The sequence below is a fragment of the Suillus fuscotomentosus genome (genome assembly GCF_016647785.1).
Source record: "Suillus fuscotomentosus strain FC203 chromosome Unknown F5891scaffold_109, whole genome shotgun sequence".
Classification (NCBI taxonomy): domain Eukaryota; kingdom Fungi; phylum Basidiomycota; class Agaricomycetes; order Boletales; family Suillaceae; genus Suillus; species Suillus fuscotomentosus.
The window spans coordinates 1-138,876 of record NW_024539621.1 but is presented as its reverse complement, the minus strand read 5'-3'; the positions used below and the strand labels follow the sequence as shown (position 1 = coordinate 138,876).

General features: G+C 45.3%; 27 protein-coding genes across 27 annotated transcripts in view; 13 read left to right on the top strand and 14 right to left on the bottom strand.

Moving 5' to 3' along the window:
- F5891DRAFT_1067834 (guanine nucleotide exchange factor) overlaps window positions 1-1,980 on the top strand; it is a 2,564-nt gene extending 584 nt beyond the window's left edge. The window contains exons 3-7 of the mRNA XM_041363163.1: window positions 1-55; window positions 105-368; window positions 420-511; window positions 562-1,247; window positions 1,296-1,980. The exon at window positions 1-55 is cut by the window's left edge and continues 190 nt beyond it. Of these exons, the coding sequence (XP_041218654.1) occupies window positions 1-55; window positions 105-368; window positions 420-511; window positions 562-1,247; window positions 1,296-1,603 (1,405 nt within the window). The 3' untranslated portion in view covers window positions 1,604-1,980. The remainder of the gene's footprint in view (window positions 56-104; window positions 369-419; window positions 512-561; window positions 1,248-1,295) is intronic.
- Window positions 1,865-3,767, bottom strand: F5891DRAFT_1153533 (uncharacterized protein; the record flags this gene model as incomplete). The annotated part of the gene is made up of 5 exons (XM_041365189.1): window positions 3,619-3,767; window positions 3,269-3,560; window positions 3,114-3,211; window positions 2,797-3,064; window positions 1,865-2,748 (listed from the first exon to the last, which is right to left on the bottom strand). Exons 1-5 carry the CDS (start codon window positions 3,742-3,744, stop codon window positions 1,865-1,867), a joined length of 1,668 nt encoding a protein of 555 aa, XP_041218653.1. The 5' UTR covers window positions 3,745-3,767.
- A 3-nt stretch (window positions 3,768-3,770) lies between these two features.
- Window positions 3,771-5,694, top strand: F5891DRAFT_1117160 (FAD/NAD-P-binding domain-containing protein). Its single transcript, XM_041363813.1, has 4 exons — window positions 3,771-3,799; window positions 3,851-3,964; window positions 4,022-5,136; window positions 5,187-5,694. The coding sequence occupies exons 2-4, from the start codon at window positions 3,903-3,905 to the stop codon at window positions 5,579-5,581; spliced, it is 1,572 nt and encodes a 523-aa protein (XP_041218652.1). The 5' UTR covers window positions 3,771-3,799; window positions 3,851-3,902; the 3' UTR covers window positions 5,582-5,694.
- A 2,541-nt stretch (window positions 5,695-8,235) lies between these two features.
- Window positions 8,236-9,394, top strand: F5891DRAFT_1067828 (uncharacterized protein; the record flags this gene model as incomplete). The annotated part of the gene is made up of 4 exons (XM_041363162.1): window positions 8,236-8,415; window positions 8,546-8,643; window positions 8,706-8,709; window positions 8,755-9,394. Coding segments are annotated over 3 exons (273 nt in total), but the record flags the coding sequence as incomplete, so codon positions are not given.
- A 5,015-nt stretch (window positions 9,395-14,409) lies between these two features.
- Window positions 14,410-18,180, top strand: F5891DRAFT_986214 (uncharacterized protein; the record flags this gene model as incomplete). The annotated part of the gene is made up of 16 exons (XM_041377725.1): window positions 14,410-14,610; window positions 14,785-14,854; window positions 14,923-15,153; window positions 15,204-15,613; window positions 15,679-15,897; window positions 15,947-16,126; window positions 16,188-16,237; window positions 16,381-16,384; window positions 16,450-16,650; window positions 16,749-16,849; window positions 16,905-17,001; window positions 17,055-17,122; window positions 17,183-17,234; window positions 17,294-17,491; window positions 17,546-17,872; window positions 17,926-18,180. The coding sequence occupies 16 exons, from the start codon at window positions 14,410-14,412 to the stop codon at window positions 18,178-18,180; spliced, it is 2,664 nt and encodes an 887-aa protein (XP_041218650.1).
- Window positions 18,181-18,425: 245 nt separating this feature from the next.
- Window positions 18,426-19,775, bottom strand: F5891DRAFT_986213 (uncharacterized protein; the record flags this gene model as incomplete). Its single annotated transcript, XM_041377724.1, has 4 exons — window positions 18,426-18,641; window positions 18,698-18,821; window positions 19,022-19,488; window positions 19,665-19,775. 4 exons carry the CDS (start codon window positions 19,773-19,775, stop codon window positions 18,426-18,428), a joined length of 918 nt encoding a protein of 305 aa, XP_041218649.1.
- A 282-nt stretch (window positions 19,776-20,057) lies between these two features.
- F5891DRAFT_986212 (uncharacterized protein) lies at window positions 20,058-20,865 on the top strand (the record flags this gene model as incomplete). Its single annotated transcript, XM_041377723.1, has 4 exons — window positions 20,058-20,213; window positions 20,279-20,375; window positions 20,421-20,647; window positions 20,704-20,865. The coding sequence occupies 4 exons, from the start codon at window positions 20,058-20,060 to the stop codon at window positions 20,863-20,865; spliced, it is 642 nt and encodes a 213-aa protein (XP_041218648.1).
- An 876-nt stretch (window positions 20,866-21,741) lies between these two features.
- F5891DRAFT_986211 (uncharacterized protein) lies at window positions 21,742-22,714 on the top strand (the record flags this gene model as incomplete). Its single annotated transcript, XM_041377722.1, has 3 exons — window positions 21,742-21,768; window positions 21,823-21,951; window positions 22,007-22,714. The coding sequence occupies 3 exons, from the start codon at window positions 21,742-21,744 to the stop codon at window positions 22,712-22,714; spliced, it is 864 nt and encodes a 287-aa protein (XP_041218647.1).
- A 611-nt stretch (window positions 22,715-23,325) lies between these two features.
- F5891DRAFT_986210 (uncharacterized protein) lies at window positions 23,326-24,152 on the bottom strand (the record flags this gene model as incomplete). Its single annotated transcript, XM_041377721.1, has 3 exons — window positions 23,326-23,396; window positions 23,422-23,683; window positions 24,060-24,152. 3 exons carry the CDS (start codon window positions 24,150-24,152, stop codon window positions 23,326-23,328), a joined length of 426 nt encoding a protein of 141 aa, XP_041218646.1.
- Window positions 24,153-54,789: 30,637 nt separating this feature from the next.
- On the top strand, window positions 54,790-55,156 carry F5891DRAFT_900556 (uncharacterized protein; the record flags this gene model as incomplete). The annotated part of the gene is made up of 2 exons (XM_041373455.1): window positions 54,790-55,031; window positions 55,093-55,156. Coding segments are annotated over 2 exons (306 nt in total), but the record flags the coding sequence as incomplete, so codon positions are not given.
- A 3,949-nt stretch (window positions 55,157-59,105) lies between these two features.
- F5891DRAFT_986208 (uncharacterized protein) lies at window positions 59,106-63,280 on the bottom strand (the record flags this gene model as incomplete). Its single annotated transcript, XM_041377720.1, has 19 exons — window positions 59,106-59,297; window positions 59,361-59,362; window positions 59,562-59,570; window positions 59,711-59,863; window positions 60,042-60,062; window positions 60,108-60,217; window positions 60,343-60,490; window positions 60,655-60,771; window positions 60,849-60,975; window positions 61,196-61,230; window positions 61,681-61,784; window positions 61,855-62,010; window positions 62,239-62,259; window positions 62,319-62,391; window positions 62,440-62,458; window positions 62,498-62,639; window positions 62,663-62,776; window positions 62,830-62,867; window positions 63,077-63,280. 19 exons carry the CDS (start codon window positions 63,278-63,280, stop codon window positions 59,106-59,108), a joined length of 1,785 nt encoding a protein of 594 aa, XP_041218644.1.
- Window positions 63,281-64,915: 1,635 nt separating this feature from the next.
- F5891DRAFT_1196881 (uncharacterized protein) lies at window positions 64,916-65,430 on the top strand (the record flags this gene model as incomplete). Its single annotated transcript, XM_041368391.1, has 3 exons — window positions 64,916-64,954; window positions 65,011-65,124; window positions 65,350-65,430. The coding sequence occupies 3 exons, from the start codon at window positions 64,916-64,918 to the stop codon at window positions 65,428-65,430; spliced, it is 234 nt and encodes a 77-aa protein (XP_041218643.1).
- Window positions 65,431-71,848: 6,418 nt separating this feature from the next.
- F5891DRAFT_1196880 (uncharacterized protein) lies at window positions 71,849-72,159 on the bottom strand (the record flags this gene model as incomplete). The annotated part of the gene is made up of 2 exons (XM_041368390.1): window positions 71,849-72,010; window positions 72,061-72,159. The coding sequence occupies 2 exons, from the start codon at window positions 72,157-72,159 to the stop codon at window positions 71,849-71,851; spliced, it is 261 nt and encodes an 86-aa protein (XP_041218642.1).
- Window positions 72,160-72,450: 291 nt separating this feature from the next.
- On the bottom strand, window positions 72,451-74,202 carry F5891DRAFT_986206 (uncharacterized protein; the record flags this gene model as incomplete). The annotated part of the gene is given in 8 exon segments (XM_041377719.1): window positions 72,451-72,903; window positions 72,952-72,975; window positions 73,089-73,127; window positions 73,147-73,178; window positions 73,253-73,449; window positions 73,745-73,824; window positions 73,845-73,866; window positions 74,123-74,202. The coding sequence occupies 8 exon segments, from the start codon at window positions 74,200-74,202 to the stop codon at window positions 72,451-72,453; spliced, it is 927 nt and encodes a 308-aa protein (XP_041218641.1).
- A 3,465-nt stretch (window positions 74,203-77,667) lies between these two features.
- On the top strand, window positions 77,668-78,020 carry F5891DRAFT_963511 (uncharacterized protein; the record flags this gene model as incomplete). Its single annotated transcript, XM_041376015.1, has 2 exons — window positions 77,668-77,874; window positions 77,922-78,020. Coding segments are annotated over 2 exons (306 nt in total), but the record flags the coding sequence as incomplete, so codon positions are not given.
- A 4,308-nt stretch (window positions 78,021-82,328) lies between these two features.
- F5891DRAFT_1196876 (uncharacterized protein) lies at window positions 82,329-84,112 on the bottom strand (the record flags this gene model as incomplete). Its single annotated transcript, XM_041368389.1, has 5 exons — window positions 82,329-82,907; window positions 82,963-83,091; window positions 83,154-83,414; window positions 83,471-83,833; window positions 83,891-84,112. The coding sequence occupies 5 exons, from the start codon at window positions 84,110-84,112 to the stop codon at window positions 82,329-82,331; spliced, it is 1,554 nt and encodes a 517-aa protein (XP_041218639.1).
- A 3,214-nt stretch (window positions 84,113-87,326) lies between these two features.
- On the top strand, window positions 87,327-90,678 carry F5891DRAFT_1131386 (uncharacterized protein; the record flags this gene model as incomplete). Its single annotated transcript, XM_041364662.1, has 13 exons — window positions 87,327-87,356; window positions 87,760-88,074; window positions 88,129-88,347; window positions 88,406-88,585; window positions 88,643-88,839; window positions 88,891-89,037; window positions 89,074-89,098; window positions 89,152-89,316; window positions 89,352-89,460; window positions 89,527-89,690; window positions 89,756-89,953; window positions 90,056-90,331; window positions 90,373-90,678. 13 exons carry the CDS (start codon window positions 87,327-87,329, stop codon window positions 90,676-90,678), a joined length of 2,331 nt encoding a protein of 776 aa, XP_041218638.1.
- Window positions 90,679-93,018: 2,340 nt separating this feature from the next.
- F5891DRAFT_963520 (uncharacterized protein) lies at window positions 93,019-93,462 on the top strand (the record flags this gene model as incomplete). The annotated part of the gene is made up of 1 exon (XM_041376016.1): window positions 93,019-93,462. The coding sequence occupies one exon, from the start codon at window positions 93,019-93,021 to the stop codon at window positions 93,460-93,462; it is 444 nt and encodes a 147-aa protein (XP_041218637.1).
- Window positions 93,463-94,947: 1,485 nt separating this feature from the next.
- Window positions 94,948-95,253, top strand: F5891DRAFT_963509 (uncharacterized protein; the record flags this gene model as incomplete). The annotated part of the gene is made up of 1 exon (XM_041376014.1): window positions 94,948-95,253. The coding sequence occupies one exon, from the start codon at window positions 94,948-94,950 to the stop codon at window positions 95,251-95,253; it is 306 nt and encodes a 101-aa protein (XP_041218636.1).
- An 11,081-nt stretch (window positions 95,254-106,334) lies between these two features.
- F5891DRAFT_1196870 (uncharacterized protein) lies at window positions 106,335-107,399 on the bottom strand (the record flags this gene model as incomplete). The annotated part of the gene is made up of 1 exon (XM_041368388.1): window positions 106,335-107,399. The coding sequence occupies one exon, from the start codon at window positions 107,397-107,399 to the stop codon at window positions 106,335-106,337; it is 1,065 nt and encodes a 354-aa protein (XP_041218635.1).
- Window positions 107,400-117,701: 10,302 nt separating this feature from the next.
- F5891DRAFT_986199 (uncharacterized protein) lies at window positions 117,702-118,422 on the bottom strand (the record flags this gene model as incomplete). Its single annotated transcript, XM_041377718.1, has 3 exons — window positions 117,702-117,747; window positions 117,854-118,257; window positions 118,411-118,422. 3 exons carry the CDS (start codon window positions 118,420-118,422, stop codon window positions 117,702-117,704), a joined length of 462 nt encoding a protein of 153 aa, XP_041218634.1.
- On the bottom strand, window positions 118,420-119,759 carry F5891DRAFT_1067821 (uncharacterized protein). Its single transcript, XM_041363161.1, has 6 exons — window positions 119,361-119,759; window positions 119,092-119,325; window positions 119,035-119,039; window positions 118,877-118,977; window positions 118,591-118,824; window positions 118,420-118,542 (listed from the first exon to the last, which is right to left on the bottom strand). The coding sequence occupies exons 1-4, from the start codon at window positions 119,680-119,682 to the stop codon at window positions 118,891-118,893; spliced, it is 648 nt and encodes a 215-aa protein (XP_041218633.1). The 5' UTR covers window positions 119,683-119,759; the 3' UTR covers window positions 118,420-118,542; window positions 118,591-118,824; window positions 118,877-118,890.
- A 2,512-nt stretch (window positions 119,760-122,271) lies between these two features.
- On the bottom strand, window positions 122,272-123,886 carry F5891DRAFT_1208149 (uncharacterized protein; the record flags this gene model as incomplete). Its single annotated transcript, XM_041369106.1, has 9 exons — window positions 122,272-122,392; window positions 122,438-122,592; window positions 122,647-122,838; window positions 122,889-123,027; window positions 123,076-123,266; window positions 123,315-123,362; window positions 123,403-123,418; window positions 123,477-123,605; window positions 123,657-123,886. 9 exons carry the CDS (start codon window positions 123,884-123,886, stop codon window positions 122,272-122,274), a joined length of 1,221 nt encoding a protein of 406 aa, XP_041218632.1.
- A 906-nt stretch (window positions 123,887-124,792) lies between these two features.
- Window positions 124,793-127,464, bottom strand: F5891DRAFT_1208148 (uncharacterized protein; the record flags this gene model as incomplete). Its single annotated transcript, XM_041369105.1, has 5 exons — window positions 124,793-125,582; window positions 125,633-125,858; window positions 125,916-126,950; window positions 126,998-127,303; window positions 127,359-127,464. 5 exons carry the CDS (start codon window positions 127,462-127,464, stop codon window positions 124,793-124,795), a joined length of 2,463 nt encoding a protein of 820 aa, XP_041218631.1.
- Window positions 127,465-128,028: 564 nt separating this feature from the next.
- On the bottom strand, window positions 128,029-129,680 carry F5891DRAFT_1196864 (uncharacterized protein; the record flags this gene model as incomplete). Its single annotated transcript, XM_041368387.1, has 3 exons — window positions 128,029-128,591; window positions 128,648-128,924; window positions 128,976-129,680. The coding sequence occupies 3 exons, from the start codon at window positions 129,678-129,680 to the stop codon at window positions 128,029-128,031; spliced, it is 1,545 nt and encodes a 514-aa protein (XP_041218630.1).
- A 606-nt stretch (window positions 129,681-130,286) lies between these two features.
- F5891DRAFT_1208147 (uncharacterized protein) lies at window positions 130,287-131,347 on the bottom strand (the record flags this gene model as incomplete). The annotated part of the gene is made up of 4 exons (XM_041369104.1): window positions 130,287-130,306; window positions 130,356-130,797; window positions 130,858-131,135; window positions 131,188-131,347. The coding sequence occupies 4 exons, from the start codon at window positions 131,345-131,347 to the stop codon at window positions 130,287-130,289; spliced, it is 900 nt and encodes a 299-aa protein (XP_041218629.1).
- Window positions 131,348-132,563: 1,216 nt separating this feature from the next.
- F5891DRAFT_1196862 (uncharacterized protein) lies at window positions 132,564-133,584 on the top strand (the record flags this gene model as incomplete). Its single annotated transcript, XM_041368386.1, has 4 exons — window positions 132,564-133,008; window positions 133,033-133,142; window positions 133,192-133,421; window positions 133,467-133,584. 4 exons carry the CDS (start codon window positions 132,564-132,566, stop codon window positions 133,582-133,584), a joined length of 903 nt encoding a protein of 300 aa, XP_041218628.1.
- Window positions 133,585-138,876: the final 5,292 nt, after the last annotated feature.

Genomic DNA, 138,876 nt, shown 5'->3' with positions numbered 1-138,876 from the left:
CACGTTGCTGAGTCAAGATATCGATGGAGGAAATATCTGTATCGAGCTACTCCAGGTCAGAGTCCATCGCCCTGTGTGTTTTGCATTCAACCCATTTTTTCTAGAAATCTGCAACACCCGAAAACACATTTCTCTCATCCAGAATCCTCTTCCTCTGTACTGCATCCCCTCATCAATCCGCTTCCTTCATTCAATCTATCGTTGAGACAAAACGCACCCACTTTCCGGGAAATGGAACAATAATCGATGTTATTGCACTTAAGTTGGATGATTTAATCGCGTCCATGCAAGCTGGAATAAAGATGTCCCGCGATGCCATGACAGATCTCCTGAAGCTCACCTTTAATCTCCTCATACACTATCCCAAGGTCAGTCACTTCGCCTTTAACCATAATTACGAACTCTCAGTCGCATTGCAGCTGGTTCCCTCTGAGTTACAATATCCCGCGCTAGCTGGCAGTCCTGATGACCAAAAGGTGATGGGTGATTTCTGGAATTCGCGGCTTGATGGGTGAGTGCCTTATGACGATCTTTATTATAGTATCTCACATGGTACTGCAGCATCCTACCTTCACTTGTTCATGCCTTTCAGACTATCCCCCTTTCCTCCCCAAATCCCCTTACGTCGCCGCTGACTCACATCATTCACTCGCTAATCACTATTCCTGTTGACTCGTCATCCCGAGCGATATGGTTCGGTACTCTCCCACATTCACGTCCGACTACCCCACAGCTTAATTCGGCCGAGCCCACAACCTCTTCTTTGACTGGTTCAAGTCATGATGACCAATCAACGCCTAAGGAGCATATTGAACGTGCCATATCTTCTGTCATTCCAGCCGGTCGCCGTTCGTTTCACCATTCACCACTTCCGGACTCGTCTTCCACTGCTGACTGCGCTTCACGCGCTTATGAACTCCTGGACATGACCCTTGCTCATTTCCTTCCAGGTGATATCGATTCAGATGATCCTGCAGTGCGAGATCTGTGCAAAATTGATGGGGACACATCCCTGGATGAAATTGTGTGCCCACTTGTTCTACTTATCACACGACTCTGTCTTGGTGATGACGATGCCAAGACAAGAATAAGACAGTGGTTGGTGCCTGAAGATCTGGACAGGACCCATCCTTTGGAGAAGAGAGCAGATCTTTTAGGTCGATGCTTGAGACTCCTTGCATCCGTGTACCACAGCAGATTGAAGGACTCCATGGGAGAAATGTTGTATGCAATGTGTGATTCAAACGGTACGTCATATGCACCTCCCGTCGGTCATATTTACGAATGAAATTTAGCTACAACCCTTGCTGGTTATTTCGGATACGGCAATGTTGCTGGTTTCCTATTTCACAAAGGCGTTGTCAGTGCACCGCCTGTCAGCGCGACCTCGGGCGCACCACCGATTACTGCGTCAGGTTTACCCATCAACCCCATCACTGGCACCGTTGAGCATCCCTCGGAAAACATCGACATGACTGATGAAGAGAAGGAACACGAGGCGGAGAAGTTGTTTGTGTTATTTGATCGTTTAGAGAAGACTGGTGCGCTACCTCCGAGTCAGAATCCCTATCGCAAGGCGTTTCAAGAGGGTAAAATGGGCTAACCTCACTCAGCAATGGTGGATACACATGGACTTGCGATTAGCTTACTTACCGATATCATCCCCTTTCCCCCTTTACCTTGAATTCACAGTTAATGAAGTATGATAGATCAAGTTGTCAACCGCAGCGATAGAACATTGTGCATATGTATGTATATACGAAAGATATGCAACGACTTGAGCCACGTTGAAAGTGGGAAGTCATCATTTTGGGGTAGCGCCGCGTAGCAGTCCATACGAACTCGGAATGACATCGCAAAATGTCTAATCGAAAGTGATCTTGGACCCCTCAAACTGAGTGACGGCGCCAGTGCGTGCACCCCCTCGGCCTCTGCCGCCACCCCTCCCACCACGGTCACCACCTCGACCGCGTCCTCTCCCACCACGATCACCACCGAACCCACCACGTCCACGTCCGCGGTCACCGCCACCGAACCCACCACGTCCACGACCTTTGTCGCCGAATCCTCCACGACCCCCACCCCGTCCACCCCCAGCGTTGTCTCTTGGTTGGGAATAGTCCAAGCGAAGGCTGCGGCCGTCAAGCTCATAACCCTGCAGCTGCCCGTGGGCTGTCTGTGCGGCCTCCACAGCACTAAACTCGACATAGGCAAAACCTTTCGGCCTTCCCGAGTCACGATCCGTTGGAACACGAACGCTTTTAACGTCGCCGTGCTCGCCAAAGACTTCCCAAAGTTGGTCCTCGTTGACACCAAAGCTAAGATTCCCAACAAAGAGAACACTTGATACTGGGCTCTGCGTGTCGCCAAAAGATTTTGCCCGGTTTTCACGGACAGCGCTTTTATCCGGCGGAGTGCTTTTGTCAATATTGACAGGTCGTCCATCAATTTCCTTGCCATTCATTTGGAGAGCCTTTTCAACCGCATCTACGGATGCGAAGTGCACATAGCCAAAACCGCGCGACTTGCCGGTTGCGCGATCTGTTTGTACTTGAGCAGAGACAACTTCGCCGCAGGAGGCAAATTCCTGTGCAAGCCAGTCGTTGTCGATATTCCATGATAGCCGACCAACGAAGATACTTTTCGTTTCCTCGATCGATACGCTAGGAGCGGCATCGCCATCGCCATCAACCAATTTTACCTTTTTTGGGGGAACGGACGGCTCTGCTTCTGCTTTGCGCTTGGTGCCTGTAGACCATTCAGATTGATAGATGACCACTGCGATCAATAGCTTACCCTTGGCGGGCTGAGCATTTTGTACCTCAGTACCCTTGGCCCCATCCTGATCTGACGAGCTCTCGTCGCTCGAAGAATCGGAAGAATCACCACTTTCTTTACCCTTCCCCTTTTTGGCACCCGGGACACTGGCTGGCTTTTCATCGTCCGATGAGTCATCGGAGTCTGAAGCAGGGGCAGCCTTTTTGGGTGGTTCACCCTCCGAAGAGGAGTCCGAGGACTCGTCGCTTGATTGGGAAGCTTTTGCAATCGATGCTTTGAGTGCTCCCTGTAGATGTTGAGTAAAAATCGAAAAGACTGAAAAAGCGAATACATACAGCCTTAGCTAAAATGTCCTTGGATGATGTCGGCAATTTGACTTTCTTTCCGGGCGAGACGGTTGGTTTGGCCGCCTTGGTTTTATCTGTCTTTTTGCCTGAAGAACACGATAGAAAATCAAGTTGAGCGCAGACTAGTATCATCAATCACTCACCATTGGCAGGCTGAGCATCTTGCATCACTACATCCTTGTCACGGACCTCATCTGATGAGCTCTCGTCGCTTGAAGACGAATCAGAGGAATCATCGATCTCCATTTTACTCTTTCCTTTTTTGCTGGCCGGGGTACTAGCAGGCTTTTTTTCTTCCGATGAATCATCAGAGTCCGACGTTAACACAGTTTTTTTAGGCTGTTCGTCTTCCGAAGAGGAGTCTGAGGAATCGTCAGATGATTCGTCGTTGGCACGTTTAACGGAAGCCTTTCCGTTCGATGCTTTGAGTACTTTCTATGGAGGTTGTGTAAAAAGGTCAGAAGGGGACGGTTGAACGACAGGAAATACATACAGCCTTGGCCAAAATCTCTTTGGATGACGCTAGCGACTTTGCTTTTGCGGGTGAGGCAGCAGCTGTTTTGGCAGCCTTGGCCTTATCTGCCGTCTTTTTGTCTGCCTTCTTGTCTGATTTTGCCATGGTGTGCAAGTGAAGGATACAGATTTGCGAAGTAGGAAGTCCAAAATTTTGGCTCGATAAGCACGTGAGCCATTCTGATTAAGGGCAGGTTGGTTCAGGACTTGCCAGAATGCTGAGAGTGCTCTGTATCTGAATCAGTTTCTTCTATCACTGCAGCAATGGATAATCACTTTGACGTTATCGTGCTTGGCACCGGTCTGATCGAGTCCATAACTGCTGCGTGAGCAAAATTTGACACTCGCACACAATGTTCTTGTACTTAGTAGGAATCTATCAGTGCTCTCTCCAAAGCTGGCTTCAAAGTCGCACATATTGACCCCAATCCATATTACGGTGCAGCCGAAGCATCTCTCTCACTAGATGAACTCGTGCAGTGGGTTAATCGCCGTAAAGAGCACGATCGTTCCGTCACCCATTATGGTGAACTCCCGTCTTATGCGAGACAGTACTCAGTCTCATTGGGTCCTTCGGTCATTCCATCTATCGGCCCTTTCATTTCGTCCCTCATTGCATCTGGCGTCTCTCGCTATGGATCTTTCAAGCTCCTTGGTCGCGTTGTTATTTATGATGGTGGGATGTTGAAAGATGTGCCTCAGAGCAAGGATGACATCTTTCAGAGCAAGGCGATGAGTCTCTTAGAGAAGAGGAGGGTCACACGTTTCCTTATGTTTGCTGCTGGAGATTTCGAGAATAACAAGGAGCTGCATGGCCGAGAAAATTCGCCCTTGCTCGATTTCTTGCATAGGATTTTTTTGCTCAGCGAGGCAACCGCTCGGGCCATCACCTATGCCCTGGGATACTGTTATTTTATTGCAGAAAAGACTCTTCCCGCTCTGCATCGTATCCGCGCTTACCTGAAGGCATCTGGTCGCTATGGGCCATCCTCATTTCTTGTTGGCTACTACGGTGGCTCGGGCGAAATTGCACAAGGCTTTTGTCGGGCAGCTGCTGTGAGGGGAGGTGTTTATATTCTAGGACGATCCGTTACAAGTATCTCGTCTGTCGATTCCGCTGAGCCAGAAAACCCTGTTTTGACATCAGATCTACCCCGGTTCGCTATTGAAGTCGACGACTTTCCAGACCGTCTTCACTGTCGATGCCTGATATCGTCGACTTCTCTTCTACCAGGACACCTTAGCACCCTAGCAGATGTCATCCGTCCGAGTATATCATCCTACAGCTCCCCGCGGCCATTTGCAGTGGCGCGATGTATTGCCGTCGTTGATGGGCCAATTACTTTGCCGTGGGATATCGAGGATTCGGGAACGTCAGAAGTGTCGGATTCTTTACTTCTTGTCTTTCCGCCGGGGTCGTTACACGGGGGATCGGCTATTTCTGCTGTGCATGTTATGACAGCAGGTCCAGGTACAATGTCGGCCCCTTCTGGGAAAGGTACGGTGACTTTTTCAATTCATGGTTGGCAGTACCTCAATTCATTTTAGGTATCCTGTATATCTCAATGCCTCTTCTTACCAATTCTGTCCATTCGGCTGAGATCCTTTTGCGCCCCTACCTAACAGCTGTTCTCTCATTGTTTCCAGCTGAGCAACAGCAGCAGAAAACATTGATTTGTTCTACCTTCTATATGCAGGAACTTAATTCGTGTACAGCCAGTACCTCTGATCCATTGGTAGGGCTCCTGGCTGTGCCTTCATCAAGCCCACATATAACACAGGGGGTAGATGAAGCTGCAATAGTTGCTGAGGCTACCTTTAGAAAGGCAGCATATTCTCTTAATAGAGAGATAAAAGAGATGAATCAAGGATGTGAGCAAACTGTGTTTTGGCCTGTGTTAGCTGAGATGGAGGAGGGAGAAGGTAATGACATGCATTGGTAGAACACAGCTATCTATATATCATACAAGATATCTACTTGCTGGAGGAGGGAGATGGAGAACTGTTTATCTATGTATAAGACCTAGTGTTTCAAATATGAGTCTGTTAACCAGCACTTCCAAGTGTCATTAATGTTTGAGAGCCCTCTCTTATCATATGATTATCAGGTAATAGTATGGGTTTGTGCATCTGCAAAATGACTGAAATGTTATGTGTGTTACAGACACTTATGAACACTTACAACTTCAGTAGTGAAGTCACACAATTGGTGGAGATACCTGAATACCAATATTGCTCACCAATCTGGCTGATAAAACATAAACCAAGTTATTGTAAGCTGGATGCTTACTACGCACTTGCTTGCGAATGTTTGGCTTGGCTGATTGGTTCATAATCATGTGGCGCTGCTGCCTTGTATCTTATCTACTTCTGACCGCACCGTCAATCCATGACCTGTCCACACTTTGTCTGTTCCGTTCTGAGTGTTTCCCTACACACGGGGTTTCCACTTTTTTTTAAGCGTTCGACACAGTCATCACCGAACGAACCGTCACTGTCACAGATCAACACCACCGCCATATCATAACACTGTCTTGACAGAATTGTGCCCGCTGCAACACAGCCTTGCTAAAATTGTGCCCGCCGCCTTCCTACAGCTCATTAGTGCAGTCCTTAACTGCCGCGGTGACGTACAACGTGCCTTATAAACGAGCACCACCAGCAGGGAATGTTGTTCCCCTCCTAACTCGCTCCAGAGCGAAAGCTGGGGAGAACACTACCTTAGCCAACAGAACACCACCCCGAACACAGCGTGAATCGGACGTCGAATCCTCGTCGTCATCGTCATCATCCAACGAGTCCAACGTCAGAGTGACCTTCGAATACCGCGCATATAACCATGGATATAACAACATGAAGATTGCACGCGTTGAACAATCGGCTTGTACAAAGCCACCTACTCTCACCGCGGGTGAACTCACACCAGAAGTCGTCCGCGCATGGGACATGGCCTGTCAAAATTACTTCACCCACAAAGAAGTGACTGAAAATGTCCAGGTGAAGAAAGTAGCATGGGGCATGTTAGACCCGCATCTTCAAGACTGGTATATTACAAATCGCGTCGCGCTGGATGCCATGACTTTCGACGAATATATGAAAGACTTTCGTGCGAATTGGCTCGACTCCGATTGGGCTGCTCAAGTTCGTAAGAAGCTGCTTAGTTCGACCCAAGGCACCAGACCATTCCCAGAATGGGCTGCCGAGCTACAGAGCACTAACACGCTCCTTACCGGCGAATCATCTTATTTCTCGAAAACCCTCATGCGCAACCAGCTCGAAGCTAATATGAACGACGATCTATCGGCAGACTGTAGGCACGAGGGAGTGCACGAAGAGGTGGACTTGAAGAAATGGATGGAAAAGGTCAAACACTTGGACGAAAAACGCCTGCGTACAGTCGCTAGACAGAAAGAAGCGATCGACGCAGCTCTTTCCTCCAGAAATAGACAACCTTTTGCCCCTCGCACTAATCTTCCCAAACCGAACCAATCCTCAGAGCACTCCGCCAAGATGTCTACTCGTGTTCCCCCCCTATCCGATACAGAACGACAACTTCTTAACAAACATGAAGGGTGTTTCAAGTGCAGACGCTTCTACGTCTCCTGTCGCTCGAAAGACTGCAAGAACGGGTTTCCTGATGGTGCTACCTACAAACCGCTGACAGAAAACATGGCGCTCAACAGCAAGAACAAGTCTACAAAGACCGCAAAAGTTGCGTCCATGGAAGCCGTCGCTGCAGTCATGATGCCCTCCGCAGTTCTTGGAAACGGGACAGATTCTGGAGAAGAGTATGTCAGGATACCGTCTTCAAGTCACGTCCATTCCAGTTCAACCTCTTCTCCTCCTTTGACCATCACCCCTTCACTGCCTCCAATTAATGACCCACCTGTTGCTCCGTTAACCACCCCACAACTTAAGTGGCAATGTTTACTTGACGGCCCTCTTTCTCCTTCTTCCGTTTCTGTTTCAGCGCTGATTGATGATGGCTCCTCCCTAGTTCTGATTGATGAGGCCCTCGTCACCAAACTCAGATTACACCGTCGGAAATTACACAAACCGATTTCAACAACCGTCGCCATGAACACCGATTCAAATGCACCCCCCTTTTTTCTTCATCATTATGTTAAAATCAAGCCGTCCTCCTTAAACTGTGACTGGACTTCTCGGACCGTAAAGGCCGTTATCGCACCTCAATTGTGCGCTTCTCTTCTTCTTGGTGGACCCTTTCTTGCACATAATCGTGTCGTGATTGATCACGAACTTCGTACCTGTATAGCTAAAGAATCCTTGTATGATTTATTGAATCCCCCTGTTCCTTCCATTCCCATTTCTTTACCTACTGTTACTCCTTCCGTTTCACAAGTCAACATGTACCGGAGGTCTCTCGCCCTCGAATTAAAGGACATTCTTCACCAACAACGGTCAAAAATCGACAACAAGTTGGAACCGATCGAACCGGTCAACATCAGTGCCGTATTGCAGAAAAGGATCGAGGCCTTGACGTTTGCGGAGAAGCTTGCAAAGCTCAATGACGATGCTATGACTCGCTTCGCTGACCGTTTTCCTTCAGATATTCCTCACATTACAGCAGTTTGCATAATGGTAGAGGCCGGCGGTATTTCCAAAAAAAATGTGCATTTATTTACAAAAAAGTAGCGCTACAAAGATCGATTTTTATCTCAACAACAAAGCAAGCTATTGACATGGTCCAAGCGACAAAACTGATCAGAAAAATCGCACGCAGACGGCCAGCGAAAAAATCAAGCGATTTGGTGAAGTTCATAGTCACCTGCTCTCAGAGCCAACAGTCTACAACAATACTTTTTTCTCCAGTCAAATGTCTCCCTTACCCCACTATGAAAGGTCACAAATCGTCGCAAGAACTATGCGAAATTATCATCTGAGTGCTACCGCTCCTTGACACATCCGAAATCATGGCATACACTGGTGCAAGAAAATCGACGATTGAAAGGGTTGCGCGATGCCATAAGTTCACTGGGAAGCCGTAAAGAAAGCCAGAGTGGTAATAGTGGCAGAACTTGAATGATGGACTTGGAAGATATTGAGGTGCGTCCATATTTAATCTCTTTCTGCACAAATTCTGACATAACAAAAGTACATGCATGGCCATTTGTCCCGCAGCTGTGATATGTATCTAGATGAACTCCATGATGAGATTAGCCAGGCTCGCGGGAAACACCTGTCATTGTCCACAATCTGGCGAACACTTCATCGCACGGGCTATTCAAGGAAGAAAGTTAGTGTCTTGACGCTACAGCTGCTCTGACGTCTGGGACAGACCTGGATCCACCTGGCACTGTGGCCGCTGACAAAGTGCTGGACTTTTTTGGTGGAATGGGCTGTGGCCGTGGTTTAGTCTTTGAGACGACTTCCTGGCTTGGAGGATGTTCTGCCTGTGTACCACTGGGGGGCTGTAATTGCTTTTTCAGAGGACAACTGCATTTCCGAGGCTCCTTGACCTTGCGCACTCGGGTAGAAGCCTTTGCCATCCTGCGAGACAATGTAGCAGACCGGGAAAAGTGAGATGTGTGTGAATTTAGTTTTGATGCTAGCGGACATGAGGCAAGTGTCCATTTCACCAAATCATTCCATCCTTTCTACAGTCTTCTGCGCCTCATTTTTCTGATCAAGTTTGTATCTTACCACTTGTCATTATCTTGCTTCGTTACTGAAATAAAAATCAATCTTTGTAGTTCTACTGGCTCTGAGAGCAGGTGACTACGAGCTTCACCGAATCACTTAGTTTTTTCGCTGGCCGTCTGCGTTCGATTTTTCTGATCAGTTTTGTCGCTTGGACCATGTCAATAGCTTGCTTCGTTGTTGAGATAAAAATCGATCTTTGTAGCGCTACTTTGTTGTAAATAAATGCACATTTTTTTTGGAAATACCGCCGGCCTCTACCATTATGCAAACTGCTGTAACGACTTACCAGATGATGTTTACTACCGCATAAAACTACGCGACGCCAACCAAGTGATCCAACTTCGAGGGTACAACTGCCCGAGGAAGTATAGGGACACTTGGCACACACTACTACAACAACACTTAGACGCTGGAAGGATACAGCCTTCATCATCACAACACTCCGCACCGTCCTTCATCATACCCAAAGCAGATCCTGCGGTGTTGCCCAGATGGGTAAACGATTTTCGTACACTTAATGCTAACACAGTACCCGACAACTTTCCCCTACCACGAATAGACGAAATATTGAGAGACTGCGCCAAAGGCAAGATCTTTGGCAAGATGGATATGACTAACTCCTTTTTTCAGACTAAAGTTCACCCAGATGATAGACACCTGCTAGCCGTGCACACCCCCTTTGGTCTACACGAATGGTGTGTCATGCCGATGGGTGTACGCAACGCCCCGGCAACACACCAATGACGCATGGTAGCCGCCCTCCGTCCCTTGATTGGAAAGATCTGTCACGTATACCTCGACGACATAATCATATGGTCACAAACGGTCGAGGAACACATTGAAAACGTCAACACAGTGCTCGAAGCACTGCGCGCAGCATCGCTCTTTTGCTCATCGAAAAAGACATGTCTTTTTGCAACTGAAGTCAACTTCCTTGGCCACGTCATATCAGACAGAGGTATTGAAGCGGACCCAACAAAGATCTCCCGCATTCTGGACTGGCCAGCCCCAAAAAGTGCCAATGACGTTCGTTCGTTTCTTGGGCTCGTCCGTTATGTCGCCGACTTCCTACCGGATCTCGCTGAGTACATGTGCATCTTAAACGGTCTCACCACTAAATCTGTTGATTTAGAGTGGCCTGGATGGTCCAAAGATCATCAGGAGGCCTTCATGGCTATCAAGGATCTCGTTGTCTTACGATGCGTGTTGACCACTATCGACCATGATAACCCGGGAGATAATAAAATATTCATGACTACTGATGCAAGTGATTATAGAACAGGAGCCGTTCTTTCATGGGGTCCAACTTGGGAAACAGCACGTCCCGTCGCTTTCGAGTCCTCACTCCTCAAAGATGCAGAGCTTCGGTACCCCGTCCACGAAAAAGAGCTCCTCGCTGTCATTCACACCTTGAAGAAGTGGCGAGTCGAGCTTCTCAGAACAGCATTCGAAGTTCGGACTGATCACCGCACTCTCGAAAACTTCATGACTCAACGCGACCTCTCACGACGACAAGGCCGTTGGCAAGAGTTCCTCGCTGCATATGATTTTAAGATTGTGTATTTAAAAGGTACTGATAACGCAGCGGCTGATGCGCTTTCACACACCGAATTTCCAGATGCAGATTCCAACAACAAACACGGCGACGACGAACAAATAGAAAGACATACCGTGGCCTCCATACTCGCAATTCAGTCAGACGAGGCTTTACTAACAACAATCAGGAAAGAATACCCCAACGACCCATTCACCGCGAAACTTGACAGTGTTCTTGTTTCACTTCCTAACCTAGTTAAACGTGATGGTTTATTTTTCCTTAAGGATCGGCTTGTAGTACCTCGAACTGCTGACCTTCGAGAACAATTGTTCCGACTAGCGCACGATAATTTAGGCCATTTTGGGGGCGATAAATCATACGAAATGCTACGCACATCCTTCTACTGGCCGCAAATGCGTAAAGATCTAATTGAGGCGTACATTCCGTCATGCGACTCATGCCAACGCAACAAATCACGCACGACACGTCCGCCTGGGCCACTACACCCTTTACCTATTCCTGACAAACGTGGGGACTGCGTTGCTATTGACTTTGTGGGCCCCTTGCCTGAAGACGAAGGTTTTAACATGGTAGCTACGATTACCGACCATCTCAACGCTGATGTTCATTTAGTACTGTGTTGAGAAAACGTGACAGCACAGGAGTTCGCGAAACTGTTCTTCAATGAATGGTATTGTGAAAACGGTCTGCCACTGGAGATAGTTTCAGACCGTGACAAGCTCTTTGTTTCATCATTCTGGAAGTCCTTAACGCAACTGACGGGTATTAAATTAAAAATGTCAACAGCCTTTCACCCTCAGTCCGACAGCGCTAGTGAGCGCACTAACAAAACGCTCAACCAATGCATTCGCTTCCACGTCGAACGGAACCAGAAAGGCTGGGTACGGGCACTACCGCAGGTTCGATTCAGTATCATGAACACATGTAACGCCAGTACCGGTATAGAGACTCGTGCATCTCATAGTGTGATATGGCGCTTTACACTAGGGAGTATACAGCACCAACTCGCAGCATCACTCTGTGTACCATCCACAGTGATTCCTATATGACGCGCAGCTTTCCCGCGCAACGCGCGCCATGCGCGCACCATTCCCGCGCTTCACAATGTATACGCGCGCGCGCGTTCCCGCGCTTGCGCGCCCTATAGCGCCAGCCATCCAGATGCATCCATCCATTGTCCACCAAGCTCCCTAGTGCGTATATTTCCATTTCCTTTATTAGCATAGTTCCACCTTTATTTTTATCATAGTTTCTCACTCATATATATTTTTACATACCTACTCGGTAGCGCTTCGGCTCCGCATGAGCGCGCTTAGGCGCGCTATATAAGCGCCAGCAGTACATACTATTATTTACCTTACTTTTCACCCAACTTTACCTAGTACTTACTACTTAGAAAGTCGCAGTAGAAATCTATTCATTAGCACAACACATCTCACATCCTTTATCTTACTTATATCTTCACATAAGTTTAGTCTCTCTTATTTCCGCTTACACGCGCGCGGTTTCCCGCGCTTCGCGCTAATACGCGCGCGCGTTCCCGCGCCTTCGTACCTTGCGCGCACCTGCGCTTTCTCGCGCTTCACTGAAGCGCGTACCTCTAGATCTCCGCTGCACCTGCTTCCCCTTTAGGGTCAAATGCACTTGCCATCTCAAGTATCGCAGACTAGGCAACGCACGACCTACAACTTTTTAGATACAGTCAGGAGCATTTCTTTGTTCCTCTCAGTATTGTTGTTTCTACACCGGTTTCTCTCCATTTCAACCACATCTTGGTCGTTCACCCAGACTCATTCCCCCACTCGTCCACAATGACAACTTGTCAGAAACCGAGTTCGATGCTCACACTCTCATCAAGCAACTAGAAACAGACGTGTTAGAGGCGCAAGACTCCTTGTTTGCTGCAAAAGCAAGCCAAGCATCAGCAGCGAACCAGCACCGCGCAGACGAGCCTAACTTCCAAGTAGGAGACCGTGTCCTTCTCGCCACAAAGAACAGGAGACAGGAATACCTACAGAAGGGCAAACATCGCGTAGCTAAGTTCATGCCCAGATTTGATGGACCATACACCATCACTGATTGTCATTCGGAGTCTTCCACGTATACACTGGATCTACCCAAAACGATGAACGTCTACCCCACCTTCCACGTTTCACAACTGCGCAAATACCATCAGAACAACGCTTTGCTATTCCCCAATTGTGAACAACAACGTCCAGGTGCCGTCGTCATGGCAGAAGGCAACGTCGAGTGTTTCATCGAAAAGATCGTTGATGAAAGACGGAGAGGGAGGGGTACCCAGTACCTGGTTAGATGGCAGGGAGAGGGACCAGAGGCAGACGAGTGGCTTCTGAGAAGAGAGCTTGAAGAAACGGAGGCCCTGGACATCTGGTTAGGAGAACAAGAAGCTGCAACATCATAGGGTGGAGGAGTGTAAGCTGGATGCTTACTACGCGCTTGCTTGCGAATGTTTGGCTTGGCTGATTGGTTCATAATCATGTGGCGCTGCTGCCTTGTATCTTATCTACTTCTGACTGCACCATCAATCCACGACCTGTCCACGCTTTGTCTGTTCCGTTCTGAGTGTTTCCCTACACACGGGGTTTCCAGTTATCTTTTGTTGATAGGATGTGATAGGCTCACAGATACAATACAATATATGTGATACCAATAGTTGATCATGCTAATTGAGCCACTGTCTATGCAAATTCAGTACTCAATGCATGGTAGCTTTCTTTGTCCACAAAGTTGTTCAAAAAGAAATACTTGTAGCATTCCAAACAAGTGACTGATGAAATATCACTGGCCACTTTCTCACCGAAACATGGTATGAGTTCAATGATGTTACAATAACATTTAGACCCCTATTCATTTTTCCTATCTCCCATCAAGTGGGCTGTCTACACTATGTTTGCTATCACTTATCTCTCATCAAGCAGGCTGTCCGCACTATGTTTGCTATCACATATCTCTTATCAAGTGGGCTGTCCGCCTTTTATCTCCTTATCTTGATAGGTCATTTACAAGCTCTGCTTAAACATTCACTATATATAGACATGTAGTTCATTGGTTGTATTCCTTACTTTAATCTACTGGGTTTTACCTGGAACTTGTCCTTCAGCAAGGTCTTCAACCTTGCTGTCTAAGAACCACTATTCTAAGGGAGTCGCCTACACTTGCCTTAGCCTGAATCTTTGACCTCTCATTCGAGAGAAGAACCACATCTGTCTTGCTGTTAGCAGAACATCCATTTGGTGTTATGCTCAGTGTTGTTTAGACATCTTAATGTTCAAGGATTCAAGTGAAGCCAATGTTCTGATGAAGATGAAAGCTAGATTGCAGGCCCTGGTCTGCATAAGTCAAGTTAAAGATACAAAGCATAATGAGATGTATATATAGGAATATTAAAGAGGAGTTTGAATGTAAATAGTGAATAGTAGTGCTGCCGAAGTCCAGTTCAGTCAGGTTCATTGACCTATGTCAGAAAATTCCATAGGTACCTTGCAATGTTTCCAAATTGAGACATCATTTAGCTGTATTGCATCCGCAATGCAAGATTCTTCCAAGCAACTGTGGTATATTCTTAGAGCATTCCAAGGAAGCGACATTATTTTTGGTAACTTGCAAGATGTATTTGCGCCTTCCAAGGATTCAGTTATGTCAGCAACTGATTACAATCTCATTCCGATTCTGATCATACGTCAAACGATTTTCGATGTCCTGTATTTGAATTCAAAGCAACTCTTCATTGTGTGTATACTACAGTGACATATGCCTGCACTCAGAAACAACACTGGAGCCTCTGGAGGGTGCAAATACATGCAAACTGCTGCATCTACCATCAAGGTCCAATGTCAATATTGTAATGAATCCCACACATCCAGAGGCATCAAGTTACACAAGCAGAGCTGCCTTTGATGGAAGGAAAAGAAGAAAGAGGACAGAGAATTTGCGCGGGCTGCAGTACACTCAATTTTGAATGAAGGAGAACACAGTTCGTCAACATTTTATATCTTGATCTCCTCTGAATCAATCACTGATTATTGAATTTTTTTGTGTCAGAACATCATCGCAGCAAGAAACACAAGCAAACACATGAGCATGACCCCACCAGCACATCTGCTCAAGTCTCTGTGCTTGTGGACTCCGAATCAGGTCCAGGAGGCACAGCTGCAACATCTGTTGCTACTGTAAATGACGTGTACGATTATGACGGTGACCACGATTATCTTGCTGCAGGACTGGAAGGGGGTCTTGATGACACACAGAGCGTCGAGGGTGAGGCACGACAATGTACGTGTTCTTATCTTGACCCAAGTCACATAACTAACATCATTTATTAGGTTCCAACTCTGATATAAGCATGGCTAGTGCCTCTGCAGGAGCAGCACCTCCTCCTCGTCTCATTCCAGTTTCCGCAGCCACAGCCACAACCTCAGCCTGTTCCAACATGTTCAAGACAGAGTTCCACCCCCACAGCAGTCGCCCAACAGCTGTTGAAACATTTTCTGCTTACGGGAGTGGTTTGGGACCATGTTCACCCATTGTTGATGATATGCCTTGGCACCCTTTTACCTCTCATGCAGACTTTGAGTTTGCTGAGTTCACACACAAAGCTGCGCTGAACAAGGACCAAACCAATGAGCTGTTGAAGTTCATCTGGCAAGTCGCAGATGGTCACACAAAGTTTTCGTTCCATATGCACACAGATGTTGCGACTGCATGGACTAGGGCATCTAGCCAGATGACACCAGTAAGAGCCATGTAACTTTATTTTGCCTTTGTATCAAGTGTACATGACCATGTTCAATTAAACAGTTCGAAAAACATATTATACCCATTGATTACAAAAAGGAAATGATTGAGTATGAAGTTTATTCGCGGCCTCTGTGGGACTGGGCAATGGACCTATTAGTCAATCCCTTGTTGGCTCTGCACTTTGTCTGGGACGCTCAGCAGCTTTATAAGCACAATGGGACTCGCTTTGAGTGCTTCTTCCACCAGCCATGGATAGGAGACCGCTGGTGGGATCTTCAAGTGTGATCAATCCCTCTTTGTATACTATGTGACTGACTGATTCATTTAGTCATTGTTGCCTGAGAATGGAGTGCCGTTCACATTCATATTATATGCTGACAAAACTCATCTTTCATCGGCTGGTACTGTCAAAGCAGAACCAGTAATTGCCTGCTGTGGGAATCTACCAGTTAACATCAGGAATGTCGATGGTCCCAGAGGAGGGTGCCTGGTAGGTTGGTTACCGATTGTAAGTTCTTGCAATGTTATGTCAATGGGACTCAATTAATGGTCTTTGCCCCTCGTTACAGGTTCCTGAGGATTCAGATGAGGACAGTAAACTTTCCTACATGAATTTGAAGTGTGTCGTATGGCACGAATCATTTTCAATCCTGCTCGTAACTATCATGCTCTTATCTGCAACCGGCTTTGCACACGAGTGCTATGATGGAATTCAACGCTGGCTATTCCCGTTAATTCTGATCCTATTGGCTGATTATGAAGAGCAGTGAGTGATCCACATTTATATTTCATTAACACATCGTTTCTAACACAAATGATCTATATTATTAGGTGTGTGATGGCGCTAATACAGGCCTCAATTCGGCCTGTCCTTGTCCCATTTGCCTGGTCCCAAGAGAAGAGCTCACCGACCACTCAACGACCTACCCTAAGCGCACCATTAAAGACACACAAGATTGTGTCGAGTTATGGTCCAGAGACTGTATTGCAGGCGAGGTGGAACTGAAGAAACGGAGCTTGAGGCCTATCAAGGTGCATGATTGATGTCTTTCTCACTTACATGATCTCACAACCATCATAATGCATTTTGGAAAGTCAAGCTGTCCAACCTGCATGATGCGCTCTTGCAGGATCCACTACATAAGGGGAAATTCAGCGATCACTTGTTTGACGAGTTCAAGAAACACCTCAAGGTGCTGGGATGTGCCGCTGAGAAGAAGGTTGATGAAAAGTAAGTCCCTTCCCAGTCGTTATTCTATCAGTCTGTCATGTCATTAATTTTAAAGGTTTGATGCGTTTCTGCGATGGCGAAACTTGAACCATTTTGATTGTGTTACTAACATCTATTTTACCGATGGCAACAAGTTCCAGGATATATCTAGGGTATGTTCTAGGGTGCTAGATTTAAAACTGTACATTTCTCATTGTTTTGATAGCAAATTGTGCATGTGGCACAGAACGTACTCACACATGTGGAAGATGAAGCTGGCTATGCACTCTTAAAGTGCATAGTGAGCTATCTTCACATTGATATGTACATATCGCTTGATGTTCATACTGAAAGTACTCTTGCAGCTGTGGAGGCGGAGATACTTGTGTTTCAGAAACTGTTAGATGTAAGTCCTGTCTGAATCGCTTGCACCCATCATTGTGACTCAATGCTACTATCACACAGGAATATATCGAGGTCCTTGGTGATGACACAATCAAGAATTGGAATTTCCCAAAGGCTCACGCCTTGAAGCATGTATTTACTGACATCAGGGAGAAAGGCGCAGCTCGAAACTTCAGCACCAGACCAAACGAGAAGCAACATGGACTGATCAAATGCGCGTACAAATTGCAAACAAACGGGAAGGATGTCACTAACCAGGTATTACTTTATTCTTTCTGTAAATCAACTCATCGTTCATCCTTTGCATACCAGATACTTAGATTAGATCATATGACCCTCGTCTCCAGGCTCCTCCACAGCTGCATTGAATACCTTGATGAAGAACAATGTAAAGTCATGCTGTCAGAGAGAGAGCTCGAGGAGGAAGACCTAGATGACCAACCTTTTGGCGGGCACATTCATCTTGGTGCCCCACAACACTCAGTCACCCTTTTGCAGCTCGAAGAAGAAGATGCATCCAAGCCTGCCTTTGCACAGTTCCGCAAGAAACTTTCATTATTCCTCAATGACTTTCTACCTGCTTACAACATACTGCTACCTGATGGAAAAAAATGGCTGACACTTTCAGCACGAGATACAGTCAGTAATAGTCGTTTCGCTGATGTTCCTCTTCTTAAATGTCTTTATCGCAGGTCCAGGAGCATTGGTTCCTCAAGGTCAACTACGAGTCTGTTGTGGATTGGAAGCTTGCTACAGATTATTTGTGGTGTAACCTGAGCTTCCATGGCCATGAGCGACATGACTGTGCCCTGATTCACACCAATGACAAGGACAGCAATGACAAGAACATTTTTGTTCGCATCTTGTTTATGTTCAAGCACATGGTTGGCAGCAAGGTTTTAGATCTCGCCTTAGTTATACCTATGGATGTGCGAATGGGTCCATGACGTGCTATTGACCAAGATTTGCGACTGACTCATCTTCGTGTGTGACCCCTGGCTTCATCAGAATTCATCATGCTTCACTCTATCATTCATGGCGTATTAATTGTTCCGGACTTTGCTATTCCTGGAGACTATTTCCTTGTTAATTATGTAGACACTGACATATTTCTTCATTCTCAGAGACAACTCTTTTAACTCATCCCTCACTGGACTGTACTTTACCATAGATATTACCATACCTTTCCATATCACAGATCTACAATCCTGGCAGGCTCCTTAGATCCCCATTGTACAATACTTCTCTCTTGGACCTCCTGCCCTGTCGTGTGCAAGTCCGGCAGGTGAAGAATTTCTTCAGGTGCGCTCTTATTTGCCTCCCCACAATTCTGGCAGTTGAGGAGTTTTTCAGGCGCACCCCTTGTCTGCCTCCACCATGCACCCTCATCTGCTTCCAGCATGCGTGTCTACCTCCCTGCAATTCAGGCAGTTGAAGAACTTCTTCAGGTGCACCTGCATCTACCTCCCCACAATCCAGGCAGTTGAAGAACTTCCTCAATTCTTCAGGTGCACCCTCATCTGCCTCTCCACAATTCCGCCAGTTGAAGAACTTCTTCAGGTGCGCCCTCATCTGCCTCCCCACAATTCTGCCAGTTGAAGAACTTCTTCAGGTGCGCCCTCATCTGCCTCCCCACAATTCCGCCAGTTGAAGAACTTCTTCAGGTGTGCTCTTATTTGCCTCCCTGCAATTCTGCCAGTTGAAGAACTTCTTTAGGTGCGCTCTCATCTGCCCACAATTCAGACAGTTGAAGAACTTCTTCAGGTGCGCCCTCATCTGCCTCCCCACAATTCAGACAGTTGAAGAACTTCTTCAGGTGTGCTCTCATTTGCCTCCCCGCTCTCATCTGCCCACAATTCAGGCAGTTGAAGAACTTCTTCAGGTGCACCCTCATCTGCCTCCCAGAATGCACCATCATTTATGTCTACCTCCCTGCAATTCAGGCAGCTGAAGGACTTCTTCAGGTGCGCCCTTATCTGCCTCCCCACAATTCTGGCAGTTGAAGAGTTTTTCAGGCGCACCCTTGTCTGCTTCCGGCATGCACCATCGTTTACATCTGCCTCCCTGCAATTCAGACTGTTGAGGAGCTTCTTCAAGTGCGCCCTTGTCTGCCTCCCCACAATTCCCTTCATCTGCTTCTGTGCAGTTCCAGGTTCATTGACAGAGAGGACATGGATTTGTGTGGTTTGTGCTCTGTGATGCACATTTTCAAATGGTGCGGCCTCTAATCTACGCTTTCCATTCACATCTGACTTCTATTATCTAAAGCACAATCCTCAACTGTGTAATCAAGCCTGACAACTTCCTTGTGGGCATCGGCAATCAGGTCAACGTCATCAACTTCCAAATTTATTGTCTTCTGAAGACTCATTGACATGATACATATCAAATAACAGTAAGCTTTATGAAATTGAAGGGTCTTACTGCTCACTAACAAGGTCACCGGTGTAACAGTAGGACTGACATGTGTACTCATTATGCGTTTCTTATGACGTGGCCCTATCTTGGCAGGGGTTTGATGATGATACCACATGTGGATCATTATGCGTTACAAGTTGTACTTAGACATTTTGGGGCATAACGGGTGTGTATTTTACCTTTGAGTGACTTATTTGTGTGTAATCGCTACTTGTTCTACAGGTTTAGTATGTATTTGTACATGGTGCTGCCCTCAAGTCCCCAAAATGTTCTGAATTACAATGCTCGCCTATCAGCGCATGTTCCAGACTGTGAGTTTTGCATATAAACTCACAGTGACACTAATCCAGATTCCTCCAGCTCCACCCAATTTTGAGTCGCGCCAGTCCTCTCGCCTTTGCCCATCATGCTGCCGTGCCAAGATCTACTGCAGGCCAACACTGAATTTGACTCTGAGTCCTTGTCAGAGTCTGATTCGGATGACTCAGACAAAGAGCTTGTATGCATCTGTGCCACAATTGCACCTGCTCCTGTAGATGCAACATCTCAGGAGCTCCGTCAGGTAAGCTATTACATTGTTATCGAGTTTGATATTACATTTTAAATTCCTCAATTCGCAACCACTAGGCTCTCGAGGTCACTCAGAAGTTGTTACTCAACTTGTGTAGTACATACTGGGAGACTATGAAAAGGAACGCACTCCTTGAGGTGGCAACATCCAAAGGTCGCAAATGACGTAATATCACCCTGAATGATCTTGCAATGGCAGCCAAGGAAGACACCATCCGAACTCTTGGGAGGAAGTACTCCATCACTCATTGCCTTTGGGTTAACGTTGAGATCTTCCCGTTGTGTACTTGTCCAGACATCAATCTTAACAGCAAGGAATTCTGGATAAGTGGGGTGTCGATGGAGGATGGTGTAAAGGCTGAACTATTCCAGTTCATTCCCACAGAAGAGCACAAATTGATGAATTATCAGAGTTTTGGCTCTCAGGTATGTCGCACCTGTCCTGTCAATGTATTCTCATGTTCTGATCTGAATCTCCTTAGTTCGGGAGGGGTGTCAGTAATGCTCATTCCGAAATGGCTTCAGATGTCAAGGCATGTGCTGGTGCCATCTTCAGTCTGAGTGTGAACATCTTCATACGGGGCTACAAACGACATGAAGACGCCGGATGTCATGCACTTTTACTGAGTCCCCATGGTGACTAAGATAGGCGTCACTCTTTTCCAACATGTCTTACATAATCATAACTCTAACCCTAAATGCGGCCAAACCTTTGACTTGAAAATTTTCAAAAGTTGAGACTGCCGCAAGAAGGATTAGTGACGAGTGACGAGTGATTAGTACATGCTACATGCAGTAACACTATATTCTAGTGCATTAAGCCTTTCTAAGTGTCTCCTTAACCTCGAGAATCATGGAGGGAGGTAGAGTGCGATGTCCATGGTACTGACAGTTAGCCCAAGCTGCCTTGCCACCAGTAAGACCTTGCGCATACGCGGAAATGAAGCGTGTGGAACCCTATATCATCCTCAGAATCACTGCAGCTCGAGTCAGAGACATCTTTAATTGTGGTTTTGTGGGACCTGGAAAGTGCAGACTGAATATTCCTGAGACGAGCCTTATTAGCTTTAGATGTTGCACCCATTGTGAGATGCTTTTTGTGGGTAATATCACTGATTTTTGCTGCCTTCTCCTCCTCGTCCTGCCCAGGCACACATCACGTGATGTATTATATAAGCGGCCAAATGTTGGTGATTCGAGAACTTCAAAATTATTCCCTGGCATCTCATGGCCTTGTAAACCACTTTCTGACTTAATAGAACAAAAAAAATTGGACAATGAAAATCTCATTCAGTTTTGAATATTTTTTATTTCTGCTTCCTGGCAGTTCAAACTATACTGCTGTTAAATATTTCCTAGGATCCAATAACATCAGAAATAAATATATGTGCCCATAATTTGAGCAACGGCGAGGCTCTCAATTTGCTGATGTAAGCGGTGCTGGATAAGAGTGACGCCTATCTTATACAAAATTTGCGCCGGTGTTGTTTCCTACACCCAAAAAGCCGGTACCAAGTGAGATGCTCCAATCAGCAAAGCTGGTGCAAGTACATTGTTCCTCCTTTTCCTGTTGTACAGGCTAATAAACCCTCAAATGGCAGGTGTTGAAAGTATTGCTCTTTGGCAAATCATCGTTGGCTGCCACAGGTGCTGCATCTTTGAGGACAAAGGCCAAGATCTGGAAACTATGGGCTATGACACCAGGTATGATTGCTGCTGCTGCTGTTGTCGTAAGTTATTTTTGAGTTATCGTTACAACTACAACTCATTATTCTCAAATATCAGGCAATATTCCTACTTTCCGGTGACACAGAACTGACTGAGATTGGGGAGACTACTAAGATATCATATCGTGAATACCACAACTTCTTCCATCAACGCCTACTAACTGGAGGCTCCTGGGCACATCAGGTTCTCTTATTCTTCAACAATGCTCTCTTCTCAACTTCATCCTCTGTCCCTCCTCCTGCCAATGACAATGGACCAGGCCACACATATGAAGAAGAGTTCAAGCGTGCCATGGAACAGGAGCTCGAAGGCCCGGTCTTCAATGCAGATGTCGTTGGTCCGCTATTACCAAACCTGCGGACCATTCATATCCCACACGATTCACTACTCTCAGACTCTGAAGATGAGGCTCATCCTCTTGCAGCTCCAAATCATCCTCCTGCAGCTCCAAATCATCCTCTCATGACAGCTCCCACTATTGTAGCCCCACCTGTTCCAGCTCCTTCAGAGTCTATATCTACCATGATGGGGGGCCTTAATCTGGGGCCTCAAGATGCCCATGTTGGAGTTGAACATTTAGGTCCCGCAGAAATTAATGATGCATGCCCCAAACCAAAACCAAAACCAAAACCAAAGCCCCGACGCAAAGCCCAGACAGCTGATAATCTTGTCATTGGCGAAGGTTTCACTGTGGATTCTACTCGTTCGGTTGTTGGGAGCATCAACACTCAGACTACATGGAGGTCTGGCCAAAAGGCCAAATAGTATGCTCATCTGACGTCACGGTCATTCCACCTACATTGTTTTCAATACATTGATTTGCCTCATCATTACCTTTTTTTCAAGGGCGTTTCTGTCACGCTCGTCCATCAGCAGCCAGGCTTTAAAAGATTTGAGACTTGGTTGCAAATGCTGGCAACTTTCAGTTCTTTTGCTTGTCGCTCTTAGACTCTACTTAGTTAATAGTTCTTGTAGAATTTGCTGTTATGCGTTAGACTTTGATTCAAATCACAAGTTGTTTCCTATTATGGAAAGACAATGCAAGGCCAAACAAAGGTTGAACTTTGTCTTCCCTTCAACTTTTCTTCTTTCAACAGACCTTATCATCCTTGACCACATTGACAGCAGATTCCATCTTAGTGACAGTCTGAATCTGCCTTGGACTTCCCTTAGATTCTCTCCTCAATGCCAACATCATATGGTTGGCTCTCATTTATAGACTCATTGACAGACTCTGGACCAGATGTGGGTAAGTCTTATTAATAACAGTCTGATACTGTCACTGATAACTTCATTTCTTTTTTTCAATTAACAGTCACTGATGTTAACGGCCATCGCTGCCAGCCAGAACTCACCACACCAATGTGCCAATGACATTAGGCAACAAACATTTGACCATCACTCCCATCAGCAATCCTCAGCCCGTCAAGACCATCATCATTGTTGACTCGTCGAGGCAGGCAGTTGCTTACCATCAAATGATTCTTTTCTGCACTTCCACCACTCTTCGCCCTCTTTCTCAATGATCCAGAGCCGCTCACCCTCCTGCATGCTCAATTCATCTGAGCCCATGCCCTCAAAGTCATATAATGCGACAGCAGGCTCGCCATCATCAATACCTTGCCCATCTTCCTCTGCCTCTTCCTCTTCCTCCTCAGAGGATTTGTGTGGCGGTATAATTGCAGGAGATTCCTCCACAAAGCACACAGAAGCACTGTTCTTCTTTCGCTGTAGCTGCTTGTGGATGCTGGACTCTCATTCCTGGACCATTGTATTAGTGCCGCCATTCCACCATCATAATGTGCGTATCTGCACGTATTAGTCGAACCCCATTGACATTATCTGGCTGCAGGGGGTATTACTTTTTGCTTTGACTCAGGGTGCCCTCTGAGTGTTTGTCTGTCCCATCAACTCATTCTGCATGAAAGCACCTCATCAAAGGCATATTTGTAGTAGTATTAGTGATACATATCTAGAAAATCAACTTTTGTAACCGCTGTATTTTGATAAATTTTAATTTGATGCATTTAAATTGCCTTACAATGGACCCAATGAACTTTGTATCCTTGAAATGGAATTATGTGACTTCCAATTGTCTTGCAATCGAGACCGTCTTTGGCTGTCTCAAAATTTGACCCTTGCATTGGAATGGTCTTGGGACAGTCTTGGAAGACCACCCCTGAGGCTTCCAAGCAACTTCCATGATTTTTGGGTTGTCTTGCAACCGGACTGCAATGCTGCCGGTAAATTGAGGCCTTCCACGCCCTTTTAATGTATTTCAACCAAAATTAGAATTTTCTGACATATATCTGCAAACCCTGAACTTGACCGCTGGTCAGGTTCAGACAGTTAGGATGAACCTTGGACCGAACTCCTATGAATGTGTTTGCAAAGGTTCGGTTTGAGTTCAGAATGGGTTCGGACCATCAAACACTAAATTTTCATTTGCAAAAAATATACAAGGTCACATTAATACACTATCAATGGGCCAATGGCTACTCTTCATGCACAACATGGTTGTCATATGGAGCAGAGAACTCAGCTTGGGCTGTTGCGGAGATGTGGCCGTGCTGATAACCACTCTTCAGCAGTTGAAGAGCCTCAAAGGTCGTCAGCAGTAAGCAATTATAACGTGCCATTCCAGTGATGCCCCCACTCGAGAATGCTCGTTCCGATGCTACAATGGATCCCTGTATAGCGAGGTAGTCTTTGGCGATGTGGGAGAGAGTAGGGTATTGAATAGAATGGTGCTGTAAAGTGTTTTGAATTTGAGCAATGTAAATAAATGATGTGATGTACCCCCCACCACGCCACCACATTGTCAACATCCTCCAGTGGTGAGGCCAAATAATCCTCCAGTTCTTGATGAGGTCATCCAAGTCGTGTTGCTGCATCATCCGTGATACACAATTTGATGGAGTCACGCATCCAATTTTGGCCATATGAGCCTTGGCGACCAAGCGATGGAGGCACAGCAACACCTGGCTTTGTAACAGGCAAGGAGGCACTAGTAATAGTATGAAGGTAGTCATCAAACTATGTAAGATTAGTATGTGTACAATTAATGAAGAGACAGCGAATGACATACAACTTTATTGAAACATATCATGCCCTCATCAAAGTGATCAGAGTCCCATTTAGCTTTCGCATACGTGACTTTATAGTTTGGGTCCAATGCTACAGACTCAACACGTTAGCGTTCAAGGTTCAGAGGCATTAGCATAAATTACATACCGAGGCAGATGAAGTATACATCGGTGTCGTCAGTCTTGTGATACCATTTCTGAAGGTTATTGACCCCAGCCTCAATGGCTGTTGAGACATTGCTGAATTTTGAAGAGCCGGTCATGGTTTTCCACGTCTCTTGAAGAAATTCAAGCACTGGAATAGTGCACCAAATGGTAGGTTCACGAGTTGCTGAGAATGTTTGCTGAGCATCTGCGGGTTCCTTGTTGCGTAGAATGTAAGCATATGGGACATAGTCAAAGGAAATAAATAATGAACTTGGAGAACATCATATATCAACTTCAAGTCCTTCCACTCTTGTGGTGAAAGCCTGAATCACATGTATGACTTGCCGCCCTGCAGGTTGGGAACCTTGTCACTATCATCAGAAAGTTGGGTAAACCTATTGACTCCCTAACAAATAAAATTAGCGATGCTATTTGTGGTAGCTATGAGTAGTAGATGACTTACTTTTCGTAATTGTAGAACATGCTGCATCATATAGACAAGCGTGGCCCAGCGTGTTCAGATCCATTTCAAGAGCTCCAGGGGAGGCTCATTCACCTCATTGCAGCACTTTTGAAAGAAGATGTGAGCCTGGGGAGACTTCCATATCTGAGGAAGGTGTCAGTATTATGCAATGGCAGAAAGGACTACTTACCTGCGTGACAAGAGCAAGTGCTTTTCCAATGGTGTCAGCGACATTGAACTTGACATTTTCATCTTCATCATCTGAATCTACAGCTGCCTTCTTGTGTAGAGCACTTGCTGGTGTAGGAGCAACCTCTTCCACGAAATGTTTTGCTGCTAAGTGGAGTGTGTGCTCCATACAACTAAACAAACTCATCAGCAATCTAGATCTCAATTCAAACATCAAATATTATGCACCATACTCAATGTTCAACCGCATCCCACTTCTCACCAGAAGGGTCGATATCACCAGCAACAGTCTCGATAGCGGTGTCGTTGTTGGTGGTGTTGTCGGCTGTGAACCAACCAACCTTCATATGGATACCCAATCAACATTCGGCCGATATTGGTGCCACTGTGATTGCCGTCAATTGGTGTGAATGCAAGTTGCTCCATCTTGAGCTCCCACTCTTGAGGAGTTTCAATTGGGGAGTCTATATAGTGAGCAGTAACAGAAAGGAAAGGATCACCAGGGTCGGATGTCCATGAGTCGAATGTCATCGATATTTTGCTGTTGACATGCTTAAGTTTCTCTTTCACACGCTCAATGGCCAGCTGGGTGCATTGAAGAATCTTGTCTCGTGTTTTGGTTCGATGGGGAATATCTTGAGCTGAGAGGGAGGGTCGGAGATATTGAAGCAGATGACGGAAGGGTCCTTTATCTACGAGTTGGAAGGCCTGTTTGGTGTAAGGATCTTAACAGTAGATTAGAAAGTGAAATCACATACCTCGTCTTCACAGACAATGAGTTCAACAATATAGTCCCTAAGCCCAGCCTTGGTGAATGCAGGAATCTTGGGAGTGAGCGAGTTGTCTAAGGTTTTCTGACTACAGTTGCGAAATGTCATAAAATGGTAGTGAAAAGAAGGGGAAAAACTACACACAGCTGGGGCATTGTTTTGCACATGCGAGGTATAGCATGATCATGCATTGTGATACCACGTTCAGTACACTGGTCCTTGTAGATGGGGAAATGGCACTTAGGGCGGTGGGTGATGTGAGTGCAGCGAGTTGAGATGCTGCCCTTCAAAAAGCACTGGTGTAAGGGTACTCCATTGGCCTTGCATACTTCACACCACCACCCATCTTCATGCTCCTGTGTGTGTGGGTTGATGCAACCTTTCTCGAGGGTGAATACAGTAGTCAGATCTGCACTTTGCTCATCTTTCTTTAGGGATTTGCGGTCATCTCGGTCCTGGTCCTTGTGCCTCTTCATCCTCTGGTAGGCTTCCTCAGCAGCCTCCTCTTTCTCATTATCAGTAACATCTTCAAGTTCGGGTGTGTCGTCATCATCATCATCTTGGCAACTGGCATTGACAAGTGCTTGCTTGGGTGCAGGGCGTGCTTGCTTGGGCACAGGGACATCTTGAGGAGGCACTGGAGCCCACTGTTTCTCTGGGACACTGTCAACAGCCTCGCAAATCTTCTCCGTAGGTTTGATGGCACAGCCCGAATGACGGATAAAAGAATTAAGAGTGCCATTGGAGTTGGATGCAGGAGGGGGAGGAAGAACAGCAATGTCATTGTTGGGGTCATTGATCCACTCCATCTCTTCAGCATTTTTCAATGAACCATCAGGACGATGGGCTGGTGCAGACAACTCAGACATAGGTGAGGTGAGAAGTGCAAATGTCGAACCTATACCACAATTGAATGTATGTTAAACTAAATACAAAAATGTTGCGCACCTTGACACATCATAATGACAATCCATGGCACAAACTCGGTGTTGAACCTGAGAATCACCACAGTAGTAGGTATATTCTGAAATAAAAAACATGAGAAGTCAGTGATTCATCAAACATGACAGAAAATGAACATAGTACTGGCACTTCAAGTTGGATTTGGATGAATTGCATAGCTCAAAACACCGACAAGCACTGTGATGAGGGTAATCTAGTTACTTTTAGCAGAAGATGGTGAGTGTACTACTTGAACTGTCAAGAAGCCTCATGAGAACCAAATGGCCGGACTCGTGTTTGCACATGCACAGGTTCGAACCAGTCTGGACTTGTCCAGAACCAGTTCACATGCATCAGGAAATTACCGAACCTTGGACCTACCAGGGGGTTCGGTCCAAGAGAAATGCTGGACCTGTGACTGAACCATGAGTCCAGTTTGGAAAGGTCCGAGTTTGAACTGAGGTTCGGAACTGGACTGTGGCAGCACTAGTGAATAGGAAAAAGAGAATGAGAATCGTACAATCAAATGTAATAGAATACTATGGAGTGATGAGTAAGCATATGTGACAGTGTGAAGAGGTGAAAAGAATAGAACTGTAACATTACCCCTATTTTAAGGGTAGTAAGCCCAGATTACTATGAAAGTTAAAGATGATGTGATCATTTATAGGAAGAAAGAATGTCTGAAGTGTTACCCAAATGTCTTTTCATTAACCACTCATTCTCAGAACTCAGGAATCCCTTCCATTTAATATGATAAGACCATCTAGATGATGAGCCACAATGACCAATAATGGCTTCAACCTCGTATTCTTCTTCTCCATCAATGATATCTGGGGGTGCATTAAGGAAGTTTGGACCATGTACATCATTTTCTTTATAGGGAGAAAGTAATGTGGCATGGAAAACGGGATGAATATGCCATTGAGATTGGAGTTTTAATTTATACGTGATGGGTGAGAGGACTTGGAGGATGGTAAATGGTCCTTCACGTTTCGGGGCAAGTTTCTGATTAGGATATCCAAGATGAAGGTTTTTGGCTTTGAGCCAGACCTTATCGCCTACAGAGAATGGTACGAATTTAGACGTGATTCGTTGATGCATAGTGTTACAAGCAAGTTCATGAGCGGCTAGTGCTTCATCACATGCTTTATTCAGCATAAGTAGTTGTGGTTCAATATTAGGGATGTCAGATTTAGGATGTGAATCGGGAAGATGTTTTGGGTGATAGCCCATCATGAGGTAAAATGGGGACATGCCATGCACAGAATGATGCTGTGAATTATGGATGAATTCAGCAAGGGGAAGCATGGTGGCCCAACTGGTCTGGTTGTTGGTGCAGAAGATTCGAAGATAGACCTTGAGTTCTTGATTAACTTGTTCAGTCTCTCCATCATTCTGAGGATGGAATGCGGTGGAAAGGGAGTTTTGTATCCAAGGAGTTTTCTGAGTTTGAGTTGGAATCTGGAAGCAAATTGGGGTCCATGGTCTGATATAAGTTTATTGTAAAGTCTGTATCTAGAGAAAACTTTGGAAAAGAAAATGTTCGCAACTGCTTCAGAGTCGATTGTCTTGAGACAAGGGGTGAAAACTACCCCCTTTGAAAGTCCATGATAGAGTTGAAGCCGTCCAAAAGTGGTAAGTCGGTGATAAGATTGACTGAGCAATGAGTGAAGGGTCAATTAGATATGGGAGGTGGGATAGGTGCTAGAGGTGGATGTGAAGGATGTGTGTTGACTTTATTCTGTTGGCAAATGCTACATCCTTCTACATAGTTCTTGACAAAGGTCGCAAGACCTAGCCACCAGTAATCACGGGCTGTGGTAGGGGAGTCGTGATGGAGGGAAGTGAGTTTGTGGCGAATTTTGCCAGGGGGTATGTAGGTAAGTCCTTTATATAAGAGAATTCTGTTGCTCAATTTGCAGTCAGAAAGAGCTGAGCTGAGGGGAGGTGGAGTTTCTGGGTCCATAAGCGCTTCAAGTGTTGTATGTACTACTGGGTCAATAGAAGAGGAAATTTGTAGTCTGTCTGTGAGAGAAGTGTCAATGGTGTTAATAAACAGCAAATTGGGGAGGAGTTGAATCAAAATATTGTCCTTTTCATTGGTATCGACCAGAAGGTGATCCGTTCTACAAGATAATAAATCGGGAATGATTAAGTCTTTACCCAGTACATATTGAATGTGAAGGTCAAACTGTGAAAGGAAGGTTTGCCAACATGCTTGGCATCGGTTGAGGTCTTGAATGTCTCTGAAATATTGAAGATTCTTATGATCAGTGTGTACGGTTACAGGAAAGGGGGAACCAAGTAGATAATGTCGCCACACTTTTAGGGCACAGACAATAGCCAAAAGTTCTCTGTCATAGATTTGGTAATTTCATTCAGTGGGATTAAAAGACTGCAAAAGGAAAGAGCATGGTAACTAATCTCCATTATCATTTTTCTGTAGGAGCACAGCTTCTGTAGCATAAAGAGAGGTGTTAGTTGCAATTGCAAAGGCTGCGACTTTATCTGGGGTCTGTAAAATAGGTGCCATAGTGAAGGTTTGTTTTAGGTTTTGAAAAGCATCTTCTTGTTCTTTGGTCAAAATAAAGGGTTCATCTTTCTTTGTGAGATCAATTAAGGGTCGTGCCACTGTAGAATAGTCAGCAATAAATTGTCTGTAGAAATCAGTGAATCCGAGGAATGATCAGACTTCCTTCACTTTCACGGGAGTCTTCCATTTGGATATACCTTCTAGTTTGGTGGGATCCATAGTTATTGAGCTGTGGATAATCAATCTCCATGACATTGAACATGCACTTTTCTGGTTTCAGATAAAGGCAATGTTCATGGAGTCATTCTAGTACTCTGTGTGTTCTTTTCTGGGGAGTTTCGTAATCGTTCAAGAATATGAGAATATCATCCATGTAAATAATTACCCATCCTTCCTGTAGCATATCTCCAAAGATGTCATTCATCATAGATTGAAAGGTAGCTGGAGAGTTACACATGCCAAAAAACATAACTGTTGATTCGAATAAGCCACAAGCTGTAGCAAAAGTGGCTTTCCACTCGTCAGATTTCTTCAGATGTACATTATTATATCGCCATCTAATGTCAAATTTGGTGAATATTTTCGCATCCTTGAGCTTATCTATAAGATCTGATGTCAGCAGTAAGGGGAAGTGTTACAATCACTATCTGTTTCCCTTGTAGTCATATGATATGCCTTCCACTTTTGGAACTGTACTGTATTTCTCACAAGCTGTCTTGGTCTGTGCGCACATATTGGCCTATTTAAGCACATGTATTACGATTGTATTCTTCACTTGAATCTTACTAGGTTTTCCCTGAAACATCTCTCACTTAAGACCCCCAATCTTAAGTCGTCTGATACTTGATTCTTAGTCAAAGCACTCCTTTGACTAAGCATAGAAACTCTCTCTTGTCTGAGAGAGTTAGAATCTCAATGATCTTAACTCTGTTGAGTTATCGTTGTTAAGAACTATCCTAGTTCATAATACATCCAAACAACTAACTCCTCAGGTCAAACATACTTGTCTCACAAGTATAGCAGACTAGGCTATTGTCATATCCCGCATTGCAGACATGGATCTATCACACAAATCATTTCCAGACTTCCAGATCTGGCCGACTTCTATCTTCTGTATCTCTTCCCTTCTCAGTTAGCCCCTGTCTCCAAACATCCGGTTATACCTATAACCAGCTGTACTTGATTTCCGTCCCCTATTAATTTCCGTCTTCATTTAATTGAGTTCCGTTAAACTAGTTGATTTTCCACATGCTCTGTCCATAGCCTCACATAGCCTCACACTGCACAGACTGATTCTCTGTTATGTCCTCAGTAGTATATAAACCCTGTAGAATCTCTGTACTTCCTCAGTTCGAATATTATCTTAGACTCTGCTCATTCCCTCCTCCATCCGACTTGAGTTTCTCCTCTTGTCATCCTCCGATAAGTCTTAGGATTGACTTCTAGACTTCCCACCTCTACCTTTGGTAGTCCTCTGCTGTTTCCTTTCTAGTTTGGACATCATCTGGATTAGTCTTATCACTCATTCCCGAATGTCCACTGGAATTCCCACACATTGGACATTAGACTCCAGACATTGTCTGTTTGCCTTCAGAAGTTAGGGGCACGTACTCGGATAAGGGGTGCAGCACATGAGCTGAAGCTAAGCCCTTCATATTTGATCCTTGAGCATGTTCTTAACAGCTATGCAAGACCACAACACTTATATTTTGCTGGGTACTTACTTTGTGTAGTGTCCAGCAATTGTTGTATTGTTACACTGGCCAGTCCAAGCACAATGAGAGAAAGCATGTGCATTAACAGTGAAACACAGAGGTTGAGAGGATGCAGGATTTAATATGTTGGCAGAAGCCAATTTGATGACATTAGAATCAGTAGCCTCAGCCTCTCATTCCTGGTCATATCCTATAACTCTCTTTGTGCCAATTATCATTTCTGTGAAGCACTGTAAGAAAGACATGTCACACTTTTTGATATTAAAATCCTTAGAACAAACCAAACTCCCATAATTAATTAATTATTATTGGAATGAACACTGAACCACACAAGGAACCACTGATGGTATACACTCATCGATTGCAGTCATCTAATATGAACTAAGATCTATTGGTGAAGGCTTGAAGAACATTCTTATGGTGAAGAGTGCTTTGAGTATACTTGACTTTAATCACTGCTTGAAATTGACTAAAGTTATCATCCTTCTTAATTTTGCTAGTAAGTAAAATATATGACTTTTGAGAACTGGTTCCAATGGAATTATTAGTAGAGATATAAATTCATTTGCATCATATCCTGTATTCTGGACCTATGTCCGACAATATTCCCATGCCTCATCCAGACCTTTGGATGCCTTATTCATGTCTCCAGTCCTCTACCCATCCAGATCCCTGCACCTCTGCACATCCACATCCGCACATCCACATCCAGATCCCTTTACCTCCATACATCAGACCTCCATACCTCCACAGCTAGCCTGCTTCATTCATCCTTTGTCCTATCACCCTAATGTCATATCCCATACATCCATGTATCTTGTCCGGACCATATCTGATCTGATCTGATATATGATAAGCTACTTCATTCATTTCCTGTGCATATAACGTTAACACAGCCTATCTGGTATTCCTTGTTCCTAGTACCTCAGTTATACTTACTACCGGTATGCTTACTGATCTGTCAACCTATGCTTCATTTCTGACTCACGTTTGATAACTTTGCTTATGCTTCATACATAGCCTCAGACCTTTGCTTATTGATCTTTCCGATAGTCACTTAGTATATAAACTCTTGTATATTTCCTGTAGTTCCTCAGCCTGAATATCATATTAGTCCTCGCACTAGATCTCACTCTAAGTCCTCATATCAGTTCTAGTCTTCTGACTTGTTACAAGTAACATCGGCTACATGGCCCCCCTATCATTTTTCCCCTTCGTCCTCGCCCTCGTATGCCTCCGGCTCATACTTCTCTACCGACTATCCGTTGACCGGATCCTCGGGACTGTTCCCGTCCCTCATCCCCCTCCTATTGCACCAACGTGCGCACGTGCCTTTGGGCTATGACTCGTTCTGACTCGTGCCACCAATGTGGCTTTCCTTATCTTGTCTTATCTTTCCTCTGACTCATGCGTGCTGCGCATTGTATCATTTACCGTTGGCTCGTTCCAACGTTTCTCGGTCTCATTCCGCATTCGACCTCACATCACTAATCAGGCTCTGCTACCAGCGTACCTATACCCTTTCCGTTTCCCCTTTGCCCTTACCTACAGTACGGTAGCCTTGCCCTTAACCCTTTCCACTTAGTATAAGTAGTCGGTCATTCTGTACTAGATTCCCTAACTTGAATCTACTCAATCTTCCCTCGAACATACTTCCCTCTGAAGCCCCCTCAGCTTCAGTCTCTAGTATCTTTTCTTAGGTGCTCATCGCGCCTAAGTCTACCTCGATCGACTACTCATCATTCGGACAAGACTGTCCTTACTTCGAGGACGTCAGTGACTTTGAAGACATCCATCTTAGAAGTCACGTGACACGCACGTCTCTGATATCTGCTGACTCGTCGTCGCCAGTCTCAGTCGCTACACCGGACCCTTCCGGTTACGTCACGAACATTAGCGGACGACGCCCCTCTTAGGGCTCCGCATAACAGATCTATTTGAGTGCGTAACAAAAGATTCAAGTTTCCTTTTTGCGCCCTGCCATCCGCACGGCCCATTAACCAACAGACACCACGACTACCTGGATCCCGAAGTATCCTTGGGAACGTGATCCCAACACTCCGGACTCTGAAGAAGAAGAATCGGAAGAAGACCACACGTCCTCCGACGAGTTTCCCGATGAACAACCGTATGGCAACCTCAACTCGAACCCTGGAATAAGAATGTCCGGAGGCCCCACCCAACAACTGACAGTGGTCGTATCCAGGCCTGAACTAAAGGCTGGAGTACCACAGAACTATGATGGAAGCATCAATGATTCCGAGCGCTGGATGTACTCGGTGGAGACATACTTCCTCATCAACCCGACGATCTATAACTCCGACCAAACCAAGGTCGCTGTTGCACTCCAGTATATGAACAACGGAGATGCCCGCGTCTGGGCCGACACCTTCTACCGAACAGCCTTCGACAAACCTACCATCGACTTCGGTACCTGGAAGGACTTCAAGAAGGCTTTCATCGAATCCTTCCACCCGATCGACCGGATGACTGAGGCTCTAACCAAGCTTCACGGTTTGAGTCAAACCGGCGACGTGATGCCCTACATCGCGACGTTCAAGACCCTGTCGTCCACTGCTAGTCTCAAGCAGGACGTCGCCCTCATCCACTTCTTTGAACGAGGGTTGAAACCAGGACTTCGAACTGCCATCTACGGGAAGGAGGTCGTCCCCACCACCATCGACAAATGGTACACTGCCGCGACACAGTTGGAAGCCAACTACAAGCAATCAAGAGCAGTTGTGTCCAACAACAGATCGGTACGCCCTTCTGGCCACCGGCACGTCCCCAAGCCTCAGGTCCGCCAACGCGATCCTGATGCTATGGACGTCGATCGTTCCCTCACGCCTGAGGAACGACAGAAGTGCTTCGATAAAGGCCTTTGCTTCAAATGCAAGGAGAAGGGCCATCGAGCAAATGACTCCCGGTTCCACCCGAAGGTGCGCCAAGGAGACAAGAACGACGAAGAAGACAAAGGCAAGAAGCCAAGCAAGTCTGGTGTCCGCCAGCTTGACGAGTCTTCTGACGAGGAAGACATGGAAGTCAACCTTGTCAAAAGAAAGGATTTTTAAAGAGAGGGCTTGTCGAACGGTCAATTCCCTCTATCTGCGCATTGTATACTAAAGCTGTTGGTAAATCCAACGAGTTTCGTGTCCCGGTGACACTTTTCTCTTCTTGCAGTGCCAAAACCGTTCAGTCGACCGCCATCATCGACTCAGGGACAGGTGGGACCTTCATTAGCTATGACTTTGTCAAGCGAAATGGGATCCGGACCCACCTACTCAAGAAACCCTTCCGGATCACCACAGTAGACGGGAGCCCGTCCTCGGCAGGACAGGTAACCCAATACTGCATGCTATTCATTCGTCTCGATCGGAGACTTATGTATGGAAAGTTCAACGTAACGAAACTTTCCAAGCATGATGATCTACTTTTTGGAAAACCTTGGCTTAGTGCCATGATGCCCAATATCGACTGGAAGGCCAACACGATCTCCCTGCCTGCGACCAATAGGTCAAAGGAGGTGGAGAGGGAACTCAATGCTTCTCGACGAGAAAGCAAGGCCAAGCCATATCTCTTTTGTGGAGAAAAGGCTGTCCTAGAAGAACTCGACGACAAGGATTTTTCACCCCTCAAACGACTCCCCGAAGGCACCCAACATTGCCTCAAAGAAATCAAGAAACGCAAGAAGCGTAACAAGAAGAAGACAGTGCCAATCATCGTGCCCTTCGAAGACACTGACTTCAACACCATGGACGATGTCTGGGTCGGACAGACCCATCTCGCGGATAAAGTTGAGGAGATCTCCACTTATCCCCTCACTGACGATGAAGTTCTAGTGGAATATGCTTCGGACGGAACATACGTCCAGATCATCGAGAACATCTCTTTCGACACCCCGCTCACCAAGGACGGGACCTCGAAGAAAGAAATCCGGAAGGCTCTCCACAGACGAGCAAAACCTCTCCGGAACCTCTGGATCCTCGCTTCTCAGCAGGACTACACGAAGACCTCCAACAAAGCTCAAGAATTTGCTATGGAGGACGTGCAGGAGAAGAAGAAGAAATCATTTGAAGAACTGGTACCTTCCTATCTTCATGATTTTGCTGACATCTTCGCAAAGGATGGTCTGAACAAACTCCCTCCCTCACAACCGGGAGTAGACCACAAGATCGAAACGAAGGAAGGCTTCATTCCAAAGTCTTCTCGAGCCTACCCGCTCTCGCCAAAAGAAACCGACACTGTCAAAGCATTTTTGGATGAACACCTCACCAAAGACTTCATCCAACCTTCGAAGTCTCCTCAAGCCGCTGGATTCTTCTTTGTCGGCAAGAAGGACGGATCTCTCCGCCCCTGCCAGGACTATCGATACATCAACGAATGGACGATCAAGAACGCGTACCCACTCCCTTTGATACCACCCTTGCTTGCGAAACTCAACAAAGCGCAATGGTTCACAAAGGTCGATGTACGCTCAGGATACAACAATATCCTCATTCATCCCAACAACAGGTGGAAAGCCGCGTTCTCCACCTCATATGGGCTCTTTGAGCCCAAGGTAATGTTCTTTGGATTGTGCAATTCGCCCGCTACCTTCCAAGCTTACATGAACCAGATGTTTTCAGAAGAACTGAACGAAGGATGGTTAATCGTCTATATGGACGACATCCTAATCTTTTCAGATAACCTGGACGAACACCGGCAGAGGACCCGCCGAGTGTTGGAGAAACTCTGCAAAGAGTCTCTCTTCCTCAAACCCGAGAAATGTACCTTCGACACTCAAGAAATCGAGTACCTCGGTATGATCATTCGACCCGGACAGGTCGCTATGGACACTGCCAAGCTGAAAGGCATCAGCGAATGGCAACAACCCTCTTCGGTCAAGGACGTGCGGTCTTTCCTGGGATTCTGCAACTTCTACCGTCATTTCATTCCCCACTATTCCAACATCGCACGCCCTCTCCTAGACCTAACCAAGAACTTCCTTCCAGCATCTGAAGAAGCTATTTACCACCGAACCGGTTCTGCGGAACCCTGATTCCTCACGACAGTTTGCACTTGCAACTGACGCCTCGCTCTTCGCGACCGGAGCAGTCCTGCTCCAGACAGATAGCAATGGGGATTACCACCCCTGCGGCTATCTCTCCCAGTCCCTCAACGCGGCCGAACGGAACTATGAGATCTATGACCGGGAACTCCTCGCCATCATCCGCGCCCTTCAGGCTTGGAGGCATTTCCTGGAAGGAAACCCCCATCCGGTCGTCGTTTTTACCGATCACAAGAACCTGATCTATTTCTGATCGGCGCAACGACTCACCCGACGACAGGCCCGGTGGCACCTCACGCTCACCAACTTTGATCTGGAACTTCACCATGTTCCTGGAACAAAGCTCGCTGCACCGGATGCCTTGTCCCGCCGTCCGGACCACGCTATAGTTGGTCAGGATAACGAAGATCGTATCCTCCTCCCCGATGCCCTGTTCACCCGTCTTATTGACGCCGAACTCGCAGATGAGTTCCAACGACTCTCTGACGATCCCTCCGACCAGACTGTGAAAACAGCCTTGGACGCTCTCTCCAGGGTGTGCGCACCCCCCATGAAGTCTGCACTTTCCGATTGGAGGTTCACCGATGGTGTTCTCTTCTATAAAGATCGTGCCTACGTTCCCCCCGACCTCCAGCATCGCGTGTTGTCTCTACATCACGATCACCCTACCGGGCACCCCGGGTGTTCGGGTACCGAATGGAACGTCAAGAAATCCTACTGGTGGCCCGGAATGGGCTCCTTCATTAGGAAATATGTCGATGGCTGCGCCATGTGCCAGCAGATGAAGGTTAACACCCACCCCACGACACCTCCCCTCACCCCGATACCCTCCTCGGCCCTTCGCTCAGGTTTCGGTTGATTTAATCACTGATCTCCCCGAGAGCGCCGGCTACGACTCTGTCATGGTCGTGGTAGACCATGGGCTTACGAAGGGGGTAATTCTCTGCCCTTGCAGAAAAACCATCACAGCGGAAGGAGTAGCCGAACTTTTCTTCAAGAAAGTGTTCATGCGCTTCGGACTCTATGACAAAATCATCTCGGACCGAGGCCCCCAATTCGCCTCGAAGCTAGCAAAAGAGCTAGGACGACTCCTCGACTACCAAGTCGCACTTTCCACTGCCTACCACCCTCAGACAGATGGCCAGACCGAACGGCTCAACCAAGAGCTCGAAACCTACCTCCGGATCTACTGCCGGACGACTCCCTCCGAATGGGCAAAGCACTTGCCTATGGCCGAATTCGTTCATAACTCCCGACGACACTCCGCCAGAAATGCCTCTCCCTTCTACCTCATGATGGGCTATGAACCACGAGGCATCCCCCATCTCTTCCCCGACTCTACCCTACCAACCGCCGAAGACCGAGTCAAGTCACTCGCCAAGATCCGTGAAGAAGCCCTTGCATGCCACAGCCTTGCACAGCAACGCATGGCTGATCGTTCCTATGGCCAGCGTTACAAGCCATGGAACGTTGGTGATAAGGTATGGCTATCCGCCACGAACCTAATCACCGGATTCCCTTCTAGGAAACTCGCCCCGAAATGATATGGACCCTTCCCAATCCAGAAGGTCCTCTCCCCCATCACGTTCCAGCTAAAGCTGCCTGCCAGCTGGCGTATCCACCCCACGTTCCATGCCTCGGAACTTTCCTCCTATCAGGAGACAGACGTGCATGGACCGAATTTCACCGAACCTCCTCCTGATCTTATCGATGGAGAGGAACACTACGAAGTGGAAACTATCCTCCAACACAAGGGTACCGGATCGCGTCGCCGGTACCTCGTGTCTTGGGTTGGCTATCCTGCCTCCGAACGAACGTGGCTCCCCGAAACAGAATTGAAGTCCACAGCGGAGCTCCTGAAGGCGTATAAGAAGCGACTCAAGATCGCTTCAATCGCTATCTCATGTTGATCAACAAACACCACTGCAACTTCTCCTACCGCCCTCACTACACGAGGGCTGACCCCACCAATGAACCCATCCACACCGACACCAAAACCTTCCATCGCCAACGAATCCGCAATTGCCACCGCCCCACGAAACCCAAACCCATCGACAAACAGAGACCCATTACCCAATACCCCACCTATGCCACTACCCAAGGAAAGACGCTTCACTATGTCGGTCTCAGCATCGTCTGTTTCCTCGCACCGATCCGCTACCTCTCATGCGTCTGCCTCCGACCACGACCTGACGAACCAGCCAACGCTTGGCCATGATAGGCCCTCCCCCCCGGGATACACCGTCTTCCGACGACCATCCCTTCGCTCAGTTGTCCAAGATAGGCAACGGGCCTACTGAGAAGCAATCATCTGCGACCCCCAGTATGCACTTCGACTCGACAACTATCTCAACCGCACCAACGACGACATAACCATGAACCTCGTCCAGGCCTTCAGGGCCACCGATGCCCTCACCGGCGATATCGCCAGGATCGACTTGGCTAGGGAGACTTCCCTATCCACTGTCTCGACCAGATATAACCAAGGCAAGATCAAGCGAGCCTTGCTAAATCTGTTTGAGCTCAGGAACTTCCATGCCGCTGTCATGGCCGTCGAGGAGGAGCGGGCATTTAATCCCCCTCCCGACCCGCTTGCAGTCGTCGAGCGTGCTGTCTATGACAGAGCTCCGACCCCCTTCCTCCCCCAACTACCCCGCTCTGAATCACCAGAGCATATCCCCAATGTCACCCAGTTGACCAACCCCGAGATCGACCGTCTCTACAACGAATATGAACGCGAGCTCTACGCTCCACGTAACCCCTCCCCCATCCTTGATGTCGACACCATCTCTATCACCATCCCGGAGTTGGATGAGTGCCCCCCCGAACCACCTGTTCTCAACCCCGACGATTGGGTACCTACTGAAGTGGTCCCACACCTCTCCATTGGTTCTCCAGAACCTCTTCCCACTCCACAGCGCCGAAATCACTGTGCTCGTGCACGATCCATCCTGTCCCTAGGACTACCCCTCTCCCATGCGCATCGCCCGCGCACCCAGAACTTCACTAGGCACTATCCTCGCGAGGAAGCCCAGGAAGAAGCCATCAACGACGCGCATCGTAATGCCACCGAGACCACCCAGGTCTACCGCAGCAACGTTGTCTGCCGCCAGTGTCGTGTCTTTGGACACAAACAGAAACACTGCGCGCAATACTTCTGCCGCATTTGTGGGCAATTTGCCCCAAAACATCTCACTCCCTTCTGCCCGCGACTCGATGGCAGAAGGATCCTTCGCCATGGAACCTCTTCTGACCGGTTCTACAGGGACATGCGCCAGCTTGAAGCCGCATATGACCAGGACGCTGCTCACCTCGAGCAAGAACGCGAAGAGAATGCAATCAAAGCCGCCTCCTGGCTCGAAGACCTCGACTTCGACCCCGAGTGGTATAACAACCAGGACGACTACGTTCCCTTGGATGACGATTAAAGAGTTCGTGGAACTCTACCTTGAAACGGGGGTAATGTTACAAGTAACATCGGCTACATGGCCCCCCTATCATTTTTCCCCTTCGTCCTCGCCCTCGTATGCCTCCGGCTCATACTTCTCTACCGACTATCCGTTGACCGGATCCTCGGGACTGTTCCCGTCCCTCATCCCCCTCCTATTGCACCAACGTGCGCACGTGCCTTTGGGCTATGACTCGTTCTGACTCGTGCCACCAATGTGGCTTTCCTTATCTTGTCTTATCTTTCCTCTGACTCATGCGTGCTGCGCATTGTATCATTTACCGTTGGCTCGTTCCAACGTTTCTCGGTCTCATTCCGCATTCGACCTCACATCACTAATCAGGCTCTGCTACCAGCGTACCTATACCCTTTCCGTTTCCCCTTTGCCCTTACCTACAGTACGGTAGCCTTGCCCTTAACCCTTTCCACTTAGTATAAGTAGTCGGTCATTCTGTACTAGATTCCCTAACTTGAATCTACTCAATCTTCCCTCGAACATACTTCCCTCTGAAGCCCCCTCAGCTTCAGTCTCTAGTATCTTTTCTTAGGTGCTCATCGCGCCTAAGTCTACCTCGATCGACTACTCATCATTCGGACAAGACTGTCCTTACTTCGAGGACGTCAGTGACTTTGAAGACATCCATCTTAGAAGTCACGTGACACGCACGTCTCTGATATCTGCTGACTCGTCGTCGCCAGTCTCAGTCGCTACACCGGACCCTTCCGGTTACGTCACGAACATTAGCGGACGACGCCCCTCTTAGGGCTCCGCATAACAGATCTATTTGAGTGCGTAACATGACTTAGTCAATTTCCATCTCGGGCCTAGGGAGTTTCTCCCTAGGCCAGAGCTCTGCTCCCCCGATCCTCCACTCATCCAAAGTTTCCAGAAGTTCATCCAGAACTTTCCCATGGTCCTCCAGACCTATTCTGCTTTGGACTTTGTCCTTGCAGCCTTTCCTCTGTTTGCTTCTACTCAGGACATGTCCTGAGTAGCCATTATACATATCTGTATCAGGACGAAATCTCATTGTAATTTCTGGAAGTTCCTCCAGAACTTTCCTGCGCTCATCTGGAAGTTACTTGCACTTGTCTGGAATGTCTGTCAGAATTTTCCCACACTCCTTCAGAAATCCTTCGGACTTCTTTGGACTTCCTCCAGACATCATTCTGAAATTAAGGGCACATACTTGGGTAAGGGGTGCAGCGCATGAGCTGAAGCCAAGTCCCTCAGAATCAGTCCTACCCTTTGTGCATGGTTTTAACAATTTCCTTCACTAGGTCTTTCAGATTTCCTTCATATGCTACTGCCTGACTATTAGAAGGCATTTTCTGGAGCATATCTGGTGCATATACCCACTGCATCAGGAAACCTATAATCCTTTTCAGAAAATATGTTAAGACTTGGTCAAGTCTAATAAGATTAGCAAATGACCTGGACATCTCACTAAATTATACTAAATTATGCTAAATTATAATGTCTTGATTATCTTGGCTAAGAGCGTGGTTTCTTATTTACCTTCTACATGTTACAACTGGGGTCATTCTTTTTTACACTAACTGAATGGTCAACACAAGTGCAAAGCAGGATCTTCCCATGAATGTAGGCTCAAGGTTCAAGGCTAAGGACAGCAATGATGACTGCCTTGAATCATGATCAGAGACTGCTTAAGGTAGATCCTTTACGTCATATCCCATATTCCAGACCTACATCCAATAATGTTCCCACACCTCATCCAGACCTTCAGACGCCCTATCCATATCTCCAGTCCTCTATTTGTCTGGATCCCTGCACCTCTGCACATCCACGTCCACACATCCACACACTGCATGCATTTACCTATTTTCCTTGGACAAACATCAAGAAAAAAATGAATTAAAAGATAGAAAATTCTATTTATTTTACCTATGGGAACATTGAGAATAAATATATAATTTATTACAGATGTTCCGTGGGAGCAACATGAGAGAAAAAGTTAGCATTTTTCTGCACAGAAAATACAATATTTTCTATGAATGGCCTTTGGAAGAGCAGCTTGTAACCACACCATTTTTCTCATCTATGCTTCTCAAATGTTCTGTGGATCAAAATGCACCATAATTTCAGCCAGTTCATCCTGTGTTTCATCCAAAAACATGAACAGATAATTGAACAAATGATTTCCTTTTTTTGAATGATGTTTCTCAGTAGAAAATTTGACAAATTCATAAAATTTTCTTTGTATATTCATTCAAAAGGCATTTGTGAAACCTTTTCTATTTTTCATGAAACAAAATGAACAATGATTGCAGCATACTCCATCTACAAAATAGGCATGAAACATTTTCTATGTTCCATTACGCAAAAGAAAAAATGATTGTAGACTGTACACATGTCAAATCCCATATATTCATGCTTCTCTTCCAGACTTTGGACCCTGAGATCCGGTCCAGTCCGATGCATAGATCCGCTTCTGATCCGATATCCGATAAGCTTCCTATTTCATTTCCTGTTCATTTAATATTAAACACAGCCTATTCGGTATTTCCTCTTCCCGTTGTTTCAGCTATACTTATTACCAGTATGATTACTGATCCGTTAACCTATGCTTCATTTCCGACTCGCGTTTGATAACCTTTGCACATGCTTCATACATAGCCTTCAGACCTTTGCTTACTTATCATTGCATTATCCTCTTAGTATATAAACTCAGGTATATGTCCTGTAGTACCTCAGTTCGAATATCATCTTAGTTTGTCCTCTTTCCGTCCTCCGGACTTGAGTCCTTCTTACTCTTGTCACTCTCCGAGACTTTGGATAGATTCCGATAGTCTATATCCTCAGCTCTACCTTCGGGTAGTCTTTACTCTGTTAGTTTCTAGTTCGGATATGTCCGGATTAGCCTTATACGCATTTCCAATATACTACAAGACCCGTCTGGACCTTTGGACGTGTTACTGTTAGTACTTTGAAATAAGGGACAGTACTTGGGAAAGGGGCACAGCGTACGAGCTGAGGCCGAAGTCCTTCGGATCCAACCCTACGAGAGTACGACCTTAACAACACATGTCTACCATACATTGATCACACTGCTCTCGTACTTCAAGACGGTAGCTTTCAAGTCATTGTATACCTCGAGATAGTTGGGAGTGGAAAATTTGTCATTGTTAAGACCATGCACAAAGGGTAGGACTGATTCTGAGGGGCTTGGCTTCAGCTCGTGCGCTGCACCCCTTACCCGAGTATGTGCCCTTAATTTCAGATTGGTGTCCGAGGAAAGTCCGAAGATGTCCGAAGATGTCCGAAGGACATCCAAAGGCACGGGAAACTTCGGAAGGACTTTCTGGACGGGTGCAAGTAACTTCTGGATGAGTGCGGGAAAGTTCCGGAGGAACTTCCGGAAATTATGATGAGGTTTCGTCCTGATACGGATATGTATAATGGCTACTCGGGACTTGTCCTGAGTAGAAGTAAACAGAGGAAAGGCTGCAAGGACAAAGTCCGAAGCAGAATAGGTCCGGAGGACTGCGGGAAAGATCCGGATGAACTTCCGGAAACTACGGAGGATTGGATGAGCAGATGAGCGGAGTATCGGATAAGCAGAGCTCCGGCCTAGGGAGAAACTCCCTAGGCCTGAGATGGATAACAACTAAGTTGGAAGACTAGAACTGATATGAGGACTTAGAGTGAAGACTAGTGCGAGGACTAATATGATATTCAGACTGAGGTACTACAAGACATATACACGAGTTTATATACTAAGAGAAATAACAGAAGGATCAATAAGCAGAGTCCGAGGCTATGTACGAAGCATATGCAAAGGTTGACAAATGCAAGTCAGAAATGAACATAGGTTAACGGATCAGTAAGCATACTGGTAATAGATATAACCGAGGTACCGGTAACAAGGAATACCAGATAGGCTGTGTGAACATCATATGCACAGGAAATGAATTACGAAGCTTATCGTATATCGGATAGGAAACGGATCTATACATCGGATCAGACCGGATCGGATATGGTCCGGATGAGATGTGTGGATATATAGGATGTGGCATTAGGGCAACGGGACAAGGATGAATGATGCAGGCTAGCTGCGAAGGATAAGGGATCTGGATGTGGACATGCGGATGTGGATGTGCGGAGGTGGATGTGCAGAGGTGCAGGGATCCGGATGGGTACTGGAGACATGGATAGGACATCCGAAGGTCCGGATGAGGCGTGGGAATATTATCGGATGTAGGTCCGGAATACGGGATATGACAGTCATGACATAAGGAAAGGCCTGTGCTTTGTCTTCTGGTACAAGAGATATCTTTGGACAAATACATAAGTAACATGGATTCCTCATCATTGGTCTCCTGGTGTGATTCTTCTGTCTTGATAATCAATGCTCACTGTTGTTGACGTCGCTTAGAGGCTTCGATGTCAAGCACCTGGAAACAAGCTAAAATGAAACACCAAACGACCATCTTTATGTGAGAGAGTCTGAAATCTGATATAATTAAGAAATGACTGCTTTCCCTTGCCACATGCAACGGCGTCTAAAGTTGCCCATAGATAGATGGGGCACGAGTCAGCTGATAAAAGGTTTCTGTTCTCGTAACGCAAGGAGATCCAGGTAAAAACCCATACAAACGACACCAAATCATGGAGATATAAGTGTTTGACTTCGCCTCGTTGAGCCTTCACGATGAGAATATTACTGTGCTAGGGTGGCACATGTACCGGGAATGCCCCCCATACACAGAGGAGCCAGCGCTATAGAGAGAATAAACACCTAAGGTCGCGACATTCTTCTATGACCCCCACGATTTCCTTCTTGGGAAGGGACCGGCGCAGCATTCCGACATATGCAAGAAAAAGTAGGAATATCGTCTTGTCGTCGAATCTAAAGCGAAAGGCGTGATCTTCTTGTCGAAACTTCCAGTAGAAAATGCGCTGTTCCTGTCAGAATATTTGAGGATAAGCAACTAGAAGCGGAATGCAATGAAGCGTACCATATTAACGCTGACATCCCATGCGGTAGTAACCATGGCCACGAATGCAATTCTCTCATCACCAAGTTTGCCACTGGCAAGGAGCCAAGCTATACGCATACGCTGGTCAACGCGCTGAACTCGAACAGATCATACCACTTATGGCGGATGTTTGGATATTTGTAGTGCTGAATGGGACAAAGGCTGTAATGGGATCAGGCCAACTGACAGACGGCGATGAATGGAAGGCGAATGTGACATTTGCGGCAGTGAAATGAGTCCTGGAGATTAAGCCCAATGTGAAGCAAAACAGAAGCCTGGAGTAAGCCAGTCAGATGCACTCATCGAGCGAAAGCATCGTGCAAAAGAACTGACAAGAGGTACGACGAGGGTAAGGTGGCAGATAGCAGACATTGATCATCCTACATATTCAAAAAATGCGAAACAAAGGACCGACGCAATCATGCTTCCCTCGTGATCTAAGTGCAAGCGTGAAGACCCAGCATTCCTTTGTGATGAGCGTAAGCGTGAAGACCTTCTTGTGACTTTGATCATAAAGATCTCACCTATATTGAGCGCGAACAGCATCTGCCCGGCCTTCATTTTGGCCTTGGGACTAATTAGTAATGAGGAAGAAGGGTGTCCGAAGGATGCTGGTATATGCAACTTGAATACGATGATAGCAGGGACAATGTCAGAATCATTCTAGTAGTGCATTGACTTGAGCGCGATCCCCGACTTCCCACGAAGTGGGAGGAGATCCAAATCCCCAGGCACCTATACCTCAATGCGTGGGAACGCTTTCGAACAGAAACTATACAATTGATGTTCATTGACGCAGGTACATACAACAATAGATGATAGTTGTCGTCGTTATAGTTAATATACTCGTCAAGGAACTCGAATTACTCGTGTCTACAGCTCTCTGTCTGCTTGTTTTATTGACAATATTCAGAATGACTGTGTTGCTCTCGAAACACCCCAGTACAGCACCTCAAGTACTCGATGCTAAAGATTGCCCACCTCACAGCATCCTTCATGACACACAATCCTGACGATCAAAACATACCCAGAATCTTGCGCTTCGTGTACGCAGATGATCAAAAGAAGATTATTTCGCTCCAAGAACAAGTAGGCAGCTTGGTGACTTCAAGTCGACAATCAATCAGGGAGGGCACCTGAAACGACATAACGTGAAGTAGGAATGTGATGGTGGAAGAAGCTTTCATTCATCTTCAGCCCATGTATTGGAAGCTCACAGAAATGGTCAATCTTGTTCGGTTACCAGGGAAGCAGAGGTCAAACATAGCCAGCTGATGTCAGATTCAGCAAATTTATTACAGGTCCTATGTTTCGTGAACTCACGATTCTGTCTATGTTACTTGTGAGAAGTTGCCAGTCGTAAAAAATATTGAGGTTGGTCACTGAATTATGCTGGGTCATACGTGGGTCACTTAAAATGCGATCACCCTTGGTGAAGAAAATTTTATGAATTTGTCAAATTTTCTACTGAGAAACATCATTCAAAAAAGGAAATCATTTGTTCAATTATCTGTTCATGTTTTTGGATGAAACACAGGATGAACTGGCTGAAATTATGGTGCATTTTGATCCACAGAATATTTTAGACACATAGATGAGAAAAATGGTGTGGTTACAAGCTGCTCTTCCAAAGGCCATTCATAGAAAATATTGTATTTTCTGTGCAGAAAAATGATCACTTTTTCTCTCATGTTGCTCCCACGGAACATCTGTAATAAATTATATATTTATTCTCAATGTTCCCATAGGTAAAATAAATAGAATTTTCTATCTTTTAATTCATTTTTTTTTGATGTTTGTCCAAGGAAAATAGGTAAATGCATGCAGTGACATCCAGATCCCTTTACCTCCGTACATCAGACCTCCACAGCTAGCCTGCATCATTCATCCTTTGTCCCATTGCCCTAATGTCATATCCCATATATCCATGCATCTCATCTGAACCATATCCAACCCAATCCAATCCAATCCAATGTATAGATCCATTTCCTATCTGATATACGATAAGCTCCTTAATTCATTTCCTGTGCATATAACGTTAACACAGCCTATCTGGTATTCCTTGTTCCTGGTATTTCGGTTATGCTTACTACCGGTATGCTTACTGATCCATTAACCTATGTCTCATTTCTGACTCGTGTTTGATAACTTTGCTTATGCTTTGTACATAGCCTCAGACCTTTGCTTATTGATCTTTCCGATAGTCACTTAGTATATAAACTCTTGTATATTTCCTGTAGTTCCTCAGTCTGAATATCATATTAGTCCTCGCATTAGTCTTCACTCCAAGTCCTCATATCAGTTCTAGTCCTTCAACTTAGTCAATATCCATCTCAGGCCTAGGGAGGAATTCCCTAGGCTGGAGTTCCAATCCTCCAATCCTCTGATCCTCCACTCATCCACTCATCCACTCATCTGATCCTCCGAAGTTTCCGGAAGTCTATCCGGATCTTTCCCGCGGTCCTCCGGACCTATTCTGCTTCAAACTTTGTCCTTGCAGCCTTTCCTCTGTTTGCTTCTACTCAGGACAAGTCCCAAGTAGCCATTATATATATCCGTATCAGGATGAAACCTCATTGTAATTTCTGGAAGTTCCTCCGGAACTTTCCCACACTCATCTGGAAGTTACTTGCACCCGTCCGGAAAGCCCTTCCGAAGTTTCCTGCACCTTCGGACATCTTCGGACTTTCTTCGGACACCAATCTAAAATTAAGGGCACATGCTCGGGTAAGGGGTGCAGCGTACGAGCTGAAGCCAAGCCCCTCAGAATCAGTCCTACCCTTTGTGCATGGTCTTAATACTTTAGCAGAGAATGTTCCAGATGAAACCCAGTAGATTAATGTGAGGAATACAACCGATAACTACTGTGCTTGAATAGTCCATATGGTGTGCACAGACCAGGCTAGAAAAAGTAGGCATGAAGTACATATTGAGAAAGAACTAAGAATGTTCATAGCTGGACATGTTGATGGTTACTAGCACAATAAGAGAAATGAGGTACTGAAAGGTAATCCACCTTTATATCATAGTGATAGACATGGACCATTGTCCAGTAGAGGGAGAATAAATGGGAGTGTACTTCTTTTGTAATACTACAAGTTCTGAATATCAAACAAGAGTGCTGAAGTATAATCAGGAAAAATATAGGTTTCCTGATGTGTTCAGTATGAGTTTCAGGTTTCTTCGTGTCAAATTCTAATAGTAGAGAAGACCAGACCTTGAACACCAAGCAAGCTGAGAGACAGCCAAAACCAACCAAACAGACTGCTATGATGGTGAGATACTAAGACCTAATCCTATGAAACATGCTCTAATTATGGCTACAAAGAATCTTAAATACCTCTGATGACCTCTGAGACTAAACCCTCCTGCTACAATATCCTCCCCTCCCTAAAAATATGACACTCTCAGGTTATAGGAGAAGAGGCTAGTGGGATGAGAACTGGGTGTGAAGTAGTAATGAGAATGGTAACTGAAAAGGCAAAAAATAAAACATATAGGCAGTGGAATGTTTGGGTAAATGGAAATGAGAATTGAAAAAAACTTGTATCAAAATATGATAGGTATCTTAAGCAACATAAGTGTGAATTGTGCCAATGAGAATGAGAACAAATCTAAGATATGTTAGAAAATTTTAAGTTAGAATATGTAGCATGAGTATGTGGTGGTGGTTGAGTCATTGAATGGTGTTAATGCTTATGGAGGCTCACTAAGAGATTAGTGTGTTTGATAAATAAAGACCTGAAAAAGTATATCTTGGATGTGTGTGCTATGGTGAAAAGATGGTGTTATTGACCTAACTCACTATTTGTATAGGTTGTTGATGTAGGATGTTCTCATTGATGATAGGCTCTATTTGGACACTTTGTTTTATGAATCTGTATAGAAGACGCAGGAATAAGTGCATTTGTGCACATCATATCATAGCAGCATGCTCAATAACCTGTTCTTCACTAATGTTGTCCCTATCATCTTGTTCTATCCTTCCAAACTCTTCTCCTTCTCCTCTACTCCATCTACCAACTAGTACCCTGCCACTGTTGTATATTTATACATCTGTTTCATTAATATTTGTTGGTGTGTTTTGATCATAAATGCTTGCTACTAATGGTGCTAGTGTTGGCAGCTGAGTAGTTGTACAAGGTGATAAGGTATCTATAAGCAGTGATAGCACATTGGGGCATTCTATAGTAAGTACAGGCATAATACTACTTGCCTTGTTCCAGAGTCCTCTAACTTCTTCAAACTCCTCTTCTCCTTTTCTTTCTCCATCCTCCTCATCTATTCTCTTATTTCTCTCTTCTTTTCTCTCCTGCTAGTGGTAGTGGTTGCTATTTGCATTTGTTCAAGTCATGCTAGCATTTGCTGGCATAGGCATAGTATCTGCATATGGTGCTGACAAGTAGTGGTATGAGGTAGAGACTTATTGATTAGATGTGATAGGAGCTGAGAATAGTGGTGGCATGAGTGATAACAATGATATCATGAATGATTATGTCACATTTGGTATTGCTAGTAGAAGTGCGCTGATATATATCTGCAAGCTCACCATATTCTGTAGATTCTCTCTTTCTTTCAATTTCTCTATCTCTTTCTCCTTTCCATCTAATTGTCCTTCTTTTCTTTTTATCTTTTTATTTCTTTTTCATTCTCTCTCCTCTCATTCCTGCTTATCATTTGTGTGTCTGAGTCATGTTAGCACTTGTTGGCATGTGCTAGACATGTATACTCAACACCAGGGATTGCTGGAATCAGATAGGTGTGGTAGGAGAAGGCATTGATGACAGTTGCAGGTAAGGTATGCATGCAGAAGGTATAACATCCACTGTGGCTGATGTGGGAGGTGTGGCAATTACTGTCAAATGTGAAAGTATTGGTGATAGTGTGATGTAAGTGGAAATACATGATTTTGAGTAAATAATAGAAGTAGGTGAGTTTAATATGGTATGCAGGGGCCAATAAACATTGAATGCTGCCTCAAAGGCATGCCAAGTAGCTTTCTGCAATAGAGAAAAAATTTTGAACTACCAATCTGCTAGACTTCTAGCTTTTCACTACAGCGGGAACTATTTAATTTCCCACTCATTAATCTAGTCATTTAGTAAAATTGTCTTGCATTGCTGAAACCACTTGGAGGCCCTTCTCCATTCTTATGGTCTTATTAAAAAGGTAATAGAAGAAGAATATTAGCTATTTTTGTAGAATAAATACTTGCTAAGACTAAAAATTTCAAAAACCAAAATGCAAGTGTAGCAAAAGGTAATTGAACCAAACAAGTTACTTCCTTAGTAGAATAAGTACACAAATAAGCTAAATTGGATTAGAGTCAAAAGGCAAAATAATCAACAGCTGATACTATAGATACAAGGGATAAGAGAGTGAGTCAAAATCCAAGAGAACATGGGAATATAAGAATAAACTAAGCAAACAAGCAGAGTAGGTGAATCATGAGCTCTCACTCTAGTCACCAGGTGAAGAGAGTCATGCATCAGAAAAAAGAGTCTATGCCATAATAGCTTATTATAGCCATTATGAGAATTGTGAAATACTTCATGCAAATATCTAAGAACAGATACTGATAAAGGGTATATGTGATTCTTACCATTGCAATCCTAAGCAAAATAAGCAAAAATATGAAAATCTCATGATGTAAGCCTTATGGTGACTTGTTAATATGATCTATTATTACTCTTAGCTGCATTTGTAATAGAGTTCAGGCTGAATTAGACACTAAAGAAGAGAGTGGCCTATACACACATGCTAGGTTAGAGGGTGCAACCTTAGAATACAGGAGATGTAAATGTAATGAGACCACTTTATGCTCAATGAACTAGTTCCTCCACTAGAACTTCTAATATTACTGTAGACTCCTTCATCTTAACTCTTGCTACCATTCATGTGGAATTAAATATGTCCATTGAAGCTTGGATTGACAGTATCCATTGGTCTCTTCCTGGTGGTTTCAATACCTTAAATTCACTCAATTCTCTCACCTCTGCTGCAAAAAGTGATTTCTGGTTGTGCACTTCAAGAATGATTATCCAAAAACTCTGGGGTGCAAGTATGATATGTCCTAAGAGACTACCTATAGAACCACCTCTAAAAATACCAGTGCAAGGAAGACCTAATACAATAAAGAAATGAGTATTAGAAGTTCTGAAGATGTGTCTAAAGTTCTAATAGTATATCCAAAGTACCAATATATTTGTTTAATGTGAGCAAAAGTGGTCTGAAGCTGAGAAGTGAAGTGTGGAGAGGTTTTAAACACTGCAGGCATTTTCCCATTTTCCTTCACCAAACATCCAAAAAAAACATTGATTAAGAAGATAGAATTTTTCTCTCATTTTGTCTGTCAAAACATTGGAAAAAGTAATTCATGTTTCAATGATTTTCTATGGGTAGGACATGATGCAAAAACTGATAATGTTCCTTCAAGGATAATGTTATTAAAATAATGTCAAATTTCTTCTCCATGTTTGTCAAATATTCTGTGTATATTTGAAAAATACAGGGAAGAAAATTAACATTATTTTAAGCTGTTATTTAAAAGACAATAGATGGAAAATACAGCATTATTCTTAAAGGAACATTATCAATTTTTGCATATGCCCCACACACAAAAAATTATTAAAATATAAATTACTTTTTTTCAATGTTTTGACAGACAAAATGAGGGGAAAATTTTATCATCTCAATTAATGTTTTTTTGATGTATGATGCAGGAACATAGGGAAATGCCTGCAGTGAAAGACTTGTGAAAGAATAGTAAGAGTTTCAAGACTAAGTATAGCAGGGTTGTTGATGTATTGAATAACTATAAGACTAGCATGAGTACCAAAGTACAGGCTATACAAAGTCTGAATAAACAAAAGATTGATTGTATAAAGTATAGCTGCCCAAGAATGACTCTACTAACTATGACTCACAATAAGAGATGTGAAGTGCCATATGAATTAGCTAGTGAGCGAGATTATATCCTACAATGTGAAAGTCCAGAATGCATAAATAAGAATAGTAGTGAGATAAATAAGCCCACATATATGTAATAAGACAGAAGCAAACCACTAAGTAGATAAGCATGTAATAAGACATGAGGTGAGCTGCTATATATATTATTCAAATAATCAAGGCTTCTGATAGGTCACTGATGAGAATATTCATATTTATTCCTATGATATATTTAATACCAGATAGATAAGATGGAAGACACACCAGAAAAGTCAAATAAATAAGGACAAAATATGGTATATTGAATTGTAAGTAGAAACAGACCTCAGAAGTAGATGGACTGCCTTTGGACAACTCAGATGCATATATGAAGCTTTCAGAAGGTTAAGGGAGGAATACTATATAAGGTATCTATGAATTTGACAGGATATGAGCCCAATGTTAAACTCATCATTACACCACTCTCTAATAATGCGACACCCACATTGGAAATAGTACTGCTATAGAGTTTTAATCTATGATTGTCTATATAAAAGTTGCAATCCAGAGTCAGAAGTAAGCTTCATGCCCAATCAAGTATTTTATGCCTAATGTTGACTTACATTTTAAATTCTTAGCATTGTTGCCATATCTCTATATTTGAAGAACTTAACAAAGTGACTATTACTTACATTAACAATTGTCCTGCAGCATGCACTTTTGACTATTAGAATACTATCAGCCATAAGTTTGCAGCAATTGCTGGAGAGGGGTTAATATATGTGCTTGTAATTATTGCTGGTTTGGATTTGCAGTAGGTTGTCTCCAAATTAATAAGAAAAATGTCTTAGGAGATTGGAAAGATGCTAAAACAACCAGAGAGTTTAATTGTGTTCTCCTCCTCTTCTATCTGTTAGATTGTTCTTATTGATTTTTGCTAGAGACCCCAAATCTTATCAAAAATCGAATTATACCTATGATCACCCTTTTAAGTAAAATGCTATCTGTGTAGCTTGATACTCTGTTTGATCCACAATTCAGAGGAACATGTGGTCTTTCTAGCTTTATGGATGTCTCAGATCTTGTAGTCTCTGAAATGTGCTTTGATGCTTTCAAGAGCAAGTAAGTCTTTCATCATATTTCCTGGGTCCAATATTTGAAGGATTTAAACTTATTCCAGCAATTTGAGGCTACTCAGCTAGGACCAAACTGTATGGCAAGTTGGTATGTAATTACAAATACCTCCATCCCTGCCACAATATGAAGAAGCTATCAAAGATATATAATTTTTTGGTATAAAAACTTGTTTTGAGTGTGTGTCGCCTCAGAACGCTATCTTTCTAGGTAGTTGTAATTGCACTGCTAATATTGAGTAGACAGATTTGAAACATGGCAAAGCAGAGAAATATATTGTAAATGGTGGTAGGCAATACCACTAAAGACCTGTCCCATTCCCACAGCACCACCACAGCCAAATAGACATTTAGAACGACTCCAGCGTCTGCATACTGCAAACACAACAAAAATGAGGTGGTCTTGCAGAGAAAGGTGTTAGAACTGGTATCTTGAATGTTGCTACAAGAACAGAATTTTATTTGGATCATTATTGGGCAACATACAGGGTATGTAGGGAGTAGTTTGGTAGGAAAATGACCAGTAATAGAAATTCTGTTCTTGTACGGTCGTGCGCAGAGGTGATATAGTTAAAAGTCATGCATGAAGCAAAGTGGTAGGACAAAGAGGTCGGTACACAAGTCTATCAGAGTGCAATAGCCCCTTAAACACATGAAACCTCAGCCACAAGCACATTTTTCCATAAATGCAATGTACCATAAGTGCTAACATTGACCCATTTGACGTGCTTGACGTGTCGCAACTTGTTGCTAGAGCCCATGATAATCATTCTAATGGCTTGTTCATGATATATTCACTTTCTTAATAATTTTGAATGAATAATGGGGTGCCCTTCCCGGTACGGACCTTCAAAAAAACATTGTTCAAAGCCCTCAAGGATCAGCTCAAGCATGCTCGCAAGTGTCATCATAACAAGGAAAACATACCACACCCGTGAGGCACGACTCTCCTTCACAAGCTCCCACAGCAGGTCAAGGTTCTCAAGAAGCAATTGGCTGCTTCAAATGAGAAGCTTGTATGCACTCAGGACCAGTTGCATCAAGTACGCGAAGCTCATGCAACCGCCTATACAAAGGCCAAACATTACCAGAAGGTCCTCAGTTACGAGCAAAAGAAGGTCAAGCGCACCAAAGTTGCACTTGTCAAAGCATTGCAGGATGCTGTGAGGTGGAAGGGAGCTGTGAAGGATAGATCTGATGAGCTCACTCATGCACATGGAGACCTCAAGGAAAAGACAACTCAATTCCTTAAACTACAGTGTAAGCTGCAAGAGGAGGCTGGCAAGATGGAGGAAATAGCAGAAAAATGGAAAGCCGAGTGCTCTCGACTTGCGGAAGAGCTATCTGGGTGTCAACAAAATGTCCTTGCCCTGTGCAAGTGTTGTCAGCATAATGCAATGCATACCATCAAAGCTGCGCTATCCATAAATAAACCACATACCTTCAAACTTATGCATAGAAGGGCCTACACAGTTGAGGCCAGGAGCCTCGCAAGATATCTTATACACACCGGATGCTCACAGGAGTTAATTGGGAGAGTAATTCAGAAAATCGGGATACTTGCAGGAGTTTCTGCAAGCTACATCATGATCCGCCGCACAGTTTCACAAGCCCTAATTGAAGGAGGGGTTGCAACAAGCATTCAGCTTGGCTACAAAATCTCTCAAGCTTATGGTAAGTTTATCGTCAAATGATACAAAAATGACATATGAACACTTTTCAACAGGCTTAACAATAAGTGGTGATGGGACAACTCACAAGAATGTTAATTATGAGTCATGCATTATCGAGCTCAAGACCCCTCTTATACTGCTACATCCCAACAGAAGCACCATGCCCACATCATTTCCGTATCTTCATCTATTAATCACACTAGTGAAACTCAAATCAGCGGATGGAAGGAAGGGATTTCTCACCTGTCATTGACATTCTCACAAAGTCCATTTGCAAAGCACTCAGGTCTGTCACTGGACCTTGACAGCTTCTTAAAAAAACTCAAAGGGATGCACACCAATCATGCAAGCGATCAAAAGAAGATGTGCTGCCTGTGGAAAGAATGGAAACATCGTTTTGTATGCGCTTCCTATGGCTTTGATAATCCCGAAAAAAAACTCACTTTAGCAGTAAGCATGCTCGCTTGCAGGTGCTGCTATTGGTTGTCGAGCACTACAAAGCATGACGGCATGGTGAATCACTTGACGACGAAGTTAATTTTCTCAATTTAATCAATTCTTAAGTCAAATATTAACATAGTAATTCAACAACAACCTTTAATTATACTTTTACTCATACATTGGTACATACTGCCACACCTACTACAGTCACTATACAAGTAGAGTATTTATAAGTAACATAAATACTAACATTTCATAGTAATAGTAGCTGTAATTACTATTGTACACCCTGACGCCATGTTTTCTGCAGACATAGGGTTTTTTTGCTTATATAAGCTGGACAGTTTGTTTGCTGGCATTGCCCACCACCATTGTAAAGGATATTGAAGACTTGGTTAACAAGGTGAGTGATAGGGTATTCTGTCAGTCTTAGCTGATACCTCTTTAGCTTGCAGATTTCTATCAAGATGGCTGTAAGCTTTCAGACTTTTATATTAAGATTCCTAGCACTATTATTTCAAAGTGAGTTTTCCTACTATACTACCTACTTTTATTTCTTACTTAATATTACTGCAAGAGGCACTTTGGATATCCAAAACTCTAACAAATCTCTCATGACATTTATATGTAGAGCATCGCTCACTCATATCTGGGACTATCTTATAAATAATTTAATATCTTGTTTTCATAGTAAAAATATCTTTCAGCCTCAATCTTTTGTCATTACAAGAATAGCTGTAGGTGTATCCGGTGTATCAGCTAATAGCCAGATTAATATAGACCCAGATATTTGAATGTATACATTTCTTATGGTGGAACAGATATACTACAAAGGTCCTTTTAAACTATTGTTATGGCAATTATTAATACTGAAGGCCAACTAGGGTTAAGATGCTCTTAAGGATGTCCCCTTCCACTAGCTTATAAGTATAAATGAGGGGAGCGTTAGCTACAATCAGATATGACCTTATCCTCCAGTTGAAGTAGATCTACTTTCAGGATAAGAATTCTTTCCTATTTAATTTTTCTTCTTATTAGTCTTGAATACTAACATTTGTACTATGGTTCACTATAATGCTGAGGATGAGGAGTTTTGTTTTGTTCTGCCTATAGGAAATTTTTGTGGAGGAACATTAGTAATATACAAACAGGGCTTAGCAGTTGAATTGAGGGAAAAAAATGATGATCTTTAGATCATGCAGTAGCACACAAATGCTGGTAATGAAAGAGCAGCAGAGCAACTTAAAAAGGTTGATGATGTCATCACTCACTCCCCTACTAAGAAGAAGCTTTGTAAGTCTAGAGCTGTACAGAAGCAATCTCTTAACTCTCTAGCACCTATACCAAAGGCCTCTTAAAAGGCCAAGGAAAAAAAAACAGAATAGGTAAGATTTTATAATCAGGCTACCCTTTACTTTCCTTAACTCATTTTTCATTCATAAACTCTAAGACTTCTCAGACAATAAGGCCATCATAGTCAAATGCAGATATAGGACTTAGTAAGCCTATCTTTACTTGTGTAAGACCTTGTTTAGGTGTAGTGTAGTGTAGTGTAGTAATGTAGACAATGTATCATGAAACAAATTTAATTTGACTTATCAGGATCATGAATGTGTGATAATTGCATTTTTTGAGTTATTTGGATAAGGAAAGTGTTGAGTTGAATTGGTGGATACTTGTTTGTATCATAAAAGTGTAGTTTTTTGTTTGGTGAACACAATTTTTGCTTATTCATATAAGGAAAGTGTTGTGTTAAATTAGTGGACACTTATTTGTATTGAAAAAGTGTAGTCTTTTGTTTGTTAGGTACAGTTTTGGCTTATTTGTATAGGAAAAGTGTAGTATTGAAAAAGTATTGTCTTTTGTTTGTTGGACACAATTTTGGCTTATTTGCATAGGAAATGTGTAGTGGCTGATATAGTGGACAGTTTTGACATATTTGAATTGCAAAGTGTAGTCATTTCATATAGTGGACACCTGTTTATGTATACAATTTTGACATATTTGGTGATTTTAGATAGACTTTCATTAGGAAAGTGGTGAAGAAAATAAGAAGTGCACAAATTTGGTCATTTTGGGTAGACTTTCATTAGGAAAGTAGTGAAGAAAATAAGAAGTGTGCAAATTTGTTGATTTTACATAGACTTTCATTAGGAAAGTTGTCAAAAGAATAAGAAGTGTGCAAATTTGTCAATTTTAGATACTTTCATTAAGAAAGTTGTCAAGAGAATAAGAAATGCACAAATTTGTTGATTTTAGATAGACTCTCATTAGGAAAGTGAAGAAATGAATTTTGTATAGCAAAAGTGTAGTGCTTTAATATAGTGGACATTTGTATATGAACACAATTTTGGCAATTTTGTGTAGCAAAAGTGTAGTGATTGATATGGTAGACAGTTGTGACATGTTTGTGCAGAAAGTGTCATCTGTATGACACTGCTTATGTTACTACTTAGTAATGTTAGTACATATGTTATGGTGTTACTAATTAGAGGGGAAAGGCTTGTACACACAACTTCAGTACTACCACCAGCACCTAGGACTCACTCCATAGGTATGTTTTATATATTATATCAGCTTATCAATCATCTTTGCCGGCAATAGTCATAGCCTTTGTTTTAACTGCTGATGATGTCGGCAACTGTCATTGTCTCCCATGGCCATCACACACCTTTGCTCATCGTCTCGAACGATGAGCACATATATACCCCCTCACTGGCTCAAATTTGGAGCCATTTTTTCATTTTTGCTTTTTATCTGTCGTACTATCTTTTCTAATATGTTTTGAAGGTATTTATTTGCAGGAATGGCTACATAGGAGCACACCATGACCAGGTAAGTTCTAAGCTTACTAATCTTGTGTATTGTTGTTACCTACCCTTTTATAGCACCATGAAGCAGTGGCCGCCACTACACTCTACCTCATGATGTGTCACCATGACAGTCCTTCGGAGCAGTGGCCTCCAAAGAACATCTGCTGGGATCCTGCATATTCAAACAAGCAAGATCACCTCAATGCTGAGTGCCAACTTGCTGAGAAAATCAACAGTGAGTGATCAGTCCTTTCCCATCCCTAATTCTCAACGGCAGAACAGGTCAACATGCACAGCAGGCAGCCCTATCTACTGACACCATGAAGCAGCAGCTGCTACACTCTACTGCACAGCATGTGACTACAACGGACAGTCCTTTGCATCAGTGGTCTATGAACTCTATCTCCTGCCATGTTACCATGGTACTTTACTCTACCTCCCAACATCTTCCATTGATGGTCCTTTGCAGCAGTTGCTATACTCTACCTCCTGACATGTTACCATGATGGTCCTTTGGTGTTTTGTTGCTATCATACTTGTCTTTGTGTATTCAACCACTATGAATCTACTTGTTATTGTATGTTCTGTCACTATTTTAATTGCCTTTTTCATGAAATACATATGAGCATTGAAAAAGTCACCCAGTCTTTGAGAAAAATAAGTCTCTAAAAAAACTTTGAAGCAAACGAGTCTCTGAAAAAAGACACCAAGTCTTCAAAACAAATGAGCTTATGACAAAAGTGACTGAGTCTTCAAAACAAATGAGTCTATGACAAAAGTGACTGGGTCTTCAAAACAAATGAGTCTCTGAAAAGAAAAACTGGGCTAGTCTTCATCACTGCTCTCAATCAACTCTGCGCTCTTCTCAACAATCTTGTCACCACTGCTTTCGACATATTCTGTACTCTTCTCAACTCTCTTTGCAGCACATTTCTTCCTTAGCTTGTAGACATGCTCTCCCTTAGCTTGATGAGCTTGGTTACTAGCAATTCTTGCCACTAACACCTCTTCTGAGAGCTGCACACAATGACATTTGTGAGCTTCAAGGGCATCAAGGAGACATTTAACTTGCTCACTCACATCTACCAATAGTGGAGGGATTACAAATAGGCAAAAGATCCAAGAACCATCCTACTAGCGCAACACCATAACACTCGATGATGGAACCTTTCTAATTGCTGTAATTCATTTTGATGTGATTTGTGAGCTTCTTGTTGTGCAAAGTGTCATTATTATGTGAGTCAGTAATGTGAGATACTCATAGCAATATTCACAACACACCAAGCTCATCTTGTATGATCATTCAGCAATCACTGATCAATTTGTTGAGTGTGTGCGGCTGGCACTGCATAGATGGAATATTGGTATCTGCAAGCCAATGACCCAAATTAGTGTGGCTGTTGAGTCAATGAATCCCTTGGATGACATACCGAGACCTGGTATCGCAAAAGCCTTAAGTTTCAATGCCAAGTGTCGAGGCTCCAACTCCAGAACTGCACAGACAAATTTCTCAGCCTTCCCTGAAAAGAAAAACCTTGGTTCACTAAGGTCTTTGATGCCTCCTCTGACAGCAATATAAAAGCCTTTAATATCAAGATGAATCACAATGGACTACCTTAGGATTATCATGGACAACATGTTGCTTTTCAGCACGTATCTTGATAAGCTTTGCTGTGTATCTGTTCTTTTGAGCAGTTGTGAGCTTTGAATAATCACATTGAAGTGTTTCTTTGTGAGCAGAAACAAACTCAGTGAGTTTACAGTGGTCCTCTTTTGGAAGACCTAGAGATAGTTAGAAAAATATGAGCTGTGCAATAATGTACATACCTTCATTGATACCATTCAGTTGTTGGTGAATGAATCCATTCCATGTGTTGGGGCTACACCAGAGAGACTTTCCATCAAGATATAATTGATGTTGTGTCCAGCGCTCAGGCCTGAAAGTGAGTGAGCTTGAATATAGGCCATTGATAGTATCAACTTACTGCCTGTGTTTTTTGACAGGCTTCCAACCTCTCAGAGATATGTGTTTCTTGCACCATTAACATCTGCTGTGAGTGACCTGAACTTCTCTTGATGGGCCACTTTTTGAGATGTTGTGACACTCTCCCAATTTTCCCTCTCAAACCCAGTGTCTTTGTTAATGCAGGCACAGATCTCATGTATCATATCATGTGGAAGGCAATATGCTCCAAAGAGAATCTTCGCATCTGCAAAGGTTATAACAGTGTGTTCAGTACTGTTTACATTTATGATAGAAGGATTATTTTTGGTCCTAATAGCAGCATGTTTGGTAGTTTTGTGTTTGGTAGTGTCTTCATCGGTGTTGTAAGGGTGATATTAGTTAAGATCCAGTAGATAAGACAAGACTTACAATCCTTGGAAGTAGATGGCATGGGCATCAAGCCTGTCACATTGGTACTTGGTTGGGAGGATGGTGGTATACATGAGGTGGAGGTCATCATGGGCCCAATAGTTTTGACACTTGAGACTGAGGGTAAGATGTAATCATCTTTAGATGGCAGATTCAAAGAGTTAGTGATTAAAATCGAAATATGAAAAACTTACTATTATGCAGCACTAGATGAGATGGTAGTTCAACTCTTTTCCAACACTGCTTAAACCACTCTTTGCAGACTTGAGGAAGGACATTGTTCAGAAGAGTTGTTGTGATGTCACTAACGGCATTGGCAAGCTTCAGTGATGGTTAGTGAGATGTTGTAGATTTTAGTGTGATGTCTGGTGACATGATGGCAGTGAATTTATGACTGTACTTCGCAGTTTTTCCTTAGTGTGAGTAGATAGTATGTGAACCACCTGAATGAAAATTGAATGTGGCATGAAATTTAATGGTAAGATAGTTGTGCTGTAATGATTATCAGTATACAGAATTGCATAATAAAGAAAAGACTGACCACTAGGTTTGTATCATCATCTGCAAATGCAAGATCTAAGTATGCCAAGCAGTGAAGGGGCTGAAACAGATGGCCATCTGGTGTATCAGATTCAAGGACAAATGTGCTGGCCTTTCTAGACATGTGAAAACAGAAAGAAAGAAGTGAAAAACACGTTACAGACATGTGCTATATGACGAGATAACCAAATGCATCATGATTGTGTAAGAGTATTGGTAAGCCTACTACTGCACCTCTGAATGACATGTGCTCATCAATGACAAAGCACAGCACAATGTTATGGAGACAGTTAACTCTGATATTAGCCACTTCCTCCTCTCATTGTAAAAAGAAGAGATGGGGAGGATGAGTGCTCTGCAGATTAATTTACTATAATCAGGCACATCAAAGTATATACACTAGTAGATACATATAGATAAGCCACTGCACCTAATGACATGTGCCTCATCAATGGCAAAGCACAGCGGCACAATGTCATATCTCACTGTCAAGAACTTTCTCAAGACAGTTAACCCTGACCTTTAGCCACTTCCTCCCCTCATTTGAAAGAGAAGAGATGGGAAGGATGAGTGCTCTCCAAATCCAGGCCCTGAATATTCTTTCATTCAGGTCAGGTTATATTTGCTTTTGGTGGGTAACCGTCAGTAAACTACAGTGACCATAACATTTGTTCCATGTAAGCTTCAAAACGTGCAGCCTCCTCACCATCTCCACTATCTAACCCTCCAATATCTGCCTCCTCGCCATCTTCAACATCTAACCCCCCAATGTCTGCATCCTCACCACTCTGGTAATGAGGCGGTGACCAGTGTATCCTTCCAGGCAATAGATGCGCATGAGGCAATCACAGTGTACAGTGTTGATTCTGCACTGACAACAAGCTACCATGTGCAATTAAAATCCAAATTTCAGCATCGAGTTTGATAATCTCCTCCCAAGCACAGAGAACCTTGAAATGTTTTACTGCCATTCACGGTGAGTGGAGTTTGTCCATGGTTTGGTGAGTATCTCGTGTCGTGAGTATTTGAGAAGGTTGAACTCACCAAGTACTGCATATGATATGACTTCACAATATTGCAGTGTGGGTCATCAGGGATTTTGCGAGACAGCGAGTGTGTTATACTTGTCAAGTGCAGAGTGGATTGCACCAGAATGCTTCACAATGGCTTTAGAAATTTGTTTCCAAAGTTTATACCCTAAATCGGTGAAATTAGCAGTATAAATGAACAAAATATTGAATGTACCTGTTGATGCTAGATTAGCCTTTGATAGTTCAAACAAGCACTATATAATCAGACTTACGAGTTCCTCAATAGCGCAAATGAAGTGCTGGCAATGGCTATACTCTAGAGCCTTGACATATTCCACATAATCAGGTGTCCAACAGTCAGATACCCCAAGGCAAATTTTGAGATCTGCAACAACATTGATCTGGACTTGCAGCCTATGCTCAGCAGCATGATGAACTGCATTCCCCATTTAGTAGCCTGTGCCTCAGAAATGCTAAGACCAGAATTTGGCATAAATGATAACTGGTTGTATGAGATGAATTGATCTTGGTGGGAGGCATTAAAAGCATTCCTGAAATATTAAATTAAATTGTGTATCTAATTAACAGACAAAAATAAACTCACTTGTACTTGGCCAGCTTCTCAAGTGCATCATGTTGAGGCTCTGACCCCACAACGAGCAGATATCAACATTCTTCATCAATCCAAGAGTCAAAGTCCAGTATCTTGTCAGGGTACATTGGACGATATGCTTCAATCTCCTTCATATAGTTGGCAATTATCATAAGCACTTGTCGGTGGTTGTTGAAAAGGAAGCAACCTAGTTTGTATTCAAATTATGGAACAGCATGCACATGAGCAAAGCACTTACTGAGTTCAAGATATTTGTCCATGTCCCATTGATTGAAATGAAGGTCAAGATATTTGACATAATGGAATTGTGAGGCATGCCATATAAGCAATGCTGCAGTATTAGAGCCTGCAAAGATGTGTTCACAGGTCTCCAAGTCTTCAAGTCCCAGTCCACAACAATAAAGTGGATGGTGTTGGAGTTGACATTTGCAGTCATGTGCATGTCAATGGAAAGCATTGACAGCAAGAAGTAGGTGGTGGTCTGCAGCCTTGTCACAGATTGAGCTTGTAGTGACTGTCTTTGCTAAACTGCAGCTGATGTCACTGCTGATGGCCTGATTGTGTCCGAAAACATCGAGTAATTTGTTGATAATAGCAAGGGGATACTTTGCACTGTTTATATACATCAGTATGTGATTGTATATTAATAGTTTGCATAACAACATACAGCTCACTACTATGTCACATCTCTGCAATTGTTTGGACCATCCCGTGTTGACACGCTGATAGGAAGATTGCTGTCTGCTCGAAGATATTGATAATGTTCTCATCAGTCGAATTAGCTACTTTCTAGTTGTCAGTACATGCAAGATGGTGATTTGTGTCACTGTTAGTGACCTATTCACCTGGATGTAAGTGAACATCATCCTTGAATGCATCAACATCTTATGATGTGATCATGTACCAACTTGTAAACTTGCGATAGTCTGCATGGCCTGTGGTTGCTATTCGCTTGGCCGAGTTGTTGCCATCCATGGCCCTCAAAGATTCTGGATACAATGTCAGTTCATCAGGTTGCTAGTAAGACAACATTAAATATATTGAAATCATAATAGAAAATTCTTACCTTAAATGTGCATGCTGGACAGCAAACAAGTTGTTAACACCTGCTGCCCAGAACTGTTTTCTCTGGGGCCTAGGAGTCTTCTGCAGGCAAACAAGGTCAGCCTCATAAGTAGCAAAGTATGTGACCACTATGTTTCTGCAGCATTACAAAATATTCAGTGTCATAGACAACACAAGATAACACTTACCTCAAAATGCTCATGGCTCGCTCATGAAAGAGCAAACTGACCATTGCCCAGGCCCCTGCATTTGGATATGTATCTCAAAGATCTATCATAGTGTCATGAATACTTTCGATGGTATTGTTATGTGCACAGAAGGCCCATTCCAATTTGTATCTTCACCAATTTCATGAGTCTAGATTTTGAAGTTTTGAGTAAGTAAGCGCCACAGCACATTATAGTTGAAAGACTTACCCAAGACCATAGCATGAGGTATCATAATGATTTTGTAGGCTCTGAACAATCTGCTTGTCAGTTTGTCATGTCTTCCACAATTGAACAATGTGCGGAGAAATAGCATCAAGAGGTGCTAGAACTTAACATCAAGCCAGTAGTAGTGTTAGAGAACAACAAGTACATATAAGATGGCTTAGTTCTGATTCAGCATTAGGTGCTACAGCTGCTAGTGGATACAATGAGAGAGGATTGAAGCAAGTACAATCAAAATTAGTGACAAACAAGAAATAGTATATAAGTGGATTGACTTTGCCTGGTTTGACAGTGGTTTGATAGTGAATCTCATTAGTGGGGACACCATGAGCTTCAAAAAGTTGACCTTTCAAGGAGCTGCTCATGATATTTGTCAGGCATTTTCTAATCAGTGCGGAGGGGAAAAGACTGCAAATCTCTGCAAGACAAAGTGGACTAATATCAGCACAATCACCATCATCCATTACCAGCTGCAGCTTACTGTAACTATGTCTTGATAGCTAAAGGCTTCTTACAACACTGTTATTAACATCAAGAAAACTTCGGGCTTTTCATAGAGTAATAACCTTGGAGCAGGAATTATGGACACACATGGGGACATTTGGGAGAAATATGTCAAGGTAAGTCAGTGCACCCATTTTTAACTAAACTGTCATTAAACTACCTGCAATACTAGAACAGTCCTGCTGTGAAACCATTCAAGACCAAGGGGTTCTCGCACTTCAACACAATTAACCAGATCATGCCCCATGGGCCAAGTGCTGCAAAAGGAAAGTTCGTCAAGTACCTTGTAAGTAGTAAATAGTACTAGTCTTTTCCATGGTACCGGTCATACTACAATTTTTGTCCCCATCTACAGTCTGTAATTCAATAAGTATGATACTGCCTAGTCTTACATTGGTGCTGGTACTGCAAGTCCATGCTAAGCTTGTTCTTCTAAGTAATCTGCCCACATGGCAGCCACTATTTCATCACAATGCTGATCAGCTCTTCTCCTCTCCCTACCATCTGCCAGCCCATCTGCCAGATTCCCCTGCAATCCCTCATGCAACCAGTGCGCACTATCATCAATGTCATCATCACCAGTGATATCTAATATCTCACCTTTTAAGTTAAAATCTTGACCAAAGTTAGGGTCACAACAACAGATCAAATTGTGCAAAGCACACAGGGCCAATGGTAAGCGGACCTGGATATCCATGCGGTACTCTGGAGGGAGTTGTAAGATGCGCTATTGGTGTTTGACCACCCCAAATATGTGTTTGATTATGTTGCACAGTGAAGCATGGCAAAGGTTGAAAAATTCTTTAGTGTTCTGTGGGCTTGAATACATGTCAAATACAAGATAACAAATGAAAGAAAAAGCTGATGTGAGAGATGCCTTACACCATTCTTTGAGGTGATAGTGCACACCCCCAATATGGAACCAATAGTAAGTCACAGGTGCCAAACCCTGCATCTGCAAGCAGGTATCTTTTTCCTGGTATCCGCAGGTCATGTTGGCATGTATCATTCCAAAGCACTGCATCAGCAGACAAGCCATTACAGCCACAAAGTGAATAAATGAACAAAGAATCAAAATTACATATAAAAGGCAATTCTGAGAAACATAACCCTTCTGGTTATGCATAAAGGCCTGATTAGCGAGTGTTGTAAATGCACGAATGTGTGTACCATTGACTGTGCCAATACCTTTGTCAAAAAACAAAAGCGAGGGTTGTTTTGTGTCGACAAAAGGGATGGGGGAATTAATTGTCAGAAATATATATAAAAATGGCCAGTTGTTCCTCGACTGTGACACCATTGTGAGATTGAACATATCCATTAGTCTGTAGAACTTAGAGTAGTTCTTCATATACTTCCAGGTTGACCTCTAGATTGTGTCTGATTCTGTCTGGGTGGCCTGTGAGGAGCTTGAGAACCCATGCATGACCTGTCAAGGCAGACATATGGGTATGGGACACTGGTGCGTAGAGTTAGGAAGAGTTCATTATTTATATGATTATTCACCTCTACAGTATGCATTTCTATGTCTTCTATGTGTATGTGTCTTATTGTGCCTTCATACTCATGGTATTATTGTTAAGATGAGATTGAAGTGGGCCACTTCTAGAGGCTACTGAGAGACCAGAAGAGATCAGACTAGAGTCCAAAGTAAGTTGCCAATCTATTGAATGGTGTAGTGAAGTGGTACAGTACCTAGAGTCCAGAGTAAGTTGCCAAAGAGGCAGGGAGCACTGGACTCTGGGATATGGGCGATGTATGGTAACCCATGGGTCACCACATACTGACCCATACTTTTACCCACAAAATACCTATAAACAAATATAAACAGACAAGCCACAATCAAAAGATAAGTAATAACTCGTCCTAGGGAGATCAGGAAGTCATGTAAATAGTAAGTCAAGTGCTAGCAATAATACCATGAGTATGAAGGCACAATAAGACACATAGAAGACATAGAAATGCATACTGTAGAGGTGAATCATCATATAACCAACATAAACCTTCAATTATAGCAACCAGTGCATTATATAATAACCGGGCAGAATTTGACTGTATGTGCACAAGTTTATGAGTGGATTGTATCACTAAAATATGATCAGGGATTACTAATCTCATTGTGAATGATCCTGAAACATGGGTAGTGTATGCAGAGACACTTACATTGGCAAAAGATTTGGTAGAGTTTGCATTTACTGGTGAAATGAAGAACTAGTAGTTCTAATAAGTAAATTTTGAGCCTGTAGTACTTCTGAGATATAATGATTAACGTGTCACCAGTCACTAGTCACTCTCTAACAGTTTTTGGGCAGGCAGGCAGGTGTTGCATATGTGGTTGACAAGGCAAGTTGAAATTGGCTCAAAGATCATGTGAGAAAATGACATAATCACAGAAGTTTCGCCATTTGAACATGACCTTACAGAGCAAGATTATACAAAATTACTGGTCCTCATATAGACTTATATCTATTCTGTGCTGTGCTTACAAATATTGTCTGCTCCAGCTGTCCTTCACCTCATCCCTTGGGTCTCAACCCATTCTAAAAAGGATCCTGAGAGTCAACAGTGTACCAGGAGAGAGTTTCTCTGTTTGTGGTAGTGACACATGGGAACAAATGGAAGGCTAAAAGATAAATGAGTGTATCTTAGTCACATACTCATAGTTAGGCATTGACACAGGTATAGGTAACCTGTGCGGGTCAGTGGTATGGGTATGGGTCTAACTTTCAAGACCTGTGACATCAACTCATACTTGTCCATATTACACAGTTTGTTTTTTCAATATTGTATCTCTATGCAAACTAGTATAAATCTTCGAGTAGATTCATCTAGGCATCTTAGTTCTTATTAGAAATTAAGATGTGAGCCATTTATGTTTTCATGCATGCTATATAGTACTGACGAGACTTAGTTACATTGTTCTCCTAAGTACTTAAGCTTGTACAAAGAGCTCTTACCAGAACTGAGATTTACATTGTTCTCCTAGCATTTGTCTCCTCCTGCTTGATTATATTCACATCAAGTACCGGTAAGAGAATTTATTCTAATAACATTGTCAGCTCATATATAAGGGAATGAAAAGGTATAGCTCACATATCAGTCTCAGTAAAAGGATCAAGATGTTTGTATGGCAAGATACATTGTTTTTAATATATAGGTAGAGTAGGAGAGAACAAAATGAGAGTGAGACATATGTATATGAGGATGCCTGTTTGGCCAAGGATGGCTTGATGGTGCTCATTAACCACTGTCACTTATCTTTAGATATGTCTGTGCTCTTGGACTCCAACATCTAGCTGGCAGATCTGTACTATTGCTTTGAATATTTAAGGAAAATCAAAGACTTCATTCAGAGGATATGTGCTGTAAACTGGGACTAGTGAGTTGCCTTTGAACTTTTGCTGAGATATTCTCCTACTCGATCTGAGTATACTTTGCATGGCTGTGTTCTGTGTTGCTGGCTTACATAAGCCACATATTCCTTTTTGTAAGTATCACTCTGAACCTGCACCTACATCACATCAACCAAAACACTACCCCAAATTGTCCCATATGTCTACACACAGAAGAGTCAATACACCATTTCCTCTTCAAGTGTCCTCAATATGACTGAGAATACTTTATCCTCCACCAGAAACTATCCCACAAATCCACCCTTTTCCCCTTCTTGCTCACAGACTTAACAATAATGGATCATGTTCTCAGATATGTAAACAGTATAGGCCAACTGAAGTCTACATTTGGTGATGTGACTCTCCCCCCTCCACCTGACAGATAATGATGTGCTTCAGTTCACAAATACCATGCACCAGATACACACACTTACGATAGGAAGAGAGTAGTCAAACTCATTTTCAAATGGACCGCACATCTAAAATGGCCAGCAGGAACAGTGGACTGACAGGGGACATCTTACATCAGGACATTCACAAGTCCAGAGATGTAGATAGGGCAGAGGCCCTGTAGAATAAATAGGACTGTCTGGAATAGGGTACACTACCTCAATGGACAGAAATTAGAAATAAAAAGAAAAAAAGTAAGTCAGATGTTATTTTGTGTCAGGTGGAGCCTTACATTATGATTGTAGCTACTTAGCGCATGTCATCAATCTCAGCAAGCAACTCCTCATAAGCACATACAGCAAGGCTACCCACTATGACTTGCATGACCTTCATACTTTGGAGCTCCACATGTCAACTTGAGGAGACCATGACAAAATTGGACTTATGTACTCAATATGTGTGAAGAAACACTTAGCAGCAAAATGGAAGGAACTTTACAAGAGTGTTCAGGTCAAGGCTGGCATCTCAAACCCCACACAGCTTCTTCTTGATATGAAGGTCTGTTGGTCCTCAATCTATATAATGATCAATTGTGCAGAAAGCAGTAAGGAGGCAAGTCTAGTCTACTATTCACAAAGTATTACCCAATTTAATCCTAGGCCCCAGCATGTTGATGTTCTTGTTTACGAGATGGATGTACAAGATGCAGTTTGACAAAACATGCCAAAATTGATTACCTCTGTTTGATCTCAACCAAATGAATGCTTGTTAGTAAATTTGCTGATCTACTATGAGTATATTTTATTTTGTATTCACAAAGTTCCCTCTAATTTATTTCTTCAGTATGCAGATGTAGCTCAACAGGCCTTCTCATCAGACAAGAGGACTACACATCATTTGGCCATTCCTGTCCTTAAGACTCTTCATCAAGTTTGGTCAAATTGTGCAGGCCAACCTAAATATTCCTGTTTTTCTCCCACACTCCATGCTGCTGCACAAAAGATCAACCAGTACTATGAAAAGACAACTGACTTGCCAACATACATTATGGCTATGTGCATATCCTGTTTTATTCATGGAGCACCACATGTTAGTGATATTTGTATACATTACTCAATCTAATAAGTAAGATGGAGTACTTCAAGAGGCATTAGTCAGAGGACCTGCAAGACGAGGTCCTTGCTTATGCAGAACTAGAGGTACATTCAATTATGTGGTTGCTCATTTTGTATTACTGATCTGGGACTTAGTTTGAGACTCACTATCTTGTGATGGAAAAGTTAGCAATGGCTGTGCAACTACCTGTGAAGATAGGCAAAGCCCACAGCCTCAAGAAACTCATTCACAAGGCTTAGTATTGATTATATACTAGCAGATGATAACAGACAGTCAAAATATGGACAATGACAAGAGAAATAAGTCGGAGAAGTTATTGGAAGAGGTGAGGGAGTGTAACTGGTGGATATTTGGGGTGGACTTGCTGCTCATAGTATGTTTACCGATTTATATGTGTTGATGTAGGTTCTGATGATAATATAAAGGTAGTTAGACACCTCACCCCCTCTGCATGATGTGCTGCTTGAGAAACACCTTGTAAGTTGATTCTATATTTGTCATCTCACTCCAGTTACAACTTCGTGCAGAACATTTTCACTAATCATGCCAATCAGCTCAATATCGCAGTCAGTGTCTCCTTTAGTAGTACCACCATGATATCAGTTTTACAGGATGCTTTGCAGCCATAGCTGTTATCTGCTGATAGATGGCAGTAGACCTTCACTTTACCATGGAGTGGAACACTGTTATAAAGATTGCTCATAGTGCAACATATTTGTATTATCTCAACAATTAAGAGCAGGTATTGTACTTACTTTTACAGATAGCAAAATGAACCTAGTGAAGTTGGCTGGGTATTTCAGGTGTGTTCTACCAATTTACTCATTTTTGGAATGTCGAACAATCATATCTTAGCAGGCTTTGTGTGTTGCTCCAACCATAGATTGCTCTTCTTAGCTCTGGCATATCCAAATGTGTCCATTTGCACCCTCTGTCACCCTTTCTTGCACTAACAATACACTCATGCCTTCCAGATTGGAACTCAATATTTTTACTGGCTACAATTTCAGTGTGTGCCGATAGTAATGCTGAGATCTTTTTCAACTTGTTCTCATTGAACATATTTACATGTTTGGACCATTTAGACATGTGATCTGATTTGGTGATAGTAGATGAAGGCTCTGCTCTGAAACCTTTGTCTGTTGTATCTAATGTCACAATCCTACCCCGCTGCTGACAAGTATGTAATCTTTGTGCGTTGCTCTGTAACTTCTGATGACAGACTACAACAAACCATATGCCAGCCTCATTGCTGCTGGGGCAGACACTCTCCACATTGGTATGAGTAGTGGCTCTCTAATTGGTGTGCAACAGGTCTGCTGACCAGAATGGTACGGAGTTTGTCCAGATTCTCATCATCTCAGTCATGTTGGTTGTTGTCACTATTTTAGAAGGTAAGGGCTCTGCTTTTTTACATCAAGTGCACTACACCTTAATGAGTGTGTTTATAATTAGGACTCCCATTGGCTGTGACTCACTTTAGCATTTGCTACTAAGAGGATGACAAAAGAAAATCTCCTGGTATGTGTCTTGGTCTCTTGTGAGATGATGAGCAACTCCTCTATCATCTATACTGACAAGACTGGTATGCTCACTTGCAATGTGTAGATAGGAATCAAATATATATTTCCTCAGGTATGGACAGAATATAGATTGAAATATAGATTGAGTCTAGATTGCATACAGATAGCAATGACAGAATACATCGCAGATCCTCCTACGCAGCAGCACCTCAAGCAGAAAGCCAGCAAAAAGGATGTGGTACCAGTGAATGGATGAGCAGAAGGTCCATGTGGTCGAGAAGCAAGAAGTTGCAAGAGCAGGTTGTAAAAGTGCTTCTGGACGATCCTCACATCATCTCTAGGCCTGTCGTCTCTGTTTCCCCATTGTCCCCGTCCTCCTGCCAGTACTAGCGCTATGTTCCAGCACCCATTAGGCATGCAGTGCCATCCAGAAGAAGCTGCCACGACACCTGCAGAAAAATCTGTTAGCATGGCTCAAGGGGTTCAGAATATGAATCCACACCCAGTTCCATCATCCCCAGTTATTCCCAACAATCCTTTCATGAACACAGCACCCGATAATCACCACGGTGGTTTCAACCCGTCAGGTCTAGGTTTGTATGGCGAAGGACTCGCTGGAGGGCATGGTGGAGGGCATGTTGGGAGAGTCATCTATTGCTGGGCAAATAAAAGTTCGCGAGTTTGGATGTTTGTCCTTGGGCATCTCAGGAGATTTCGTGGTTGTGCAAGTGGACGGTACGATTTTGATCGTCTAGCAACATGAGACGCTGATTTTTCGACAATAAGTAAAAAAAAACTTACAAGAGGCCCAGGTAAGTCTGGAATGAACGTGACCTGTATCATTTCTGGGTACTTGAGAGGTAGTTCAAGACATATGGTGTTGTCTTCAAACACGAGCATGATGTGAAGTACTAAGTAGAAGAAAAGACTTAGCAATTTTTTTGACTCTTGGGCCATCGCAACGTACAGATATACCCTTCGAGCATGCCTGTACACTGGTTAGCATTGAGTTTGGAATGCTGCTTGGACGTGTGCAGTTAGCTGGTCGGTACATATGTCTAAAGTATAGTTTGGGTCTGTTTACCACGCATGTCTTCTATCCGTCGGTCCAGTTTTTTCCGAAGTCAAACAGCTGTACCACCATATTCCCCAAGTCTAGTTTGTGTACAGATATACTACAAGTTATGGTGTCTAGGCAGACAATTCATCCACGTCCAGATAGGGTCTGGACAATTTCTCATTTCCACAGTGAATGTGTTTGTCCAAGATCTTAAGCAGCGCATCAAATTCAATGGGTCGGTGGAGAGCCTGGCCATCAACACTGCCAACCTGAACTGGGAAATTGAGCCTTAGGAGGTCCATCCACTCCAATCCAAGCAGAATAAAATCCTTGAAGTAGTTGTCAAACTGCATTGTGATTGCAGCTTTGCTGTTATCAAAGCATCCAGCAATACTCTGGTTGCTCCATGCATGTGGAAGCCATGCTTTCAAAGTGTTCAAATGGTGTTCCATGCCAAGTGTGACACTGCATCCAATGCAGACCAAAGAAAAGATGTAAAACAGTGATTCAAGATCATCTGAATAGTCTTGCTTGACGGATTCAATTGCCAAAAGGAGCTGCTGTGACATGAATGGAACTGTGCCCTGCAAGTTAGGTTAGCATATTTCCTCCTGAATCAATCATACACTCACTATCTCACTGATGGCATAGTTGTTCTGTAGGGTGATAAGTACAGTGAATTCCCAGTTGATTAATATTATTCCAAGGCTATCATCATTGGCATCCTTGATTATCACATTGTTGAGGCTGCAATCATGATGCAAAATACCTCATGCATGTGCTTCCTGTTGAACTGGGAGATCACTTTCTGGTTAGTATCAACATACTATATGTATATTTGGAAGGAGAGATATGCTTACTGGTCATGATGTCACATATAGCTCAAATAAATTCCAACTTCATTTGAAATTGAGTTCAGGACACCACAGACACCCTGCATCTTCTTCAATATAATGACCTCATTTAAGATATTTTCATCATCTGCATTTCCAAGGACCCAGTGGACCTTGATGATGTACTCTTGGTCATCCTTCCTGACCAAGTAGCAAACAGTGTCATGACCAACCAGGCTATGACTCGAAAATATGACCTCCAGGATATTGTACCAATTGTTGTTGACTTGAATTTTACTGATTGGTGACAAATTTAGAGGAACAGAAGTTTGGGCAATGAAAGGAACTAGCAGGGTAGAAACAGCTGAGGGAGGCAGCTCAGAGGAGAGTGCAGGAGGACCAGTCCTGATATCAGGCTACTCATCTATGTAGCTCAAAGGAGGAGAAGATGCTTGATAGGCAATCATCACTAGAAGTCTGTGAGGGTGAAGGTTTGTATGATGAAGCTGACTCACATCTTGACTCCTGGCTGGAAGCTTCATCTGACTCGCCTGACTTGTTGAGTCCTCATCTGACTCACCTAACTCCTCACCTGAGGCCGTATCTTCTGACTTGGCCTATGTACTGGATGTACCCTGAGTAATGACCCTCTTCGTCAGAGCATGCAATCTCCTGAAAAGGACCAGAATAACATGATAGTATAGGGAGTTCAAGCTGTCAAATGTTCATTGTCATATCAAAACCGATGCACTTATTATTGCTAAAGACAATAGATGAGAGGATTTGCAGAAATTGGTCCTTCTGTCAGTCAATATGGAATGAAGGTGATACAGCAGAACAAAAGTGGTCGTATATGTGGACATGAAGTTCATGATAGTGATTACATAGAGATAGCATGAGAGTGAAGTGCCTCTAGGGCTGGTGCTTCAAGATAATATGTGCCTTGGTGTTAAAGGATTTTGCAGCACACTTCCCTGGCCAGTACTTGCTCTTCATCACCTCAGCTACGACCTTGATGCCTGCCCACCCAGAATTAGATTCATCTGACATAACAATGCCAGGTTTGTGGGAGATGTTTTCTCCCTTTATTGCAGTGATTGAGTCCACCCCACTCCATACACAATTTTCTCGATTAGCTTTGAGTCTGTGTTGAGAAAGTGCCACTGTGAGGCTATTCTGAAGCCCCACAACTATGTGTTCAATAGTCGAGTTTGAATTGAAAGTACTGCCTCTGCCAGGTGCCTCACTCCCCCCTGGCGTCTCCCCTCATGTCTTTCACCCTTTTTACTCTTTTTGTGCTCTTGTTTGGGTGGATCCGGTGTAGAAACAACAATTCAGATGGTGTTATACTGAACTATATGTTGGGTCTTGCTTGCCTAAGCTGCTATGCTTGTAGTGACAAGAGCATTTGACCCTAAAGGGGAAGCAAGTGCAGCAGAAATCTAGGGATTGGTGTGGAGGGTGCCGCTCGTCGGCTGATGTGAAGTGTGGGAAAGTGTGTGAGGTGCGAGCACGGATATGGAGTGCTTAAGCGGCGCAGAGCACATTATGGAGCGGTTAAGTGGTGCGAAGCGTGGGAGAAGCGCAAGGTGGGAGGGGTTATAAGAAGAGGCTCATAATAGACATTAAAGATATTCTTATTGCCAATAGCTACTGACTATGGCATGTAACAGATGAGCTGTACACTGATAGTGAGGTGCAGGGAGCTTCTATATGATTCGATGATGTAAAATATGAATTACAGGCACTTATATATGTCTAAAAATGCACCCCTGAAGCAGAGCCGAAGTGAGTAGGTAAAGTATGTAATAAGGGTTCATGACATGAGAATTGAGCAATCATTAAAATATAATATGGTCTGATATGAAGAAAATGATATGAACATGTACCAGTGAGGTTAGTTTGGACAATGGATGGATATGTGACATAGGGCACTCCAAGCATGGGAAAGTGTGCCTAGTGCATGCAAGAATGCAGCACTTGGGGCGGCCGATGCGCAGGAAGGTAGTGTGTGCTTGGCGCGGGAGAGTTTTGCTTTGCATAGGGAATGATTGGAGAGGTATTGGCACAAGTTGTGCATCAAACTGTACTTTGAGATGGTCGCATATATAGTCTCTGCAAGGCCACAGAGATATCAGTCTCTACACCGGTAGCCCCCAGTTCCAACTCTTCACCTTACTATCTCACAGTTCTACAAAGTCTGTTGGTTCATGCTGATGGAATTGATGGTTAATCCGCTCATTAGAATATTGAATTTGAGAGAGAGGGATCCAAAGGTCCTCTGCACAAGGCGCTTGAACTTTGAAGGATTTAAATATTACAGATAGAAGATGTCCGAGGGGGGTGCTTTGTTTGATGCAACTCACAGGCTCCTCAAGAACCAGCTGATTCAGTTCTTGGATGGTTAGCTTATCTATCATCGGCACATCATGAATGAGAGGAATTTTGACAAAAGATGATAGTTAAATTCTGAGTGCTAATGTTGAGAAGTACTATTTTGACCCCAATTTTGATTTTGAGTTGGCATTGGAGGGCATTGCACACACTGATGAATGAGTATGATGACTGAGACATCAAAGGTTGGCATGGAATATGCCATGCAGATCTCTTATTGATTGAATGTGATGCACAAAGATTACCAATAACATATATTTAATTTCATAGAACATTGATGATACAGAGGATCTTGAAGCAAACCTAGTTATGGAACTCACCAGGGCTAGATGAGAGAAACTCCATGCCGAAAAGTCACTTGCCGATTGTGTGGTCCATGAACTCAAACTCATGTCGAGTTTATCAAAGTTCAAGTTGAGTCTTTCTGGGCAGAAACTTGACCAAGTGGATGTAGGATTGGGATACATGCAGATCATGTTCAAAACACATGGCCCACCTCACCATGCACACCATCTCCATGGTAAGTCTATGAACACGTTGAGTTTCATGGTGCAATACTAGTAACAATTTACAGGCTCTGTTGTTGAGGTATGGGATCATGATGGTCATAAAATCACTATTCAGTGAGATGATCTAATGGTCACAGAATTTCTGTAGTGTCTTTCAAAATTCAACAACACTAGTATTTTGTAAAATTGTACTGCATATTAAATTCAAGTTTGTTTGTTTTGCTACTTGCTAAATTGTGAAGCAGTTCTTAGTACAACTCAGTCTCATACTAGTAGTGTTTGGCTTATTGGCAATTAGTGATGTGTAGGGCTGGGCCTGAGGCCCTCAAGCCCTGAGGCCAGGCCCTCACCAGGCCAGGCCCATGGGCAGGCTTTCCAGGGTCTAGGGCCTGGCCTGATATTTGACAAGGCCCAAGCCTCAGGCCTGGGCCCTGGCTTGTCCTCGGTGGAAGGTCCAGCGGCAAATCTAAAATGGTAAAACTATACAGTTCTAAAGTTTCTCGATAAGGCAAGTACGTACCGTAACTTGATTAGCTCCACACCCACTTTGTAATGATGCCTGTCGTGGTGTCTGATGATGAGTCCGCATCAGTGCACATCGTGTCTCAACCACGCCGAACTGTCACACTGTCCTCACAGCTCACAGATGCCAACAATGATGCAACTCCGGAGCTTTCCATTCACAGGAACAAACCTCCTCCACCTGCCATCACTCAAAAGTCTGCACAATTGAGTAGCAAATGAGCAGCCAATTTTATAGGCAGTCTTTTGGCAGACAAATGTGTGCCTGATGAGGGTGTTATGAAGGACAGGCCCCATGAAAGTAAGCATCTTTTTCATCGTTCATCTCATGCTGATTACAGTCTTTGAATTTTGAAGGCAAACACTTGCAACATGCTGTCGCAAACACTCGTGCTGACACGTCTTTCGATGTGCTCACAGGTATGTGATATTTTTAAACTCAGTGTACAGGTATTTTATTTAACGCTACTACTTGCACTCTAATGTGCTTGACAGATGCTGAATCCACAGCACCTGTGGAAATGCATTTAGGTAAGTTTGAACCTTTGATGTTTCATCTGTTAATGCTCACACACTTTTGAAGGAACGCTCGATAGCGAAGGCTTCGAGTGTATCAATGACACCTGCACCACAGTCTCAGACACGAGCAACACAATGAGAGGTACGTCTAGTATTCACAACAAGTAATATAAATATACACTAATCTTGATTGTAAACTAGGACACGCTCAATCAGATGCCGTGGATGGCAATGGATTATTAGAAGATACTGATGTCCAAGACATCAGCCTGATCATGAAGGCATGCCGGGAGGATAAGACTATGGACATAAGTGCCTTCTTTGGAGCACCTTATGCTGCAAAGTTGAAGGACAGCAAGACTTGTAATGTCAGAGACTGTAAATCATGCCAGTAAGTGAACAATTGTATTCAATTCCCAACGACACTCATGGGATCACAGCAAGAAAGGCTTCCCACATCAAATTGTGAGCGACACATCGACGTGTCAATGCCATGTTGCATACAGACACTTGGTAAGTTATCTCTCATCCCTCGGCCCTTGACTTATGTGCTGTGGCACTGTAGGATGCATATTGTAAATGGCGCAAGGCTAACAAATTCAAATCTATGCTGACTCTAGATGTGAAGGAACAAAAAAATGCAGCCATGGTCACGAGTGCACAGCAGGGCAGTCTTGATCCTCATCTTCATGAGGTTCAACTAGGCAAACATGTTCTCCCATATTCTGACAAGCTTTTTCGTGAAGCCACAATCAAGTGGTTGACATCTACTAACCAGGTATGTATATTTAGTGTGATGTAACAAGACTCTGATATCCTTCTCAGCCAATTCAAGCAGTTGATCATCTGAGCTTTAAGAAAATGATTGACACTGCTTCGTGGGCCACAATGGGTGTCCTCATACCAAATCGAAAGGCAACATGATGAAGGTACAACAATTCAGATGGTGAGTCTGAACAATGTTGGGTCTTGCAGAACCTAGCTGCTATTCGACCCTAAAGGGTTTCTGGACCAGGCTCAAGGCTCAGAGGAGAGGAAATATCATGAAAACTTGCTGAGTACTCTGACTCATACTGGTAACTGGTGAAAAGATAACTTTCTTATGTAAGCTACAAAAGTGCCAACATAAGGTAAGGTAAAAACAGTCTCTATAAGCCCAGCCAGAAATGAATCCCTACAATGATCTGAAATTATTTTGATCTTCAAGCAGCAGATGACGAGATTAAAGGAACGATGTAGGAATACAACACAGAGTGGGGCTATACAAAGATTGCTCCAAACTGATATCTTTATGTTGTGGTATTGCACTGCCTAGTCTGCTATACTTGGTGAGACAAGTGCATTCGACCCAGGGGTCTGCGGTCTGAGAATTGTTTTGGGGGTCAGTGAGTGATGTGGGGTCAATAGTCTGAGCGCAGGAAACAATGTCTTGAAGTCCGATGCAAAAGCATTGGGTCCAATGTTTTCAGGTTTCAGGTTCGTCAGGTTTGGGTTTGGGTTATTGGAAACTAATAGTGACGCTGTAGAAACAACAATACTGCAAGGCATGAATAAGGCTCCTGACTGTATCTGTAAATGTTGTAAGGTCGCATGTTGCCTAGTCTGCTATACTTGAGACAACAAGTGTGTTTGACCCTAAAGGGGAAGCAAGTGCAGCAAGGATCTAGTGATATGCACTGAAGGCGCTACTGTTCAGCCAATGCAAAGCGTGAGAAAGTGCAGGTGTGCGCAAGGCACGAAGGCGCTGGAATGCGCACGCGTGCTGCACAAAGCGGGGAAAAGTGCGCGTGTGTATGCGGAGATGAGTAAGAGTAAGAGTGAGTTTGCTCAAGTGATGATATGATGTAAGACAAGAGAAGAGAGATGCGAAGTGTAGACGAATAGATTTCTACTATGTTCTGCTAAGTAGTAAGTGGGTAGTAACTAGTAAGTAAAAAGTGGGTTCCAGTAAGGTAAGGTGCCATGAAAAGTCAGTAGTAGTCTGTACTGCTGGCGCTTAAGTATGGCGCCTAAGTGCTGTCATGCGGAGCCGAAGCGCTTCCAAGTAAGGTATGTAAAGATATCTATAAGTAAGGGTCCATGATAAAAATAAAGGTGGAATGATATGCAAATGAGAGAGATGGAAATATACTCACTAGAGAACTTGGTGGACAGTGGATGGATGTGTTTGGATGGCTGGCGCTATAGGGTGCTCAAGCGCAGGAAAGCACGCGCGCGCATATACATTGTGAAGCATGGGAAGTGTGCGCACATGGCGCACATTGTGTGGGAAAGCTGCGCCTCATATAGAGATAGCTGTGGACAGCACACAGAGTGGTGCTGCAAGTGTGTGCAATGAACTCCCTAGTGAAAAGTGCCATATCACACTGTCATATCCCATATATTCACGCTTCTCTTCCGGACTTCGGACCCTGAGATCCGATTCGGTCCGATGTATAGATCTGCTTCTGATCCAATTTACGATAAGCTTTCTAATTCATTTCCTGTTCATATAACGTTAAACACAGCCTATTCGGTATTTCCTCTTCCCGGTGTTTCGGTTATACTTATTACCGGTATGCTTACTGATCCGTTAACCTATGTCTCATTTCCGACTTGCGTTTGATAACCTTTGCACATGCTTCGTACATAGCCTCAGACCTTTGCTTACTGATACTTCCGTTATCCTCATAGTATATAAACTCGTGTATATGTCCTGTAGTACCTCAGTTCGAATATCATCTTAGTTTGTCCTCTTTCTGTCCTCCGGACTTGAGTCCTTCTTACTCTTGTCACCCTCCGAGACTTCGGATAGATTCCGATAGTCTATATACTCGGCTCTACCTTCAGGTAGTCTTTACTCTGTTAGTTTCTAGTTCGGATATGTCCGGATTAGCCTTATACGCATTTCCGATATCCGGAAGACATCCGGATATACTACAAGACCCGTCCGGACCTTCGGACGCGTTATCGTTAGTACTTTGAAATAAGGGACAGTACTTGGGAAAGGGGCACAGTGTACAAGCTGAGGCCGAAGTCCTTCGGATCTGACCCTACGAGAGTACGACCTTAACAATTACTTAGTATATATATGCGCGTCTAAACTGTATAATGATTATCTTTCTGCCCACACATCGTTGGACTTGAAGTCTAAAGTTTCCTCTCATAAATCTAAAGTATCTAAGTACAATACGAGCACTGCCGCCGTACATTACTAGAAACTCTGCCAAATTAGTTTTCTGACTCATTAAGAGTCGCTGCGCTCCACCACCCGCACGTGTGCACCGCTCCCGCTCAGCATGTGCTTCTGTTATAAGTCGCACATTGTCGCTTGTTGTCAGCCATCGTCGCTCATCAGCACTTCACGTCGCTTTCACTCATCAGCGCTTCACATCACTTTCACTCGCTAGTGCTTCGCTCATCATCACGCACCTTACCAGGCTTGACCAAACACCCAGTCCAGTGTTTCCCTCCATTTATACACTTAGAGGAACCTTCTCAGTAGCAATCCCCTTGGGCCGACATATATCTCGCTCATCGAGGACTACTTGAGTATATCTCACACCACTCATATTACCCCACCTCCCATTCCTCTTCTACAGCACAATATCTGATAGTCCAATGCGAAACCCAATGCGATGTCCGATAATCTGATGTTTGATGTCCAATGATTTTCGGGTTTGGTACATATTGAGTCGGATAGGATAGGAATGATTTGGGTAATGATTAGCATGTCAACATGCATCAGAAAATAGACCTCTACAAGGCCACAGAGATGTCAGTCTCTACAATGACTTAATGTAAGTTTGAAATGGCTTTACTCTCACTTGTTTCTGATGCCTTCGAGCAGAGTAAGGCCACAGCAGGTGCTGTTAATCTAACATGCGATGCTTGGCAGGCAGCAAATGTCGAGGCATACTTTGCCATCACTGGCCACTGGATCAAAGAACTGTCTGTTGGGGTTTTGGAAATTCAGAGCGCTGTGATCAGGTTCATGCTCCTCAATAATGCACACAATGGGACACGACTTGGCCAGGCACTGTTCAAAATTGTTGATTGAGTGGGAATTTCCCACAAGGTTTGTCATCTCGTATCGTACATAGTATGACTGCCAGTTGTTTACATGATAATAGATCGGTTATATCACATGCAACAATGCTTCAAACAACAATACCATGCTTGATGAGTTTGCACTTCGAATTGAGGCTCATAGCGGCAAGATTTTTGCATTGAAGAAACATTGTATCAGGTACGCTGTTCTTTGTACATCTTAGGCAGTAATTTAGCTCTTCACAGGTGTCTTGCACATGCGATACATCTTGCCACTTGTGCTCTAATCTTGACATCTAGCAAAGCTGCCTATTATGATCCTGCGCACACTGAACTTGCCATTCATACAGAAAATGGCTGTTGGGATGAGGTAGGCCTTGTTTGTGCAATTACTGTCAAGGTAATATACTATCTGTTATCTATGTGAGGATGGCCACTGACAGCTTCCTAGGAGCGCTCATCTGCTTCTCGAAAGCAACTTTTCAAAGATATTCAGACTCGTAACAAGGGTGTCACCCCAGTCCAGCTTCTTCTCGATATGCCTATTCATTGGTCATCTACCTATGTGATGCTTGATCAAGCTGAGAAGAAAAAGCAGATAAGTACTTATTTCCACTGTGTGTTTTGAGTTAGTACTGAAGGATTAAAGTTTGTTGACACCTTTGTTTATGAACTCGGCAAGAAGGAGACCAACCTTACAAAGCAGGCGAAGATTGATGCACTCAAGCTTGAGTCTGATGAATGGGATCGTGTTAAATTATTCGTAAACTTACTTGCAGTTTATCTTTTCATTATGATTGATGTTCATCACTGATTGTCCTGACCAGCATGCTGATAATCCCAACAAGCTGTCGGAAATTTCCTATTCGGGATGCATGACCTTGCAATGGGTTGCAAGGATCCAATGACGAGCCTAGGTTCCAACATGTTACAATAAAAGAGCATTATGTTACAATCATGTCACAAGCTGGTTGCAAGCGTGCCTTTCAACGAAAGTTTCAACCCAATTAGTAATATTAACCGTCGGCTGCAAGTCGGTTTCATTGTAGGTTGCTATTGAGATCCCAAGGCTTCCTAACTTTGTCTCAATAAATATTGTTCAGTTTGAAGTCAATTCGAACATCATTGAAACCAACAAATTGAGATTACAATGAGCACTAATCTGACTGCATAATACTACTGTAATACACTGCAACAGTAGTTCTAGTTCCTTCTCTGAGTTCGTGTTTCTCGCTGCTCTGCTGACAATGATATAGCCGCTAGCCCACCCCTCTTTCCCCTTCCACGGCCCCATCGACCGGAGGATGAAGCTGCTGGTGGCAGCATTTCCACACTGTCAGGTACATCAGGAACTGGAGGGGTTACAGTGGCAGTAGTCTTGACAGCAGGGGTGATGGCTGGTGCTAGTGCAGTGAGGGGAAAGGCAGGTGGTGCAGCCAGAGCAAGTGTCGGTGAACTGGGGGGAACCGGAGAGACACGGTGACCATCAGTAGTCGGAGAGTCTGATTCTCGATCTTCGCGCCCTGCATTGGTGAGGGCCAAGTGCATTAGATCGGATGTCAAATCCTCGCCTTCAGCATCTGAAGTCGCGATATTGGAAGATGATGTTGACTGCCAGACATGGTGATCGATTTGTCGGCGGATCGACAGAATGTGTGGCTCTTCCCAAAGCGTCACCCACAATTGTTTGTAGGCTGCGAACATTGCCGCATACGGTAGACAAGACTTCGTGCCAACTCCGTCTTTGGTGAACGAAGTGTCGGGGGACAGAATGAAGATTAACTAAAGAAATGTTAGATACTGTGAATTGATTGTAGCGAAGGCTTAAAGAACTCACTGTGACCCAACCCCAGGCAAGAAGACCAGGGGTGCATGAGGTGATGCCCCATTTTCGAGTGTTGCACTTGGCACGAGGCCATCCAGCAATATCTAGCAAATTTTTCCCAAACATTACGATCCTGATTGCCTAGGTGAATTGGACCAGACAGCATAAGAATAGATTCAGACAGTGATAAATAAAACAAGTACCTTTGAGAGTGGCTCCCAATTTCCAAAAACCGTGGACATTGTAGGGTCCCTTTCCTGCCTCGTAAAAAGGATGGGTGGGAACTTCAACAATGTTGAACGATTACCTGGACCAGTACCAAGCATCTTCTGGATTTCAGGGATTGTGTCCCGGTTTGTAAAACCAATGTCGAAGTACGACGGATCGAGACTGAATATTCGACCTGCCATCACCCTTAACTTGCCGATTTCGCTCGAGCGACCGCCTTGAAGTTGTTGTTCTAGCTGCAGTACATAATAATAATCATTGTTAGGTCACACAATATAATAGACTGACGTACCAACAATTGAAAATGCGAAGTCGGTACAAACCGATGGAGATGGTCTGGAAGAAGTGAGTATAGCTCAGTCACAAGACCAAGCTCTTCAGCACTTTTGCTGGCATAGCGACTCCTGGATATGATTGCAGGTGGAGGGTTCGGCACAGGGAGTTTGAGGATACGATGCTCAGGTGGGAACATCTCCGCAACAATTCCGTACTTGCAGGAAAAGGTCGAGAGCTTGACATTGAAAACTTTCAGCTCATCTGGGACTTGAGCACTTGAACGCCGGCATTGATTAGACGACAAAGTCTTGTTCTTCTCACCCAGAGTATGGTTATTGTTCTTGAGTGCCTGGTTTTCCAACTGCAAGTGCTGAACGATCTTAAGACATGAGAATCAGTATATTGAATAGTTGCAAGCATTACATGACTACAATACCTCAACGTCCCCATGCGACTGTTGCCTGCGGCTGTTGGAGACTGTTTCAGATGACTGACGACTAGCAGTTGATGAGATCCCCGCTGTAAGAGATGGAGACTCCAAATCATCGAAGTCCGATTCAGACGCATCAGATTGAATGACGTGACGGGGAGCCTGCTGGGGCATAATGTCAATGAGAGAGATACCTGCAGTGGGTTGAATTTCAGACTCAGTGGTCATAAAAAATATGATGGGGCAGACAACTTATAGGTGTGGCAGTCGATGGGCAATGTTGGAACAAAAGGAACACATGGTCGTACATGAGGTAGCTTGGTGTTACAGTATAGCACCGATAATCAAACAAATTAGCCTCGTGGCTTGATGGGAGGCAGAGAAAACGATGCAACTTACCTGTAGACACGGCGACATGAGTCATAATCATCTGATGTCATTGACAATGCAGCACTCAGCATGTGGTATAGTGCATGTGGAGAGCTGTAATTAAGTGCAATGACACATCTAGAAGTCCTTTTCCAATGAGTTAGGTTCGATCACGTGACTGACATTCACCTTTGAGTAGTCCGACACATGCTTTTCGAAGAGGGTTCTGCAGCACCCAGATCCCATACATCAAATTGCCGATGCACGACTCACAACCCTCCTCATGCCTATCCTCATTGTCTAGTTGCTCTGTCATGACCACCTACCCCACTTACATTGGTAGCTACTATGCTTTGTAATTTGTTATGTCAATACTAGTATAGCAGTTTCATAGCCTGCTTGTCTCATCCAGGACATCTCAGAACACTAATGTCTTCGCGCATCGGAAAACCTGTGGAGATCTCACCAAACATAAGTAACTGATTGAATAAAATAACATAACCAGTAACGGAAACGGTTGGAGGCTATGAGAGGGTCACTATACTAACAATATTAATGATGGGAGAAGCTTGGTATAATGTGCTAGGGCTCTCCGGGCTCTCAATGAGGCCACTAAGGCTGGCAGGGCTACCCTCTTAAGTGATGATAACAGATGAGTCCGTGAGGTGGTTCGTGAGGGTACCGTTGTGCCTCTTGAGGCTAGGGGAGGGATACTGACGAGGTGCGCAAACAGATGCAGGGTGAGTGGGTTGCCCCTCATGGAGGTGTGCGAGAGGGTTGCATAAACATGTTAGGGAATTTTGTGAGAACCTCCCTGGGGAGGGTGGTCTCAGAGACCAGTTGCACTCTACAAGGAAACCAGGTCTAACAGACCGTGAGAAGCTCTAAAAAGTGCTGCCAAGGGTGGGTTTTAAGAGAGAGAGATCCATGAGCTAGTCTTCGAGGCCAACATTAGATGAACAGATTCAAGGTTGTTCCGTCTTCATATGTACATCAGTGAACCGGTGAACAAATTAAAATGTAATAATTAGCTATACATATTTAACAATCACAGAAATCTCCGTAAATCTGGTGGGGGGTCACCTTGTAATGTATGGCTTTATGAGGGCAGGAAGAACTTAAGTCAACTGGCCAAGGTGTCCTACCCTCGATGCACCATTTTATGTATAAATTAGTCTGCACATCAGCAAACTACAAATTCTTCCCATAGACAATGTTATTTTACACAGTTTCACACAGAGCTCACAGCGCGGCCAGACACCACAATGAACATACATGCACAGACACATACTTTGTACAGTAGCTCACAGTGCAGACAGATGCCATAATGGACATGCATGCATAGACACATACTTCACACAATAGCTCACAGCAGATAAGACACTACAATAGATATACATGTAGTACATACACATAATTATACCACATGCAATTGCCAATAGTGATGTGCCGGGCCTGGCTTGGCCTGAAAGCCTGGGCTTGGGCCTGGCTTTAGAGGGCTTGGGCTTCGTCAAAACCCAGGCCAGGGCCTTTGAGATCAAAATGTGCACAATGATATATTTTACTATTAAAGTCAATTGTACATTTAAATATCAATATCAGAGTCCTCTGACTGCAAGGTACTACTGCCCTTGTCACCACCCTCACAAAACTCAGCCTCCAACTCAACTTCTAGGACAGAGGTGAGAGCAGGCTCATGAAAAACCAAATCCTGCTGATACATGAAGCGAATGACTTGAAGTGCCTCCACCACATCAGCCTTCAAGTGATTACAACATTTCATAATGGTCATCCCAGCAGCTGAAGAAGCACGTTCACTAGACACTGAAGAAGCCATGATACAGAGATAGTCATGAGCTAATGAGGCCCAGACAGGATAGCATTGAGCATTAATCTACAAATCCAGGTCAATAAGTTATCATATCTAATGGTTTGGTACATACCCCCTGCCACTGGATGATGGACATCTCTTTAGGCACAGTTTCGATCATGTTCACATAGAGGTTAAATTCCCTCATCCATGCCTCCTTTGGATCAATAGGTACATCAGCCTCGATCTCACTGCCACTGTCCTCATCACTCGATAACTCGTGAAGGACACTGGCCCATTTCGCTGACCCCCTCCTCTGGGTGATGAAGGAGCATTATTCTCACCATATATCTGGATATACCTTTCCTTAAACTCCGAGTAACATGTCAGAGTAGAAAAAAATAAGATGAAATGAACTTACAATTTTGTTTGTCACTTCGAGAACCTCCTTGTGCAAATTCTTGCCCCAGAATCACTTGAAATGGCTATCTTTGTGATTGGGATCAAGTACTTCACACGGGTGAGCAGAAAAGCAAAGACAATGACATAAGAAATTAACGTACACATGCTAATAATATAGGCATCACATTCTGCAGACTTCTCATAGTACTCTTGGATCTTGTCAGTAGCAGCTGTTAATGCAGCATGAAAGGGAGCATATTTTGGGCTATTCGAGCGAGAGGTCCAGGCCTTATGAAGACCCTTGAGAGCAGGAAGGGCAAAATGAAGGGCAGGTCCAGTATCAGACGAGAAGGCTGTCAGAAATTTCCTAAGTCGGTTGCAATAGGGTACCTTTGAGTCTCGGTACCAACTGTATTGATACCGATTGAGATTTTGTACTGATGTTCCATTATTGATACTCAATAGGAATATTTCTACTGAAGTTGCGATATGATAGCGAAAGTTGGATTATTCAAGGTGAGTCACATTATTGATATCAGGTCACAACCTCGTTGACACTGAATACATCTTCTGCAGCGTGCACTGCCAGTCTGCGGCACTGTCCGATCCAGTCAACACTTCCTCCCTCTATCAACTGCGCCCCCCAATTGTTTTTCTACATCTTACTGGTATGTCAGTATCATCTTGAAGTCTGAATCTAACACTGATGCATCAGTATTATGACAGAACACCACAACTTTCATCATCATATGCCTCCAGATCAGTATCACCTGTGTTCAATTTGTGGTGCATCCTACCATCGACAAGGTCTCCGGATGCACGAAAACGCATGCTGAAAGCGATCTGAACAGAGGAGAGAGGATGTTGAACTTGCTAGAGAGATTCACCAAGGTACGACATAATATCAATCTGTCAATTGATGTTGCGTCTGAATCAATTCAAATCAATTCATAGAGAGAGAACATAATGCGCAAATAGGGGCGGACCCGTGTTTGTTGGCGACCAACCATCCGGCTCAGCTCTTCGTACGTTTTCACTAATATCTAGCTCACAGCCTTGAATTGATTGCCATTCGTGACTTGTTTTGGGCTTCTCATTCAAGCCGCTGCCTATCATCATTCACAGGACAATGATGCCTTCGATATCGATGGTCAAATAGACTATCCTAATGATCCTGACATCGGACAGATGAATAGTACATTTATTCTCTCCACCTTCCCCATCCATTCAGCTCACAATGTTCCTTTCAGGTTCTCCACCACCTGAATCTAGAACGGCATCACCTTGACCCCAGTTTGAGGAGGATGACATCCAAGTGCAGTATCATCCCAGTAGTCAGTGCCCAACGCAGGTTTTTCAGTTTGAGGATTATGGACGTGGTCTTGGCGCCCCCACAGTAGTTCCACCGGTTGAACCTGAGCCATGGTACCCATTCCAAACTCGGATCAACTTCGAAGTTGTGGAGCTTGTTCTCGAAGCAGCACTCACTCACCAGCAGACGGACTGGCTTTTTGACCTCATTCGTCGCACCAAGTCTGAACAGTTCACGCTTCGGAATCGCAAAGATGTACGAGATACATGGGACGCAGCTTCGTTTAAATTGACACCTGTCTGTATTCAATTTCTCTAAGTGTAAACTAATCTAAGGCTTTTGCGATAACAGTTTGTAAAGGAAGAGGTAGTTGTGCCATTTCAAGGTGATGATAAGACATTTCAACTATTCCATCGCTCGATATGGGACTGGGCTGTGGATCTCCTTCAGGATCCCCAAGTTGGTCCACATTTTGTCTTTGATGCTGAACGGCTTTCAAAGTTTAACAGTGACAAGTTCGTTTGGTTCATTCACGAGCCTTGGACAGCCAATGCATTCTGGGAGTATCAAGTACGCGACACTATTGTTTTATGGGTCTGCGCCATGTATTAATGTAGCATTGTTATAGTCACAAATACCATCAGATGCCAAGCCTCTCGCCTTCATTCTTTACACAGATAAAGCCAAATTGTTGTCGTTTGGTCGGGTGAAAGGTTATCCTGTCGTTGCTCGGTGTGCTAACCTTCCTGTTGCCATTCGTAATGGAGAAGGCTTGGGTGGTGGATGTGTAGTGGGATGGCTACCAATTGTTAATTCTGTCCTTCACTCAATGACTGAATATTATCAACTAACAGTACTTTGACAGGTGAAGGAGGACAAGAAGCACTCCGGAAAGCCGGTATATGTCAACTTCAAAAATGCAGTATGGCATCAATCATTTCTGAAGATCCTTGCCTGCCTCGCACTGCTGTCGAAGTTTGGATCTGCCATTAAATGCTGGGATGACATCATTCGTATCTTCTATCTGATCATACTCATACTCTCTGCAGACTATGAAGAACAGTTTGTGTCAATATTAATGCTCCCTCGGTAACGTCTTTGACACTCCTACAGGTCTGTGATGGCATTGATTCATGGTCTGATGGGAAAATTCCCTTGCCCTATATGTTTTGTGCCTCGTGACGAGCTTTCTAAGACATCTAATATTTATCCTCTTCGCACATCTGCAGGTGCAAAGGCATTACGTGTTCAGGCCCGAGAGTCTGCAACCTTGGAAGCATGAGAACAAATACTGAGCTCCGAGAGCCTTCATGATGTTGATGTAAGTTTTTTTTTTGTTTCTGACTCTATTAATGTGTAAATTGTCGTACTTAGAATTCATTTGATACCATGGAGAATACTGATGTTCATCGGGCTCTCTCACATGACAAACTCCACTTTAACGATGGCGGCCTTTTCAGTGATCACCTGTGGGCTGAACTGCAAAAGTGGATCGAAAGTTCAGGTCGACAAGCTGCTGTGCAGATTGATAGTTCATGCGTAGGTTTGTCTATATTTTACAGATGCTAATTTAGATTTCCAGCTTTCACTCATTTCCACACTGGCGAAATCTCAATCATTTCGACCAGGTGACATCAATATCTTTTTCTGATGGAATGAAGTATGAAGATATATCAAAAGAAAGTTACTCTAGTAGTAGACTATTCACCATTAACTTAATTAAACAAATGTAGCTTATTGTCTTTGCAGCTCATAATGTATTTCATCAAGATCAGGATTCAGAGGCTTATCTTCTGCTCCGTTGTATTCGTAGCTATGTGGAATTCAACACATATGCTTCATTAGACATCCATACTGAAGACACTATCAAAGATGGCCGAAAAGCTCTTGAAAATTTGACTCAATTGATGGATGTATGTTCTTCGTATATTATATTCTCAACCAGCAACGCATTGATTCAACTAATATTGCGAGTCAGAAATACATCGAAGACACGTTAGACTTAATTGACAAGTTGTGGAATTTCCCGAAGAAACATCTTTCTGCGCATCTCTTTGACGATATTGAGGCAAAAGGTGTCACCCAAAACTATAACACGAAACTGAATAAAAAAATGCATGGCCCACTGAAGGATGCTTATCAGGATCATACAAACTTCAAGAACTTCGCTGAGCAGGTAAGCATTACTATTACAACAGTGTATATTAAGTGCTGATGGAATTTGAAGATTCTCCGATATAGCCATGACAGCCTTATCGCAGAATACATTCACAGCAAGTTGAGCTGTCTCAATGCGCAAAAACTCAGCCTACTCGACGCGTCAGATCTGCCCGAGATTGATTCAGAGACTGAACTGATGACAGATGGGCTACATTTCAGTCTTGGCTCACCACAGGCAATGCAGTCATTTGCAGATGTCGAAGCCAGTAAGACAGGCAATCCGGCCTTCATTCAATTTCGGATCAAGCTGAACGAATTTTTGAACCATGCATTCAATGCCAACAATATACCATTTCCCAATGGGAGACGAATCCAACTCGCTGCTGATGACACGGTGTGTCAACATTGCAAAGCACATTATTAGTAACTTATCAGAATCATTCACAAATCACTGAGTACCAATTTCTTAAAGTCAACTATGAATCACTCGTTGACTGGCGTGTATCTGCTGACTATCTACGATGCAGTCCAATGTTTCACGGATTGCCTCGATATGATTTCGTCATCCTGCAGACAGAAGTTAGCGTCATCTTCGCACAATTATTGATGGTCTTCACCTGCATGGTCGGAGATGTCCAATACCCTATCATGCTCACTCTCCCATATGATCAACCTGTTGGTGCTCATCCACGGAAGGACAAAGATCTTGACTTCTGGCGAGTTAAGGCAAAGCCTCAATGAGGGATGACAAGTGAGAATGAGCAAGGACAAGGCATATCAAAGACAAGATCACGCACTAGCTGAGAGCAGGACACAGCCACAGCACCATTGGCATAAGGTGAGCAGTTCAAAGAGAGACTCGAGAGCGATGGTTATGGGCTCACATCACAATACACTTTGACCTTGGGACTTGAAAACAGGTGTTGTGTTGAAGAAGATGGTTGGGCATCACAATAAGGTGGAGAGACTGGTGGTATCATGAGATGGTCAAATAATAGCAAGTGGTGTAAATAAAATTTTAAAAACGCACCAGATTAAGTCCATTGCAGGGAGGCATGAAAGTTTGACAATACTGTCTGTTAGAAGATGGAGGAGTAAGCAATGACAGGAAGACAGGATTCATATGCACTGACTGCTACGATGGCTCACACAAAGACTCAGAAGGAGAATGCAGTTCTGCTGCCAGCGCCGCCCGCTTGTACACAAAGTCATGTGATGTGACATAGGTCGACCGGTTCAAACGTTCACTGGCAGTAGTAGCCAATCAAATGATGAATAAAACTTGTACTGAAACATAAAACATTGATTGTGGACTGAATATTGATGATAGCAGCACTTTGAGTGGTCAAAAATAGCAGTACAGTCAGCCTTGCATATTGCAAGACACCATAAAGTACTCTTGTGAGGGAAATGACTCGGAATATGACACTATTTGTGCAAACTGTGAGTTATTGCAACAGCCGCCACAGCCCACCAATAGTACTAGTAACTACATAAGCTATAGCACCAGCTAAAGTGGCAACACCCGCTACCTGTTTCGGCTTTTTTTTTCCCTACTATTATTGCTACATTGCATGAAGAGACATTTTGTTTCAATCCTGTCCGACTCCGCCTTACTAATCACATCACGTGCTAATCTATGCTGTTGATTATGAGACTTAGCAAAATATCACTGTCTATCACTACTGCACGAACGGGCCGCAAGGAATATGAACCTAAACTGTGCAGAGCACAAGCCTGCTCAAGCAATGCAACTTCTGATGACAAGGGACCCAAACGGACCCCCGAACGACACAATGCAAAAAATATATCATGCACGATAGACTTTGAACGTCTGCAAGACGATAAAACTGCCCCTGCGAGGAACAAAGACTGAGATAATTCCGTGGAGTCACTGACAGCAGATTCTGGCAAATGGCTTGCATCACCACCAAATATACATGAAGTTGCTAGAAACACAAAACAACATCAGACAGATAGCAAGGATTCAACCCCAGTAGAATCTACCTATGGCCAAAACGGTCAGGATAGCGTAATATATGTTGTGACCATGTAACATTATGTTACAATCACGTAGAATCTGGAAGGACCACATGTCGGCGCATTACATTAGATCACATTGACAAAACATCGTTAATGCTATTGTTTTACCATCGTCTCATGTGCATTTCACAAGGATCGCATCGGTTACATCTCATTGTCATAAATATTTTCATTCGCAGCACACACACAGTCTCGCAGTGCACACACAGCCTTGCGACGTACTACTCATCCCAAATACGAGCTAGTTCTGCCCTCCTTGTGCAGTGACTCCTTTTGTTGTAGCTGGGGGTACACTCTAGCGTGTTTCTGGCTGATCCTAACATTGTAAGTACTTTCTGTCTCGTATCTACTAACTTGTATAATTTATGATGTGCATTAAGATACACACTTATGCTGGGCTACACTTGTGTCTGCAGGAGACATAATGGCAGTCGTCCTCACGCTGCTTCCCGTGCGGAATGGTATAAACACCTATGAGCGGCTGAAACTGAAGAGGAAAGGGTGACTATCTGTGCTGGAAATGTCTCCATTGACTTGCAGGCACAAATACAAGCCCACGTTGATGCACAGACTGCGTCAACTTCAAGTTCTGTACTTCCAGGCAACTCCCCCAGTGTGGATGTCTCTTCGACTCGGACAAAATGACCTGGTGATTTTGAGGGGCATAGAGCGCAGTTGAAACGTCCATGTGCAGATTCCTTGAACATGCTGTCATTATCGGATATGGACTGGCAGAGCCCACTGGCAGATGAAGCAGACACCTCTGGAGCTGCGCATGACATGGATTTTGATCCACGCAACCTAGTTGAAGAAAATGCTGATGGAGCTGTGAGTGATCATCCGCACAACCTAGATGAAGAATGCACTAATGGAGCTATGGATTTTGAGCAGCGCAACCTAGATGAAGAAGACACCGAGGGAGCTATGGGTGATATGGATTTCGCAGGGGAGGGTAACAAACAGCATGGGGTGCAGAATGATGGGCCGCATCAGGAACATGATGAACCGCAGGGTCATGGTGTTGCACTGGGTACTCAGATGGAACGTACACCTGTTGATCTCGACCAACTCGCATACTTAGCGGTTCTACCTGACATGCAAACATCTATGGACTTCATCTTAGCCCTCCGATCAGCCTCATTGGATGACCCCATAGCAAAACTTGACGAGGACGCAAAAAAAAACCTGCGGGAGCCTCTTCGCGAACTTCCAAATGTCGTAGATCCCATTGTCCGTCATGGAATCACAATGTATTATGCTCTCGAACACTCTTCCCGAAATGCTTATGAACGTATCTGTGCTTCCATGCAACGCACTTACCCTGATGCAGAGGCTATGCCAAGCTTCCGTCGTACTGAACGCATCATTGCTGAGTACACTGGCATTAAGTCTATTACTCATGACATGTGTCCTGATACATGTATTGCATTCACCGGCCCTTTCACAGACCTCGATCAGTGTCCTATATGCCATAAGACGTGATACGACCAGATCAAACTCCAAGCCAGTGGCGGTCGCAACAAGGTTGCCCGTAAATTTCACACAATTCCCATCGGACCACAGATTCAGGCTTTGTGGCGTGATCTGGAGAGCGCAAAGCAAATGCGCTACCGACACAAACGCACAGAAAGGCTTATCAAGGAAATTCGTGAGGCAGGGGGGGCTATCAACTCGTATGATGACTTCATTATGGGCAGCGACTATCTTCATGCTATTGTTAATGGCGATATCTCCGAAAATGATGTGGTCTTGATGATCTCAATGGATGGGGTGCAGCTCTATGAGAGCAAGGTCTCAGATTGTTGGATCGAACGAGTATGCTGCAAACCTGCATCGCCTTGTGTCCTCACCCAACCAGCGGCAATATGGGATCCGAAAGACAGAGACTGGTATCACAAAACCTAGTCTTCTTCTTGGACTCCACCCTTCTCATATACTCACGGTGCCCGTCTGCTTCTCAACCGACATTATGCATCTTGCAGGTCTCTTAAGTGACTTGCTGCTTGCACTCTGGCGAGGAATGATGGACTGCGCAGGTACGGACAATGTTGCATCATGGGACTGGGCAGTCCTCAGTGACGAAAATGTCTGGGAGGCACATGGCACAGCTGTTGCAGCTGCAGGTCAGCATCTTCCAGCATCTTTCGACCGAAAGCCACGCAATATTGCCGAAAAGATGAACACAGGCTACAAGACCTGGGAATTCCAGCTGTATCTTTTTGCTCTTGGTCCTGCGTTACTGTATGACATTCTCCCTGAGCCATATTGGCGCAACTACTGCAAGTTAGTGCGGGGATTCTGCATCATATGCCAGCATAGCATCAGTTTCACAGAAATGTGAGTCGCTCATGACGCTCTGGTGGAGTGGGAGTTTGAGTTTGAGACTTTGTATTATCAGCGTCGTGAAGATCGCATTCATTTTATCCGACCATGCGCTCATCAAGTCAACCACCTCATAGCTGAAGCTGTACAGAAGGGGCCACCAGTGGGCTATGCCCAGTGGACAATGGAGCGGGCCATCGGAAATTTGGGTCAGGAGATCCGGAAGCCATCTGACCCTTATGAGAACCTGTCTAGAGAAGGTATTCATCGCTCACAAGTTAAAGCATTCAAGGCAATGCTTCCTGAACTCGATGAACCACCCAAAAGGCTCCCTGCTGGTGCAGTTAACCTTGGAGATGGTTATGCACTTCTTCGTAAATGAGACCCATACCCTCCCCCACAGCTATACAGATGGGCTCGTCTCCAGCTTCCTAATGGTCAGATTGCTCGTTCACATTGGCAAGAGTCTCTGAAACCTCCACATCAGCTACAAGTCTCTCGGAATGTTAAGGTGATTTTTTATCTATTTTATTTTATTTAACTCTGACACTACAGTTTTAGTTTACTCTCGATGATGTAACACAATTTGGCGAAGTTCGCTACTTTACACAACTCGCAGTCGAAGCCCATGGAGAAGTTGAATGAATGTTTATTAATGTCGCAGTCATTGCACTTTATTCCCTCTCCGACAAGGACCTTCTGGAGCTGTCATCTCATACTGTTGCCTCGTGCACTTATGAACAAGATGACATTCGTGTCATTAACATGAAGACCATTACCGAAGTCATCGTGATGGTACCACATTGTCCTCGTTTACCATCTGGAGTCCAGGAGAACCGATACTTCATGGCTGAGAAACCTGGGCTTGATATTGCAACATTTGGCATTCCAGGTGATCCAAGGGACGTAGAGGATGAAGAAGACGATAATCACAATGATAATACCGTGTAAGCAGCTTGACCAACAGGCTTTGTCTCTTATTCATGCACCAAACCAGACCAATAGTATGATCCTCAGTTTAATTTTGTTGTTCGCACCTCCATTCTCTCCACTGCTTCTTTGGTGCAGCTGTTCACTCGGAATGCAGTAACAATTTTTGGGTACCATTCAACAGGCGTGACAATGATACAGGTGATACTAGTAGCAGCTATTGTACAATATTTCGTTTGGAATGGAACAGAATGTGAACAAGCTGCAAAGAGGACTTGGAAAAGACTTGAAGAAAATTCATGACTAAGCTTAAGACGTCAAAATACCCAAACCCCTACTAAGTGACTGCCCCTCTAGTCCTTCTCTATATTCATCATGTCATTTTATACCCCACAAATTCCCCAATACCGTTCTGCCGATAATTCCAGTCCTTCATTAAACATGCCTTCACCACTTCCTTCAGGTTCTTACCAATTTCTATCCTCAGCTGGTCTGGATTTTTCTCCAGGACAATCAGAGTCGAACAATACTAGTAGCTCTGCTCTTTTTCAGGTGAGTCATGATTAGCACATGAAAATATGATTTGACAACACTGATTTGAACTTTAGAATGGATATATGCATGGCCTGGGCCACTGGCAGTAACTCTCGCATTGTTGCCTTGCAAAATCAGGTGAACCAGTTGCAAATCGAGCTTGTTCAAGCAAAAACTGCATTTTCGACGTTGGAGTAAGTTACATTTCCTATTTCATTGAATTACATTGGTACTACAGGTATTTAACTTGCAGGTCTGCATTCAATGAGCTTGCACGCAATGTGCAGCTCATCAATGCAAATCCTGCTATCACTGGCACTACTGTTTGTATATCCGAGTCCCCAGCATCATCGACCATCCAGATACTGCCTCTCGTCAGCAAGGACAATTATCCGGATATTAGGTTCTGGACTCGTGCAGAATGGGAAGAATGGCATACAACACCAGAAGAACTCAGACAGAAGGTAAAACGTGGACCTGCACCTTACCTGGAACACGAGGATGGTCAGGCAGTCACCGAGGAGTTACTTGATTCCATTCACAAAACTATCTGTGGTGTCTGGTTTGAGTTTGGGACTAAAGGACTCCTCCCGATGACCTGGAGCAAGTTAATACACTTGAGCAAGTTACTTTTTCACAATCTCATAGAGAAAAGCACCCTTTGTTTGGATTCGCAGCAGACGGATGGAAACTGGACCTATTATGCAGTACCTCTTACCCATCATGGCGGAAGAACCATCTTGACGCTAATGGAGACTATGTCAAGCAATCTAAGAAAGTCAAACAAGAGGATAACACTGACAGTGAACTGGACTCCCGGGGCAAGAAACGATCACGGAGCCCTAAGTCTGAGTTGGACGGCACTAAGAAGTGTCTCAAAAGTATTGTATTTTTTTTATTTGTGACACATAGTATACTCACACATCTGATTAGTCGAGTCTGAAAACCCTCCTGCTGCCACAGCTACAGGCTCTCCAGCTATCATCGGTATGTTATTTTGTCTTTGTTATGCATATACTCATGCCACAGTGTATCAGTAGTTCTGGATGAGTCTGTGAACCTTCCTGTTGTCACATCAACTCAGAGCTCTCCTCCTGCTGCTGACATGGACTCAGACACCAAGCACCATTCCATTGTGTCTCCACCTGACATGCATAAAGACCAGCCACTCTCCCCACTCGTCGTTCCAATAATAGATACAGCGCTTCTAGATGATAAAGAAAATGCATCCACTATTGGTGCATCCGAGTCTGTTTCTACTCCCTCTGTTCCAAGTCGGCTACCGGTTCTTCTTATCAATCCACTGTAAGTGTTTTACACATCTGCAATACAAATTTAATTGTATCATTCGTAGTGCTGGTTCAACCCGCTGTCCGTTGATTAACTCAGCGACAGTAGTAAATGCTACTACAATACCCACCACAGCTCCCTCCCTAACTTCTATCACCAATATGACTGGCCCACCTGAGTCAATCGCATCTGCATCAACTGCACTCCCATCTTCTGATGACAATCCCGACACTTCTGTATCATCGAAGAAAGTGGTCAAAATGCGACCAGGCCCTAAGAAAAATGGACGGTAAGTACTGCAGTCTCGTTCAGTGGATCGGCACTTATTTGTTTACACAGCAATCTGTGCACATTCCGATGGCTCAAACAAGTTAAAGTTGGCAGCGGTTCCACCAAGGAGTTCAATACATACTATTCTCAGTTGGGTGCGGAGCAGATCAAGGTATGTTTTCACGGCTCTTTATGAACAACTCTAAACTTATTATTTCTTCAGTTGTATGATACAGAAGCTGCACGCCTGGTAAGTGGAACCGTCTGTTTTGTTTTCCAGTCTAACAAATGGTATCTAGGAACAAGAAGGGCTGTGGACGAAAAACAGTGATATTGTCGACGGCACTATGTACTAGCCTGGCCCAACTCGCCTCATGATCCTTTCCCGTCTTGTCAATGTTGCTCGGACTCGAACTCTCCTGCACTCTCCTCACCGTCTTCGTTACTGCCTTTTTTGCCACTGGATCCTCGTCTGGCCTACTCTCTGCTTGCCTTCCTTAGTATTGCTGCTTTGCATCTACTGTCGTGTGGCTTCCCTGCTATTGTGTTTCGCACTGCTATCGCTATCCTGCCGTGTTGCTGTCGCACCGCTTGCCTGTTATCCGAGTCGTGTTTCACATTACTGTCAATATTGTCCCATATTGTGTTTTGTGGTCGCGGTAGTGCTGCCGCAGTCCGGTCCAGAACCATGGTTCGAACCGGACTTTTGGTCCGGTTCTCCATGGTCCAGTCCATGGTTCTTACAGAAGCCTGAACCGGACCGGAAAATGGTTCTGGGTTCTAGGTCTTCCCGGACCATCCCAATTTGGTTTGGTCTTCCCGAACCATTCCGAACCCATATCGACTTCGACTTTGACAACGTCGGTCTCAACGTCAAATTATTGTCTTTGGGATTTGTGCTTTTAGTTAATCAGGCTACCTTCAGCCCTGTTGAAGGTAAGTACCCACTCTCAGACTCTCACCATGACTGACATATACTTGACCATGTCATCCATATTCCTAGATAGCTATGATCTTCCAGCGGCTTTTCACTTTTGGATATGTTTGTTCTGGGATTCGCACATGTTGTCTCCTTGCTCCGTGCACAGATTTAAAACGAGGTCCTGACAACGAAATTGTGAGTCGTCTCCTTGAAATGTCTGAGGATTCGTGTGCTCTCAATACTGATGGCTCCCTCAAGGATGCCTCCGATATTATATTCTACAACGATCCGGACGATAGTGTACCACTGCCACAGGTTCCATCCTCAACTCAACCTACTGCAAAAGACGCCTTCTCTGTGTTGCTCCAGGCTGGACACACACCAGCGCTAGTAACGGCTGGTTCACGGCGTTCCACCTGCACCTCAAAGCCCTCTGCTCGCGTTCGGGATGCTGACAATGCATGTGCCCAGCCTTCATCTTCAAGCACTGCGTCAAGAAAGCGTGCATTATCCAGTGCAACCAATCCTCCGGCGCCCAAAAAAGCTGTCATGCGGTTTCTGTCTCCTCTGGACTCTGATGAAGATGTACCTTCTTCTCCCCCTAATGCAGCCCCAGAAGAATCATCCTGTGACGAGCTCATCCCTCAACTGGACGACGAGGATCACGACGATGAAATAAAATCTGGGAATGAAGATGCCACTCAGACGGTATGTACTTCTCACATTATGTATATTGTTCTCAGCTGACAATCATGTTTAGCTTTCCAAACATGAACGTACAGCGGATGTTCGTACCATATTTACTCGCACTTCTGATGGGTAGGTTTGCAACTTATGCAAGTAAGTCATTCATCCTTCGATTGTTTCTCTAAGTTCTAACTTTGTATAAGGGCTACTGGTGAACCGATCTCAAAGCATACCTTTCGTGGTGGAACTTCGACATTGCGGACTCACATTGTCCGCAATAAATGGACGCATTTTCAGGTGTACCATCAGCGCTGTGAGGCTCCAGGCATTACGATGCACCCTCGTGCGATTCCACCTGGAGAAGACCTTGCCATGACCCAAACGACTCTTGATGCCAGTCTTATTTCGAAACCACCGGTGTTCACCAAGGAAGGGCTACTTGAATATGTCATGGAGCTTATCATGACAGAAGACGAGGTACGTTTCTTATATATATTCATCTAAAGTTTATTCACATATTCACATCATGCCAGGCAATACAATTAATTGATAAGCCAGTGTTTCGACATTTATTACAGTACGCACGTCTGTCCCTGATGGACAAAGATATTCCGCATCGCACCAAGTTAATGGATACGATCAGGTCTCGAGCAATGAGTGTGGTTGAAACTATCAAGGAACGCCTGGCAGTGAGTTTTTGTCTACTTTTATTGTGGGCAAGTCCTGAAATATTATTGTGGTTAGGATGTTGACAGTGCGGTTTCCATGATGTTTGACTCATGGACATCGATTATTGGCGAACCTTTCTTTTCCGTCACTGGGCACTACATCTGGAGTCCTCCCAACAAGCCGCTGCTGTGGGAACTGAGAAACGAGCAGCTCGATTTTGTCCATGTCACAGGCAACCACAGCGGCCAAAACATTGGCCATATACTCATCGAAATGATAGACAAGTATAATATTCGAAATAAGGTGTGTATTTAGTCAGAATCTGTCTTACTTTGTGTATTGACTTTGCTTATATAGGTTGGATGGATGACGTCTGACAATGCGTCAAACAATGATACTGCAATGAAAGAAGTTGCAAGAACCATAGACGAGGATGGTAGCCACTGGCTTCCGGGTCCCCGTCGCATCTGCTGTCAAGAGCATATTCTGAACCTTGCGGCACGACACTTCATCGATGCGGTTGCACCCACCCCTCAGGCAACAATAGTCAGAAAGATTCGACACACTATCGATCATGATGAGGACGCTGACGTTGACAACTTAACTGAACAACTTGCTGCATTGGAACATGATCCTGAAGCTATTGTCGAAGATGGTTTTGATGTCGGCGACGCTGTTGGAAAAGCACTGGCTCTCATTGAACAGGTAAAGTTTCATTTTTCTTTATCTTTGAGTTCTTACTGACACAACAAATTAGATACGCAAATCACCCCAAGCTCAAGCATTCTTCAGAAAATCGTGCGAGGAAGAAGGTATTGCCATTCATGAGATTTTGACTTGGGTGAGAACACGCTGGGCATCCTTGTTCAAGTACCTTGAGCGTTTTTTGTCTCTTCACCTGGTAAGTGACACACAATCACCTATTTAGTATCTAATGTCTTTTTTTTTCAGGCTGTCAACCGCTTCACTCTGCTTGCTGATGAGAGTCACGAAGTCCCAACATTACGCAACAAATCATATAGTGACTTCAGGCTTCATTGAGCCGACTGGAGGAAGATACGACTCGTGCATGACGTTCTCAAGGTATTTATCTGTATGTATGTCTGTTTTTTTATTTACTAATTGTTCTAGGAGCCGGCGACTGCGCAACAGTCTTTCTCATCAGTCATGTGCCCAACAGCATGGCAGACTATACCTACGCTAGAATGTCTCACTAACACATGGCAGACGATGGTGGGAAATCCGGAATATGGACTCATTGCGGACGCCATTAGGAAGGGCCTCAAAAATGTTGAGAAGTACTATCAGAAAGCTGGTGACTCGGATGTCTACTTTATTTGTCTCGGTGAGTATCAATGTTTTTCGCTCGAGTTCATTTCTGATTTTGCTATAGTTCTTGACCCCAACTACAAATTCGCATATGTCGAAAGCCGATGGAGTGAGACGAGGGTTGCAAGCGGGAGGGCTCATCTTCAAACAGTGGTAAGTACTACTCAATTATCCTGCTAGTCTCTTGACTTAAGACAGGTGCTTAGTTTGACAGGTATTATGAAGCATTGTGAAGCCCAGGACTGCATGTCACAACGGCCATGTCAACAACAAAACCTTCAAATCGGTATGGTGAGTCCTGGATGCGCGATGCGATCATGGCGCGTCAAGCCGCCGACCATCACGCATACAACCCTCATCAAGAGCTCTCCGCATACCTCACTTCACCATTGGAGGAAACAGACAATGTTGTATCGTGGTGGGGGGGTAAGTCCATCATTACTTTCTTTGGTTCCCGGCTAACATTTTTGATTAGTTACACTCACTGCAATACCCAACCTTAGCTCGTGTTGCGCGTGATTACCTTCCCATTCAAGGCAGTGCTGTCCCATCTGAACGCGCTTTCTCCAGCGGGGGGATCACATCGACTTTGCGCCGCAATGCACTCGCGTCATCCACCTTCTCTGCACTGCAAGTGTTGAAGGCAGCCTATCATAATGGACACTTGTCAGCAGCAGTTGAGGCAGAGGGGCATGCAGCTAGTATTATGTAGTTAGGCTAGGTAGTTGATGTCTTGTAGATGTAATACCAATGTTTTTTTTCGTGCACCCAAAACTTATGGTTCGGTTCGAGTTCGAACCGGAAAAAAACCGAACCGGACCGCAAAGAACAGTTCTTGAAGGTCCGGTTCTGGGTTCAACGATTTTGCAGAACCAGACCATGGTTCGGTTCTCGGTTCTCGTCAAGGACCCCCTGAACCGGACTGAACCGGACCACGGCAGCACTAGGTCGCGGGTCGAGGCATTTGTATTGTTAGATTATAGCATATATCACCCAAATACAACTGATTTTATTGTACCATTTGAACTGACCCAAAATATAGTGAAATATGATATCAATATTCTTAACATACCCTACAAGATGCGAGATGATCCGAACAGATGCGAAATATTGTATTAGTCTCCACAGCGAGTCTCCTGTTGTGCAATATGGTGCATCTATATTCATCATATTTCGCTCGATCTCAACTGTTTTGGCCATAGGTAGATTCTACTGGGATTCAACCATGATATACTATCACCTTGAAGTCCAGACACACTACGAGAATAAGGATTATGTGCAGGATGCTCATATTCCCTACCAACAGCGCGCCACACAGCAATCCAATTCATCCCAATCAAAACATCACAATCAAAGACTGCGCACGACCTCAAACTCAATGTTGGTCGTGAGTGCACAGCCATCGTAGGAAGCCATGAGAATCTCAGAGAACCGAGAACCCGGTGCTGGCGCTGAATGACCGAGCTCATGAGCAACTGGAATAGATGCAAGACAATAACTCGAATCAGTATCAAAAACGACAGAGACAGGGAAGCGGCCAATGAACGAGGTCATGATGGTGAGAGCGCAAAAGGGGTGTAAGCATGAACTCGACAGCGATGCGATGATCGAGCAGGCGAGAGCTAAAGGTGGTGTAAACCGATCGATCAACACAGCCTCATTACCATCTAAGGCAACAGTTGCCATCTAAAGCAAAAAAAAGAGGGGCGACGAAATCATGAAATCTACCGCCAAAACGTGAAAAATCAGGAACTATAAGACCCACTCCCTAAAGGTAGCGGGAATATATATAGTAGTACGTACTAGACCAGAATTCATCACAAATGGTGTTCAAAGTAAATTTCACAGAGCTCGCTAAGCTCGGTAAAGCTCGGTAAACGTCAGTTAAATCGGTCTGAAAAATGTTAACACAAGTACGGCTCCGTTCGGCATCACGGTCGGACTTTGAAGAGAGACTTAGTGTTTGGGAAGGTGAAGAGGCACAGATGCGCAGATGGATTACTGTACTAAGTACAAAATAAGCTACATACAAACTATCATAGTGACCATTTCAGAGAGGATCGTAAGCCTGCGAACGTTCGTCTCTCATGACGAAATGCGAATTGTAAGACTGGACTGAGGGGCAGTGGTACTAGTCGTGCAGATCGAGACTGAAAATGTAAGCTGAAAATGTGATGACGACGGTGAACACTTGTATCGCCGGGATCCATATATGAATGCACCTGAGTTGTGGCCTGCCCCGAGGGAGAGTAATTTGGAGGTAAGGGCAACATAGCAGGGAACTACAAGGTGAGGGTCAAATCAACTGCGAAGGCAACAGAAAGAAGAAACATACATCCAGCGGATCGCGAGGTTAGTGGTTCCAAATAGGACGGAGTGCATTCGTGCGGGAGGAGGAAGGGAGAAGTTTGCGAAGATAGTGAACGAAAGCGGGTCGCTGTGGGTCTTTTGTGAGTTTTGGCGGGATGCGGACAGGAACCTCAAATGATCTGCCTTTGTTTGAAATGGGTGAGCTGCATGGAGAGGAATAGACGTGAGAGCTGCAGTCGGACACAACTGGATTCGAGAGCGGCATGTTAGTTTGAGGACATTGACGATGGGCAGCACTATGAGATCCGTCCTCGACTCCCCTGGTGGACGGCAAAGGAACATGATGAGGGTGGTGTGAGAGATGCCAAACGGGCGCTAGAGTGTCGTCGTCATTGATGGTGCCGGTGCTGCACCAGAGTGCTTGTTACCACAAAAGGAAAATTTAAACTCCGACCCCATATTTGGATTTCATTCACACAGAGTGGTAAGCTGATCGATAAGGATCGATAAGCATATTCATATTGGTGTCTCCTGAACCTCATCATGCCCCGTCTTTCCCTACGCAACCAGCTGCTTGATGAACTGGATGAGGCAGAATTAGCCTTAACCATTTCCAAGTACAAGCATGCACTTCGTACTATGACCCTATCCGACTTTTCCGACTCTGATTCTGATTCTGACTTGGATATGGTCCTCACTCCTCCATCTCCTCTTACCCCACAATTATCTGACTATTCGGACTCGGACTCGGACTCAGACTCAGATGATGACAGCACCCATGTTGCTGCACATTACGACCGCCTTCATGACACTATCACTTCCCTTCGTGATGAGGTCTCAAGGGCATGTGTCCTTCAAAAGCCAGATGCACCTCCTATGCGGGCCCCTCAAATTCACCTCCTTCATGATTTTGGGACATCTCGCACTCATCTCTTCCGGAAGAAACTACGTGTCAATCCAGAGATCTTTGACGATATCCTTGATCACATCTCAGGTCACCCCATCTTCACTAATCAGTCCAATAACCCCCAGCTTCCAGTTGCTATTCAACTAGCCATTTTTCTCAACCGCGCTGGGCACTATGGCAATGCCATTTCCCCAGAAGATGTGGGTCAATGGGCAGGTGTTAGTGTGGGGTCAGTAATCAATTGCAGCAACCATGTCATGATTGCCCTCCTTGATCTGCATGACACATTCATCCAATTTCCTACTCCTGACTCCGAAGATGCTGAGCGTGCTCGGCAATTTGTTGAGGCTAGGTCCTGCCCTGAGTGGAGAAATGGTATTTTTGCAATTGATGGTTCTGCCATTAATTTGTATGAAAAACCTGGTCTTTATGGTGAGGCATTTTATGACAGGAAGTCTAACTATTCCCTCAACTGTCAGGTATTTTTTTTCTCTTATTCTAATGGTCAGAAATTAATAAAAAATTCAGGTAATCATTATGCCCCATAACCTCCTCATAGTTGATTATTCACTGGGTAACCCTGGCAGTACACATGATGCTTATGCCTTCAAATCCACTCGTGTTTATCAGGAGCATGACACTCTTCTTCCAGAGGACCATTGGATTTGGGCAGATAGTGCCTACCCACTTGAGAAGTGGTGCATTGCCCCTTTCAAGAAGCCACGTAATGGGAGGTTGACCAGGGACCAGAAATCCTTCAATATTAACCTCTCTCGGGTATTTCTAATTTTTTCACTGATTTTTGCAATTTTCACTGATTTTTTATTCATATAGGTCCGTGTTCATGTTGAACATGCATTTGCAGCTTTGAAAGGACGATTCCAGTCTCTCAAGGAACTTAGGCACCCACTTCAGAACCAGAAGGATCTTCAGGTCACTCTGCATTGGGTTAGGTGTTGCCTAATCCTTCATCATATGATCATCCGCTTCGAGGAGATTCGCAAGAAATCCACACTTGTATGGGCTGTTCGAGAGGGGAACAATACTATATGCCATGAGGATGAAGGACCAGATGGTGATGAAGTAGTGGGTGATAGGTCTTATGAAGGCACTCCAGGTCAAGCTCACAGGGCAAGGCTGATGGATTTGTTGTTTGATAGCCCTCATTCACAAGCACACCATCAGGCAGATTGAGCAAACAAGCAGAGTAACATTGTGTATAGCTAAACAAATGTACTACTAAATTTTACAACTAGTGATCAACTTGTGGCCATATGTGAGAACACTACATGCAAACATAACAAGACATATAACATCCAAGACATGTAAGAGTATAACGACGCGAGAACATAACAACAACGACACGAGAACACGACAACAACGACACGAGAATGTGATGATGACAACGACGACGCGAGAAGGTGATGATGATGACAACGATGCGAGAACATGATGATGATGATGGTGGCGCAAGAACGTGATGATGATGACAACATGAGAAGTCAGCTACCAGCAGGTTTGCCACCCTGGGCATTGAGCTGGGCCCACTGAATCCAGAGGTGTAGAACATCTGTTACAGTCACTACGAGAGCCCCCAGCTACTCGACCAGCCCTCTGCCACCCTGCACGGCAACGACACGATAACCGGGCCTTTAGGCCTTGATGATAGATGATGAATAGAAGAGAAGTCCGGAAGATGCCGGATTAGGTAAGCGATCTGGATCGCTTACATGATATGACGACATAGGTCTAGAAGACCTATATATGTTATCTAGATAGAAGGCAAGCCTCGTGTTGCCTCATGTACTGATAGAAGGACGCCTCGCGGTCCTTATCCTAGATAGAAGCCTGCCTCATGCATGGTATCTCTGACTCGATAGATAAGCAGATTAGAACCCAGCTTCAAGCTGAGCTTAGATACGATAGAGTAGCCTTATATAAGGTCGAGGATTAAAGTAGATGTTCCTTACTTTAATCCTACTGGGTTTTACCTCGAACTCCTTGTCTTGCTAAAGCTACCTGCTTGACATCAGATCCGTACCTTCAGAAGGACTTGAGACCCCTTCTGCCTGTAAACCGCTATCATCGTTCGCCTCCGCGAACGTACGCAACTCCTGCTCTTCTGTGGGAGCCGACCTCGGACTCTCAGCACGTGGTATCACTGTCGTGATCGTCGCTGTTAGATCATCCCAGTCCGCACGCGACACACGTCGTAACAACATCTGCTTCTGAGGCAAAAGCGGCAGCATCCGCTTCATGTAGGCGAATATCTACCTCTTTAGCCTCCTTCATGCGCTGATGGACTATGGCAGCATCTGCGTGCTCATCCATACGCTCCTCATGCATCAGACGATGCTCCTTGTCCTGGCGACTAGCATTGAGCTTCACCATAAGGCGCTCGTTCTTCAGCTGATATAAGGTTAGCTTGTCAGAGTGAATACTTTCCAGGTCGTCATTGAGTGCATCCATTTGCTCGCGAATCTCCGTCCGGAGACGTTTGGAGACTGAACTTGCTGGTGTCATCGAGACAGATGTTTGCGCTGTTGGGGAGGACTGTTGCAATGACGGCTCATGAGATGATGATGGCTTTCGAGAGTGCGACGACGAGCATGACCCTGATGATGCCATAGAGCCCAATTTACTCTTTTCACGCATCATCACCTGGCTAACATGTGACTTGAATGTAGCGCGATCATGCTGGACGGAAGTGCGGGGGGGCACCTGTTGCATATGAGAGGTAGTAGTAGGGGAGGGGGGGGAAGGGGGCTCCTGGCACTTCTTCCCAGCCCTGTGTCTTGGCGGGCTGTCCAGGCTGATAGTGTTGCTGTCATTGTGAGTAATTTCATCCGGGGAATCCATATTAAGATCCTCCATCTCACCCGCAAGAGGGTTGTCATCGTAGATACCGTCAAAATTATAATCATCAGTAGGGGAATGAGCGATGGGAGAGTAAGTACCGTCGTGAGATGTAGCACCGGAGGGAAGTGGTGGGTAACGAAAAACAGGGGACCTGGCAGAACTGTTGGTGTGAGTGCTTGGGGGCGGTGGCACATAGTTCCATTGCGAAGGGCTACCACCACTGCCTCCAGGAGCAGGGGGAGTATGACAAAAGGGGGAGGTAGGTGGTGCCGCGGCTGTGGCACCACCTGCATGAGCATTTGGAGGAAGGTAGTCATAAGTGGGTCCAGTTGACGACCCAGCAACGCCGCCAGCTGGAGCATTGGGGAGAGGCGTGTTGCCAAGTTGCATGGGAGAGCCGGTGTAGATGAGGAATCTTGACTAGACGTGAAAACACTTAAAACAAAAGGGTGCTCAACAGCAAGACCGGGATACGAGACAACGAGTCGACCCAAGGGACAACCACTGAGAGAAGTTCCTCGAAATAAAGTGGAGGGAAACTCTATGAGCTAGGCGGGCGCTAACAGGCGCGAGAAGATAATGCACGTGAAGGCACGCATACGCGAGGCAAAGGCGCGCGAGATGCGCGCGTGAGCGGGAGGTTCGAGAATGCGCACGCGTGAAGCGAAGGCGCGCCTTGAGCATTAAGGGAAAGGTCCTATTGAGGAGTGAATGCCCAGATGGATGATTGACAGGAGAATAAGATCTTATAACAAGTGAGGAGGTGATCTATACACTTTCCAGTACACAAAGATAAGGGGAAAGTAAGTACCAGAACCAAAGGAAACCCTTCTGTATGATAGCGCGAAGACCTATGAGGAGGCGCGCGAACGCGCATATAGCGCGTGCGTAGGTAAGGCGCGCCTAAGTGCGCGCGAGTTTGGATAAGGCGTGCACGAGTGCGCACGAGACTGGTACTTAGGAGTAGAGCTGTAACATATAGGAATGTATGGGTAAAGGCCGTATATTCGGCATTGAGACGCGTGAGTCTCTACATCTCCTGGGGACTTACATTCTGAGTGTCCCCACTCAGTGCTATAGCGCGGGATCTTGGACTTAGAGAGGTGGTGATAGACAGGGATCAGGTGATCGCGAGAGTAGGGCCATCCTCTGATGATCGCGAGCATCGATGATGTAATCGGAGGAGATGTTGATAAGAAGATGGACGCATTCTCGCGATCTCTTGACTTCTTTGTTATCAATCTTTCACCATGCCTACTTTCACTGTTGCTATGTTGAACTCTACTCCTTCCCCTGAGCCTGTTCCAGTGGCGCAAGGGCTTCCTGAGGACGTGCCTATGGGCGACACTAGCGCGGAATCCGATACCGACCGCCTCTTCACCGCTTGGGCCTCCATCCTAGTCTCCCTGGAAGGATGCGTGATGTCCGTGCCTGAACTCAAGCTGGAACTCCTCGAGGATCAAGAGATGTGGTTGCGCGAGTGGTATTCAGTACTGGTGAGTGCGCTTACATGTATTGGTCTTGGTTGTGGACTGACACTCCTAGGCTACTCTGAACGGTTGTTCTACGCGCGCGGGTGTGTTGGCGGTGGCGCTGGAGATGGACGACAAAAGCGCGGAGTTGTTAAAGCAGGGGCGGAAGAGTTGTAAGGAGATTGAGGCGGTCGTGAAGGATTGGAAGGCGAAGGCGATTGCGTCAGTTCCTCAGACGCCTCCCATGCAAGCTGCGCGCGCCACTGGCGCGTCCGAAATCGAGGCACGCGCCACTGACGCGTCTGGTACTGATGCCAGCAAGAAGGTGCGCCTTCTGTTTCCTGTTGGCGCGCCACTCTATTAACATGTTTGGTTGCGCTAGCTGCGCACCGGGCGCATGTCTGTGAACAAGGCGCGGCGCTGTGGCGCCTGCATTGCCAAGGACATTGACTGTGGAGGCGCGCCTGGTCGCCGGTGCCCTCCTTGCGATGTGTCCAAGCGCACTTGCACTTTCTGTAAGTCGCGCCTCTTGTCTTATTATTGGCGCGTGCCACTGACTGCTGTGGATTAGCTAAGCGCAACCTTACTGATGCGCCTAAGGCGCGCCCGCGCAAACCGATGCCCAAGTGCCCTATCGCAGAGTCTGCAAAGGAAACCGCTTCCTCTATTGCGGTTGAGGATGAAGAAGAATCCGAGGAGTCGGGGATGGATGTGGAGATTGTTGGAGAGCGCTCTGTGGAGGAGAAGGTCGTGCGCGCCTCGCGCGATATTCCTGTGCGTGCCGTTGGTCCTTTGGCGTCTGGTTCTGCGCCTAAGGGAAAGGACAAGTTCAAGGATCCAGCGGTGGAGTTGAAAGAGGCGCGCGCGGAATCCGCGCGTTTGAAGGAGGAAAATGCGCACTTGCGCACTTCCACTCTCCAGATGCGCCAGTATGCACGCGCCCAACAGGCGGATCTCCTCAACTATTCCAACAAGTTTTTCGCCATGTCCAACGTGTGGGCTGAATTGGAGAGGCAGATCAACGACTCCCTTAAGTAGATGCACCTCTCTTTTGTTTTTCTTGTCTCCTAGGCGCCAATGCGCCTGTGTACTCCTTCTGAGCGCCAATGTGCCTGTACAACATATCTTGTGTTGCCTTGTCCATGTCCATGTCCTTATCTGATTCACTGGGCTTAAGAAATTAAAATGAATAGTATGTAAGTAAATGACAAGCGCGCGACGAGATCAAGGTAATGCAATGGACTTTACTGATTTTCTGCGGGGTGCGCGCCCGTCTTGTCTTCTTTGTGCGCCTTCCATCATCTATTCCTGCCGTGTTGCGCCGTGCGCGCCGAGGTGATGACGCGTGCGCACTTGAATGAAAGTTAGAAAAAAAAGTGCGCAGCGCCGCACGCGCGTTAGAAAGTGAAAGTCTAATGAGGTGATTATGCGCGCGCTATACAATTAAGATAGTGATCAGTATGTACTTGCGGGGTATTAGCGTGTTTCTTGGTGCATTTGATATATTCTAGAGTCTGTGGGGTTTATGTGCAGGCAATGCGCGTTATATGAACAAATGATATGAGAGATATCACCGGACGAAACCTGGGGTAAAACTGAGAGTATGTACTTAATGAAATATTTTTGTGTTCTTCGTATTATCTGGTGTTTTTGTTTTTATGTTTTTGAGGGATGCACGTTCGCGCGAATATGATTGGGTGATGCGTGGGCGCGCGGAATATGGTCGCGCGCGCTAATCGTCTTGCGCGCGCTCGGGCTCATCTTCATCGGGTTCTACAGTTTCATATGCTTCTAGTTCGTCGATACTCTCGTCGTCTACTCCAGTCATTTGGGTTACCGATACGCGCTCCTCGCTATGCGGGTAGTAAGGAATGACGCGAAATGCGGCGAACCGAAGTTTTGATATTGCGCCGTCCAACTCAGCCAACATATATGAGCCTCCCTTCGTGCGACGCACTATGATCATAGGTCCCAAATAGCGTGGCTTCGTCTTCTTGCTCAGCTTGTATTCGACCTTCGAGTTGCATACCAATACTAAGGCGCTGGGTTCGAAGTCGTGCGATTTGATAGATGCATAGAAGCATCTCTCAAAATCGCGTATGGACTTGTAGCGCGCCGCGACTACTTTATCCCTAATCGCGTTAATATCCTCTACGCGCTTCTGCAATTGGCGCGCGCGCCATGCTATAAGGTCAGTGGTGGTGAACGCGCCTCAATTTGGTAAGGGCGCGAGGAACATCGCTTCTGCAAGATCAAAGGGAAATATTGGCTCGATGCCATGCATCATGAAATAGGGCGATAAACCCGTTGCTTTATGAATGGTGACGCGCTCGGCCCAGAAAACTGAATGAACTACCTGATACCAGCGAGAATCATCTCCGTCGCAGCTTTTAATGATGGCCTCCCGGACATCGTGGTGTCGTCTTTCGACTATACCGTTTGCCTGAGAATTATATGGCGAGATGCGGATCGGGTGAATCCTGTATTTGCGCGCAAGCTCGTCTACTGCGAGCCTATATGCGGGCGCGTTGTCCATCACTATCTCTGTGATCAGGCCCCACCTACACAAGAGCTCCTCAAAAATAAAAGCGGTTAGCGCGTTAGTATTCTCTTTGCGCAGCATGCGCCATTCCGGATACGACGTTAGCGCGCATCGCGCTTGCACGAGGTATTCATATCCGCCCGCTCTGGGCATCTTCATCGTGTCGATGTGCGCTTTGCGAAATAGACCTCCTGGTATGGGGACAATTGGAGGAATATGCAGCCTCCTCGTTTGGCGAACTTGGCATTCATGACACGTTTGTCCGTACCATTTGATGTCTTCGATGATGCGCGGCCACCAAAAGCGTAGCCGTAGGCGCGCGCTGACAGTATAGATACCCTTGTGCCCTAAGTCGTCATGCGCCTCCTTGAGAACGTGATAGCGCTTGTTTGGAGGTAACACAAGTTGATGTTTGCCGTGCGATGCTCTGCGCCATAGGTTGCCTTCCAGAACGAAATAACGCGCTGCGTTGTTCACGAACTTCTCGAATTCTTCATCTGAAACATCAGTGGGTCTTTCGCGCGTGGTAAGAAACTGTTCTATAGTGGTCATCAGCGCGTCTTGCGCGCGCGCCGCGTCCGAGCGTGGGATATCTGGTTCTGGTTCTTCCGTCTGCGCGACATCAAAGTATACGCGCAATGCTGGTATGCGCGCGCTCTGTGAGATGAAACATGTGCGATGCGCTTCGTGGCGTATGTCACCCGAACCACCAGCTATACGATGCGTGCGATCGTTCAAAAGCGCGATAGCGAACAAGTATGCGCGATCAATCCAATCCTCATGATTATCATCCTCTATGGGGTCTTCCTCGGCGACTGGTCTCCTTGAGAGACCATCAACGCCTTTATGCTTTTGCGCGGATACATGAACGAGTTTGAATGAAAATAAAAGGATACCCGCGATCCATCGGTTGATGGTCGCGTTAGGCTGCAAGTCCGGATTATTGATCATACCTTTGATATACTTCGCGTCTACCCACCGTCAGATTCTTCACCCCAAAGATGTATACGCGCAACGCACAGAAGAGTCCGAAGAGTTCTAGCTTCGCTTGAGAGTAGCGCCTTTCCACGTCGTTTAGCGCGATTGAGCCAAATCGATTTGGATAGCGCTTTCCGTCTTCGCCTATCTGCAGCAATATGAATCCAACAGCGATATTGGAAGTATCGACTGCTAGAATGACTTCGTGCTCGCTATCATAGTCGATGCGCCTTAGCGCAGGCGATTCTAGAATTGAGTCCTTGAGGGTCTGCATGGCTTGGCACTGTTCAGGGCCAAATATAAATGGCGCGTCTTTCCTGGTGAGGTTAACTAGTGGGCGCGCGATGTGTGAGAAATCGCGAATGAATATGTGCAGGACGCCGCAAGTTCCTAAAAATCCGCGCACTTGCGACTGATTGGTGGGTTCTGGCCAGTCGCGAATCTTCTGTACCTTGGATTCTTCTGGTACGCGCCCTTCAAACGTGCATTTGTGTCCGACGATGATTGCTGTAGGCGCGGCTAGAACAAACTTTGATGCGGATACGGTTGCGCCTACGTTCTCTAGGCGCTGTAGGATGCGATTGACAACGATGCAATGCTCCCAGATGAAGCGCCGGATTCCTGCATTTTCGGGTATTGTCTCGTATGAACCGTCTTCGCGCTGATAGCGCGTTCGCACTGATTTGATCGGAACATCATCCACGAATGGCGACATGAATTCTGGAATCTCGTGTTGCAGGATAAACGCGGTATCGCCTTGGTAAACCTGTACAGCATTAGCATGTCCTTGAGGAAGAGTGGTTAGCCGATGAGGACCCAAAGGTGTTCCAAAGGTCGTCAAGTCGCGCGAGTCTACGTGAAGCGCGCGCTGGTCATAACCTGAATATAAGTCCAATATTGCGTACACCGCGTATCCAGCGAACACTTCTGCAAGAAGTTCAACAAAAGGCGGAAGTGACGCATTGCGAATTGTTACTGCATTGAGCGGCTGCAAGTCGTGAACTAGGCGCAAGGATTTTCCATCTTTCTTTACTACGCAAAACCAGCGCGAGCGATACGCGGCCATTGATGGTTCATATACTCCCGATGAGATCTTCTCCTTGATGATGCACACTACTTCATCTAAGGTGGCTGGCGGGATCGGAATATTGCGCTGAGACCATGGCGTGTGCGGAACCGTAGGAATCTTGTATGGCGGGAAGTAGGTCTCGTTGAGGTGCCCGCCCTCTGAGGCGTCCCATGCGAATGCGAGTTCGTGTACGCGCACGAGCCAGCGCACTAACTTGAGCTCTTCTGGCCATAGCCAATTTGCTGGGTCAAGGTCTAGTTTATCTGCGCGTGCCTGGCGCGAACTCTGGGGGATGGGTGGGTAAGTCGGGTAATCCTGCTAACGGATCATCTGGCAATTGGCGCACTACCCTATACTCTGCGGGCATAGTGGTAGGTACCGTGCGTACTTTCTTCGCGACTGGTTTATAGACCAGCACGTGAAGTACGGGATCATAATAATAAAAGGAATTAAAGGTGTCGATAGTCACCTTATCTATAACGGTCTGCGTGGATGTTAGATGCGCATAATGCGCTGAATACTGCGGGATAGAAGATGAAGGAAATTGATGCGTAGAGACTAAAGGTGATGCGTTGTTGCTCCTTAAGAGCGAAGAATGGGACGCGCTATCCGTGCGCGCTATGCGCGGCGTGTTAGGCGTGATGCGAGAATGCGAAACTTGATGCGATAAGGAAAATACTTGGGAAGACGAATGCTTATGGGCTTCTCCCCACGAATGCTTATGGGCTTCTCCCCACGAATGCTGCAGATCATCAATACTTAAAAACCCTGTTCCTCCTCCTTGAGCACGTGCGAGTGCGCGTGACTCGCGCACTTCGCGTCTCTTGCGAGCTGTCGCTTGACCCAAGGTAGGGTTGGAATGCGCAATTCTTTGCGCGCGTTAGGATCAGTCAGTATGAGATCCTGCTCTCCGTCGGGCAGATCAAATGTGCGACACGAGGTAAGCTTAAAGAATGGGCGCCCTAGTAAAACTTCAAAGGTCGCGCGCTCAATGACCTGGACTTGGAAGTATAAGGGTCCTGCGCCAAAATCAAGCGGGACGTTCTCTATGACTCCTAGTGTCGCGTCGCGTGACGTGTTCACTGATTCCATATTGAGGCTATGGTCCGACCTGAGCGGTATGCCGAGCTCTTTCCATACTTCCCTTGGCATGACTACTACTTCCGCGCCTTAATCTAAGACGCAGGTGAGAGTGCGCCCTTTCAATGTCTTAGCGCGAATACAGCGCAGGGGCACGAAGTGATCCGCAACAATTTTACCGTCGTCGCTTCGCATGCGCACATCCTCGTATTGCTGTAGCCATTGGTCGGTCGCGGGATGCCCTGATAATTCGTGCACCGATACTGCGCCTACTGTGACGCGCTTCTTGGTCGTAAGTTCGCGGAAGTGTTGGCGAACATCGGGATATACAGCTAATAATTCCCTTACTGGGATATTGAGATTGGAATTGAGGAGGCGCTCGACAACGCGTTTGTCGGCCTCCTTGTCTTCGAGCGCGAATGCATAACGATATGATGGTGACTGTGCTGGTGCTTGGGTTGGTGTTGATGACAACGATGGTGGCAATGCTGAAGATTGGGATGGGGATGACGATGATGATGATACTGGCGTGGACAATGATGGTGTTGACGATGAGGGTGAGGCGCCCTTAGGAGGCGCCTTGGCGCTTGTTGGCGTGCTTATTGGCGCGCTTAACGGCGCTACTTTCGCTACCTCCTTTCCTTTACCTTTGTCAGACGAAGCTTGTATTTCGGGAGAGATTATCTCCTCCTCTACTGTGGCTTGCTTAGATGCAGGTCTCAGGCGCGTGCGCGTTTCGCTGGGTATTTCTACACCGTCGAAGCGCACATTTTTACCTTTGGCATTGCACTTCTGGTCGCGCCTTGCAGCTACATAGGCTATCGCTTCAGTCATGAGATCCACCGTCTCGTCGTCCTCATCAAGTTCCGTTTGCGCGACTGTGTGCACGAACGCAGATGAGCCTACTTCAATTACCACGTCGATCTCGTCGGACGCGCGATAGAATAGTCCCGCTGTCGTGCCTGTACTGGTGGTCGTATCCGGTGTCGCGCGACTTGCGTGATGTCAATCTAGTCGTTCCTTGAGTAATCCTCGGCCTGGAATCCAGTCGCCATTTGGCAAGACAAGCTTGTGCGTCTCTTCGCTAACCTTACATTTATCCGTGTCAATATACCTTTGTTTCTCCGCGCAACGAGGGTAGTAATGTTCGAGACTGCCGCAAAAGGCGCAGTCATTGAACATTGGCACTTCGCGCTTATATTTGCGCTTGGTTACTGTACCTTGCGGGTGATTGCGCTGATGTGGTAGCTGTGACTAAGTTAGTGAATGATGTTGCCGTAGGCGCGCTAGGCGTCGCGCTAGCTGCAGGCGCATTCGCAGGCAGAACGAAATGTCCAGCTGTAAAGACGTCCATGAACGGGTATGGATCCTGCGGGTAGTGATCAGGAAATTTGATCATGAGGCGTGTGCGTATTAGCGCCTGAGTATCCTTGGGAATCCCTTCCATGAATATGCGATCGCGCTCGGCTTTACCAATGCGATCTTCTGCCAATAGCAGTTGCATGACCTTCTTGAATGGACAAAGGTAGTTGCTTAACTCCTGGTACGAGGGCATCGTCTTGTTCGCATATTCGCGCGCGATGGCTTGTAGATCCGAAAGTGCCTTTTGCCATCCCATCCAGGACACATTACCTTGACTTCTTTCATGAACGTGTTGTAATCGCTTACTTGCGCCTCCGGCATTCCGCCCCATAATTCTCGGTCATCGCGCTCAAGGTAGCGGATGATACCCTTAATGCGATCGAGACCTTGTAGACCTACGTCGTCAGCGAGCTGCTCGTATAGGTCGATAAAGTCGGCGAGGTTGTCGGTTGTGCCATCAAATTTAGGCGTGTCTGTTGTTCCACGGACAGGCATTCTGGTTCTTACTGTGGACATGACGGGCGGTTGGGAAATTGCAGGCGTGGGGATCTTGTGACTGACAGGTGCTTGGCGCACATACGCGAAAGGAAGGTTTGATATAACGGTACCGCCTGGAATTGAAAATGGCACGCGCGGTGTTTCTAAGGCTTCTTGCTTGATCTTAGGTATTCCCGTTGTAGGAAGCGCGTTCTCGCGCGCGGGGACTACTGGCGCGTTAAGTGGAGTGTCGCTAGAGTCGTCAAGCTCGGTTAGCGCGCTTAGCGCTGACAGATTAGAAGTATTAAAAGGAGGTTGATTGGGCGTGTGGAGGAATGCTCCGGGAAGTTGGCTCCTTGGGTTATCTATTGCTTCGAAGCTGTCTGACAACTCTTCCTTGACAGATTCTTCAGGTGAGGGCGTGACTGGCGATATCAGTTGTCTAGGCGCGCGCGCGCGAAGAGCGCTGGATCTGGTCGCGGAGGTTCTGATATATTGCACGAGCGACCGCGCGTGTGTTGAATGAATAAGGGTCCTGGTATAATGGATTCTACCGCTCTGTCGAATGCGGCGATGGCTTCTTCTCTGGCTATGCGGCGACTGTTTGGTCTGAGGCGCCGACCTTCTATCTCAGAAGTGTCCCTCGCGGTGGGCTCCAGTTGTAGATGAGGAATCTTGATTAGACGTGAAAACACTTAAAACAAAAGGGTGCTCAACAGCAAGACCGGGATACGAGACAACGAGTCGACCCAAGGGACAACCACTGAGAGAAGTTCCTCGAAATAAAGTGGAGGGAAACTCTATGAGCTAGGCGGGCGCTAACAGGCGCGAGAAGATAATGCACGTGAAGGCACGCATACGCGAGGCAAAGGCGCGCGAGATGCACGCGTGAGCGGGAGGTTCGAGAATGCGCACGCGTGAAGCGAAGGCGCGCCTTGAGCATTAAGGGAAAGGTCCTATTGAGGAGTGAATGCCCAGATGGATGATTGACAGGAGAATAAGATCTTATAACAAGTGAGGAGGTGATCTATACACTTTCCAGTACACAAAGATAAGGGGAAAGTAAGTACCAGAACCAAAGGAAACCCTTCTGTATTTAAGAATGGAGATGGCGCGCTTCCGAGCGCGCTCCCGAACCAAGTAACCATATCAACTCTAATTATAACTAAGTTTAAATAAACTTTCTATAAGTAGCGTGGACGTCGGACCGAAGATTTTATTAGTTTAATGGATAAGATAGAAATAACGCACCAGCGAATCAGTAAGGACATGGGACAGATGGACGGACGATAGCGCGAAGACCTATGAGGAGGCGCGCGAACGCGCATATAGCGCGTGCGTAGGTAAGGCGCGCCTAAGTGCGCGCGAGTTCGGATAAGGCGTGCGCGAGTGCGCACGAGACTGGTACTTAGGAGTAGAGCTGTAACATATAGGAATGTATGGGTAAAGGCTGTATATTCGGCATTGAGACACGCGAGTCTCTACACCGGGATCAGTGCTGGAGGAAGCGGGGGGATGAAGAGAGCCACCCAAAGGACGAGTGAGAGAAAAGAGATCACTCGCGTGATCAACGCCCAGCTTTGACGATGATGTTTTGGCGGAGAATGATGGATGGGAGCCCCAGATGGAGTAGAGCTGATCATACCAGGGAAAGTCCTTCTCGTATTTACCTACAAATTTAATTAGAAAAATTCATGTAGGGAGGAGAAGACTCACAATGCAAATTCACGCTTGTCTCTGAATCGATGGGCACGATGCCTGCACCCGTGGACTCAAATTCAGCACGAATGTCACGAAATTTAGTGCGGAGGCTGTGATCAGCGATCAGCATTGATGATTATAAAAGTAGGGGGGGATCACTTACGCCATGATGTGATTATATACAGAGTCCCGAAATTTGTTGGGATTCGAGGCATAGAGCACCGCGTATTGAGGATCATCGGAGAAAATAACCCTTGCAATGACAGCATGGATTTCGTTTTTGTCTTTGCCTGAGGGGCAGCCCTCAGCTTCACGGTTGGCTGGATTCTTCTTTTCACTGGCGAACAGAATGTGGCAATCTGGTGGGTGTCCAACGAGGTAGTCAACCAGCCTATTGGTCCGCTGGGGAACCGCTTGCCAGCTGATAGAGATAGTAGGAGAAGTAGTAGCTCTATCTTTACCTCCTCTGCCGCGTTTTCCCTTTCCCCGTGCAGGAGGAGCTGGTGGTGGCTCCATAAATTTCAGCCCGGTCTTGCAACGTCGCGGGGAGATGATTTGAGACTGTATCTGTAGTCGCGCAGAGCGACGAAGTCGTGGTCATAGGGCAGGCATGTCTTTTGGGACTCCGATCAATGCCAGCCCAAGCCGTAGTGTGACAAATCTTATTTTTGACCGAGTTTACCGAGCTTTACCGAGCTTAGCAAGCTCTGTGAAATTTACTTTGAACGCCATTACAGTATTGAACTCGACAACCTACCACAACCACCTCTCCACTGAGTCGCTAACAGCCTTCAATGGCACACATCTTTAACACTTGCTTCCAAATCTTTGAAGCTACTATATGATATACTGGTATGTTTCTTTGACAGATCTTAGCCTGCTTAAGAACTCGGACTTTAGCGTGACTGCTTGTACTTTTGTCGACATTCACTGCCTGCGATGACACTCTCAGCTAGGCCACTGCCAACCACAAATCCTGCACTCTCAGCCTCCTGCTGCCATCTGACACTGTCATCCCGCTACCACCACCTGTAGCGGCTGGGACCTGTTCTTTTGGTCATGAGACATGGGGATGCGTTGGACCGTGATGAGATGATTTGTTATGACTCATGAGCTGCTGGGATGCAGAGGCAGGTTTGAAGTTCCCATCAAGAGATCCATGTCGTCTCGAGTTCACATTCTACAGGCGATTGATCTTGATCATGACACGCACCTGCTTTCTACTACTCTCAGCAGCGGCTCGGCCTGAGCCACGGCCCAATACAGGTAAGCGAGAACATAACAGTGCTGCCGACCAAATTATAAGTTTGCAGACGATGGGATGTCGTAGAAGTCTCTCGGGACCATGTCTTTGTGCAATCGATATTTGAGCTCCACCACGCAATTCCCAACACCGCAAACGCCCAGTGCACATCAGCAACTGCTGACGTGACTTAGACAAATACGGACGACGGATGAGAGCAGGAAAAGGGAAGAAGGCGGGGAGGATAACGAGGGAGAGGAGATGGATGAGATGGGCAGGAAGGAAGACATCGAGTAATGTGAATGTATGATCGACTGTGCCTCGTTTTGCTCGTGGTCCACTGAGCTCGGGATACAATCCGCGCGATGGAGAACTTGGAGTGATTGTAAGACCTATTGAATATTTTCGAAAACATCAGATGTTTGACTCACCGAGTTATAGCGCAGCTTCCGTGATGTCAAGAGCGTCGTCGCCAGTCTGCATTCTCTTGGGTGCGAAAGTATGGGACGGAGGTGCGACAGGATAGAACAGAGCTGCGAGAGGGTCGCAAGAGGATGGGGTGGAGCCTGTGGAGGTGCAAGAAGATTGCGAGAGGATGGGATGGAGGTGCAAGAGGATGAGATAGAGGTGCAAGAGGATGAGATGGAGGTGCAAGAGGGTGCGACAGAGGTGCAAGAGGATGAGACAGAGGTGCAAGAGGGTGCGACAGAGGTGCAAGAGGGTGCAAAAGAATGTGACAGAGGGTGCATCAGAGGATGCAATGGATGTACGAGAGGGGTGCAAGATGATGCGCAGGATATCAATTAGTGTACTAAGAACTTGGGAATGATATGATCACATACTTGGAGCAAAGCTATTGAAACGCACCTGCAAAACTACCGAGCTGACGATTTAGATGGTGGGAGGGTGGGTCTCAGAGACTAGTTTCCCATAACATAGAAACCGGGTCTCTTAGACCCTTCATAGGCACCGAGAAGTGCTGCCTGAGGTGCAGCATAGTAGCGAATATAAAGGGCATGGTGATAATAGATTGAAACTGTGAGCGGCCCAATACTGTGCATCAGTGAACTGGTGAGGAAAGTAGAAGGTCATATATCACAATATATAGTACATAATCACAATAATTAGCACAATTCTGTGATCGAGCATCACATCGTCATATTTGCTCTTATATCGGAAAGGAGTTTTACATGATTTCACTATAAAACTTCAGGATCAGGAAAAGATCTCATTATCGTTCAACCTAAAAGTCGAAGGGAAGGTGGAACAAAAGCTGCTGGTTGATCTACATGAATCAAAATCGCCACATGAGTGGTAAGGTTCATAGTATTCAAGCTAAAAATAAAAGTCCGTATCTTTCAGGGAACAATGCTATGTTAACCTCGGCCGGGGACTGTATATGTGCGTCCGCTATTAAATGTTGATAAATCTACTTGAAAAGCTGGTTTTCCGTCACTCTCAGGTCAAACTGACATGTAAGTGTGAAAGCCGGTATCTCCCTAACTACGAGATATTCACTCGACCATGCGACCATAGAAAATTCCTTCGTGCTTTCGACTTTTGAATGTCATCAAATTTGACATTCCGATGTTTGTCAGTTATGTATCAATTTAGAATGTGTGGGAATAAGCTATGCCTTTCCGTAGTAGCCGGGTGATGTCCACATTCACCACATACAGAGGATGGTCTACGATGACGAGACAAGGTTAAGAGGCCAAAATCTTCCAGAGCAACGACAGTGTTGAGCGACTGTGCGAGAATGAACATAAGTACTGCTTGTAAAGGGCGATACGACTTGGATGAAAATGGTCACGTACGAAGCATGGTCCACGATGACAAGACAAGGTTAAGAGGCCAAAGTCTTCCAGAGCAACGACAGTGTTGAGCGACTGTGCGAGAATGAACATAAGTACTGCTTGTAAAGGGCGATACGACTTGGATGAAAATGGTCACGTACGAAGTATGGTCCACGATGACAAGACAAGGTCAATCTAGCCAACATATTCCAGAGCAACGACAGTGTGTTGACCCACTGCGTGAGAATGAACATAAGTACTGCTTGTGAAGTGCGATACGACTTGGATGAAAATGGTCATGTACGAAGTATGGTCCACGATGACGAGACAAGGTTAAGGGGCCAACATATTCCATAGCAACGACAGTGTGTTGACCCACTGCGCGAGAATGAACATAAGTACTGCTTGTGAAGTGCGATACGACTTGGATGAAAATGGTCACGTATGAAGTATGGTCCACGATGACGAGACAAGGTTAAGGGGCCAACATATTCCATAGCAATGACAGTGTGTTGACCCACTGCGCAAGAATGAACATAAGTACTGCTTGTGAAGTGTGATATGACTTGGATGAAAATGGTCACGAAGTATGGTCCACGATGACGAGACAAGGTTAAGGGGCCAACATACTCCAGAGCAACGACAGTGTGTTGACCCACTGCGCAAGAATGAACATAAGTACTGCTTGTGAAGTGTGATATGACTTGGATGAAAATGGTCACGAAGTATGGTCCACGATGACGAGACAAGGTTAAGGGGCCAACATACTCCAGAGCAACGACAGTGTGTTGACCCACTGCGCAAGAAAGAACATATGCTGTGTTTCTCTGATGACTGGCAGCTGTATTTTGCTTGCAAAATACAACGATGTGTTCGCTGTGCGAGCGAAAGTACATATGTGTAGTGTCTCGAGACTTCGACGCTATCTGCTTTAGAAATGTACTACCAGTCAACAATTTCCGCTAGTTGAGAACCCTGGCAAATAAGTTTTACCTTGGGAAATGTCTGTTATCTTATACATTGCACCACAGCACCATCGCACCGTGCGTCATTTTGCGCTACAAGAAGAATTCATCATGTGCCGATTTGTAACCACAGGTATACAGCTTCCCGATGTCGCGACGGTGTTATCGATTGGCAGAGTCAGAAATTTCTACTTGACTATCTGAAATATCATCTGCTTGACTTGGGAAGTCGATACATCTTCCCATTTGCACTCATCTCACAGGTTTATACTTCTTACCCATGGTTAGGTTGACAACCAGAAATCACAGAGATCGCCATGATCATGCTGTCTGTCCTTAATTTAGCTTATTGGGCACAAGTAGGCGGGTCCACGAATGAACTGGACTTTAGATGCTTCCAAATAGACCATTCAGTGTTAGTCACTCGGACCAAGCAGATATTATGAAGCATCCTATATTTTGTGCCAAATCATTCCAACTCATTTTACAGCAAGTAAAGGATTAAGTGAGGATAATCAAAGCATTAGATTCAAGTTGAGTGCAAACTAGGTAGTAAGGTAACACAATTGTAAAGGAGCTAGGGCGAATCAAAAGCGGCATCATCACGTTGTGCCCTCTGTCTTGCGAGCGTGTTGACGGACATATTAGCTTTCGCTGTGTCACTGAGGCCATCACGATGATTCCTTCCGAAAATTTTCCTAAAGAGAGTTCAAGCGAGGCTTGTTGAAGAGTAAATAGCACACTGAGTCCACCACTCAAGGAGTTTGTTCACCCTACGCTGCGCTTCTCGACCAGGGGCTTTTTCAAAGAAATCTACGATGGTCTGCCAGAATTGCACATAGTCAAAGTCACCATCAATGGACCGCCATGAGGTTACAGAAGAAAGTGCGAATCGCACCTGCCAGAGTGTGGTCATTATTTATCATGAATCTGAACAAAGACTGTAACTCACTTGACATGCGATGTATGCGATCGAGCGGGGAGTAACTTTTTCCATCTGGATGATTTGTGCGACATGTTTCTTGACCTTCATTCCAGCGCAAGACTTCTTGGTGCGTGTGTTGTCCCTGATGACATCTGCGCCGTCGCCATCGCCTGCAACGTCCTTTGCTGAAGAGGGCGACGTGAAAACAGCTTTGTAGCCCTGAAAACATCTGTCAGGTTGTTGTCAGGCTGTTTCACACTGCGACGAACCTGAATGAGAATTTTGCCTTTGAAAAGGCCTTCCTCTAGATCGTTTGGATCCGTGGTGTATTTGTCGTATAGGAATGCCGGAAAAGAGAGATCTGTCACAATGTGGCCCTCTGAACGATCTCGGATCCCTGTCCTTACACTGGTGAACAGTGAGTGATCATTCCGGGATTGAGAGTGAACTGCTCACTCTAGGTTGTTCCAATCAAGCTCAGCCGGGCAGAGCAACTTGCCACATACATCATGGGTAAATCCACGAGAATGTTTATCGTCGGGGTCAACAGGGTGGGTCGGCTTGAAATCACGATTAACCCATTCCGCAACGAGATTCTTAAGCTTTGAGGTATCGTCTCCTCGGGTGCTATCGGCCCCTTGCCGAAGCTAACAAAGACTCAGCATGTCACAACAGTTGATATTGATAAAACATACCATCTTCAACATATGTAAGTACTCGTCGTACTGCGTTTCCGAGCCTTTCTTATGAAACCACGGTAAGGTTCTCATTAGGGTGCCGTACCCTATCTGCAGTCAATCTTGACTATGTATCCACGCCAATGAGTAGCAAGCGTGAATCAATGGTGAAACACTTACTCAAGAGTATGGTCCTGGTCATCAGTCTCGCATCTTCTGTCGTTTTCATTGACGAGGTCTTCGATATTATCGAACAGTGTGACAACGCGTCTGATCGCTCTTCCTCGAGCCACAAAGTAGTTTGTTTGCCTGACAGATACGGTGAGACAAACAATTCAATACTGGTAATAGGTGTCTTACTTATTTTTGGCTGCGCGCCCTGACTCGAGAGCCTCCAACTTTTCCTCTAATTGAGCGATTCTCCGTCTCTGTCGAGCTGCCGCTGCATCATGTTCCAGTTGAGTGCTGCCCTCATTCCGGCCCTCGATCTGCGACATGTCATCATCGTCTTGTGGAGCCTCGGTGTGCGACGCGCCGTCTGTATCCCACCGAGTCTCGGTGCACGACGTGCTGTCCTCGACATGCGCCATAGTGATACTGATAAGAGAGAAAATAGGTTAATAGAGAGAAAGAATGAAGTAGATTGATGAAGAGAAAGTGTGAGACGAGGACTGACCAGCTGCACTTTATATGCTGGTCCAGACAGCGCAGGTCGCCTAAAAAGCATACTGGGAAAGATATGAATGAATGCCTATTTTGGAAAGGGCATTAACGTTAGCATAATTAAGGTTGAACACATAGCTCCGAGTCGTTGATCTTACTACCAGTATGACAGTGAACATAGAAAACAGGGCGGCCTCGACTTAATTCCTTCAAGTGTAGTTATACGAGATTGGACGTGCAGCTGTCGGATTCTCAGAGTGAAGTTGCAGTCGCGCGGGCGGAAGATAGGACTAGCTCCCGCTCCGAGTCCACGATGTGTTGAGCAAATTGCGGATCTAGTACTCGGCAAAGTGCAGTTGCCTGAACAGGATATAGAAAACCTTGACATTAACGTAGTGGGTGACGCGAAGAAGCGCTTGACAGCGACCACCTTGATGTAAGCGTAGATTTCAAATTGGATAAGCGGAATCCACGAGTAACCCATAGACCGGATTCGAACTGGGCGAAGCGAACGATGTTTATGAGCTTCCAACGTTCCGCATCCTTCGACGAAATGAGGAGTTTCAGCAAGTTCTGGGCACTAGCCAGGCATTGGCAAGTGTCCTCAACGCGGAACATTACTCGACGAACATACATTGTCATTCATTTTGGTAGCTACTAGGTGCGTAATTAGCACATTGCCTGGTAAAACAATGATGGATTCAACCTTGGGCGAAGCATTGTATATACATCGCAATTGCAGTCACGGCGGTCGCAGCAGGTGATCTACCCTCTCAGGTTCCACACCCTCTAATTGGCCCACCTGCACGAGCGCCTCGGCTTTCCTGCACGTCTTACTGAGGTAACCCCCCATCTTGTCGTGCGTGGCTATCAGGCAGAAAGTCTGGCGCAGATACGCGTCCAGAAGGTAAAGGTGATTTTTCAACTTCAGCAGTTGAAGCCTCTGATTCCGTGACGTCAAAGCGTACTTTGAGAATGCTCTTCCTCCTTCCGATAGAACCAAACTGGGATTGATCGGCAAAACCATTCTGTCCATTCTGAGTCACGGGTTGATTTGGAGTGAGCATCCATGCCCCAGGGGGTGCCAGGGTGCGTAGAGGAAGAGACTTAGCGCGCGACAGAGAAGGTATTAGCGTGAGCAGTCCATTGCCTGCTGGGACATTTGTCTCCGAGCTCCGTTCAGGTTCAGAAATAGCTCGAGATAGAGGTGTCGATGACAATGACACAGTCGGAGCCAACTCGGATGAAGTAGGAGGTGGTGATGTTTCCCTCAGGTGCTTGGGCGGTACGGGTGTAGCAGCCCACGCTCCAGGAGGCTTCGGGGTCTTCATTGCGGTATAGTTCGGATTGGCAGGGCCATCCTCATCCATTCGGACAGGTGTAACATCCGCCTCGCGTGTCTCTACTTCATCTTCAGAAGATGAAGGGAGAACAGAAAGATTAGAAAGGTCATGAGGCGGAGATGGAGTGCGGAAGTCAAGAATGGAAGTGCTTGACGCAAGACGGCGCGGTGGAGTTGTGAGCGTGAAGGTGGGAATGGCTTCAGAAGAAGATTCGTCCCGAGGAGCGGAACTGGTCATTGGCGGTGTCCTGGGGGAGTGAAGGATGATGGCATCACCTGCTCTTGGGACTGAGAGTTATCTAGTGGAGAGTCTGGAGTAGGAGGTCGGAACGAGGTCGCTGAAGTTGAAAAAAGAGCTCTGTGAAGACGTGCTTCATCATTGGAAGAAACACCAGGTGTTTGAACGACTGAGCATAGCCTTGGTGGCGAGGATGGTGGAGACACCAGAACCTCTGTCTCTGGCTCGCTGAGAGGATCTTCTGGGAAAGAATTCGAAGGTCGTGTGTCTGGAGCAGTCAATTGCAGAGCAAACTCCGACACGGATTCCTTGTCGCTCGCTGTATATTCTAAGATAAGAAGGTATATTGTCAAGCTAAGGGAAATACGGGTCTTACCTAAAACCATATCCTCATCCCCAAATGCACCGTGGATGCTAGTACGAGGGTGAATACTCCCCACTGATTCAGTAAACTTTGTCAGCCGCTTGCGATGACCCTTCTTGAACTTCTCCTCATCGTTGGCTTTAGGAGTGGAAGAGGCAAAACTGCCACTGTTGAAAAGACCATTCTTCTTAGATGGCGAGGGTACTGGAATCAAGCTCGACCGATTGACGCCCGACGCTCGGTTGGATGCGAGCGAGCCTGGAGTCAGCGATGGCGAAGAGATGGTTGGCGTGTGGTGAGGTGAGGAATCAGGCTCCTTGTTGCTGTGTCCGCCTCGTTTAGGCGAACTCTCCAGATCTAAAGGAGGAAGCTGATGACCCCGCGAAAAACCCCAGCCAAATCTTGAAGCGGCCGCAGGCTTAAGTGGTGTAGTACGGGGTGAAGCTTTGCCATTATTGGAAGGAGACAACGAATCTGCACCCTGCGGCGGATGAACGGACGATGATTCATCGAGCATCGAATCTATTTTGCCTTTGTGAGAATGCACCTTCACAGCCGTCAGTGAGCCCTTGCTTTGAGCCTCTGGGGTGAGGCGAGGTAAACTAGACGATGCACGCAAACTCCTCCCACTCTTGCTTTGGGAAAGATGGTCACTCGCAGATGTAACTTCATTTCCACTGCCGTCATAACTATGATGTCTCGTTGTGTTCCATTTGGGCTGTGGTGAGTTCCAATTTCGCTCACGTTCGTGCGTTACCTTTCGTTCTTCTTCCACTTCTTCTGGGTCTCGTAACGAGTCATGACTAGCCTGTGAACTGGCAGGAGAGCTGGCACCAGATAATCGAGAACTGGAACCTCGCCGTTGAAGGGATGCGAGCGTCGGTGTCGCATACGCTGTGACTGATGGAGGTCGGCTGGGGTAAGTGTGGGAATGATTCGAATGTGAGCTAAGACTTGAAGATGGTCGAGGTGGTGGGTGTCGTTTATTCCATTCTCGTTCACGCTCGAGGTAGCGGTCCCCGTCAAGCTCAGCCATCCAATCACGATCTGAAGGTCATTGAAGTGGTGTGAATTAAAAAGAAATAATCACTTACGATCTGCCTGTGAGCTCATGGAACCTGACCTTGAGCTCCAATCATCATCAAAACTCCGAAGCGACGCAACGCTACCCCTTCTATGCAGAACCCTGCCGCTGAGAGGTGAAGTCGCTCCGTTCGAAAGGGATTTAACGTGAGAAGGTGACGTCCAAGGAATTTCTTGAGAGTGGCGTCGGTGGAACTCCAATGAGTGTCGGTGATGCAACTCAGGGATGACAGAACGTGATGGTGCTTTTGGACGGTTCCACTCGCGTTCGCGTTGGTGCATCCGATCTTCTTCACGAGAATGGTATTGTTCTTTAACTAGAATACCATGATAAGCTCGCCTCAAAAAAATAATAGCAAGTGGTAATCTCACAATCAGCATCAGAAAGTGATGAGCTCGCCCTTGGCCCTGCACATACTGTAGGTGGGTGACGTAAAAGCGAAAAGACACCACCTACCTGGCAATTTGAGACTGGCATGCCGAGACTGATCCTGATGTCGCAAACTTCCGCGCAATGAAATGGAGGAACGGGGCCGCGACAGAGTGGTTGACGGGCGACTGGTACTTGGCCCAGGTATCGCGGTGCTAATACTAATGGAACAACAATAAGAAATGTTGCGGTTAGCCATTTTGAAAATGATTGCCTAAGTCTTGATCGCTCACGTTTATGCGTTACTTTCGTTCTTCTTCCATTTCTTCTGGATCTCGTAACGAGTCCATGATGACTAGCCTGTGAACTGGCAGGTGAGCTGGCACCAGATAATCGAGAACTGGAACCTTGTCGTTGAAGGGATGCGAGTGTCGGTGTCACATACGTCATGACTGATGGAGGTCGGCTGGAGTGAGTGTCGTCTACATGAGTCCCAAATGACTGGGAGGTGACTGAACTTGAAAGCGTTATTGTGATCGCGTCACGTCAAGTTGTGGCGCTTACTAAATGACTTGCGTGACAACCTTGAAGCTTGACCAGCGTTTACCAAAGCTCCTGAATATTGCGCAAATGATGTAGTCTACTGGTTCCTATCTAAGTTGAGCTATGAAATCAACAGCATAATTGGCGCAGCCTAAGAAAAGTAAGCGTATTGTAGGCCTCCCATCGCTTTAACAAAACTGGGTCGAGAGCGATGACTTTGTCAATGTAATCTTCGAGCGAGTCATGTAGTGATTTAAATTCTATACCAGAAAATGGAATCTCAACCAATTTCCCGGTCCTAAGTTCCCGTAAAGCACACTTGACAGCAGCGGCAGACGTGCAAAAAAGGCTCTTGAGGCTTGTGACGTACTCGTAGAGCTTGAGCTCTCTCACGGTATTCAGAAGAACGTCCCACACCACATGGTTTTCAAGGAAGTGTAAGGCTCCAGTCTCGTCCTTGCCGAAAACATACTTGGGTGGGAATGTCGCACTATCGAGCAGGTCCTCAACCTCTGCTGCCTGGTGATCCGGTTCGGAGGTTGTCGACTGTGGTGGAGGACGCAGATTGAACCCGCGCTGTACACCTGTGCGTGCATGCTTCTTGCACGTAAGCATGATAAACCTGCAGGGCTCCGACAGCGACAGGTATAACGTCTTCCAATTCGAAGCAGCCCATTTTTTCCCGAACGCCTCTGTTGCACAACCGAAAATTTCAGTCGTTGCCAGAAAGGGGTATGTATTGACTTACCTTGATTATATTCTGCTGTTGCAGAAATTTCCAACTGCAGTTTAACTACCTGCTCCCTATCCGTCCCCGTCGGTAAAGAGAGCTCGTTCACCGCATAGTCCAAAATTTTTGTCCTAGCGGACGCAACGATTCGCATGTGTCGAGTATTGGTTTTGTCGTATGGAAGCTCCGACATACTAGGTTGGGTCACGGATGTAGTGGTAGGTTGAGGGGGAGCTGCCATTGATGGCAGCAACTCCGACACCTGGGACTGCGAACCTGAACCGCTCACTCCTCTCTGTAGCGAATCCATCAGCAATTTACAATTGTCTTAATGTCAGTCACCTACCGTTCTAGACTTTTTTGGCGGCGGATACTGGTACGGGCGAAACATTGTAGTAGAACGTTTTTTGGCGCCTCGCTGATTGCTGCTAGCAGTCACGGTATCCTGCGCGCTGAATATCACCTCCCGAGGAGGGTATTCCTGGTTTCCTGGTGGTAAAAGGGCGTCCTCGTTCTTCGTCAGCGATGGTTGAGAGTATCCTTGAAAGAAGGAACCGAGATGGTTAGGAAGGTGATGAAGAGAGGGTGGCCCCGAAGCCGAGTAAGGATGATTTGAGGGTGCAGCCACGGCCGTTGACTCAAAGTATATGGGCCCAGCCTCCGAGTCTGGCTGGAGTTGATGGTGCACAGCACCATCAGAGGCGGGCGCCATGACATGACTACGATAGTGGGGTGGGTACATGGTACTACCGAAGAGCAAATTGTGAGAGTCGTTCTCAAGCCCTGAGAAAAACTCAGAGTCCGACTCGTTGTTGGGCAGCGTGGGCTGACCTCGGCCAAAGCCAAGCTCAGAGGGTGGTCGCTGCTGCATCACGAGACCATCAGTACGATATCCGAGTCCATTGTGGCCATCACCAGGTTGCAGAGATGCGCCCGCAATATACCGATCATTGAGGGCGGCATGGAAGTCGTGGGTGTTGTCGAGGAAATGATCATGGTAGATATCGTCATTCGTCGGAGGTGGCAATTGACCAGCCTGAGAGGGCTGCATCGCAGCAAGTTGTTAGTAAACCGCCAAGTCAGAAAATCTGCATACTGGGCTGGGTGAGTCAGACCCCGACTCAATGTCCAGATTTCCGCGATAGGAATGGCACTCACGTTATGATATGGGCAAACTGCAACGAGTAGCGATTTATGAAGCGGATTGAATTGAAGAATCCGATATTGACCAATCTACATTGCCAAAAAAGGCCAAAACATGTAATACTGGTCAACCGTTATGAGTTACAGAACACACCACGTGCACAATATTACTACTGGGCGCTAGCTCAATTCCAAAATTGGCAGTGTATAACAAGGTTCAATCGGTGAGGTCTGGGATAATGCTGCTTTAAGATTGCTTGTAAATAATTTACTATGTTGACGCTGCACGCCGTAAGGTTTAACGTTCAGGTACAAGTCTCATGGATCCGAACTGAACGAACATTTAGAATTGAGCAGCCATTATAAATAAGATTGCCACCAGCTGTAGCTAGCACTCAAGTCTAGTGACTCTGGTCAAATCGACGTTCACCTACTACAATGATGGAACAACAGCAGACGTGAAATACGAAAGGTAAGACCCCAGACTGACTGGTTCTGACAATATACATGATTTCTATGCGTGAATTACGTGTCCTAACGGGATTCGTCAATAAGGGTTATTACTAATAGAAGCCATGCTCACTAGCCACACAGTCTCCGGCAGCATCCGACTTCTGGACTGAGTCACCATCAACAGACGACCTGAACAACTGGAACCTATTGATATGATCCTTTATAACATCAAGTTGAGTGTCAGTCCGATGGAGAGATGCCTTGTTGCGGTCGCAGACTGCAGCGAGGAATTTGGTATCTGAGGCAATAGCAGCCGGTGAATGCTTCTCAAGAGCCATGTTCAGTAATGTTTGCGATTGTTGTTCCGATCGAACAAACTCATTTTGCGCGTCCTGGTAGAGAAGATGAAGGAGGGTGCCACGTCTGGTATTTTCCTCGGCTTCCCAGTATGTGGTATAGAGGCGCATGCGTTGGCGTTCGCGAACAGCCTCCTTGTAGTGCACGACAAGGCGGAAAATGTGAGGGCCAAGAGTCTCTAAATGCTGCAAGAATATATCTCCAATATCTTCGGTCTAGAAACACGGTGCATATAATGAGCTATATACGTGTATTCTCGAAAAGGGAGAGCCTACCTTGCTCCCTATGGTTTCCGGTAAATCATCATGGTCTGTTCTACCCAACATAGTATCAAAAATGTGCCGTTCTTGAAATGAGGATGGCCGGTGATATGGATGAAAAGAATAGGTGGGACTGTTGTTGTAATGCTGCTTTTGAGACTGACGACTTGAAGTCGGCGACGCAGCCCTAGCAGAGGTATCAACGATACGCTGAATGCTGCCTGTGCGTTTAGAATCAGGTGTCAAAGGGAAAACAGAGTCGTCATCCGTCTCTGCCGTGCTCTCTGTTGTCACTAGTGTATAAGTTAGTGTACATCATTATATCATAATATGAGTTATCAGTACCTGATGCTCTAGTAGGTGATAAGCTTGGAGGAGAGCATTGGGGAGAGCATGGAGGAGAGCATGGAGGAGAGCTGAAGGTGTTTGATTTGCAACATGAAATGCAGTCCTGAGGTATGGGACATGGAACTTCGCATGGACTTGTAACAGTGAATAAGCTCATGGCTCAACTTGAGGTGCTGGTTGAAGGGAGGGCAGCTGTGAGTGCATAAGCGGTAAATACTCATCGGACTTTGAAAGACCTCACATCGCTGGAGTTGTCAAATCTCAGATTTCAAGACCTTTTCCTGTGAATGGTGGGCGTGGAGTTTGACCAAGACAGAATGGCGGCAAATGCCTTTTGTGCTTAGTATACATTGTGCACAGAGGTTACTTACCAATTTTGGCATATGCGGAGATTCAAAGGAATGGGGTATGATCTATTACTGTTATCAACAAATTATCAGTGCTGTCAGCCTGTCATTGTTCAGTGAAAGTGAGAAAGTTTTCTGAGAATTTCCATAGTGTGTGAGCGTGTAGGGTTAGTTCAATGCGCGGACGCACCATACTGTGAGTCTGTGACAGTCTTGTGAGAGGCTGGCCAGCAAGTTGACTCTCCAGATATTACGGCTGCGTCCGAGTCGTGGTACTAGTAATCTTATATAACGTCTTCAACGCGTGAGAGAAGTGATTTGCCTGCATGCCGCAGGTCAGTCCGTCCCGGTACGCTTGCTTATGATCATGGGTGTACTTCAAGTACTGAGCGTCGTGACTGGGCTATGATACTCCCCCTGTCGCGGCCCTGTGTCCAGTAACTATAGTATTACTAGTAGTACCAACCTTTGGAGTGTATAATAGTGGGAGGAGCCTTTCAGGGAGTAGGATTTTCGTTGACTCGTGAACTTGGCAAGTTCATGAATCACATCAGCAAATTAAAATTATGAAACTTGTGCATACCAAAACTGGTAGTTGTATGTGGGCCACGTTGTGTCGTTACGCAATGAGTAAGTTACCATTCTTGGTATTTGCGGGGATTCGAAGTACCACCTCCTTACCTCAGGTTCAAGATGAATATTTATGTACGGCTAGTAGTAGTGGTAGTAGTAGTAATACTGTCTTGTTCGTTGACTTCCTTACAATTGAGAATTTCAGGAGAAATAAGTTAAGTTTTCTAGCGAACGAACAATTTTCAACATATGATCACCATGGAACATGTCTGTGCCCTTCTTCTCCTCGCCAACTTCGCCAGGTGTCCTGCCTCCGAGTTCGGATCACACTTCTCTATATATTAGTATGGTTACGGTATGACGTGCATACTCTACTCTACCCGAAAGTACGTCACTGGCAACGCAACTATAAGAACCCTGAACCTTTGAATTTTAGAATCAGCACCGGGAGTCATGACACCTCAGGCTATGCCTTATTGTGCCCATCATAACTGTACTTGGATCAAGGACATGTTGGCGCATGTCCAAATTCATCGCGTGTCCGAATTTTCTACATCAGGCAGCGGTGACGATGTATCGGTGTTCTGGGAACCAGATTTATCATCTTTCACAGATCCTTTCGCAATCCACTCACCTACAAATACACAGGTCATCGTCCATGCCCCTTCCCCCTTGCAAGAATTTCTAACTCCTCCATCGTCTTCCACTGGCAGTCCTGATGCTCAGATCCCTATGCGGCCGCTTGATGCTACTGACGTGTTGCATGAATCTGAATCACCGCCTGTGACAATCGTTCAGGTTGTTCCCAAAAACGAGGAGAAGAGGTTTCATACGTCTCGCGCACGACGTGGAGGTGCTCCATTTCAACAGTTCCGAATTGAGTTAGCGAAAGTCGTCAGTGAGTACAAATGATATGATGCAGGGGAGAATCACAAGACTCACTGGAAGGTCTGGAAAGATGTTCATAAAACGATAATGAAGAAAGACTCTGATATCGTGCAACCTGACGAACAGAAAGAAGACGAAAACATAGTGAGTGCCTGCAACCGTGGTTGATTTTTTCATACTGACGAGAGGTCAGACAGCGGGAGCTGGTTGTGTAGGCGGTGATGCCATAGAGGCCCAAGCTTCTCAAACTACGGGCATGAGTACTCGCCAGATTCGAAAGAGGAAGATCAACGATGTTAATGGCAATCATGGTTCAGACACTGACGAGAACGTACTTTTTCCCAATCCTGTTCCAACTGTCGTGAAGCGCATCTGCCGGGAGAGAACAGGGACAGACTGGCAGACAGTGCTCGATATAGTCAAGTATGGTGAAGAACAACAGATGTCGAGGAAAGGTTGACGTGACAGCATCGAATCAGTCGATCTGGCTAGGGGACACCCAGGCTTAGGTTACGTTGGTGCGCCAACAGATGATCAGGAGCACCGTTACTTACGAGTTGGTTACTATGATACTACTTCGGTGTAATCTCATTGGTTTGATACTTAGCTTTGAGTGTCACAGAATTTCAGACTGCCATCCTTCGTCACTGACCCGGGAATAAGCTAAGTAATACTATATACAGGTTATCCACGCTGCTGGGTTCAAAACTGATTATGTACAGGACAGTATTACTAATATTTACTAAGCCTATACCTGTCACGACAAACACAACCAAATGTTGTGTTTCCAACTACTAGCTCTGCCGCATCATGATTAGGTGGCAAAGATCTTCTGGTCTCGAGCCGAGGATCTCCTCGCTCCCGCCTTTATTGGGATTTAGGCCATCTGGCCCTGTTGGAGCATCTGCTACTCCTCCCACATCATGATTAGGCGGCAAAGACCTTCTGGTCTCGAGCCGAGGATCTCCTCGCTCCCGCCTTTATTGGGACTGCGCTGTTGGAGCGTCTGCTGCCAACTCTCATCTCCCGTGTCAATTGATGACCTCTGTCTTCTCACTACTTCCATCGCACAAACTCTCTATATCACTTCCACTCACCTCTCGTTACATTCTTTAGTAACCTTTCCCCGCTCCCTACTAGTCCTCTGCCTCGTCAATGTCGCCTCAGTCATGCTTCCGGCTGGATCATTTTTTGTCCCCAGACGCCAACACCCCCTTGTCATTGTGGTTACAATAACGTCTGCGCGCCCATATGGCATCACCACCTTTGTCACCACTCACTACTCAGTAACAGGAGAACTCTGCGCATGGTGTCAGTCGCACCCCGGGACGCCACATGGTGAGTCTATTGAAGACCATTCCTCACAAATCCAATAACTGACCATGCAATGGAACGATATCGTCTCCCGTATCTGCATGCTCCCCGACCCGGCTCGGTTTCTCCTGCCTCCCCTGTTCTCTGGCCTACAGAACACCTCTCAAGAAGGTCCTGTTGTCGCCGTCAACGCTAGTCAGTACAGCTGCGACCCTTTTATTGTTCTAAGTGATCAAAATTCTATCCAGATTCCAATTGATATCACGCGGACCGGAGTCTCTGAGTTGTCCTCCGAGTTTCAGTCTCATTGGCATCTTGTTTCGTCACAAGACCAAGGAAGTACGAAAGGTTGAGCATGCCACCAAGTCCAGTCAATCTCGTGGTGCATGCGGTTGGCGATATGAGGGGATGTTGATCAAACCGACGAGTTTGACTCGTCACTCTGACCAGAAATGGCATAAGGACCGGTGGGTCGAGTCATCTGTATTGCTGCAGCGTAGGTGTACACTATTTCGTCCATGGACGTAAAGAAAGGCTGACCTGGCTCGAAGCCACGAGTACGAAGAACATAAAGGGGATGTTCGCGCTGGAAGTACTTGACGAGGTTGGCAAAGATCAGGACAGTGGCCGACATTTTGCAACTCTCAGTGATGTACTGGGTCATCAAGATATCTTCGCCTCACCTAGAGGGCGGTTTTGTAAAACGTACAATATCATTATGGTCATGCCTGCCCGTGGGTATTCCGGCACTTGGTACACGTTCTTTTGGGAACATCCATTGGTTTACACACCACTGATTGCTTTGATTCGCGAGATCGAACGCAGATGGTGTCGCCGGGAACATCAAAGAGGAAGTCCGAGCGACCTGCCATGATGTATTCACTGACACAGGGCAGATATGTTGTATCAGTCTGGGTGATTCTGGAGATCAAGGATGAGTTGAAGTTCAGCGTTCGTTATATTTTTAGTTGTATCGAGTGACATCCAGTACGTATATTAGACTGGCAATATAGTCTGGCGCAATTACTAATTAGTTGTTCGCACGTTATAACTTTTATGTATCATCGGTGGTTTAAATTTCAAACTTGTTTCAAACGATCAACTCCATGTCAGTCAGGGTATCCGCTTGCTAACTGGCTTAATTGTGATGCGCCTCCCGGGAAGACTTTGGATTGGCCTTTTCCTCTTCTCTCTTCTGATGGTAGCTTGTAATGCTGCGGGTTGCTTTTGGGAGAGGAAAACAGACAATAGAGGACTCAATCGACATCGCGCAAGCTGTCAATTTTATAGGAGAGTCAGTACCCTTGCGAGCCAGAAGAGACATAATCGTGCCAAAGAGGCGATTGTTTCAAATTTGGTTCAGCACACTTCGGCGAGCACCCCTGCATCAGAGTCAGTGAGTGAACTTCTCATACTTGGAAGTCGAGCATCCAGTCACCGCCGATCTCAGAGAATATCAGCCGTCCGACATGTGAGGGACCGTCCGAGTCTGAAACCAATTGCCCCTTGTAGGCTCTTCATGCCGTTGTCTATGGCTTACGGGCCAAGTGTCTCCAGTCTCGCAGACTCGCAACACCCTCTCGACTCAGAGAAGGAACAAAATGATCATATCGATGTTGAGATGGGGAACAATGCTGGAGACGAGATGGATTACAATTCAGGTTTGTGTCTCCCTCTAGGCAGCAACTATCATCTGATGTGTTTACAATTACCCAATCTTCCAGATGAAATCGCATTTCCAATGAGACGAATTCCGAGACCTTTGGATGATTTCGAACCTTCGCGAGATGAACTTAATCATTCAGATAATCCTGATGTCCAGTCAACTCAAATTTTGACTTCAGTTCCAGCTCGGTCCAGAATCCTACGTGTTCTCTTAACGCTGAGAGACACCCTCCAGACCACTTTCAACTCGTTTGGACTATGCAGATTATACCCTCGTCGGCCTTCCTTTGAGCCAGATACATTTGTTCCATCCTCGCTACTCGCAAGAACGTCTCCAACGGTCGCCGAAGAAATTGATCCTCCATTGAATATCTTTGCGCCGCCTTACCCCTTCCCCAACATGACGATCTATCGCCTTATGTCTTGGATGAACACAGGTAGTAATCTTGTGTCCGAAAGTAAAGTCTCGCGCCTTGTCAAAGACGTAATACTGGCAAAGGACTTTGACCGCGAGCACCTCGAGAACTTCTCGGTGAAGCGGAGCTTGAGAGAACTGGACACAGACGGGAATGGGAAAAGAATTCAATTTCCAGATGATTGGATTCAGACTAACGTCACTATTAATATTCCAACGAAGTCAAAGGAGGATGGCCCTCAGCCTTATACCATTCCCGGCTTCCATTATCGCCCTCTCGTTGAAGTAATACGTACCGCATTTGCAGATATCCAAGCCCGGGCATTCCATCTCTTACCGTTCCAACGGCTCTGGAAAGATCCTCTGGACGGTCATCAAGAGCGGATTTATGATGAATTCTACACGTCCGATGCTTGGCTAGAAGCTCAGGACGCTCTTCAGCGTCTGCCGAAGGAACCTGGCTGTTCACTCGAGCGTGTTGTTGCGGGTTTGTTGTTTTTTTCTGACGCCACTCACCTCGCAAACTTTGGGACTGCGAAGGCTTGGCCACTCTACATGTATTTCGCAAATCTGACAAAGTACGCACGTTCACAACCTCAATCGGGAGCATGTCATATTGTAGGATTTTTACCTTCAGTAAGTCGACGAACGTGGCATGATTATCTACTACTGATAATGTTAGCTTCCCGACAGCGTCAAAGATATCCTAAGTAGCCTACCTCGCATATCGAAAAGTGGCATGGCATCTCTTCAAGCACACTGTCGTAGGGAGTTGTTCCATGGGTGTTGGGAAATCTTGTTGGATGAGGACTTTCTTAACGCATATCACCACGGTATCGTTTTGAAATGCGCTGATGGAGTGCTGCGGAGAATCTTCCCTCGAATCTTCACATATTCCGCGGATTATCCTGAAAAGTATGTTTCTCGCGGGCTTTTCAAGAATGTTAATCACCCATCAATGTACAGAGTTTTGATTGCGACTATCAAGGACATGGGCTTGTGTCCCTGCCCTCGCTGTCTTACACCGAAGGGTTCGTTTAATTTTCTTGGGCTCGCATCCGACATGAAAAGTCGTATGACCAATCTTCAAGTATATTTCATGGCGAAGGTCGTCAAGGCTCGCGAGTTTATTTATCAATTGGGAAATACCGTAGACGGTGCAAAAGTAGACCATACTCTTGGAGACGGCTCCTGGGTACCTACTATTGTAAGTACAACTATTTCCTTGCTTTCTCATCATCAGCTACACGCTATCTATGTGCAGAATCAATTTGTCGAGAAACTTGGACCGTTCGGCCTCGACCCATTCCGCATGCTCGTCGTCGACTTCATGCATGAGTGCGAGTTGGGCACCTGGAAGGCGCTATTCACGCACCTCATTAGGCTACTTTATGCTCTCAGTACCAAGGGTAGTCAGCTTGTTGCAATCCTTGATAGCAGGTACGAGGAGTTGTTACGGAGTGTTGTTATTACCTGCTAACAAATCGTCGACTCAAAATCTTACTGTAGATTTCGACAGGTCCCGACTTTCGGTAACGGCGTAATCCGCAGGTTTTCAAACAATACCTCTGAAATGAAGAGATTAGCGGCACACAATTTTGAAGATATTTTACAGGTTTTTACGAGTTATTCATTTTCCGCATTCGACTTGCTGAAATATTCTCAGTGTGCCATTCCGGTATTCGAGGGGCTGTTCCCCTCTGACCACGATGCGGTGGTACAGTCTCTACTGTATCGATTTGCAGAGTGGCATGCCCTCGCCAAGCTCAGGATTCATTCGGAGTCCACTCTTACTCTTCTCGAAGTAACGTTCAAGAAACTGACTCGGATGCTCAGAAAAGTTTCAAAGCTACACGTGTGCTGCATTTAGTACTGTCGAATTACCGAAAGAGAAAGCATCCCGCCAACGAAAGGCCGCTCAACGCTCCGATACCAGCACTAATTTTCCAGAATCAAGTGGGACGAAGCCAAAGAAGTTCAATTTGGGTACGTATAAGTTTCATGCTATGGGTGATTATGTTAGAACCATCAAGTTCTTCGGGACCACAGATTCATTCACCACTCAAATCGTGCGTAGCAGTTGCATTCATATTATGTATCTGTACCTGACATTAAGCTTGGCCAGGGAGAGCTCGCTCATAGAGCCCTAAAAGCATTTTATCCACTGACCAGCAAGTTAGACACACCAGCACAATTGGCCAAGCACGAACGCAGGCGCCGTGTGTTACGGCGGATAGCAGAATCAGGGGGCGAATCCTCTTCTGGTAGACAACCACGCCGAGGCCCCACCCCCCTCATCGTTGTCTGACAAGCATCACTATATCGCGAGTACCCGGAACAATCCAGTCAATATATTTACCTTTCTCCGGGAACATGATGGCGATCCGGCTGTTAAGGTAGTGCATTTTGGACACACCTTATAATTTACTCACAGAAATTCTCAGAATTTCATACCGAAACTGAGAGATCATATCTTATATAGGT

Excerpts from the sequence above, each read along its gene's own strand:
- F5891DRAFT_1117160 (XM_041363813.1), top strand. The coding sequence starts at position 3,903 with ATGGATAATCACTTTGACGTTATCGTGCTTGGCACCGGTCTGATCGAG. Across the intron at positions 3,965-4,021 it reads ATCGAGTCCATAACTGCTGC|TGCTCTCTCCAAAGCTGGCT; the intron begins GTGAGCAAAATT and ends GGAATCTATCAG. Across the intron at positions 5,137-5,186 it reads GTCGGCCCCTTCTGGGAAAG|GTATCCTGTATATCTCAATG; the intron begins GTACGGTGACTT and ends AATTCATTTTAG.
- F5891DRAFT_1067821 (XM_041363161.1), bottom strand. The coding sequence starts at position 119,682 with ATGCACCCTCTGTCACATTCTTTTGCACCCTCTTGCACCTCTGTCGCA. Across the intron at positions 119,326-119,360 it reads GCTGCGCTATAACTCGGTGA|GTCTTACAATCACTCCAAGT; the intron begins GTCAAACATCTG and ends AATATTCAATAG.